General features: G+C 45.3%; 2 protein-coding genes across 3 annotated transcripts in view; both read right to left on the reverse strand.

Moving 5' to 3' along the window:
• Positions 1-679: 679 nt before the first annotated feature.
• LOC141257934 (uncharacterized) lies at positions 680-79,511 on the reverse strand. 2 transcript variants are annotated; one of them, XM_073672935.1, is made up of 3 exons: positions 79,382-79,504; positions 26,307-26,478; positions 680-2,633 (listed from the first exon to the last, which is right to left on the reverse strand). In XM_073672935.1, exon 3 carries the CDS (start codon positions 2,612-2,614, stop codon positions 1,382-1,384), a length of 1,233 nt encoding a protein of 410 aa, XP_073529036.1. In that variant the 5' UTR covers positions 2,615-2,633; positions 26,307-26,478; positions 79,382-79,504; the 3' UTR covers positions 680-1,381. The 2 variants fall into 2 exon arrangements, with proteins under 2 accessions (XP_073529036.1, XP_073529037.1); XM_073672936.1 differs by lacking the exon at positions 26,307-26,478 and having other exon boundaries at positions 79,382-79,511.
• A 6,900-nt stretch (positions 79,512-86,411) lies between these two features.
• LOC141258819 (cytochrome P450 2C5-like) overlaps positions 86,412-144,179 on the reverse strand; it is a 68,540-nt gene continuing 10,772 nt past the window's right edge. Inside the window, exons 4-10 of the mRNA XM_073673976.1 lie at positions 133,544-133,693; positions 123,985-124,145; positions 107,949-108,125; positions 103,753-103,894; positions 95,724-95,908; positions 95,437-95,578; positions 86,412-87,070 (exon numbers count right to left, since the gene is read on the reverse strand). Coding sequence (XP_073530077.1) covers positions 86,892-87,070; positions 95,437-95,578; positions 95,724-95,908; positions 103,753-103,894; positions 107,949-108,125; positions 123,985-124,145; positions 133,544-133,693 — 1,136 coding nt within the window. The 3' untranslated portion in view covers positions 86,412-86,891. The remainder of the gene's footprint in view (positions 87,071-95,436; positions 95,579-95,723; positions 95,909-103,752; positions 103,895-107,948; positions 108,126-123,984; positions 124,146-133,543; positions 133,694-144,179) is intronic.

A 144,179-nucleotide genomic window follows, 5' to 3' on the forward strand; every position in this document is an offset into this window, starting at 1 on the left:
GATGTTGCTTTATTATTTTACTTTTATTGCAGGAAATCATTGGCTTCAGCGGGAATGGGCGTGATGGTAAGTATGGTTTAATTTAGAACAATAAAGAATTGTGTCTTTATTTCAATTAAAGGACTTTATTCTGGGTGTTTGTGTTTTTTTTAACTTTGACTATGGGGTTAGTAATGGGGGTGTCTTATAGACGCCTCTCCATTACTAACCTGGGCTTGATGTCAGCTGGCATTATAAACTGACATCAACCCCAACCCTATTACCCCACTGCCACCGCTACAGGGCAGTGGGAAGAGCGAGGCACCCTTCCTGGGCTATTAATATCAGCCCCCAGCTGTCTGCCTAGCCGTTGCTAGATATTAAAAAGGGGGGACCCCATGTCATTTTTTTGGGGGTCCCCCATTTTTATAGCTAGTAAAGGCTAGGTATTCAGCTGGGGCTGATATTAGTAGCCTAATATGTTCCGTGGGTATTACCCCCTTCCCAGACTTCAAACATCTGCCCCAGCCGTCTGCTTAACCTCCGCTAGAGCCTAAAATTATGGGGAACCCCACGCCAATTTTTTTTTAAATAAATCCTTTATTTTAAATCTAAATGACAAGTACAGTAATCAACACTATCACTGTACTTATTATATATGTGACTGACATGTTTCTATCTATCTAATCTATGTGTGATTCTCTATTCCTTCTATTCTAAATTGTCGGGTACCGCTGCTGAATTGCTGGCCGGCTTTTTTAAAGAGACGGTGCATGAAAACCCTATTATTTTTTTAATAAATCCTTTACACTAAATGACAAGTACAGTAAGCAACACTGTCACTGTACTTCATATATATGTGACTGACATGTTTCTATCTATGTAATCTATGTGTGATGCTCTATTCTTTCTATTCTAAATTGTCGGGTACCGATGAATGCCGCTGCTGAATTGCCGACTTTTCATGTTTCACTGTGAGCACTGTTCCCATCGATTTGGGCAACCACTGTAATGCAACAACCACCATGGCTGTGACATTACAGTGAGTGGCAGACAATCCCTGCATGATTGGTGCTCTAAATAGCGCCAGACATGCAGGACACGCTTTTGGTGCACGAACAGTTATCGAACATAACCTCAAACAGCCGAATTTTTTGCAAATCGTTCAGTTTCGTCGAACAACTCGAACATCGCCCAAAACAGCTCGAATTTGAGATTGGTGAACAGTTCTAGTCGAACACCGCTCATCTCTAGTTATAAGGGTTAAAAGTTGATCAGCAATTTCTCATTTTTCCACTAAAATTTTAAAAACTATTTTTTTTACGAACCACATCACATTTAGAGTTAATTGTAAAAAGACTAAATAACAATTTATATACAATTAAAGAAAATTACAGTTCTGTTATGGCCAGTTATCTTGTTTTATTTCCATGGTCACATACTGGCAGAAGCAGATGCCATTTGCTAAATGCCCAGGAGGCTCTGGGTCACCGTAGGGAAAGTGTTTATTGGCCATACAGTTGGCGTAATCACAAGAATAATTGATAATTGCATTTTCCCACATACATTTTGCCAGTTCAGCATCAAACCCGAAGGTCATTAGGAACATCGCTTTACATTCTTTCAAAGGAGCAAAAACGAAAACCAAACTGGATTTAGAAGAGCAACCGGCAAGGATGGACGTCTCAACCAATAGCAAATTGGCTTCACCAGTTTTTCTTTTCATGTTCTGAGTATCCTTTCTAAACACATGCTTTTCCCAATATTCTAGCTTATACATTGCAAGTCCAAAAGGAATGAAAGATATCGGTATGTGCATAAAGTGCCACCAAGTTTGCTTCAGACACGCAAATCCGAAAGCAATCATAGAAACACATATTAGTAAGGAAAAAAATGAAATCAGGCAAGTTTTGGCTTTGATCCAGTTAGAGGATAAGAAATCAGTTGGGGTATCGTTTATCAGTTGGATGGCTTTCTTGTATATTTCAGGGTCTTTCACGACAGCTTTAAGAGAGTCCGGCACACAAGTGTCAGAGAAGGTTCCCGTTAGCGCTCTATCATCATTTTCATTCACCGCTGCCAGAGACAGCAGATTCTTTCCACCATATAGTATAGATGATTGGAAGTGAACCAAGACGTCTTCTGCTTCTTTAGCGTTATTCCTCAGGAGCCTGTTGCACAATTTTTCAAAGAACTGCTCATCGTCAGCTTCTAGGTACGTCAGATGGCTGAGATACAGAGGCATTGGGCACGGCTTTAGCATGACAGGCACGATGGCCTTATGTGACATACAGTCCTGGAACATAGACAGATTGGCTTCAAAGAGGCACCAGCGACTCTGCACAAAATCTGGACTCAGCACCATCAACATTTTCTGACTCCTCTGAATGCTCTCAGTCATGTTTTCTATGACTGTCTTTCCTGCAGTAAAGTCTCGATCATGAGAACAGATTTTAATGCTTGGAAATGTAACCTCCAGTCTGTGGATCAGCTGATGCACCCATCTGGAGTCCGCTCTACTGAAGCTAATGAAAACATGGTAGATGTCGTCCCCCGTGAGCTTAGGTACTGGGAAATAATCAGCGACACATGAGCTTGTTGAAGGTCCATTGTCAAAATTTTGAGAGTTTTCCATCTTGTAAATCAGTTTACACCTGAGATGATGTGGAAAAAATAAAATTAGTCATTATAGATATTTATTTTTTTAATATAAAAAAAGAAAGACAAGAGAAATAAAACATTAAATAGTAGTAAATATAAAGTACATAAAATCTATACAATGGAAAGAAGCTGTACACTAATATATAATAAGCCTGGTCAAAGAACAACCTGGATTAAGATGGAAACATCTGGACAAAGACTGGACTCCTGTTTGGGTTTTACTTTTCAGGAACCCATATAAGAACACTTGTTAAACCCACTGACAGTTTATAAGTAGTAGAGTGGGTGCGGAAAGTATTCAGACCCCTTTAAATTTTTCACTCTTTGATTCATTGCAGCCATTTGGTAAATTCTAAAAAGTTCATTTTTTTTTCTCATTAATGTACACCCCATCTTGACTGAAAAAAAACAGAAATGTAGAAATTTTTGCAAATTTATTAAAAAAGAAAAACTGAAATATCACCTGGTCATAAGTATTCAGACCCTTTCCTCAGTATTGAGTAGAAGCACACTTTTGAGCTAGTACAGCCATGAGTCTTCTTTGGAATGATGCAAGTTTTTCACACCTGGATTTGGGAATCCTCTGCCATTCTTCCTTGCAGTTCCGTCTGGTTGGATGGTGAACGTTGGTGGACAGCCATTTTCAGGTCTCTCCAGAAATGCTCAATTGGGTTTAGGTCAGGGCTCTGGCTGGGCCAATCATCGAAATGTGCACAATATACTAAAAAATAGCTTGTACTGTTACCTCAATAAGGTGTTGTGTGTGAGTGACATCCCACCGCCCTGTCGTGTGTTTCATATAATCGTCTTCAAGGAACGTGGTACTTTCTATAATATACAAGTATTACAGGTCCTCCTTCTCACTGATATATTAGTGTTATACAGTAGGCTCAACTCCTTACTAAGATATATAACTATTGCAGGTCCTCTTTCTTACTAATATTTATGTATTAAGGGCTCTCATCCTTACTAGTATATAAATATTATAGGTTCCCATTCTTACTAATATATAAGTATTACAGGTTCTCCTTACTAATATATAATTATTACAGTTTCTCCTTCTTACCAATATATGAGTATAAAAGGTTGTTCTTCTTAATAATATGTAAGTATTACAGGTTCTCCTTCTTACTAATATTAAAGTAGTACAGATCCACCTCCTTACTAATATATAAGCAATACATATTCTTCTCCTTACTAATATATAAGTATTACAGTTTCTTCTCTTTACTAACATATGTGTTATAGGTTCTCCTCCTTACTAATGTTTAAGTATTCTAAGTTCTCTTCCTTACCAATATACAAGTAAGTATTCTAAGTTCTCCTCCTAACTAATATATAAGTATTACAGGTTCTCCTCCTCACTAATATGTAAATATTACAGGTTCTCCTCCTTACTATTATATAAGTATTAAAGGTTCCTGTCATAAAAATATTAAGAAAATATTAAGGATTTTTCTCTCCTCCTGAAACCCCTCACTCCCCCTCCCTCTATACTGTTTGTCAGAGTAGCAGAGCTGACAATCTACAGAGCTGTCTGTATGCAAATTAGCACACACAGGAGAAGTGGCAAGTAGGTAAATGCTAACACAAAGGAACTGCTAACCCAATTAACATACGAGTGTATTTTCTAGCGGCACAGGCATGCCATAAATATACACCTAGGTGAGAAGGATGAAGTCCCTGGCTTCCAAAGAATTCTCTCTCACCCCCAGGGTATTCCCCCTTTTGCTCTACAGAAATCTACAGTCTAGCCAGCACCGACACGAAATATGGAATATCTGAAGTTCTATACTTCCGATAATAATGGAACACGCATTTTCAGTGGCAGGGTCAGCTAAGGAACAATACGCTTATTTTTCCGTAGTTGTGAGCCCCCCTGGCAAGCTGTGGCGCAAAAGTACCGGAGTAACGGACCTCAGTTATGCCATGTGTAGTCTTTAAGGAAAGATGAATTTGTAACAAAGAATATGGCATCACTTGCATGCTTCTGCGATTAACCAGCAATAAGTTATCATGGAAGTTAGATACTTAGATAAAAATTTGAAGGCTGGAGCCCATCCCACGTGATGTCATCACAGGGGGTGTGTGGGCAGGTTCCCCCATTCGACATAAAAGATCCAGCTGAGGGTGGGTTAGTAATCATGCCGGGAGGATATATTTTACATAGCAGGAGTCATGTTCGATAACGGCTAAATCAATCGGAGCACCTCCCATCCAGCTAAACTGAATAGTCTCTTTGATACTTTTTGAAAGTCCTTCTTTAATCCTATTTTATTTGTGTAACTGTATATTCTGTACTGTAAATGTCTCCTTTTGTAAAACCCTTTGTATATTTTTCATAAACCCTGCTTCCCTTTTGGATTAAAAATAAAATTTAATAGTCCTGTTTCTTGTGCTCTGTAATCATTCCCTCCCCTGAAGCAATATACGCTACCAGAAAGCAGGCGTCCGATCAGACCTGTGTTATAGTTCAAATTTGGTCGGTAGTGGCAGTGAATAATATTAATTGGGCTATCGTGAAGCTGGCAGTGACCGTACGGGGGCATATACACATATTCCATGCATTGGAATCCAGAAATATGTACACCATACACTTTCTGTTTGCTTGCCGATAGCTACGTAGTGAGTAATCAGGGTCGTGTGCGCACAAATCCCTGTTGAATTCCTGACAGTTCCCTTTCTGACAGGTTTTCCTTCTGACTAATATATGTATAAAAGGTTCTCCTCTTTATTAATATAAAAATATGACAGTTTCTCTTTCTTACTAATGTACTAATATTTAAGTATTAAAGGTCCTCCTCCTTACTAATAAGTAAGTGTGAAGATATTCAAGGTAATCCCCTGTAAATCACTGTGCACTACGTGATGATGATTACAGAGATCTCCATGTACAATGTAATTCGACACTGCAGCTTACAACGGAGGGGGCCGAGTGTGAGTGACAAATACCCTCAGCAGCTGCACAGGATCTGACCCTTCCCATCCCCATGTCATGTGCTTCTATTGTTCAAGAAACTATAATTCAACATAGAATTATGGGAAAACTATACGTCCCAGTGATACACAAAATAGGTTTTCGGGAACCTGGGGGGATGGGCAATGTAACCCTAGCTTTAAACATAGTCCAGCATGTAAGGAAAGGGAAATATCCAGTACAGCCCAGAAGGGGCCCCTAGGGCCTCAGCGTTCGGTATCCACGTGTAGCAGGGGCCGGGCTGGGTCCGTTGATACCAGAACCGGTTCCCTAAGACCATCCAGTAAGGAGGTATAGACCATTTTAGATTTGAGAGTCTCTTAACTAAGAGAGACCAGGGGAGGAGATTTGGGCATAGCCACAAGGCAGGATTGGGAGTGAGCCAGAGGGATTAAGTACTCCAGGAACCCTGACATCATTGTCTTTTCCTGGAGAGGTCGTGACATCAAGAATAGTGTTGAGCGAGCATGCTCGACACTGATCGGTACTCACCCGAGCATCACTATACTCGGGATGTTCGGCGAGCACCGAGCATTTCCCGGTTACTCGGCGGGAGCTCGGGTCTCCGCCCTGCATGTTTGGCGCTTTTTCCAGAGCCAATGAACATGCAGGGATTGCAAGCCAGTCACTGTAATGCCACAGCCATGTTGTTTGTGGACATTACAGTGATTGGCTAGCCGCACAGGGTCACCTCGAGTATGTAAAACCGGGCGCTGCAATCTTGGACACAGTCGCTCCGGATTAGACAGTGTAGGGACAGCGCTGCTGAGCTAGGGAGAGATTTTTTAATGGTTAGTGTAGGGTCTGTAAAGGCTGCCAGAATAAACAGTCCTTCTCAGGACTAATATCCATCCCAGATATCAGACAGGCAGGCTGTATAGGAGACGCAGTGGTTATACCAGCAAATGCTGCATTACAGTCCTGTGTGCTCCTGTTTCCTGCCAGTAAAAATCCTTTTTTTTCATCTAAATCCTCTTTTTTTTTTCCTCCTTCACACTGTACAAATACCCGTCTTATTAACCTATTGGTGTCCCCCTCCCCCCAAAAAAAAAAATGTGTGTCTCTGATTTTTCAGACACAAATATATCTGTTAAAAGACTCTGGTATAGTCCACAGAAACAGCAGTGTAGTTTTGCAGTTCCACGGGTCAAATCTCTGTATTATCCAGTTTTGGGCCTTTTGTATCTAAAAAAAAACAGTTTGAGTGTGTCGCTCACTGTTCAGCCGCAAATATATATATTTAAAAAAGACTGGTATACACCAGTAAATTAAAACTGTGGTTTTGCTGTTCCACGGTAAAAAATCTCTATTATCCTGTTTTTCACTTTTTTTGCCTTAAAAAAAACAGTAGTGTCTCCTGACTGTTCTAACACAAAATTATATCTGTTGAAAATATCTGTTGTAGGCCCGACAAATCCAAGTGTGGTTTTGCAGTTCCACGGGGCAAATCTCTGTATTATCCATTTTTGGGCCTTTTGCATCTAAAAAAAACAGTTTGAGTGTGTCGCTCACTGTTCAGCCGCAAATCTATATATTTAAAAAAGTCTGGTATACACACCAGTAAATGAAAACTTTATTTTTGCTGTTCCACGGTAAAAAAACTTTATTATCCTGTTTTTCACATTTTTTGCCTTCTAAAAATACAGTAATGCCTCCTTACTGTTCTGACACAAAAATATATTTGTTGAAAATAGTCTGTTGTAGGCCCGACAAATCCCAGTGTAGTTTTGCAGTTCCATGGGTCAAATCTCTGTAGTATCAAGTTTTGGGCCTTTTGTATCTAAAAAAAAACAGTTTGAGTGTGTCGCTCACTGTTCAGCCGCATATCTATATATTTAAAAAAGTCTGGTATACACCAGTAAATTAAAACTGTGGTTTTCCTGTTCCACCGTAAAAAATCTCTATTATCCTGGTTTTAGCTTTTTTTGCCTTAAAAAAATAACAGTAGTGTCTCCTGACTGTTCTGACACAAAAATATATCTGTTGAAAATAGTCTGTTGTAGGCCCGACAAATCCCAGGTTTAGCAGTTCCATGGGTCAAATTTCTGTAGTATCCAGTTTTGGGCCTTTTGTATCTAAAAAAAAAAAAGAGTGTGTCGCTCATTGTTCAGCCGCAAATCTATATATTTAAAAAAGTCTGGTATACACCAGTAAATTAAAACTGTGGTTTTGCTGTTCCACGGTAAAAAATCTCTATTATCCTGGATTTCGCTTTTTTTTGCCTTAAAAAAACCCAGTACTGTCTCCTGACTGTTCTGAAACAAAAATATATTTGTTGAACATAGTCTTTTGTAGGCCCGACAAATCCCAGTGTAGTTTAGCAGTTCCACGGGTCAAATCTCTGTGGTATCCAGTTTGGGGCCTTTTGTATCTTAAAAGAAAAAAACAGTTTGAGTGTGTCGCTCACTGTTCAGCCGCAAATATTTACAGTACAGACCAAAAGTTTGGACACACCTTCTCATTTAAAGATTTTTCTTTATTTTCATGACTATGAAAATTGTACATTCACACTGAAGGCATCAAAACTTTGAATTCACACCTGTGGAATTATAACGTTAACAAAAATGTGTGAAACAACTGAAAATATGTCTTATATTCTATGTTCTTCAAAGTAGCCACCTTTTGCTTTGATGACTGCTTTGCATACTCTTGGCATTCTCTTGATGAGCTTCAAGAGGTAGTCACCGGAAATGCTCTTCCAACAATCTTGAAGGAGTTCCCAGAGATGTTTAACACTTGTTGGCCCTTTTGCCTTCACTCTGCGGTCCAGCTCACCCCAAACCATCTTGATTGGGTTCAGGTCTGGTGACTGTGGAGGCCAGGTCATCTGGCGTAGCACCCCATCACTCTCCATCTTGGTCAAATAGCCCTTACACAGCCTGGAAGTATGTTTGGGGTCATTGTCCTGTTGAAAAATAAATGATGGTCCAACTAAACGCAAACCAGATGGAATAGCATGCCGCTGCAAGATGCTGTGGTAGCCATGCTGGTTCAGTATGCCTTCAATTTTGAATAAATCCCCAACAGTATCACCAGCAAAGTACCCCCACACCATCACACCTCCTCCTCCATGCTCCATGGTGGGAAGCAGGCAGGTAGAATCCATCTGTTTACCTTTTCTGCGTCGCACAAAGACACGGTGGTTGGAACCAAAGATCTCAAATTTGGACTCATCAGACCAAAACACAGATTTCAACTGGTCTAATGTCCATTCCTTGTGTTCTTTAGCCCAAACAAGTCTCTTATGCTTGTTGCCTGTCCTTAGCAGTGGTTTCCTAGTAGCTATTTTACCATGAAGGCCTGCTGCACAAAGTCTCACCTTAACAGTTCTTGAAGAGATGTGTCTGCTGCTAGAACTCTGTGTGGCATTGACCTGGTCTCTAATTTGAGCTGCTGTTAACCTGCAATTTCTGAGGCTGGTGACTCGGATAAACTTATCCTCAGAAGCAGAGGTGACTTTTGGTCTTCCTTTCCTGGGGTGGTCCTCATGTGAGCCAGTTTCTTTGTAGCAATTGATGGTTTTTGCAACTGCACTTGGGGACACTTTCAAAGTTTTCCAAATTTTTCGCACTGACTGACTTTCATTTCTTAAAGCAATGATGGCCACTCGTTTTTCTTTACTTAGCAGCTATTTTCTTGCCATAATACGAATTCTAACAGTCTATTCAGTAGGACTATCAGCTGTGTTTCCACCTGACTTCTGAACAACACAACTGATGGTCCCAACCCCATTTATAAGGCAAGAAATCCCACTTATTAAACCTGAACAGGGCACACCTGTGAAGTGAAAACCAGTTCCGGTGACTACCTCTTGAAGCTCATCAAGAGAATGCCAAGAGTGTGCAAAGCAGTCATCGAAGCAAAAGGTGGCTACTTTGAAGAACCTAGAATATAAGACATATTTTCAGTTGTTTCACACTTTTTTGTTAAGTATATAATTCCACATGTGTTAATTCACAGTTTTCATGCCTTCAGTGTGAATGTACAATTGTCATAGTCATGAAAATACAGAAAAATCTATACATGAGAAGGTGTATCCAAACTTTTGGTCTGTACTGTATATTTAAAATTTTATGGCTTACCCCAGTAAACAATAACTGTGGTTTTGCCATTCCACGGTAAAAAATCTCTATTATTCAGGTTTTGGTATTTTTTCCGTAAAGAAAAACAGTAATAGTTTCTCCCTGATTGTTCTGATTGTTTAAAAGAGAACTGTGGTTTTCCTCTTCCACGGTTCTAATCTCCTTTTTGTTACCCTTTTTATGTTGATAGTGTGAGTGTAAGCTATTTTTCTTCCTTTTCAATGGGCAAGGCGCGTGGCAAGGGACGTGGAAGTGGACGTTCTGGTGATGGTGCGTGCAGAGGACGGGGCCGTGGCCAAGGTGAAAATGTGCCACAACCAAAAGCCACATCTTCTCGCTCCCACTTCTTGACCGAATTACTAGGGAAGCACAGAACAACACCAGTATTGCGAACTGATCATTGTGAACAGGTTATTAATTGGATAGCAGATAATACTTCCAGTTACCAGAGCACCACCACCTCTGGTCTGTCTTCCACATGGTCAAATGTTAGTAGCCGTGAGTCTCGACCGCATACTCCTCCTCAGCCTGATTCTCCTTCCTCCCACCATGCCGAGTGTCGTCAGACAGCAACTGATCCCACACTTGGACATTCTGCAAAGCTGTTCACTGGTCCATTTCCATATTTGTGCCCCTCGCCTGCTCAGCTTGAAGTGGTGGAAGAGGAGATCGCATGTAGAGATGCTCAAATATTTGAACAGCCACGTCCACAGGAAGTCGACGCTGGCAATTTGTCACAAGAGGTGGACGATGACGAAACACAATTGCCAGGAAGTGAGGAGGAGTATCATGGTGCGCAAGTGGAAGAGGAGGAGGTGGTAGATGATCTATTAACTGACCCAACGTGGCAGGAGGACATGCAGAGTGAGGCCAGCAGCACACAGGGAGAGGGAGGCAGAGTACCCCAACAGGCACGATGAAACAGTGTGGTGGCTTCAGACAGAAGGCGGGCAATCATTCCCCGTAACACCAACACGACAGACTTTGCAAGTACAAGCGGTAGGTCTTTCCGAGTCTGGAATTTTTTAAAGACTCTGCTGATAACCAAAAAAAGGCCATTTGTACCACCTGCCATGCCAGCATCAGCGGCGGTGACAAAACTACCAGCCTGACCACCACCAGCATGATTAGGCACATGTCAGCAAAGCACCCGACTTTGTGGGGAAACCCCAGGGTCCAAGATCAGTGTCAGCGGGTGTCACCACTGCTTCTTCCGTTGTTGTGCGTGCAATAGAACCTCCTGTTGTGTGTGCAAGGCAATCCCCTGTCCATACTGCATGCAAAGAAGCCCCCTCTTCTCAGTCTTCACTTGTTATGGCAGTTTCTCAAGAAACAGCATCAATGTCCACGTCCACGTCCCACCGCAGCTTTCAATTGTCTATATCCCAGACTTTTGAAGGAAAGAAGAAATTCGCAGCTAATGCCCCACAGGCCACAGTCCTAAATTCGCACATTTCACGACTGCTTGCATTGGAAATGCTGCCTTTTAGGCTGGTAGAGACTGAATCCTTCCGCAACCTTATGGCGGTGGCCGTCCATCGGTACTTGGCATCCCCGCACTACACAAGCACGTGTCCAAAAACATCTGCTGTGCCCACAACAACACAGTTACTGGGAGAGTCCCCCTGACAACGGACACGTGGACAAGTGCTTGTGGCCAGGGACGGTACATCTCCCTGACGGCACACTGGGTAAACATAGTGGAAGCCGGGACCCAGTTGGACTTTGGGATGGAACACATCCTCCCCACACCGAGGATTGCGGGCTCTATGTCAGTCAGAGTTTCCCCCACAGTGTACAGCTCCTGTGCATAATCCTCTTCCTCCTCCTCATGCTCCATCTCAGATATCACCACATCAGTTACAAGCTGGAAGCACTGCAGTACTGCCTCCGCCAAGCGGCAACAGGCTGTGCTGAAACTCATAAGATTAGGTGATTAACTTCACACTGCTTGTGAGTTGTGGACAGCTGTGAAAGAACAGGCAGATCTGTGGCTGAGACCGCTGAACCTACATCCAGGCATGGTCGTGTGTGACAATGGCTGTAACCTGGTGGCGGCTCTGAGGTGAGGCGAGATCACACACGTACCATGCCTGGCTCATGTGCTTAACCTCGTGGTTCAGCGGTTTCTTAAATCGTACCCCGATTTGCCAGATCTGCTCTTGAAAGTACGCTGCCTGTCAGCTCATTTTCAAAGTTGGCTACAGCTTCCGCCACCCTTGCTGTGTTGCAGCAGCGTTTGCAGCTTCCGGCACACCGACTGCTGTGTGATGTCTCCACACGTTGGAACTCTACCCTCCACATGTTGCTAAGGATTTGAGAGCAGAAGAGAGCAGTTGTGGAGTACCAGCTGCAACAAGGCTGTCGATATTTAGGTCAGACTCCACACATAAGACCTCAGGAGTGGACCTGGATGTCTGACATATGTACCCTCCTGACAAACTTTGAGGAGGCCACCAAGATGGTGAGTGGCGATGACGCCATCAATAGTGTCAGCATCCCACTTGTCTGTCTTTTGCAATGCTCTCTGCAGAGAATTAAAGAGGAGGCATTGCAGCCTGAGTATGATGAGATGGATCAAGAAGCCGTAGCGGGCGATTACACACAGCCCAGCCTCATCTCATCCCAACGTGCATTGGGGGACAATGAGGGAGAGGAGGAGGAGGAGGAAGGACAGGAGCTGGTATCATGCACTGTGGACGGTAGTACCTCTACAAATGTTATTCCATTGGTTCAGCCTGGGTGGCCTGAGGACAGGGGGGAGGAGGAGGAGGAGGAGGAGGAGGAGGAGGAGGAGAGCATGGTCAGTCGTCATCTTGGTGAGGACATGGAAATCTTTCCCGCTACGAGTCTGGCATGCATGGCTGACTTTATGTTACGCCGCCTTAACTGTGACCCTCGCGTTGTCAAAATGTTGGGTGACAGTCATTACTGGTTGGTGACACTTGTAGACCCCCACTACAAGGAGAACTTTCACTCTCTTATTCCTGAGGTGGAGAGGTCTACAAAAATGGGGCAGTACCAGAAGGCCCTTGCTGCAGAACTGTTAAAAAAGTTCCCATCTGAACACGCTAGCGGCAGAGGTCACAGTTCATTGCTCAACCAAGGAGTACTTGTGAGAGAGACGCAACTCCAATCCAGCAGAGGCAGGAGAACACTGTCAACATTCTGGGACAGTTTTCTCAGACCCTCCCTTCGTACAGACCCTGAGGCGCGGGGTATTCTCACAAGGAGTGGAAAGTTTGAAAAGATGGTGAGGGAGAACCTTGCCGACCGTACCAGCGTCCTCTGTGATTCCTCTGTGCCTTTTAATTATTGGGTATCCAAGCTGGGCACTTGGAATGAACTCGCTCTGTACGCTTTGGAGGTCCTGGCCTGCCCTGCCGCTAGCGTGTTATCGGAGCGTGTTTTTAGCGCCGCTGGGGGAATTATAACTGATAAGGGCACTCGTCTGTCAACTGATAATGCTGACAAGCTGACCCTTATCAAAATGAACAAGGGCTGGATTGGGCCAGACTTCTCATCACCACCAAATGACAGCAGAGTAACAAAAAGTCAAATCCACTGTATTATTTCGGGAGGTGTATTCACATGCACCACTTCACACCCACACATGGGTATACGCTTCCTCATTTCGGCTGTTTTATGTTCTTCTCCTTATCCTCAGGCTCCACCACCACTATACCTCCAGGGTGACCGTGGTCCGTGTTGCCATAATTGAAAGTTGCTCCATCCTGATTTTTGTCAGCTTTTGCTTGGAAGGCATAAGCAAACACTGTAATAGACCCACTCCCCAATAATGGGAATAATATTTGTAAGATGCTGTACAGTATGGCTCTTCCAAGGGACATTAAGAGCATCTTGTTATACTACTCTGACCTTCACATCTATTCTGAGGGGCATTAAAAGCATCTTGTTATACCACTCTGACCGCCACGTCTCTTCTGAGGGGCAATAAAAGCATCTTGTTATACCACTCTGACCTCCACATCTCTTGTAAGGGGCATTAAAACCATCTTGTTATACCACTCTAACCTCCACGTCTCTTCTGAGGAGCATTAAAAGTGTCTTGTTAAACCACTCTGACCTCCACGTCTCTTGTAAGGGGCATTAAAAGCGTCTTGTTATACTACTCTGACCTCCAAGTCTCTTCTGAGGGGCATTTAAAGCGTCTTGTTATACCACTCTGACCGAAACGTCTCTTCTGAGGGGAATTAAAAGCGCCTTATTATACCACTCTGACCTCCATGTCTCTTCTGAGGGGCATTAAAAGCATCTTGTTATACCACTCTGACCTCCACGTCTCTTGTAAAGGGCATTAAAAGCGTCTTGTTTACCACTCTGACCCCCACATCTCTTCTGAGGGGCATAAAAAGCGTCTTGTTATACCAGTCTGACCTCCACGTATCTTCTGAGGGGCCTTAAAAGTGTCTTGTTATACCACTCTGACCTCCACGTCTCTTCTGAGGTTCATTTAATGTGTCTTGTTATACCAGTCTGACCTCCACATCTCTTCTGAGAGGCATTAAAAGCGTCTTGTTATACCAGTCTGACTTCGATGTCTCTTCTGAGGGGCATTAAAAGCGTCTCTTTATACCACTCTGACCTCCACGTCTCTTGTAAGGGGCATTAAAATCGTCTTGTTATACCACTCTGACTTCCACGTCTCTTCTGAGGGGCATTAAAGGCGTCTTGTTAAGCTACTGGGACCTCCACGACTCTTCGAACGGGCATTGCATTTCCTCATAATTTTTGGAAGCTTTTGCTTGGAAGGCATAAGCAAATACTATTGGAGACCCACTCCCCAATAATGTGACTTATGTTTGTAATATGCTGTACTGCATGGCTCTTGTAAGGGGCATTGCCAGTTGCTCCGTCCTGTTTTTTTGGAAGCTTTTGCTTGGAAGGCATAAGCAAAACTATGGGAGACCCACTCCCCAATAATGGGACTAATGTTTGCAATATGCTGTACTGTATGGCTCTTGTAAGGGGCATTGCAAGTTGCTCTGTCCTAATTTTTCAAAGCTTTTGCTTGGAAGGCATAAGCAAATACTATGGGAGACTCACTCCCCAATAATGGGACTAATGTTTGTAATATGCTATACTGCATGGCACTTGTAAGGGGCATTGCAAGTTGGCCCATCCTAATTTTTGGAAGCTTTTGCTTGTAAGGCATAAGCAAATACTATGGGAGACCCACTCCCCAGTACTGGGAATAATGTTTTTAAGATGCTGTACTGTATGGCTCTAGTAAGGGGCATTAAAACCATCTTGTTAAACTACTGTGACCTCCATGTCTCTTCCACGGGGCATTGATATTGTCTTTTGATTCCACTGTGACCTCCACCACTCTTCCAAGGGTCATTAAAACCATCTTGTTAAGCTACTGTGACCTCCACGTCTCTTCAAAGGGGCATTAAAACCGTCTTCTTAAGCCACTCTGAACTCCACTGCTCTTTCAAGGGGCACTGAAATGTTGTTTTTAATTACCTCTAACCTCCACGACTCTTCCAACGGGCATTGCATTTCCTCCTAATTTTAGTCAGCTTTTGCTTTTCAAAGCAAAGGTGAAAATTAAGGGAGACACACTCCCCAATAATGGGTGGAAGGTTTTTAGTACGCTGTAATCCACTTCTGTTTGAAGGGGCATTGCAGTTCCTCATAATTTTTGGAAAGCCTTCCATTCACTGCTTAGGCCAACAGTGCACAGGAGACCCAGTTGCTATAAATGGAAAAAAAGGTTTAGTTAAGGCCCTCTGACCTCCATGTCATTTCCATGGGGCATTGGAGTGCCTCAAAATTTTTGGTAGGCATTGCACTCACTGTATGCCCTATAACTGTGTAACCGAACTGCTCCTTTTGGTACAGAAACATATCCTACAAGACATATGTGTTTGACTGGCCTGATATTGATGTGAATGGTCCCTGTTCCTCCTGATCTATCTCCTTTGCCACTACCTCATCCATCATTTATCACCTGAAGCTTTGTTTTAACAGGAGTCATAGAACTTAGATAGTAGCAAGAAAACATCCAGCAATCCTCGGAGGAGGTAGGATATGCGCCAAAACGCTGACCACCTCAGGCCTAGTTGATACTACATACATGCGCTTGCATTCCTTGAAAACAAATCAAATGCTATCATCCTCATCATGCTCCTCACCTTGGCACTCTCAACTCCCCTGATGGAGAAGCCAGGGCCCACCAGAGGAGTCGGGTTCTCTGGTGGGCTCGTCCAATGCTGCCCTAAAGCAGGCCAGTCTAAGAAAAGTGTGTGGGGATATTCCGAGGAGAAATCGGGGCGGCTGGGGACCGTTTATGGACACACAACCACCCACTGGCGGCTGGGGACCGAGCGTGGACACCCGGCCACCGGGCGGCTGCGGACTGAGTATGGATAAAAGGGCCGCCGACGCAGCCATGACATGGTGGCCGGAGTCTGCCTCCACATGCCTAAAAGGATAAATTTCAAGTGCACGCAAGCTAGCAGTATGGTATTGCAGCCTGGGGGAGGGTGGGTGGCAGGTTGAACACTTACGCTTGCATTCCAACAAAACAAAGCAGATGCTAAGTTCTATCATCATTATGCTCCTCACCTTGACACAAACAACTCCCTTGATGGAGAAGCCAGGGCCCACCGGAGGAGTCTGGTTCTCTGGTGGGCTCATCCAATGCTGCCGTAAAGTAGGCCGGGCTAAGAAAAGTCTGTGTGGATGTTCCGCGTAGAAATCAGGGCAGCTTGGCACCGAGTGTGGACACCAGGCCGCCCCCTGGCGGCTGGGGACCGAGTGTGGACACCCAGCCGCTGGGCGGCTTGGGACTGAGTATGGATAAAAGGGCCGCCGACGCAGCCATGACATGGTGGCCGGCGTCTGCCTCCACATGCCTAAAAGGCCAAATTTCAAGTGCAAGCAAGCTAGCAGTATGGTATTGCAGCCTGGGGGAGGGTGGGAGGCATGTTGCACGTCCAATGCTGCCCTAAAGTAGGCCGGGCTAAGAAAAGTCTGTGTGGATGTTCCGCGGAGAAATCGGGGCAGCTGGGGACCGTTTATGGACACCCAGCCGCCCCCAAGTGGCTGGGGACTGCATGTGGACACCCAGCCGCGGGGCGGCTGGGGATCGAGTGTGTACACCCGGCCGGCCCCTGGTGGCTGGGGACCGTGTGTGGACGACACCCATCTGCGGGGCGGCTGTGGAACTAGTGTGGATACCCGGCCACCCCCTGGCGGCTGGGAACCGAGCGTGGACACCCAGCTGCCGGGCGGCTGGGGACTGAGTATGGATACCTCTCTGCCGAAGCAGCCATGAGGTAGTGGCCAGCTTCGGCCTCCTCAAAACTAAAAGGCCCCATTTCAAGTACAAGCTAGCAGTATGGTATTGCAGCCAGGGGGTGGGTGGGTGGTTGGCTGCCTATTTGCGCTTGCATTGCAAGGGATGAGGGGGTACAATCTAACACTGCCCTGGGACAAGGACTTGCATAGGGATAGTTGCAAGTCTGCATCTTCTGATATGGCAAGGATCACTTCTGATGGGAACAATTTTAGGCAGTGACCTGGGAGCCAGAGATGCTTCCAGGGGTCTTCCCCATGCCGTCCCTATGTCTTTTCAGCACTGTATGCATGTGTCACACAGCACATGGCCAGATAAGGTTGTAAAATGTTAAAATGACATTTCCCGGTGAATGCATTTGTCACGGTTGAAAGCAATACAAAAGTGCAAAAACACATAAAAAATGCTACTTGTGAACATAGCCCAAGGTGTGGAGGAGTATTTTTGCTTTTGGTTATTTATTTTACTTTATATACAAGTCTTTACCCTGGAAAAGAAATTCCTTAACATATTTCACAGGAAAAAAGTTTGACTTTCGTTTTTGAACGTTTTATTATGAGCCTGTAAAAGTGGCTTATTACCTCTGAAGACATTGTTGACAACAGTGACCTGGGGGTCATTAATGCTTCCTGGGGCGATCCCCATGCTGTTCCCATGTCATTTGAGCACTGACACTATCGTTTTGGGCACTTTTTAGGCTTTCTACAGACTGCCGGGGGTGCCGCCGCAAAAAATGCTCGGGTCTCCCATAGACTAACATTGGGCTCGTTGCTAGGATCGAGCACCCGAGTACCACGGTGAGCTCGGGCCGAGCTTCGAGCACCCGAGCATTTTAGTGCTCGCTCAACACTAATCCAGACGTGTGGGAAAAGTCCATCCTCTAAGCGAGGGCCTACAACCTCCCATGTGGTAGCTCTTCTCCCGAAAGCCAGGCCTTTCCATCTAAACTGGTAATTGACTCTTAAGTTCTGCTTATACTTGTTGTACCATACTTTTGTATTTGTAACTCTGGCCACTGTGTATGTATAACCCTTATGTATAGTATATAGTATATTGTTTTGTGTGCCCTTATGGTGATTAAATATATAATTTAACGACGGGCTGTTCTTTTATCTCGTTCCACGAACCTAACATCTGTTGTTTGGTCCAATGAATACGCTACGTTGGTTTTTAGCCCGATATAAGTCCATTATATCAAATAGAAACTGTTGTCAGCTCTACCAGGAAAACAAGGCTCAGGCTGTCAGGGGGTCTGAGCCAGTGTGGTGCCATGTCAGTGTCTGAGTGGGCTAGCTTTGCTCACTCACTGGTGCCTCTCTGTACCCGTTTGGACATGGGGTGACTGTGTAGAACTATACGAATCTGACCTTTTGTAGCCCATTGCAGCTTTGTGCAGGTCTATGATCTTGTCCCTGACATCCTTAGAAAGCTCTTTGGTCTTGCCCATGTTGTAGAGGTTAGAGTCAGACTGATTAATTGAGTCTGTGGACAGTAGTCTTTTATACAGGTGACTGTGTAAGACAGCTGTCTTTAATGCAGTTAACAAATTGATTAGGAGCATCTAACTGGTCTGTAGGAGCCAGAACTCATAATGGTTTGTAGGGAATCAAATACTTATTTCTCACTGCAAAATGCAAATAAAATTATCTAATTTATACAATGAGATTTTCTTGATTTTTTGGGGATATTCTATCACTCAATGTTAAAATTAACCTACCCTTAAAATTTTAGACTGTTCATGTCCTTGTCAGTGGGAACACTTACAAAAACAGCAAGGGATCAAATACTTATTTCCCCCACTGTATAAGTATTACAAGTTCTCCTCCTTATTAATACATGAATGTTAAAGATTGTTCTCCTTAAAATAAGGTTGAAATGGACAACTATTCTAATTGGAGAAGAACAGATCTGGCAAATTTTTAATTTGTCAAATCACACAAATTTTGCTAGCAAATTTGATCTACACTGAATTCTGCACAAATTTAATTTCCCATAGAATGCCCTGTAGTCTGGAGTGACCTAAGAGCATAATAATCATAAAATGTAGAAAAAACAAAACAACTAATGCACATTTCTGCTGCTCACTGTTCCCCATGCAGTCCTTGGCGTTTCTTTCTTCTCTGCTGTGCTGAAACACTGGACAATTACTAGGCCCAAGACGCTGCTGCGCATGTGCCTACTTGTTGCTGGAAATCCCAAGCCTGGATTACACGTCGTAAGATTGTGGTACATGTCATGACCTCACGATGTTGCCGCAACCTTACGATGCACACGTAAAAAATGTCCCATGCCCGGGTATTGCGACAGTAAAAATAAATGTACTGAGGACTGCATGGAGGAGAGCAAGCAGTGGAGATTTTCCAGAGACATGAACGATGATGTGAGTATAAGTTTTTTTTTAACCTTTTGCCAGCCCTCTATGGATCAGCAAAATGGAAGCCCATAAGCTGCCATTTAGCTGAATTACAAAATTACCCGCATTATGGATAATAAGGATTTTTGTAAAATTTGAGTATAATTCAATCCCAAACAAATAAATTTGACTATTTATGCTTATAACTAGTGTTGAGCGATACCTTCCGATATCAGGAAATATCGTATCGGATTGGATCGGGCCGATACCCAAAAAGTATCGGATATCGCCGATTCCGATACCGGAAACCAATGCAAGTCAATGGGACACAAATATCGGAATGAAAATAAACCCTTTCTTTCCTTGTAGGTTAATTCTACATGAAGTAAAACAACTAAGAATAATGTAGAATGACATGAAAAGCCGGCAATTCATCAGCGGCATACACCGGTACCCGACAATTTAGAACAGAAAGAATAGAGCATCACACATAGATTAGATAGACAGAAACATGTCAGTCACATATATATGAAGTACAGTGACAGTGTTGCTTACTGTACTTGTCATTTAGTGTAAAGGATTTATTAAAAAAAATATTAGTGTTTTCGTGCACCGTCTCTTTAAAAAAGCCGGCCGGCAATTCAGCAGCGGTACCCGACAATTTATAACAGAAAGAATAGAGCTTCACACATAGATTAGATAGATAGAAACATGTCAGTCACATATATATGAAGTACAGTGACAGTGTTGCTTACTGTACTTGTCATTTAGTGTAAAGGATTTATTTAAAAAAATAATAGTGTTTTCATGCACCGTCTCTTTAAGAAAGCCGGCCGGCAATTCAGCATCTGTACCCGACAATTTATAACAGACAGAATAGAGAATCACACATAGATTAGATAGATAGAAACATGTCAGTCACATATATATGAAGTACAGTGACAGTGTTGATTACTGTACTTGTCATTTAGTGTTAAAATAAAGGATTTATTTAAAAAAAAATTGGCGTGGGGTTCCCCTTAATTTTAGGCTCTAGCGGAGGTTAAGCAGACAGCTGGGGCAAATGTTTGAAGCCTGGGAAGGGGGTAATACCCACGGAGCTTCCCAGGCTACTAATATCAGCCCCCAGCTGAATACCTAGCCTTTACTAGCTATTAAAATGGGGGAACCCCCCCAAAAAAATAACGTGGGGTCCCCCCTAATTTAATAGCTAGCACAGGCTAGGCAGACAGCTGGGGGCTGATATTAATAGCCCAGGAAGGGTGCCATGAATATTGGCCCCCTCCCAGGCTAGAAACACCAGCCGTCAGCCGCCCCAGAAATGGCGCATCCATAGGATGCGCCAATTCTGGCACTTAGCCTCGCTCTTCCACGCTGCCCTGGTGCGGTGGCAGGGGGTAATAGGGTTGGGGTTGATGTCAGCTTATAATGCCAGCTGACATCAAGCCCAGGTTAGTAATGGAGAGGCGTCTATAAGACACCCCCATTACTAACCCCATAGTCAAAGTTAAAAGAAAACACAAACACCCAGAGTAAAGTCCTTTAATTGAAATAAAGACACAATTCTTTATTGTTCTAAATTAAACCATACTTACCATCACGCCCATTCCAGCTGAAGCCAACGATCTCCTGCAATAAAAGAAAAATAATAAAGCAACCTCATCCTTACCTTTCGATGGTTCCCAGGACAGCTCCAGCTCTGCTACATCGAGATGACAGGATGGACCGCAGCAGAAAGCTGCCATCCAGCCTGTCATCCCGCAGACACTGAGAAGCGCAGGCATGCTTGCGCTCCTCAGTGTCTCTCTGTGACGTCATCCAGATGAGCCGAGTTCATGTCCAATGAACTCAGCTCACCTCATGCACGTCACTGACAGTGTGGGAAAATTCTCACGCTGAAGTGCTGAGTGCAGGAGAATTTTCCCACGCTGTCAGTGACGTACATGAGGTGAGCTGAGTTCATTGGACATGACCTCGGCTCATCTTTATGCCGTCACAGCCAGACATTGAGGAGCACAAGCATGCCTGTGCTTCTCAGTGTCTGCGGGATGACAGGATGGATGGCAGCGTTCTGCTGCGGTCCAGCCTGTCATCTCGATGTAGCAGAGCTGAAGCTGTCGTGGGAGCCATGGAAAGGTAAGGATGAGGTTGCTTTATTATTTTACTTTTATTGCAGGAGATCGTTGGCTTCAGCTGGAATGGGCGTGATGGTAAGTATGGTTTAATTTAGAACAATAAAGAATTGTGTGTTTATTTCAATTAAAGGACTTTTTTCTGGGTGTTGTGTTTTTTTAAATACTTTACTAGAAATTCATGGTGGTCATGTCTAATATTGGCGTGACCCCATGAATTTTGGGCTTAGGGCCAGCTGATAATACCAAGCTGGCCTTAACCCCTTTATTACCCAGTGAGCCACCGCACCAGGGCCCTGGATGAGTTGGGTACAGCGCCAGAAGATGGCGCTTCAATGAACGCGCCATTTTCTGGGGCGGCTGCGGACTGCAATTTGCAGCGGGGGTGGCCCAGAAAGCTTGGGTCTCCCTGCGCTGCGGATTCCAGCCCCCAGCTGCATAGTTGTATCTGGCTGGACACAAAAATAGGGCGAAGCCCCAAGCATTTTTTTTTTTAATTATTTCATGAAATTCATGGAATAATTAAGAAAAAAAGGGCTTCCCTATATTGTTGTGTCCAACCAGGTACAAATAGGCAGCTGGTGGTTGGGGGCAGCCCATTCCTGCCTGCTGTACCTGGCTGGACACAAATATAGTGCGAAGCCCCACGTCAATTTTTTTTTAATTATTTCATGAAATTCATGGAATAATTAAGAAAAAAAGGGCTTCCCTATATTGTTGTGTCCGGCCAGGTACAAATAGGCAGCTGGTGGTTGGGGGCAGCCCGTTCCTGCCTGCTGTACCTGACTGGACACAAATATAGGGCGAAGCCCCACATAATTTTTTTTTAATTATTTCATGAATTTCCTGAAATAATTAAAAAAAAATTGACGTGGGGCTTCACACTATATTTGTGTCCAGCCAGGTACAGCAGGCAGGAACGGGCTGCCCCCAACCACCAGCTGCCTATTTGTACCTGGCCAGACACAACAATATAGGGAAGCCCTTTTTTTCTTAATTATTCCATGAATTTCATGAAATAATTAAAAAAAAAAAAACGTGGGGCTTCTCCCTATTTTTGTGTCCAGCCAGGTACAACTAGGCAGCTGGGGGATGGAATCTGCAGCGCAGGGAGGCCCAAGCTTTCTGCCCCCCGCTGAAAATTGCAGTCCGCGGCCGCCCCGGAAAATGGCGCGTTCATAGAAGCTGGATGCTGTACCTGGCTGGCATACAAAAATATGGCGAAGCCCACGTCAAAAGTTTTGGGAAAAATTTATTAAAAAATAAATAATAATTTAGGGACTGCATCTTTATTAAGTCCTCAAATGTCATTTAGTGTTAAAATAAAGGATTTATTTTAAAAAAAAATGGCGTGGGATCCCCCATAATTTTAGTCTCTAGCGGAGGTTAAGCAGACGGCTGGGGCAGATGTTTGAAGCCTGGGAAGGGGGTAAAACCCACGGAGCTTCCCAGGCTACTAATATCAGCCCCCAGCTGAATACCTAGCCTTTACTAGCTATTAAAATGGGGGACCCCCCCAAAAAAAATGACGTGGGGTCCCCCCTATTTTAATAGCTAGCAAAGGCTAGGCAGACAGCTGGGGGCTGATATTAATAGCTCAGGAAGGGTGCCATGAATATTGGCCCCCTCCCAGGCTAGAAACACCAGCCGTCAGCCGCCCCAGAAATGGCGCATCCATAGGATGCGCCAATTCTGGCACTTAGCCTCGCTCTTCCACGCTGCCCTGGTGCGGTGGCAGGGGGTAATAGTGGTGGGGTTCATGTCAGCGCCAGCTGCCATGAAGCCCAGGTTAGTAATGATGGGTGTCTATAAGACACCCCCATTACTAACCTACAAAGTGTTAAAAAGAAAAAACACACTACACCCAGAAAAAAATAATTTATTTGAAATAAAACACCATTTTATTTAATTCTTAGTTTACTAAAAAAAAATAGTTACCTGTCCACGTTCCTGCGCTGATCTCCCATGCACAGCTGTCACATCTGGAGATGGTGACAGCTGTGCATGGCTGCTGTAAGCTCACGCTGCCGGGAACACGTCCGCTCCCGGCAGCGGGAGCCACTGACTGAAGTTACCGGAGTGCATTCAGGCAGCGCAGCTCCGGAGACCTCCTTTACGGCAGTGCTGTACCGTGGGAATTTCTCACGATACAGCAGTGCCGTAAAGCAGCTAACCGGAGCAGCGCTGCCTTAACTCTGGTGAACCCTTACGGCCCCGTCATTCTAGCGGCGGCAGCGGTTCAGAGCGGTCACATTCTATGTGGCTGCTCTGAACTGGAGATCTTCGTGGGACACTCGTGGACTGCTACGGAGGGGTAAGGATAAGGTTGTGGTTTATTATTTTATATTTTATTACAGGAGATCGATGGCTTCGGGGAATTAGGTGTCTAGTTGAGTATAGGTGTAGTTTTTTATTTTTTACTTTATTTTAGGTGACGATCGGCGGGGACAGGTAATGTATAAACTAATTTCTTTTAGGTAACCACTGGCCACCAATGACATGTATCTAACATTTATTGGGGACACAGTAGGGCAATTTATATAGCAGGATCAGGCTGATGGGAACTACTGCTCCCATCGAGCTGATCCTGCTGGCACGAGTGGACGGGGGACAGACATAGGCCGATGGGAGTAGTAGTGTCACATCGGCCTATGTCTGCCTGCACGCACAGACACCCCGCACACACACCCCGCACACACACACACCCCGCACACACACACCCCGCACACACACCCCGCACACACACACACCCCGCACACACTAATCATGACGGGTCTGGGAGGTGAGGCTGACCTGTGCGGCCGTGGGAAAGTTCATGTGAGTTCATGCAGTCAAGCATGAACTCACATGAACCCTCTGAGGGCACCGCGGCTACTTCAAATGAACAGCTGATCGGCATCACCTGATACCTCAGCTGTTCATTTGAAATAACCGGCGGGAAAGCGCAGCACAGAACGGGAAAGCCGGCGGTGAAGTCTTTTCACTGCCGGCTTCCCCGCCCGGGTCCTTCGCTCCTTGGTGCTGCGCTCCCCGCCCGGTCCTAATTTACGATTGGGATTGGAGGTGGCGAGGGGAGCGGAGGATCGGGGTGGGAGGCTGCGGGGAAGCAGTATGGGGCTGTGTGATTGTTTAAAAGCCGGCGGCTTTTTACCGCCCGCCGGCTTTTAAACAATCAGGAGAATTCTCCCACGCTGGGATGGCATTCTGATGACAAGCTGGATCGCAGCTGAGCGCTGCCATCCAGCTTGTCATCCTTCACAGACACTGCAGAGCGCAGGCATTATGGGAACTTCCGATTCCGGTATTCGATATTATAAAAGTATCGGAATTAAGTATCGGAATTCCGATACAGTGAATATCGGCCGATACCCGATATTTCAGTATCGGAATGCTCAACACTACTTATAACCTAAAGTATTCACCAGCTGTTACCACACCGACTCTAAGGTAACATCTTAGGGCCTCTGTACACGTTGCAGTTCTGTCACAGATCTGTCGCTTTTATTTTTGCGCAGATTTGTCACAAAATCTGAAGGATTTCCTGATGCCGGCAAAGTGAATGAGAGTCCTGAAGTCTCATGCTCACGTTGCTTATTTTTGACTTGCAGATTTGGTGGAGAATTATCTGCAGCATGTCAATTCTTTCAGCGTTTTTGCTGCAGATATTACTCACACTGATGAGTGAGGAAAAATCTGCACCAAAACAGATGTGAAAAGCACATAAAAAATTTGGCAAAAAAGCACGTATTGTATGCTGCATTTTTCCTGCCAAGAGATGCAGAAATGGTACATTTGCATTTGGGAATTTGTTTGAATTTGGCATGTCATAATAATGGTACTATTCAGACCATAAAACACACTTTTTCTCCCTCAAGTTTGGGAGGAAAATGGATGGTGCGTCTTAGAGTCCGAATTCAGCTTACCGGAGAGTTGCGGTGGTGGTGGAGCGGGATCGCAGGAAGCAGGGTCTCTCCCTCAGGAACCTGGCAGCGGTAGAAGCGGTGTGATGCCTCAGGTCTAGTATCGGCGGTTAGACAGAGCTTTCCTGCCGGCGAATTTCCTGAAGCCGTGGGTCGCATGCTCAGACTGGGATCTTGGCCCAGCTGAGATCTCAAATGCACATGCGCCGTCTCCAGTGGCCATCTTCCTAATGCCGTGGGCCTCAGGGAAATGGCCGCCGAGATCCAAGTCTGTGCATGCATCAGCTTGAGTGGCTATTTCCCTGAGGGAGCGACCCTGTGTCCTGCAATCCTGCTCCACCATTGCCTCAACCCTCTGCTGCTGGGACACCCTTTTCTCCCACCCAGGGCCAGCAGCATTGCTCTACTTCTGCCACAGCCGGCTTCCTGTGACCCCCACTGCACTGCCAGCGCTCCCCAGGTAAGATACCTATTCAGATTATAAAACAGACCCCCATGTTATAAAAAATATTTTTTTCTTACTTTAAACCCTAAAATTTGTGGTACGTCTTATGGTCCGGTGCGTCCTGTAGTTTGAAAAATACTGTACTTAGAATTCTTTTCTGGAAAATGCCATGGGTCCAAGTAATGCTAAAATGTGAACAAACAATGGCCCTCTGATATAGCAACAAGTACAAAGAATCCATTAGAACATTAGTAATAATCCTAGATTTTGTGTTCGCATTTTGTTTAGCGCTTTCTTTCTGAACATATTGTTTTCATACTTTTTATGACTGTTCAATGATCAAAAACTTCTCATAACCCAGTAGGTGTACACATGCTTCTTTTAAAGCAACATGTAATATACCTAAAAATAATAATTTGGATACACTTACCTCGATAATGTCGCTTTATGCAAGATCCAATATATATGTTCGTGAGCAGTAACATTCAGAAGGTGAATAGACAGAATGAATTTCTAAGCAGTTTTAGAAATTTTCACACTTTCTTTCTGTAGAAAACCAACACCCCTCCTAAAGAGGATATTTTCCTGAAGAACTGGTTGATCTGTAGGGGAAATATGCCAAATGTATAAACTCTTTGACAATGCGCTGCAGGTTTATATATTTTATTACTCTATATAGGCGTGCGTTCCACAGGAAACCACAAACGTCTAAATTTAAGGTGTACTTTTTAATAATGGAAGTTAATGGCAGATGTAAACCAACATCTGTGAACAGACTGACAACCATGCTTATGCATTGATTTATTGTTCAGTGCCACAGGAGGGCGATGTAGTTGCAGTTGAAAAAGCAATGTAAATTAATTGAATATTCTATTCTTATATACATGTAACTGTTGATAATTGTTGGTTTTATGTTCATCCTCCATCTTGATGACCAACTTAAAAATATATATCAATTACAGCTTTATTTTTTTAATTATTATTAATCATTTCAGAACTTAAGAATGTTTCATTATTTTTTTACAATGAAGGGGCGTTTCATGGAAAAAGAATAAGGGTATGTAGTAAAAGTAATTGTACTTTCAAGGAACTTTTCAGAATAAGCTATGCTTATGAAGAGTCGGACTTTCATTACTACTTGCCAATATATAACTGGTCTCCTGCATTTTCACCAGTTTTTCCCTTTGCAGGCTCTATCTCTAAATTTTCACGATGGTGGCTGGAGACTAGCTGCTATGATGTCTCCCATAAAAAGCACACAAGGTGGGATTCCTGCTCTTCTTTCCTTAACTAGCACAAAGACAGAAGCAGAAGTAGCATGGTAGACATTGCACAGCAATACCAAGCTGTGTAGATGTACATCCAACTCTGGGGTGAGGTTTCTCCTTATTCCTATTTTTCCACTCTGCTCTTCATTCCTCCATAGAATATAATAGGATGAGTAATCTGAGATCAGAGTGATCTGGGAATTTGTCATTTCTTGAGTAGAATCGAGTTGAGCTGTTTTTTCAGTTTGGAGGGTCAAAAAACATAGACCGCTCAGAACATACCTGCACCAGACTGGATGACTGAACTGTCAATTACTGCACCCTAAGACACACTGAGAAGTGGAATCATTACAGTACACCCTCTTCTAGGGAAAACTACTGGACCCCGAGGTTCCCCAGGAAGCTTCATATTGAAGTTCCTGACAAACCGCTCGGCCTTCACATCTTGAGCTTAGACCCATGATCTCTCCTTAGGGCCATATACTTTCCAGTGGATGAGGTACTGGAGGAAATTTCAGACCCCACGAGACTTCACAACTCTCTTCACCTCATACTGTCTCTTACAGCAACCGGAGGAAGTGGGGACTAGGGCAACACCACTGAGGGGATAAACTCCATCAACAGTGATTTATGGAAGACGTTAGGGATGTGGAGAGGGATGGAAGAAGCTTCAACCTAAAGGCTACCGCATTGACCACTTCCAAAATTTCATAGGGACTGATGAACTTCGGATCCAACTTTGTTAACAGTACCTTAAGTTTAATGTTTCTGGATTACATCCAAGCCATATCCCCATCCTTAAAAACAAGACCCACTGACTGTCTACTATTGACCTTCTGTTTTTGAAGAATCTGGGCGGTCCCAATATTCTTTTAAACCTCCCTCCAGACATCTCAAAGTCTCTGCACAGTGACTTCCATCCAGGACATTCAGAACTAATCTTAGAAAACTCACCAAAATGGGGATGAAAACCATAATTACAGAAAAACGGCGATGTTCCAGTAGACTGATTTACTGATTGTTAAAGGAAAAATTAGCAAGAGGTAAAAATGAAGACCCATCCTGCTGAGCTGCCACAAAACATCTTAAAATTTGTTCCAACGATTGATTTGTCCTCTCAGTCTGACTGTTGATTTCAGGATAGTAAGCAAAGGAAAATGACACGTCAATCCCCAGTTTACAACAAAAAGCTCTCCAGAACTTAGAGACAGGTGACAGGACATTTTGCAGCATTACTTAGGCCTGGGTATCGCTGGTAGAATGGAAAAGCCAAAATGTGTTGAGGCGGTGTTAGATTGGATAGCTTAGAGTGCCTACAGTTCCTTTGAATTGTCTTCCACCCAGTCCCCTGTACAAAGCGCAGAGTTGGCTCCTGAGGACCATGGTCATCCAGCTTCCACCTCTCCCACTTTCAAATCAGCCAAGTAGTCTGAGCCCCAAGTCATACATCAGTCTCTTCTGCTTTTTGATGACTCCACTGGCTGGGCTTCTGTGACCCATCCACCTGGCTCTGCTCAAGAAGTGTATGATACTTAGTGCACTGATGCCCAACCACTTTTTATGTTGGAGGGTGAGTACGTGGGAGTGCTAGTGCACACGTTCAGTGCACCACTGCAGCACATCTCAGAGGATGACAAAAACCAGGTGAAAACTGATGCATCTTTTTGCAGTGTGCAGACTGGTAAAGCAGTCAGAGGTGAGGAGTGTTTGGAAGATGAAGCGGGGGATGATGGGGTCCTAAACCCCATGTGGAGCGAAGGCCATCCAAGTCACGTGCGCAGTTCAGTGGAAAAGGAGATGGTCTTGCTGCTCAGCAGCACAGCAAAAGAGGGAACAGGGCACAAAAGTAAAGTGGTCAGCCCCTATCCAGTAGGTCTGCGACTACCCACCACGCCAAGGATATGAGCAAACCAAAGGCAGCCCAAAGGAGCTCCCTGATGTAGAATTTCTTAAGGCAATGTGCTGACGACAAGTCACGGGTGGTTTGCATGCTGTGCCATCATAACTAGTGTTGAGCGAGCACTAAAATGCTCGGGTGCTCGAAGCTTGGGCCGAGCTCACCGTGATACTCGGGTGCTCGACAAGAGCAACGAGCCCAATGTTAGTCTATGGGAGACCCGAGCATTTTTGCGGCGGCACCCCCGGCAGTCTGTAGAAAGCCTATAAAGTGCCCAAAACAATAGTGACAGTGCTCAAAAGACATGGGAACAGCATGGGGATCGCCCCAAGAAGCATTTCCAACCCCCAGGTCACTGCTGTCAACAACATCGTTAGAGGTATTAAGCCACTTTTACAGGCTCACAATAAAACGTTCAAAAACTAATCTGAAACCGTTTTCCTGTGAAATATGTTAAGGAACTTCCTTTCCAGGGTAAAGACTTGTGTATAAGGTAAAATAAATAAACAAAAAAAAAATACTCCTCCACACCTTGGGCTATGTTCACAAGTAGCATTTTTTATGCGTTTTTGCACTTTTGTATTGCTTTCATCCGTGACAAATGCATTCACCGGGAAATGTAATTTTAACATTTTACAATCTTATCTGGGCATGTGCTGTATGACACATGCGTACAGTGCTGAAAAGATATGGGAACAGCATGGGGAAGACCCCTGGAAGCATCTCTGACTCCCAGGTAACTGCCTAAAAGTGTGCCAATCAGAAGTGATCCTTGCCGTATCAAAAGATGCAGAATTGCAACTATCCCTGTGCAAGTCCTTGTCTTAGGGCAGTGTTCAATTGTACCTCCCCCATTCCTTGCAATGCAAGCGCAAGTTTGCAGCCTGCCACCCACCCACTCCCAGGCTGCAATACCATACTGCTAGCTTTCTGGCACTTGAAATTGGGCCTTTTAGGCATGTGGAGGCAGACGCAGGCCACCATGTCATGGCTGCATCGGCGGCCTGGTATCCATACTCAGCCCCCAGCTGCCCGGCAGCCGGGTGTCCACGCTCGGTCCCCAGCTGCCAGGGGGCGGCCGGGTGTCCATACTCGGTCCCCAGCTGCCAGGGGGCGGCTGGGTGTCCATACTCAGTCCCCAGCCGGTCGGCGGCCGGGTGTCCACGCTTGGTCCCCAGCCGCCAGGGAGCGGCCGGGTGTCCATACTCAGTCCCCAGCCGCCCCTATTTGTCCCGGTGCGCCTTATACACAGGCACGCATACCAAAAAATTACCTGTGCCCTCCCCAGAGCATTTAGTGGGAAGGACAGCCTAACCACAAACACGTGGACAAGTGAATGTGGCCAGGGATGGTCCATCTCACTGACGCCTTCACACTGGGTTTATATTGTGGAAGCTGGGACACAGTTTGACACTGGGATGCAACACGTTCTCCAGACATAGAGGTTTGCGAGTCCTGGGTCAATCAGGCTTCAACACAAGGTTCAGAAGGTAGACAGCAGCAGTGGTCGGCCTCCTACACAACAAGTAAATTATTCATGATCATGAGGCCATCCATCTCCTTAGCTTTCTGTTCCTTGGAATGCAAGCGCATGTATGTAGTAGCGGCTAGGCCTGAGGTGGTCAGCGTTTTGGCACATATCCTACCTCCTCCGAGGACTGCTGGATGTTTTCCTGCTACTATCTCAGCTCTATAACTCCCCTTAAAACAAAGCTTCAGGTGATGAATGATGGATGAGGTGGTGGCAAAGGAGAAAGAGCAGGAGGAACAGGGACCATTCACATCAATATCAGACCAGTCAACCACACATGTCTTGTATGATATGTTTCTGTACCAAAAGTAGCAGTTCGACTACACAGTTATAGGGCATACAGTGAGTGCAATGCCTACCAAAAATTTTGAGGCACTACAATGCCCCTTGGAAGTGACATGGAGGTCACAGGGCCTTAACTAAACCATTTTTTCCATTTATAGCAACTGGGTCTCCTGTACACTGTTGGCCTAATCAGTGAATGGAAGGCTTTCCAAAAATTATGAGGAACTGCAATGCCCCTTGAAACAGACGTGGATTATAGCGTACTAAAAACCTTCTACCCATTATTGGGGAGTGGGTCTCCCTTAGTTTTTCGCCTATGCATTGAAAAGCAAAAGCTGACTAAAATTAGGAGGAAATGTAATGCCCGTTGGAAGAGTCGTGGAGGTTAGAGATAATTTATAACAACATTTCAATGCCCCTTTGAAGAGTGGTGGAGGTTGTAGCTGATTAAAAAGACAATATCAATGCCCCTTGGAAGAGTGGTGGAGGTCACAGTTGAATAAAAAGACAATATCAATGCCCCTTGGAAGAGTGATGGAGGTTACTGTGGAATAGAAAGACAATATCAATGTCCCTTGGAAGAGAGGTGGAGGTTACAGTGGAATAAAAAGACAATATCAATGCCCCTTGGAAGAGTGGTGGAGGTTACAGTGGAATAGAAAGACAATATCAATGTCCCTTGGAAGAGTGGTGGAGGTTACAGAGGAATAAAAAGACAATATCAATGCCCCTTGGAAGAGCTGTGGCGTTCAGAGTGGTTTAACAACATGGTTTTAATGCCCCTTGGAAGAGCTGTGGAGTTCAGAGTGGTTTAACAAGATGGTTTTAATGCCACCGGGAAGAGCTGTGGAGTTCAGAATGGTTTAACAAGAAGGTTTTAATGCCCCTTGGAAGAGTGGTGGAGGTCGCAGCTGATTAAAGAGACAAAATCAATGCCCCTTGCAAGAGTGGTGGAGATCACAGTGGAATAAAAAGACAATATAAATGCCCCTTGGAAAAGTGGTGAAGGTTACCGTGGATTAAAAAGACAATATTAATGCCCCTTGCAAGCGTGGTGGAGGTTACAGTGGAATAAAAAGACAACATCAATGCTCCTTAGAAGAGCTGTGTGGTTCAGAGTGGTTAAACAAGACGGTTTTAATGCCACTTGGAAGAGCTGTGGAGTTGAGAGTAGTTTAACAAGACGGTTTTAATGCTCCTTGGAACTGCTGTGGAGTTCATAGTGGATTAACAAGACGGTTTTAATGCCCCTTGGAAGAGCTGTGGAGTTCAGAGTGGTTTAACATGACAGTTTTAATGCCCATTGGAAGAGCTGTGGAGTTCAGAGTTTTTTAACAAGACGGTTTTAATGTCCGTTGGAAGAGCTGTGGAGTTCAGAGTGGTTTAACAAGATGGTTCTAATGCCCCTTGGAAGAGTGGTGGAGGTCGCAGCTGATTAAAAAGCCAATATCAATGCCCCTTGCAAGAGTGGTGGAGGTCGCAGTGGAATAAAAAGACAATATGAATGCCCCTTGGAAGAGTGGTGGAGGTTGCAGTGGAATAAAAAGACAATATCAATGCCCCTTGGAAGAGTGGTGCAGGTCACAGTGGAATAAAAAGAAAATATCAATGCCCCTTGGAAGGCAAGTGGAGGTCACAGTAGCTTAACAAGACGGTTTTAATGTCCCTTGCAAGAGCCATGCAGTTCAGCATCTTAAAAACATTATTCCCATTATTGGGAGTGGGTCTCCCATAGTCTTTGCTCACGCCTTCCAAGCATATTAGGACAGAGGAACTTGCAATGCTGGCAACACGGACCACCATCACCCTGGTGGTATAGTGGTGGTGGAGGCTGAGGATAAGAAGAAGAGAAAAAAACAGCCGAAATGAGGAAGCGTATACCCATGTGTGGGTGTGAAGCGGTGCATGTGAATACACTTCCCGAAATAACACAGTGGATTTGACTTTATGTTACTCTGCTGTCATTTGGTGGTGATAAGAAATCTGGCCCAATACAGCCCTTGTTCATTTTGATAAGGGTCAGCTTGTCAGCATTGTCAGCTGACAGGCGAGTGCGCTTATCAGTTATAATTCCCCCAGTGGCACTAAAAACATACTCCGATAACACGCTAGCAGTAGGGCAGGCCAGGACCTCCAAGGCATGCAGAGCGAGTTCATTCCAAGTGTCCAGCTTTGATACCCAATAATTAAAAGGCACAGAGGAATCACAGAGGACGCTGGTACGGTCGGCAAGGTACTCCCTCACCATCTTTTGAAACTTTCTACTCCTTGTGAGAGTACCCCACGCCTCAGGGCCTGTAACCTGGCCGGGTCTCAGAAAACTGTCCAAGAACATTGACAGTGTTCCCCTGCCTCTGCTGGATTGGAGTTGCGTCTCTCTCACCTGTACGCCTTGGTTGGGCAATGAACTGTGAACTCTGTCGCTAGCGTCTTCAGATGGGAATTTTTTTAACAGTTCTGCAGCAAGGGCCTTCTGGTACTGACCCATTTTTGTAGACCTCTCCACCTCAGGAATAAGAGAGTGAAAGTTCTCCTTGTAGCGGGGGGTCTAAAAGTCTCACCAACCAGTAATGACTGTCACCCAACATTTTGACAATGCGAGGGTCACGGTTAAGGCAGCGTAACATAAAGTCAGCCATGCATGCCTGACTGGTAACGGGCAAGACTTCTGTGTCCTCACCAAGATGACGACTGACCTTGCTCTCCTCCTCCTCCCCCTCCCCCCTGTCCTCAGGCCACCCACGCTGAACCGATGGTATGACAGTTGTACAGGTACTACCATCTTCAGAGCATGATACCAGCTCCTGTTCCTCCTCCTCCTCCTCTCCCTCATTGTTCCCCAATGCACGTTGGGATGAGATGAGGCTGGGCTGTGTGTAATTGCCTGCTACGGCTTCTTGATCCATCTCATCATACTCTGGCTGCAATGCCTCCTCTTTAATTCTCTGCAGAGAGCGTTGCAAAAGACAGACAAGTGGGATGCTGACGCTAATGATGGCGTCATTGTCACTCACCATCTTGGTGGACTCCTCAAAGTTTGTCAAGAAGGTACATATGTCAGACATCCAGGTCCACTCCTGAGGTCTTATGTGTGGAGTCTGACCTGAATATCGACGGCTTTGTTGCAGCTGGTACTCCACAACTGCTTTCTTCTGCTCACAAATCCTTTGCAAGATGTGGAAGGTAGAGTTCCAACGTGTGGGGACATCACACACCAGTCGGTGTGATGGAAGCTGCAAAAACTGCTGCAACACAGCAAGAGCGGCGGAAGCTGTAGTCGACTTGCAAAAATGAGCTGACAGGCGGCGTACTTTGATGAGCAGATCTGGCAACTCGGGGTATGATTTAAGAAACTGCTGAACCACAAGTTTAAACACATGAGCCAGGCATGGTACGTGTGTGATCTCGCCTCGCCTCAGAGCCGCCAAGAGGTTACGGCCATTGTCACACATGACCATGCCTGGATGTAGGTTCAGCGGTGTCAGCCACAGATCTGCCTGCTCCTTCACAGCTATTTACAACTCACAAGCAGTGTGAGGTTTATCACCTAAGCTTATGAGTTTCAGCACAGCCTGTTGCCGCTTGGCGGAGGCAGTACTGCAGCGCTACCAGCTTGTAACTGATGTGGTGATATCTGAGATGGACATGAGGAGGATGAGGAGGATGATGCACAGGAGCTGTACACTGTGAGGGCAACTCTGACTGACATAGGGCCCACAATCCTGGGTGTGGGGAGGATGTGTTCCGTCCCAAAGTCCGACTGGGTCCCTACTTCAACTATGTTCACCCAGTGTGCCATCAGGGAGATGTACCATCCCTGGCCACAAGCACTTGTCCACGTCTCCGTTGTCAACGTGGACAACTGCATAGTTGAGGGTATGGCAGATGTTTTTGGACATGTGCTTGTGTAGTGCGGGGATGGCACACCAGACAAAATAGTGTCGGCTGGGGACCGAGTACCGAGGGATGGCCACCGCCATAAGGTTGCAGAAGTATTCCGTCTCCACCAGCCTAAATGGCAGCATTTCCAATGCAAGGAGTCTTGAAATGTGTGAATTTAGGACTGTGGCCTGTGGGGCATTGGCTGCGAATTTGCGCTTTCGTTCAAAGGTCTGGCATATGGACAATTGAACGCTGCGGTGGGACGTGGACGTTGATGCTGTTTCTTGAGAAACTGCCATAACAAGTGAAGACTGAGAGGAGGGGGCATCTTTGCATGCTGTATGGACAGGGGATTGCCTTGCATGCACAACAGGGGGTTCTCTTACACGCACGACAGCAGAAGAAGCAGTGGTGACACCCGCTGACACTGGTCATGGACCCTGGGCTTTGCCCCACAAAGTCGGGTGCTTTGCTTACATGTGCCTGATCATGCTGGTGGTGGTCAGGCTGGTAGTTTTGTCACCCCTGCTGATGCTGGCATGGCAGGTGGTACAAATGGCCTTTTTGGGGTTATCAGCAGAGTCTTTAAAAAAATTCCAGACTCTGGAACACCTACAGTGTGCACTGGCAACGTCCCTCGTGTTGGTGTTACGGCGAACCATTGTCCACCACACTGCTTCTTCCTGCCTGTTGAGGTACTCTGCCTTCCTCCCGCTGTGTGCTGCTGGCCTCGCTCTATGTGTCCTCCTGCCACGTTGGGTCAGTTACTAGATCATCTACCACCTCCTCCTCTTCCACTTCCGCACCACGGTCCTCCTCCTTACTAGAGTTGAGCCACCCCCCGTAGTGTTCGGGTTCGGTTCGTCGAAAACCAGTATGTTCGCCGAACTGTTCATCGAACTGTTCGTCAAACATCGTTAAAACCAATGGCAGGCAAACAAAAACACATAGAAAACACATAGAAAACACTTCAAAGGTGTCCAAAAGCTGACAAACTGCACAGAAGACACAACTAACACATGGAAAAGTGACAAGTACATATAGTCATGCGAAAATAAAAGAGGTGGAGGAGTAAAGGGAGGAGGAGACACAGATATAGGGATGTCATGCCTTTCTAAAATCAAGAAAGGCTGGAGTAAAATTCTAAAATCAGCCTACCAACACCCAGACGTCGTGACAAGAAAATTAAAAAAAGAAATATCTTTAGGTAGAATGGCGATTCCATTCAGAACAATTTCCTTACAAGACCTAGTGGTATCCCCGTTGGGAGTCGTGCCAAAAACGGAACCCAATACATTCGGACTAATCCACCATTTGTCTTATCCAAGGGGCAGGTCAGTAAATGACAACATTGACGTGGAACCAATTACAGTAGTACATACTGTACCTCCTTTGACAAGGTAATCAGGCAGGTCAAGAAGTTGGGAAGGGGCACCCTAATGGCCAAAACAGACATTGAGGGGGCGTTCCTGTTACTTACTACCTGTGCCTCCGAATAGTGTCCACCTATTTGTCTGCTTCTGGGAAGGAGCATACTATATATATCGCTGTTTGCCCATGGGGTGCTCAATATCCTGCTCACTATTTGAGGCCTTTAGTTGCTTCCTCGTATGAGTCGTCACGGACGATTCTAAGGGGGCACATATTATCCATTACCTCGACAACTTCTTATGCCTGGGCCCAAAAGATTTGCCACAGTGTGAATACACGTGGTTGTCCACCTGTGAGAAGGAGAGAGCTGGAGGGAGAGTGGACACCTCAGAGCCGAGGGGTTAGATGGAGAACGGATGAAGGAAAGAGGGCAAGGGAGGTAAGGGACTACGGTGGAAGGCCGACCTGAGCTTCCCCACATTCCTGCTGGGCGGGGAAAAGCCCTGGGTAGAAAAAACGCTTGCACATCCCTTTGAGGTTATGGGCGTGAGCGGGCAGAGGGACTAAGCTGGAGTGCGAAGCCGACGCGGCCAGGCTTTTCCTGCCCGTGCGACCTCCGTATCGCCGGGTTTGTGCCAGAGCCGAGGTGGACCCTGACGGCCAACTCCCTCTCCCAATGCTGATGCCTGTCCGCTGGTGGGTCGAGACCCCCTGCAGTGGAGGCAGGTCTAAGCTCTGTAATTTAAATTGGCTTTGTAATTTGAATGAGTACACTTTAAATCCTTTTACAAGGATCTATTGGAGGGCATGTCCAGTAGCGTCCACTAAAGCTGTTGCAGTTAAATAGCTTTTATAAGGATCGAGCTTGGCGGTCCGCCGCAAGGCGTGCTACTGCCAGTCCCAGCCCCTTTGCCTTGGGGCACCTCCCCGATGCTCTGAACTGAGTTTCCCGGGGGCCCGAAGCGTTTCCTTTGAAAAAATGAAGTGTCCAAAGCACAGGTAGTGTAGCTTGCTTAACAGCTGGGCTACTCCGCTGATTAGCAGAAACCCCTACTATGCCTAAAGTATTGCCTGGGCTAGAAGCAGTTAAAAATTTGTAATTAGATCTACAGGCGGTATAGCTTGCTTAACAGCTGGGCTACTCCGCTGACTAGCAAACACTGCTACTAGGCCCAAAGTATTGGCTGGGCTAGATGCAGTTAAAAATTGTTATTAGATACAAAGGCGGTATAGCTTGCTTCAGATGGGCTACTCCGCTGACTACGAGACACTGCTGCTAGCCCAAAATGATTGGCTGGGTTAGATGCAGTAAAAAATTGTTATTAGATACACAGGCAGTGTAGCTTGCTTCATAGCTGGGCTACTATGCTGACTAGCAGACACTGAAGCTTTGGAGCAGAGGTCTGATTGCCAGGCTATAGTATGAGTAAACAGCTCTTCAGACTCAACCATCTGTGTTACCCCAAGCCAAAGTGTATGTAGTTTCTTCTGGTTAAAAGCGGGGGGGGACCGACCTGACCCCACCTGGAACTGACGATATAAACGTCACGTAAAACACAGCAAAGGGACTCCAAAAAGAGTCTCCATTTTTTCCAAAAATTGTGGCACAGACACCACTTAAGTGGCATCAATTGCCCGAGAGTTGCTTAAAATGGTTGGTGAGGTGATTTTCCCAATTCCTCAAGCTTTTAGTCTCCCCAGGATGACACAGGGGTAGAAAAGTCCTTGCGGATCCATGATTTGTTCATCTTTATGAACGTGAGTCTGTCTACATTGTCAGTGGACAGCCACGTGCGCTTATGTGTCAGCACACCACCTGCAGCGCTGAACACACGTTCAGAGAGAACGCAGTTGCGGGGCACGACAAGATCTCCAAGGCGTGAGTGGCGAGATCAGGCCATTTTTCCTGATTGTAAGCCTAAAGTGAGCAAGGGTCCAGTGACACAGTCATGACTTCGATGTACACTTGGAGATACTCCTGTACCATCCTCTCTAGGCGTTGACTATGTGTCAGACTACTTGTCTCCTGCGGCCTTGCAAAGGATGGTCTTAAAAATTGGTGAAATTATTCCACAAAATTGCTGTTACCAGCAGATACGGTGTTACTATTATGTTTTGAGTGATGAAGACTGGACAGTCCCACGGTTGGCAAGTTAGAACTGTGAGATTCACTACGTGCAGCACTGGTGTTTGTGGAAAAGCACATGTAAGATTCTGCAACAGCCTCTGCTGATACTCCTACATGCGTGAATCCCTTTCTATGGCAGGAATTATTTCGACAAATTTATTTTTGTACCGGGGATCTAAGAGTGTGGCAACCCAGTAATCGGGATTACTTAGAATTCTGACAATCCAAGGGTCATGTTGCAGGTAGTGCAGCAAGAAGGCACTCATGTGTCTTGCGCATCCTGGAGGACCAAGTCCTTGTTGTGTTGGTAGCGAGGTAAGAATCATGCTTCCTTTCTCTGCCCTCTCCCCCCAACCTCACACAAGAGAAATGTGAGCAAGGTCTCCCTCATCTGATGAGTCTTACATGCCCATCGCCAGTTCGTCCTCCACTTCTTACTCGGCTCCTGCACCTTCCTCAACAGTTTGGCTGCTACCATGCGCCCTGGTTAATCCCTCTACCCCACACTCCAATGCCTGCCGCCTTGGTGCTGTCGACCGTCTGAACCTTGGAGATGTTATCCATTCCGCATATGACTCCTCCTCTACTTCCTCCACCTCCTCTTGTCCCACCACCTGACTCTGAGTTCTGTTTAACGTGTGCTCCTGCTTGTATATCACCGGAATAATCATGCTGATAATGGCATCGTCAGCACTAAGCATCTTTGTCGCCATTTCAAAACTGTGCAGAAGGGTGTGTGGCGCCCCTGAGGGTTCAGTCGCCACAGAGGTACTGCATCTCACCCAGAGGTGTGGTATCTCACCCTCAGGTAAGGAAGGAGTATGGCTTGGGACCCTAACACCTGCATCTAACACATACCCGCAGTGGGGGTAGGGAGAGATTGCTCCTAAGGGAGAGCACAGTCCCAGGTCCCTAGCTGACGGGAGGGTGCTATGTAGTGGGTGTGGGTGGAGAAAGCAGCTTAGGGGAGCACATGACAGGATGAGTATAAATAGGAAGCCATCTTAGAAAGAGCAAGCCAGTCAGAGGAGGAGAAGTGACAGGAGCAGAGGCTCTGCACGAGCTCTGCTCTGGAGGCGGGCCTAGCCTGGGAGGCCCAGTACTGAAGGAGAGAAGAGAGGAGTGGGAGCAGGAAGGCTCCAGGAACCGTAGGGACCCTAGGGGTACGGGCTGTGCAGAAGGCCAACCGTATGCCTGCTGCTACCAAGAGGTAGAGGGGTCTAGCCAGATAAGGGGAACCGGTCCCTCAACTAGCGGAGAAACAGCAATGCTCAACTAGAAACTGGAGGCTGCAGCATTTCATGTACTGCAGGCCAAAGTCCACACCAGTCTCACTAAGAAGGTAGCCACATAGGACCCAGGGGACGGAACACACGTCGCCCGCCAAGGCCCGAGGATACCGGATGAGTCACTGGGTGTGAGGGGAAGGGAGAAGGCCAGAGAAAGGACACACAGAAGGGGGTCCTGATAAGTACTCCGGAGCTATCTGGGGGTGGACTGAGCCCCTCACTGAGTACGCACAGCACGACGGGGAAGATTGCTCTGGTACCTGTAATCTAGACTGCAACAACTGTGAGTAAAGATCTTGGGACTGCATCACACGGACTCTGTGTTCATTACTGACTCCCTGCACTACAACCACCATCATCCACCCACACTGCCCTGAAGCTACACTCTTCAAGTGGGGAGTAATAATACCATTGCTGCAAAACCACCAGCTTCAGAGGACTGTTCCGCAGCGGCGGCCCCTTTGGCCGCACTCCACATGTTTCGTAGTCAGACATTATAATGCCCATATATACAAATTATCTTGGATTGACCGCCCTGGGTCACGGACCGGGTCACCGCCACAGTGACTACAACCCCCAGCGTCTACCGGCCCGGCTCCGGGTACCCCACGGCCCAGGGGGCTCATCAACTTCTTAGGTCCCTGATCTGAGACCACTCCTGCAGAGTGATTTGCCCCACCTCTGCATCACGTTGGCCCAGGTTATTCTTCAGAACCTATTGCACCAGGGCTTGTTGATGCTGCCACAGTCGCTGCAACATGTGCAGAGTTGAATTCCACCATGTCGGCACATCACATTTCAGCTGGTGAACTGGCAGGCCGAATGACTTCTGTAGAGATGTAAGTCGTTGAACTGCGGGATGCGAACGGCGGAAGTGAGCACACAGCGACCGTGCCATCTGCAGGAGGCCATCTAGTCCGGGATAGTGGACTAAAAATTGCTGGACAACCAGGCTCAACACGTGAGCCATACAAGGCACGTGTGTGACATTGGCCCGGCGAAGGGCCGCACCCAGGTTTGCAGCATTGTCGCACATGGCCTTCCCTGGTTGCAGCTCCAGTGGAGACAACCATTCATGAAACTGGGTCTCCATAGCTGACCACAACTCCTCAGCTGTGTGACTCACATTTCCCAGACATTTCAAAGTAAAAACCGCCTGATGACATTGAGCCCTGCTGCCAGCATAGTAAGGAGGTGTGCAGGATTCCTTCTGTGCAGTGAGAAAGTGGGTGGCATTACCAGACAGGCTTTGGGTGCAGGTGGAGGACCGAGAGGAGGTTGAGGAGGCAGAAGCAGTGGAGGAACTTCTAGATAAAGAGGATTGATGTACAACTCGTGGGGACGGCAAGACTTGGACAGCAGCCCCTTGTCCTGCTGTCACCATAGTTACCCAGTGCCCAGTCAGCGACATGTAACGCCCCTGTCCATGCGTACTCGCCCAAGTGTCTGTGGTGAAATGCACCCTGTGACACACAGAGTTTCTCAAAGAAGCGGTGATGTTGTGTGCGACATGCTGGTGGAGCGCAGGCACACCCTTCTTTGAGAAGTAGTGCCGACTGGGCATCTGGCACTGGGGCACTGCGACGGACATAAGGCGGAAAGGCAGCATTTCTGTATCCAACAGCATGCAGATGGTGAAGTTAAACCTCTTAGCTTTGTCATGGCTAGGAGGAAATGGTATTTTACTTGTCCACATCTGAGGGACCGAGGGCTGGCTGTTGTGCTTAGAGGGGGTTGTGTAGGGTGTCCCCGGCAAATTTGCCGGTCTGTGAGGAAGATGCAGGCAGAAAAGTTAGGTTGCCTTGATCCAAAGGTGGTGCTCTCGATGTTGGAGAGCGCTCAACACCAGCTGGTGTTTCCACTTCCAAATGAAATGATGACCTGCCAATCACACTGGCTGTTGCGGGTAAAGATGTGGCAGGTCTGCGTCCAAAAACATGTGTGACTGCTGTCCCCCCAGTCACAGAGGATGAAGAGGCCGCGGATGCACAAGATGGGGCAGACGGTGGTTGGCTCGGCCCGCTAGGCCGCATTGTTGCACAGTGAGCTTCCCACTGCAACAATGCTTCATATCCATGTGACGGTTCATGTATGAAGTACTCAAACTATGGATTTTTTGGCCTCTACTTAGCTTTTGGTGACAAATATTACAGATAACACGAGTTGGGTCATCCTTATCGATCTGAAAAAATGCTCAGGCTATGCAAGGCTTAGAGCCCATGCGACCTAAAGAGCCACTACGACTTGTGGTCAGAGGCAGAGTTGTGGTTGAGGATGCAGTTGTTGACGTGCTTCCAGTACTCCGTCTCTGTCCAGGAAGGCGCAACCTAACCTCGTCATCAATAGCATCTGTGACGCCCAGCTGTGCTTGGTATCACAGATCCTAGAAGGGTGCATTGATGGAATCCTCCACAAGAGGCCCCCATAAACATTCACACATCTCCACCTTCCACCTCAGACCAGCAGAGGGAGCCCACTAGGGAAATAAATAGGGATGGTGGAGCTAGGCAGTTCAGTTCCTCTGAAGAGTTCCTGCAGTAGAGAAACCTAAGAAAGGTCAGTCTGCAGTGGAGCTCAGTCTAGTCTAGAGAACTCAGTTAATAGTTCAGCAGTGGAGCACGAGGCTCCTGTTAGCTATATTCAGGGAGCCCAGTTAGAGCTTAAGGTGTGCCTGCACCATAAAATCGGTGAAGCGCGGCAAGCTGCCGTTAGTGTGTATAGCTTAGTGAGGGCCCGAGTAGGCCGAAGGCGAGTGGAGAGTTAGTACATAGGGGGCAGAGGAGCTTAACCAGCTCACCCCGAAGCATTTATCGGACATTGGATCCGAGCTTACCGGGATCTCTATGACCCAGTAAGGCATATCCGGAATCCCTGGAGAACTACAAGTCCCAGGATCGCTAAGGTGCTGATGCGTAACAGAAACAGGAGAAGCTTAGGCCCCGCATACTGGGAGCGTGAACTCCAAGACAAGGCCCTACCACAAGTTCAGCCAGTGCAGGACAGAGACAAAGTTAGACCTAGCACCAGGCAGGTCAGGAAATTACTACGCAGAGGCAAGAAACAGGAGGCCCTACACCCGCTCATTGGGGAGGATCCTGATATGCACCCTTCACCCTACAGTGCTCCGGGATGTGCTTGAATATCCACCAGTAAAAGGTACTGAAGTGACTACCGTGTCTGTTCCCGTTCTTGCTCTGACCAAGCTGGGTCTCGACTGTCCTGCATTCCCCCTGCATACGCTTTTCTGAGGCCTAGCTCCACCTGTGGGGAGCTATACCATCGAGCTGCCTTATCACTGGCCTCAGTGGACTGCTGCAGCGCTGGTGCTTCTCACCAGATACCACAGTGGCGTCACGAACTCTTATAAAATTAACAATTATCCACCATTTTAAAGAGTGACCCCAGGATACGGGCCCAGTAGCCGACCACCGCGACATCCCCAAGGCCAAGCAAAGGCCCGGGTACGGAGTCAGCCCCATCCCCTGGGCTAGTCACATCCTCCTCCACCTCCTCTGCTGACCTCATCGACTGGCTGACTGTGGGTTGACAGTAAATGGGATCTCCAACCTCGTCATCATCACCCTGTGTGTTCTCACACCCGTCGTCCTCAGAGATAACCTCTTCCTGCCCTGACCGAAAAGTCAAGTTGTCGCTCCAATCAGGTATTTGAGTCTCATCATCGTCTTCATCATTGTCTCCACCAACAGAAGTTACAGTTTGGGAACGAGGGTCTACATTATGCTCAGAACCTTCTTCATCTGGTCCTGGATCTGACTCATAAAGATTCTGGGCATCAGTGCAGATCATTTCCTCGTCTGGATTAACAGAAACTCAGGAGCAGACCTACATTTCCCAGGCTATAGTATGAGTAAACAGCAGTGCAGACTCAACCATCTGTGTTACCCCATACTCAGACGGGCAGCTGGAGACTTGGGAGCTGTGAGGAAGCACGTGCGATTGGGGTGACACCTCTGAGGACTGGAGTATTTGTGATGTTGAAGTTGAGGTGGAGGAGAGCCCACTTGAAGGAGCACTTGATATCTCTTGAAGCACCTGCTATTTTTGTGCCTCATCTGGAATTTGTAGTGATTGTCGTGTCCGTAAGAAAGGGATCGTATCACATTGTCCACGAAAAGAAGTAGACATCTTAGTTTGGCTGGAAGATGGTCTTTCTTCTGCAGATGTTACTCCCCCCCCCCCACCTTGGGGGGGCTCGACCCACCAGCAGACAGGCACCAGTATTGGGAGAGGGGGGCTGGCTGTCAGGGTCCACCGCGGCTCTGGCACAAACCCGGAGACACGGAGGTCGAACGGACTGGGCGTGTCGGCTTCGCACTCCAGCGTAGTCCCTCTGCCCGCTTACACTGGTAACCTCATAGGGATGTGTAAGCGGCTTTTCATCCCAGGGCTGTTCCCTGCCCAGCAGGAACGTGGGGGAGCTCAGGTCAGCCTTCCACTGTACTCCCTTACCTTCCTCGCCCTCTTTCCTTCTTTCGCTCTCCATCTAACCCCTCGGCTCTGTGGTGTCCACTCTCCCTCCAGCTCTCTCCTTCTCATAGGTGGACTACCGAGTGTATTTACACTGTGGCCAATCTTTTGGGCCCAGGCATAAGAAGTTGTCGAGGTAATGGATAATATGTGCCCCCTTAGAAACGTCCATTACAACCCATTCGAAGAAGCAACTAAACGCCTCAAATAGTGAGCAGGATCTGGACCACCTCATGGGCAAACAGCAATCTATATAGTATGCTCCTTCCCAGAAGCAGCCCAATAGGTGGACACTATTTGGAGGCTCAGGTAGTAAGTAACCGGAACGCCGCATCAATGTCTGTTTTGTCCATTAGGGTGACCCTTCCCAACTTCTTGATCCGCCTGATTGCCTTGTCAAAGGATGTAAAGTATATACTACTGTACTTGGTTCCGAGTCTATTTTTTCATTTACTGACCTGCCCCTTGGATATGACAAATGGTGGATTAGTCCGAATGTATTGGGTTCTGTTTTTGGCACAACTCACAGCGGGGATACCTCTACGTCTTGTAAGGAAAGTGTTCTGAATGGAACCGCCATTTTACCTAAAGATATTTCTTTTTTTAATTTTCTTGTCACGACGTCTGGGTGTTGGTAGGCAGATTCTAGATTTTTACTCCAGCCTTTCTTGATTTTAAAAGGGCATGACATGCCTATATCTGTGTCTCCCCCTCCTTTTACTCCTCCACCTCTTTTCTTTTCGCATGACTATATGTACTTGTCACTTTTCCATGTGTTAGTTGTGTCTTCTGAGCAGTTTGGCAGCTTTTGGACACCTTTGAAGTGTTTTCTATGTGTTTTCCATGTGTTTCTATGTGTTTGTGTTTGCCTGCCATCGGTTTTAATGGTGTTCAAAGGTGTTCGACGAACAGTTCGACGAACAGTTCGGCAAACATACGGGTGTTCGACGAACCGAACCGAACTCGAACACTACGGGGGTGGCTCAACATTAATTATTATCTTCATTTAATTTGCTTGCAAGGAAAAAACACAAAAGAGAATGAAGCAAAAATCAAATCAATGATCATTTCACACAAAACTCCAAAAATGGGTCAGACAAAAGTATTGGCACCCTCAGCCTAATACTTGGTTGCACAACCTTTAGCCAAAATAACTGCGAACAACCACTTCCGGTAATCATCAATGAGTTTCTTACAATGCTCTGCTGGAATTGTAGACCATTCTTCTTTGGCAAACTGCTCCAGGTCCCTGATATTTGAAGGGTGCCTTCTCCAAATTGCCATTTTGAGATCTCTCCACAGGTGTTCTATGGGATTCAGGTCTGGACTCATTGCTGGCCACCTTAGAAGTCTCCAGTGCTTTCTCTCAAACAATTTTATAGTGCTTTTGGAAGTGTGTTTTGGGTCATTGTCCTGCTGGAAGACCCATGACCTCTGAGGGAGACCCAGCTTTCTCACACTGGGCCCTACATTATGCTGCAAAATTTGTTGGTAGTCTTCAAACTTCATAATGCCATGCACATGGTCAAGAAGTCCAGTGCCAGAGGCAGCAAAGCAACCCCAAAACATCAGGGAACCTCCGCCATGTTTGACTGTAGGGACCATGTTCTTTTTTTTGAATGCCTCTTTTTTTTCCTGTACACTCTATGTTGATGCTTTTTGCCAAAAACCTCTACTTTTGTCTCATCTGACCAGAGAACATTCTTCCAAAACGTTTTAGGCTTTCTCAGGTAAGTTTTGGCAAACTCCAGCCTGGCTTTTTTATGTCTCAGGGTAAGAAGTGGTGTCTTCCTGGGTATCCTACCATACAGTCCCTTTTCATTCAGACGCCGACAGATAGTATGGGTTGACACTATTGTACCCTCGGACTGCAGGGCAGCTTGAACTTGCTTGGATGTTAGTCGAGGTTCTTTATCCACCATCCGCACAATCTTGCGTTGAAATCTCTCGTCAATTTTTCTTTTCCGTCCACATCTAGGGAGGTTAGCCACAGTGCCATGGGCTTTAAACTTCTTGATGACATTGCGCCCGGAAGATGCAGGAACATTCAGGTCTTTGGAGATGGACTTGTAGCCTTGAGATTGCTCACAATTTGGTTTCTCAAGTCCTCAGACAGTTCTTTGGTCTTCTTTCTTTTCTCCATGCTCAATGTGGTACACACAAGGACACAGGACAGAGGTTGAGTCAACTTTAATCCATGTTAACTGGCTGCAAGTGTGATTTAGTTATTGCCAACACCTGTTATGTGCCACAGGTAAGTTACAGGTGCTCTTAATTACACGAATTAGAGAAGCATCACATGATTTTTCAAACAGTGCCAATACTTTTGTCCACCCCCTTTTTTAGGATTGGTGTGGAATTGTATCCAATTTGGCTTTAGGACAATTCTTTTTGTGTTTTTTCATTGAAGACAAATTAAATGAAGATAATAATACCAAAGAATTTGTCATTGCAATCATTTTCAGTAAGAAACTGAGTATTATCTGACAGAATTGCAGGGGTGCCAATACTTTTGGCCACCACTGTATATACAGTACAGACCAAAAGTTTGGACACACCTTCTCATTGAAAGATTTTTCTGTATTTTCTTGACTATAAAAATTGTACATTCGCACTGAAGGCATCAAAACTATGAATTAACACATGTGGAGTTATATACTTAGCAAAAAAAGTGTGAAACAACTGAAAATATGTCTTACATTCTAGGTTCTTCAAAGTAGCCACCTTTTGCTTTGATGACTGCTTTGCACACTCTTGGGATTCTCTTGATGAGCTTCAAGAGGTAGTCACCGGAAATGGTCTTCCAACAATCTTGAAGGAGTTCCCAGAGATGCTAAGCACTTGTTGGCCCTTTTGCCTTCACTCTGCGGTCCAGCTCACCTCAAACCATCTCCATTGGGTTCAGGTCTGGTGACTGTGGAGGCCAGCTCATCTGGCGTAGCACCCCATCACTCTCCCTCTTGGTCAAATAGCCCTTACACAGCCTGGAGGTGTGTTTGGGGTCATTGTCCTGTTGAAAAATAAATGATGGTCCAACTAAATGCAAACCGGATGGAATAGCATGCCACTGCAAAATGCTGTGGTAGCTATGCTGGTTCAGTATGCCTTCAATTTTGAATAAATCCCCAACAGTGTCATCAGAAAAGCACTCCCACACCATAACACCTCCTCCTCGATGCTTCAAGTTTGGATCCAGGCATGTAGAGTCCATCCCTTCACCTTTTCTGCGTCGCACAAAGACATGGTGGTTGGAACCAAAGATCTCAAATTTGGACTCATCACACCAAAACACAGATTTCCACTGGTCTAATGTCCATTCCTCTTCTGCTTGTTACCTGTCCTTAGCAGTGGTTTCCTAGCAGCTATTTTACCATGAAGGCCTGCTGCACAAAGTCTCCTCTTAACAGTTGTTGAAGAGATGTGTCTGCTGCTAGAACTCTGTGTGGCATTGACCTGGTCTCTAATCTGAGCTGCTGTTAACCTGCGATTTCTGAGGCTGGTGACTCGGATAAACTTATCCTCAGAAGCAGAGGTGACTCTTGGTCTTCCTTTGCTGAGGCGGTCCTCATGTTAGCCAGTTTCTTTGTAGCTCTTGATGGTTTTTGCAGCTGCACTTGGGGACACTTTCAAAGTTTTCCCAATTTTTCCCACTGACTGACCTTAATTTCTTAAAGTAATGATGGCCACTCGTTTTCTTTACTTAGCTGCTTTTTTCTTGCCATAATACAAATTCTAACAGTCTATTCAGTAGGACTATCAGCTGTGTATCCACCAGACTTCTGCACAACACAACTGATGGTCCCAACCCGATTTATAAGGCAAGAAATACCACTTATTAAACCTGACAGGTCACACCTGTGAAGTGAAAACCATTTCCAGTGACTACCTCTTGAAGCTCATCAAGAGAATGCCAAGAGTGTGCAAAGCAAAAGGTGGCTACTTTGAAGAACCTAGAATATAAGACATATTTTCAGTTGTTTCACACTTTTTTGTTAAGTATATAATTCCACATGTGTTAATTCATAGTTTTGATGCCTTCAGTGTGAAAGTACAACTTTCATAGTCATGAAAATACAGAAAAATCTTTAAATGAATTGTGTCCAAACTTTTGGTCTGTACTGTATATATATATATATATATATATATATATATATATATATATATATATATATACATATATTATATATATATATGTATATATATTCATCCGAACTATCAGTTCTTCTGGGGACTTATCCAGCTGCATATATTCAGTGGTGATAGCAGGAGTTAGCCAGGCAGGCAGTGAATGTGGCAGACTGCAGTGCATATAGTGCAAGAGCGTCCATTGAACGTCCTGTCTGCTGCTGTAATAATTACAGATATTTGTAGACATAGCCCCAAATATCAGGGGCTAGGGCAATTTTTTTTTATCTTAATCCTGGTTATTTGCTTAAAAAACAATCCAGAGTACCCAATTTTTGTGCTCAATTTGCTAGTTAGCACTGCAGAATACAGCCAGATCTGTTCCATATTTCAGCGATAAAAATCAAGAAATTACAACTGAAGGTGGAAAATATAGGCCTCCTTTTCCATTCTGTTGCAATGTGTTCGTCAAGCTATTCACACTAGGTGTCTGTGTAGAATAATATAAGTAAATTACAGGCCTGATATTTAAAACCGTTGTTCTCTGTCAGACGTATCACATATAACTGCATTCCAAAATCAGCCATTTCTCACGAACGTGGAAAATATTGTCCTCCGTTTAAAATGGGCAGGGTGCTTGGCAAGGGACGGGGAAGTGGACGTGATGGTGATGGTGCATGCAGATGCTGAAGCTGAGGACGTGGTCGTGGGCAAGCTGAAATTGTGCCATAACAAACAACCATATCTCGTCACTCGACCATCCTGTCCCAATTACTAGGGGAACGCAGTACACCACTATTGAACACAGAGCAGTGTCAAAAGGTTGTTGGTTGGATAGCAGATAATGCTTCCAGTCACTTTGCCACTACCACTACTGCCCTGTCTTCTATATGGTCAATTCTCAGTAGCTGTGAGTCTGCACCGCATATTCCTCACTCTGATCCTCCTTCCTCCCATCATGCTGAGTGTCTGGAGACAAATTTTGGCAGCCCTTGCAGTCACAGCATGAGCATTACAACTATAGGAGACTCGCTCCTTTATAATGGGAACATTTTTTTTCATTTAGACCCTCCTCTATGTCTCTTCAAAGGGGTATTGAGTTGCATCCAAATTTTTGGCAGTCCTTGCAGTTACTGTATACACAATAACAGTATAGGAGACCCACTCTTTTATAATGCGAACAACAAAGCATAGCCGACCGCTGGCCCTTTAAGAATAGTAAGGCTGTAAAAATAGGTGACTTTCACAATCCCTCTTTCATAAATGAACCAGGATTTGTCTGATGATGTTTCACACATTACATTGCCAAATAAGGTTGTAAAATGTTAAAGTGACATTTCCCGGTGAATGCATTTGTTACGGTTGAAAGCAATGCAAAAGTGCAAAAAACGTATCAAAAATGCTACTTGTGAACATAGCCCAAGGTGTGGAGGCGCATTTTTGTTTTTGGTTATTTATTTTACCTTATATACATGTCATTACTCTGGAAAGAATGTTTCTTAATGTTTTCCCCAGGAAAGTCCATTTTGGTTTAGTTTTTGTATGTTTTATTGTGAGTCCGTAAAAGTGGTGTAATACCTCTGACAATGTTGTTGACAGCAGTGACCTGGGAGTTAGAAATGCTTTCAGTGTTCTTCCCCATGCTGTTCCCATGCCATTTGAGCACTGTTCCCATCAATTTGGGCAATTTTTAGGCTCTCTGCAGACCGCCGGGGGAGGCCGTCAGAAAAATGCTCGAGTTTCCCATAGACTTATATTGGGCTCGTTACTCAGACTGAGCACTCGAGCATTCCAGTTTGCTCCACCCGAGCAACGAGTACCCAAGCATTTTATTTCTCGCTCATCTCTAGTTACAACAACATGGTGGAATAGTACGTGTCCACACACTTCCAGGTATTAAGTGATGGGTCTGCCTCATTTAACTTCTGGGTGTCCAAGTTGGACACATGGCCTGAGCTTGCCCTTTATGCATTGGAGGTGCTGGCCTGCCCTGTGGCAAATGTATTGCCGGAACGCATGTTTAATATGGCAGGGGATGTGATCACAGACAGGCGCATCCGCCTGTCCACAGCCAACTTGGGGAAGCTAACATGCATTAAAATGAACAAGGCGTTGATCTCAAGGGACTGGTACATACCATTGGCTGACTAGACAACTATGCCAGCCGCACCCAGCCTTTGTTTACTCTATTTGCCATTTGTTTAATTTTGGGGCCTTTCCAAAGTAAAAAAAAAAAACGAAAACAAAATAAAAGAAAAACAAAAAACAAAACTAGAAACAAAAAAACACAAAGAAAGTGTTGGCTACTTCCTCCTCCGCCTCTTCTACCTATACAGCCATGTTTACATCCACCTACTTCACCTACTCGACCTCCTCCTCCACTTGGACCTTCAACCTTCTGGTTCTAGATTCTTATTTTTGTTTTATTCTATATTCTTTTAAAGTGCATCTGTCAGCATGGGCCTGGCTAAAAAAGGCAGTAACTGCTGGAAAGGAGGCCAAAAAAAGTCAGAAGTTTAATACTTGGTGGTCAGTGCCTATCTCAAAAAAGTACTATATTTTGCGGATTAAATGAACATGACATTATATTGAAGACATAAATTTTTAAAAAAAAATTATTACCAGATGGATGAATTTCTTTTAAGACAATCTAAGATGATTGGACAATTTTAGTGATGAGCGAGCATACTCGCAAGTACTTGGTACTTGACTGAGCATCTCAGTACTCGAGATTCTCGGAGCTCGCCGAGTACTTGCGAGATGCTCGGGCGTATGCTTGGGTCCCCTCCCTGCATGTTTGGTGCTCTTTAGAGCGTAAATCAACATGCAGGGATTGCTTGCCACTCACTGTAATGTCGCAGCCATGTTCGTTGTGGCATTACAGTGATTGGCTGGCCGCACAGCGTCATCAGGTCTATATCGTCAGTCTACTCCGCAATCAGGCAGTGTAGGGAGAGGTGCTGCTGAGCTAGGGAGAGATTTGGTTGTGTATTAGGTAGTGTAGGGAGAAAACAAGTACATTACACATATCCATCTCAACAAACAGTCCTTCTGAGGACTAATCCATCTGCAGCGATATCAGGCAGGCAGTGTATATTGGCAGGCAGGCAGTGTATATAGCAGACTGCAGTGCATATAGCACAAGAGGCTCCATTCCAGTTCTGCCTTCTGCTGCTGTTAGGTATTTCTAGACAAAGGCCCAGGTCTTCGGGGGTCAGGAATAATTTTTTGGGGATCTTAATCCTCATTATTTGCTTAAAAAGCAATCCAGAGAATATCGTTTTTCTGCGCCATTTGCTTGTTGGCACTGCAGAATACAGCCAGGTCCTTTCCATATAACAGCGCTAAAAATCCAGCTATTTTAAACTGTGGTTTGTCCATCACACGGATAACATATAATTGTGCTGAAAATATTGCCATTTTTGGCCTCTATTCAAATTTTTTTTCAATGTATCAGCAAAGTTTTTGACACCGGTTTACTGTTCAAAATAGTCACTTACAGGCCAGGTATTTAAAACTGTGGTTTGTCCATCACACGGATCACATATACGTTTTCTGAAAATTCTGCCATTTCTGGACTCCATTCTAATTTTTTTTCAGTATGTCAGCAAAGTTTTTAGCACCAGTTTGCTGTTCAAAATAGTTACCTACAGGCCAGGTAATTAAAACTGTTTTCTCCGTCACACGAATCACATATATGTTCGCTCCAAACTCAGTCATTTGTAGTGAGCGTGGAAGATACTGTCCTCCATTTAAAATGGGCAAGGCACATGGCAAAGGATGGGGAACTGGACATGATGGTAATGGTGCATACAGAGGCCGAGGCTGAGGCCATGGGCAAGCTGAAATTGTGCCACAACAAACACCCACATCTTCTCACCCGACCTTCCTGTCCCAATTCCTAGGGGACCGCAGCACACCACAATTGAACCCAGAGCAGTGTCAAAAGGTTGTTGGTTGGATAGCAGATAATGCTTCCAGTCACCACCACCACCCTGTCTTCCACACGGTCAAGTCTCAGCAGCCGTGAGTTTGGACCGCATATTCCTCACCCTGATCCTCCTTCCTCCCACCATGTCGAGTGCCCGTAGGCAACTGATCCCACACTTGGAAAAATGAACAGCTCTTCAGATTGTCCATTTATAGATTTGGGCTTCTCGCATGGTCCACTTGAAGCGGGGCAAGAGGAGATCGCATGTAGCAATGCCCAAATATTTGGGCAGCCACGGTCACATGACGGCGATGGTGGGAAAGTGTCCCAAGAGGTGGACGATGATGAGACACAATTGCCAGAAAGTCAGGAGGAGGACTAGAGTGCGGAAGTGGAAGATGAGGTGGTGGATGATATAGTAACTGACCCAACCTGGCAGGAGGACATGCAGAGCGGGGACAGAAGCACACAGGGGGAGGGAGGCAGAGCACCCTAACAGGCAGGAAGAAGCAGTGTGGTAGCCGCAGAAAGAAGGCAGTCAACCATTCTCCGTAACACTAACACGATGGAAGTTGCCAGTACAACTGTTAGGTCTTCCCTGAGTCTGGTAGTTTTTTAAAGACTCTGCTGATAACCCCAGAAAGGCCATTTGCACCACCTGCCAGGCCAGCATCAGCGGGGGTGGCAAAACGACCAGCCTGACCACCACCAGCATTATCAGGCACATGGCCTCAAAGCACCCGACTTTGTGGGCCGAACCCCATGGTCCAGGAACAGGGTCTGCGGGTGGCACCATTGCTTCTTCTGTTGTGCATGCAAGCTAATCTCCTGTCCATGGTGCATGCGACGATGCCTCCTGCCCTGCACCTGTCATTGCACACTCTCAAGGAGCAGCATCAGGAAGCACGTCCACATCCTTGTCCCAGTGCAGCGTTCAGTTGTCCATACCCTAGTCTTTGGAACGCAAGTGCAGATACGCAGCCAACGCCCCACAGGCCACACTACTAAATTCCCACTTTTCACGACTGCTTGCGCTCGAACTGTGGCCTTTTAGGCTCGTGGAGATGGAAGAATTCCGCAACCTGATGGCGGCGGCCGTCCCTCGGTACTCGGTCACCAGCTGCCACTATTTCTCCCGGTGTGCCTGTCTCCCCCGCTCAAGAGCCCCATGGCAGCTGCAAAGTTAGCGCTATCATGAACTCTCCTGAGGTAGAAGCCAGGGCACACCAGAGAATTATCTGGTAGGACCGTCCAACCCTGCCGAGAAGCAGTCCTGGCTATGAAAAGTGTGTGGGAAGGTTCCCGGACACTCTATGGCTGCTTTTTTATTGTTTTATTGAGGTGGATACAAACGTGTGGCACCCCTGAGGGTTCGACCGCCACAGGGATGCTGCACTTCTCTAATGGAGTGTGGTGTTCCTCCTCTGAGGTAAGGACAGTGTGATATTCGGGACCTAACCTTTTGCATCCAACACCACATTTCTCCACCAGAGGGAGCTAGTATGCACAAGGTGCTGCTCCCCTGGTTACAGGGAGACTGGGGAATCAAGAGTTAGGGGAACCAGTTAGTGGGTGAGGGTGGAGGACTTACAAGTTAGTTACACTTTAAATTTCATATTTAATAAAACTCCATCTTGGTTCTGGGTTCTTTGAATGTGACCTCACTCCCGGAGCACAGATCCTGTGTGGGCCTGCACCGGCAAGGGACACAGCCCTCGTACCCTGGCCTTGGGACGAGAGGTAGGTTGTAGACACAGAATGTCTCAACCCGGCCAAGGACCAGGATCAAGAACACCTTGAACTGTTGTTTTACACTTAAAATGGCGCCCGCCCAAGAAGAACAGAAGCCATATTGCTGTGAAAAGACTGTCTTTGAACGCCTCCCATCATGGGCTGGGCTCCCACTTGGCGCCAAAAATGTGGACTGCCCCTTCCATCAGCGACTGTCCGCGGGGTAATACCCATCAAACCGGATGGGCTGAACGAAAGCGGGCCTGTCAGCATTCCGCCCAGGAACCACCCCAAAAGAGGAGGAAGAAGAAAAGCAACAAGGTGCAGCCATTGCAGTCGGAGCTTGGCAATCAACAGAGGCAGACATGGACGCCTCTGGGGAGCAAGTCCACGCATCTACTGAACCCGGTTCAGGCCCTTCACCCGGCAGAGAGCAAGGCGGCAGCGTGTTGACACCGGGAGATTTTGCATTTCTCCGGCAGGAAGCTCCGGGACTCTTAAGAAGGCAGAGAGAGGCCCAAGAGGCGGCGACGGCTGCGTGGCGGGAAGAGATGCTGCTGCTTATCCGGGACTGCCGCCAAGGAGTTGAGGTTCCAGGACAAAGTGACAGAGGTCGGTGACTGAGGTCGAGGGCGGCCCAGCGGATGGTGAGTGTGCAACCCCTGCCCCGGCTGCAGAGCCTACCGTGACCATCCTGGACCTCATGACGGAGTACCTAATTCCCCACGCGGTCACCTGGGAGCAAGCGTATGCTCCAGAGCTGCAATCGGCAGCCATGAGTGGGGATCTGTGATGCCGCCCAAACCCTGACTCGGAGGTACCTGAAACTGAGGAGGAATCTACCAGCTCCAACCCGGACTGGTCCGCACCTGCAGAGGACCCGCAGCAACCTGTTTTGACCCCGCTACCCGCACCAGCAGTAACCTGGTCCGAGGCTGAGGAGTGGGCCTGGGAAAACCATGGGGGCGACCTGATGGGCTTCCCCTGGGAAACCCGGGCTGAAGCACAGAGGAGGAGCCAGTGGTGCAGCAATCAAATCTTCCAGCTCGCACGGGAGCAGAGTCAGCGGGAGCAGCGCTGCGAGCGCCTCGAGGTGTGGGCCAAAGCTGCTAAATCTCGGGCGCGTCAGGAGGAGGCCACCCGTCCCAGTCCCCGAGGGGAAGGCCAAGTCGTCCGCTTCCACCATGATGCGGGGTGGGGGTTCATCCAAAGTCCCCAGTACCAGGACGATGTCTTCGTCAGCCGGTGGGACGTCAAGCCGTGTTTAAAGAAGGGACACCCTCGTGGGAACCTCTTCCCGGGCGATACAGTGACTTTCTCTCGCCACCAGGAGGTGCGACGGTGGTACGCCCTGGACGTACACAAAGTGTCTGGAAGCGACGCCACCCCGCGCTCAGCCTCAGGGGACCGGCTAGCCTCCATCGGAAGGAATGAGCCTTTTCCAAGGAGAAAGCCCGAGGTCTAAAGCAGCCCCCGGCTGTTGCAATCCGTTTACAAGTTTTAATGTGTGTTGACTTTTCTATTTTTGACTTTTCTTTGAATCCCCGGTTTCTAGAGACATGTGCCCCTGCGGACTGGCAGCAGACGGACTCTTTCCATTGTATATAGTTTTCATCTCTTTAGGTGCTCCATATTGGTTTTATACAAAAAATGCGGATATTTTCTACCTCAAGACCTCAGAAGAAAAAAACCTGTCAGGGTGGCTCTGTGGGAGGTCCAACTTGGGATCTTCATGCCCTGCAGCCACTCCAGGGCCCACGTTGAGGGTTTAGGGCAGGTCCCTCGCACTTCTGAACAGACTCTGCGTCTTTGCACCTTAACCTGTCTTTTTGCACAAATGTCTGTGGAAAAATGCTAGCACTTTTATAATTTTTATACTTTTGTACTTTTATACTGTATGCCGTGTTATGCAACGTTTAAGAAAATGTGCCTCCCATAAAGGGAAGATAGTTTTGTTATATTAAAAAGAAAATTTCCTGGGTGTTACTTCTTTTGCAGCCCGCAGACGTGCTGTTTTACCAGGGGGGAATGTAGCGCCCCTGAGGGTTCAACCGCCACAGGGATGCTGCACTTCTCTAATGGAGTGTGGTGTTCCTCCTCTGAGGTAAGGACAGTGTGATAGTCGGGACCTAACCTTTTGCATCCAACACCACATTTCTCCACCAGAGGGAGCTAGTATGCACTAGGTGCTGCTCCCCTGGTTACAGGGAGACTGGGGAACCAAGAGTTAGGGGAACCAGTTAGTGGGTGAGGGTGGAGGACTTACAAGTTAGTTACACTTTAAATTTCATATTTAATGAAAAGCCATCTTGGTTCTGGGTTCTTTGAATGTGACCTCCCTCCCGGAGTGCAGATCCTGTGTGGGCCTGCACCGGCAAGGGACACAGCCCTCGTACTCTGGCCTTGGGACGAGAGGTAGGTTGTAGACACAGAATGTCTCAACCCGGCCAAGGACCAGGATCAAGAAGGCCCGGAGCTTAAGAATGTGGCTCCACAGCAAATGGATCCCAGGCAGGATGCAGACGGAGCGGAGTACGCCACCTGTCCTCGCCATGGTGATATATTCAGAGGGACTCCGGCTGCAAGAGGGGTACCGGCCCCCGACACCCGACCTTGCTACTCTACGTCCTGGACGGGAAAGCCCGGTAGGCACAGAGGATTCCACCGGGTATCGGACGGAGCGGAGCTGCCAACCATACCCTTGTTCTGAGTGGAGCTCAGAGGGAGACCCAGCCTATTTGCACACAGACGGACAGGAAAGGATTCGATCTGTAGTTCAGGACGCCCATCCCTGGTGACCGCAGGACTCCGCGAGGAGCAGGGAGTCGCCTTCCTTCTGCCATCTCTAAAGTGAGTAAAGCCTTGGACGTTCACCCCTATGGCCTCCGGACTGTTTATTCTGCGCCATACCGCACGATGCGGCGCCCGTCTCCCTCTACTACTACCCCCATCCTCCTGTCCCTCTGCCGTGAGGCCACGCTCCGCCTGCGGGGAGTAGTAAGAACTCTGGCCGCCATAAAACCAGGCCTCAGCGGACTGCAGCGGCGCTGGTGACCCTTCACCAGGTACCACAGGTGGCGTAGTCGTAAATCAGCCACTCAACCCGGAAAGCCCTCACCATCTCTTTTAACTGTGATGGCCCTGAGCACGGGTCAGGCCCGGGCCACGGCTGCATCCCATCTCTCCATCACAGGGCCCGACACCGAGTCCCCCAACACCCAGGGTAAAACACGGGCTTTACGAGTAGAGGCGTCACACACACAAACACGTGGAGAACATACAAAGTCCTTGTAGATTTTGTCCTTGCTGGGATTTGAACCCAGGGTCCCAGCGCTGCAAGTCTTCAGTGCTAACCACTGATCCAATGTGCTGCCATTCACCCTGTGATATCAAACAGGCTGGAGAAACTTGCACCTACTGCCACTCTATCTTCAGCTCCTTTTGTGAGAAACTAATGTATTTGAGCAGCCACTCAGTCTACCAAATATAATTACTGAGATGGAAAATGGGGGTGGCTTCGCTAGTAGTACTGGGGGCAGTGCTAATACCATGGTGTCGTACCATAGTTTACTGGAAATATTCCAGACTGGTAGGAGGCAAGCAAATTCCCCCAGAAAAGTACCACCAGTAATGTTCAGGGACCTGCGCTTATAGAAGGCGGAGAAAACACCGGGAGAAATAGTCACGGCTGGGGATCGAGTATAGACACAAGGCATGAGGCATGAGGTTGTGAAAAGCTTCCTCCTCCATGAGCCTAAAAGACCACATTTCAAGTGCAAGCAGCTGCCCAGAAATCTGGCAGTATAGTATTGCGGCCTGTTTGGCTGGCTGAATACTTGCACTTGCATTCCATGTAACAGAAAACTAAGCAGATGGTGGCTTCTATCATCATCATGCCCTCACCTCGGAACTATGAACTATGCTGAAGGAGAAGCCAAGGCCCACCGGAGGAGTCTCCGGTTTTCTGGTGGGTCCGTCCAACCCTGCCGCGAAGCAGCCATGGCTAAGAAAAGTGTGGGGGAAGGTTCCCGGTCACTGTATGGCTGCTTTTTGAATGTGGATCGGACGTGCTTATGCATGTTATTTCTCAAACCGCATTGAAAATCAGGCCATTGCCCAACTATGTAGTCATGAAATTAAGTGAGCAAGGAAAGATGTTTGTGTGTCAAAGCACCACCGACTAGTGCGAGTTGATGTTGGACAGGCTGCCATTGCTTCTGCAACAACCTGCATTAGAGGACTTCCTGGGAGAAATGACACCAAAAGTAGATACGATTTCCCTCTATGCCAGTCCTTTCATCGAGCTAAAGAATGTGGTGAAATACAACTTTCAGCAAAAAAAGCTGTGGACTGGCTCTGTACCGTCCCTGGCAACATTCACCTGTCTACATGTTTCTGGTTAGGTGGTCCTTCCCAGTAATTGCACTGGGGAGGGGATGGGTAATGTTGTGGGACCCCGTGCTTGTGGAAGGCGTAGACGATTCCGGGATAAATAGTGGCGGCTGGGGACCGAGTATGGACACCCGGCTGCTGCCGGCATGAGGTTATGAAAAGCTTCCGCCTCCACAAGCCTAAAATGCCACATTTCAAGTGAAAGCAGCTTTAGAGGACTTCCTGGGAGAAATGCCAGCTGGGTAGATATGGTTTCCCAAGTTCTTTCACCAAGCTAAAGAATATGTCTGTGGTGAAATACAACTCAGCAAAAAAAGCTGTGGACTGGCTCCTTACCGTCCCTGGCCACATTCACTTGACTCCATGTTTGTGGTTAGGCTATCCTTACCAGTAAGTGCACTGGGGAGGGCATGGGTAATGTTGTGGGACCCATGCTTGTGGAAGGTGGAGATGACACTGGGACAAATAGTGGCAGTTGGGGACCGAGTATGGATACCCGGTCACCTCCGCCATAAGATTGTGGACAGCTTCCGCCTCCACAAGCGTAAAAGGCCACATTTCAAGTGCAAGCAGCTGTCAAAAATTTGGCAGTATAGTATTGCAGCCTGTGGGTGGGCGGGTGGCCGGCTGCATACTTGCGCTTGCATTCGATAGAATGGGGTAGGGACAACTGAACGCTGCACTGAGACAATTATGTGGACGGTGATTGTTGCAACTCTGCAACGACAGGGGCATGGCGGGAGGCATCTTTGCATGCGCCCAGGATCACTTATAATGGGCACACTTTTAGGCAGCGACCTGGGAGTCAGAGATGCTTCCAGAGGTCTTCCCCATGCTGTTCCCATGTCTTTTCAGCACTCTATGCATATGTCTGATGATGTGTCACACACCACATGGCCAAATAAGGTTGTAAAATGTTAAAATGACATTTCCCAGTGAATGCATTTGTCTTGGTTGAAAGCAATGCAAAAGTGCAAAAACGCAACAAAAACGCTGCGTGTAAACATAGCCCAAGGTGTGGACGAGTATTTTTGGTTTTGGTTATTTATTTTGCCTTATATACAAGTCATTACCCTGGAAAGGAAATTCCTTAACATATTTCACAGGAAAATCCATTTTGGTTTCGTTTTTGTATGTTTTATTGTGAGTCTGTAAAAGTGGCATAATACTCTGACAATGTTGTTGACTGAAGTGACCTGGGAGTCAGAAATGCTTCTAGGGGTCTGTTTCATGCTGTTCCTCTGTCATTTGAGCACTGTTCCCATCGATTTGGGCAATTTTTAGGCCCTCTGCAGACCGCCGGGGGAAGCCGCCTGAAAAGTGCTCGAGTTTCCCATAGACTTACATTGGGCTCGTTGCTCGGGTCGAGCACCCAAGTATTCCAATTTGCTCAACCCAAGCAACGAGTACCCGAGCATTTTAGTGCTCGTTCATCATTACCCAATTATACACCTCTTCACCTGACATTACCCCCCACTTTAATTCAAAATACCTGTGATTGCCTTTCTGCTGTCTCTAATATCATGACCTCCCTCTACCTGAAACTGAATCTCTCCAAAATGGACCTCCTTGGTTTAGTCTCTCTACTAACCTACCTATACCCTACTTTTCAATTTCGATGGGTGGTTCAACCATAATTCCTAAGCAGCAAGCTCGCTGTCTTTGCATCATATTTGACAAAAAAAAATTCCTCTATTCCCTATATGCAATCATTAACTTGCTCATGTCACCTTCACTTTAAAAACATCTCCAGAATCGCATCTTTTCTCAATTTTGAAACTGCAAACACTCTTACTGTTGCTCTTATTCACTCTCGTCTGGACTACTACAACTCTTTTCTGATTGGTCTCCCTCTAACCAAACTTTCTTCTCTACAATCCATCCTGAATATAGCAGACAAGGTCATATTTTTGTCCAGCCGATTCACCGATGCCTCTACCCTGTACCAGTCACTGCACTGGTTACCAATTCTTTGCAGAGTCCAATATAAACTCCTCTCTCACCCACAAAGCTCTTCACAGTTCTGCACCACCGTATATCTCCTCCCCCATTTCCTCCCCCATACATACCAAGCACATTCAACCTATTGTCCCCCTATTTCCTTATAGATTGTAAGCTTGTGAGAAGGGCCCTCACTCCTCCTGTAACTGTTGAAATGTGCTGCATTGTATTGTTTTTATTGTCTGTACATGTCCCTCTTAATTGTAAAGTGCTGCAGAATATGTTAGCGCTATTTAAATAAAAATTATTATTATTACTAGCATTTTAAAGATTTTAGAATGTGTAGCTTGCTCTACTTTACTGCTCTGGTCTCCTTACGTACATTAATTTACCATGGAGGTTCAAAAGAGTCCTGCGGTTAAGTGTGAACTTAGCCTCATAATTTAAAAAATACAAAGGGGAACCGTGGCTGGGTATCTTTATAATTATTATTGTTTATTATTATAGCGCCATTTATTCCATGGCACTTTACATGTGAAACAGGAGGTGTACATTACAAAAACATTTACAACATTCTTGAACAAAAACGCGACCACGACTGATACAGGAGGAGAGAGGAGCCTGCCTGCAAAGGCTCACAATCTACAAGGGATGGGTGAGGATACAGCAGGTGAGGGTAGAACTTGGTCTTGCAGCATTACGGTAGAATGAGGGTTACTGCAGGTTGTATGATTTTCATAAGAGGTGGGTCTTCAGCTTGCTTTTGAAGGTTTCAACAGTAGATGAGAGTCTGATATGTTGGGGTACAAAGTTCCAGAGTAGTGGGATGCACGGGAGAAATCTTGTATGTGATTGTTGGAAGAGGAGATAAGAGGGGAGAAGAGATGGAGATTTTGTGAGGATCAAAGATTACGTGCAGCTAAGTAACTGGAGACTAAGTCACAGATGTATGGAAGAGACAGGTTGTGGATGGATTTTCATGCCAAGGTTGCGGTTTTGAACTGAATTTTCTGAGAAATGGGGAGCCAGTATAGGTATTGACAGAGAATAAAGGCCGGGGATTAGTGGGGAGACAGGTAGATTAGTCGGGCAGCAGAGTTTAGGATAGATTGGAGGGGTTCGAGAGTGTTAGAAAGGAAGCCACAGAGCAGGAGGTTGCAGTACTCGAAGCGGGAGATTATAAAGGCATGCACTAGTGTTTTTGCAGATTCGTGGTTGAGGAATGTGAGGATTCGGGAGATATTTTTGAGTTGGAGTTGGCAGGAAGTGGATTGGATATGTGGTTTAAAGGAGAGATTAGAGTCCAGGGTTGCCCCGAGGCAGTGAGCTTCCGAGACCGGGGAAATTGGGCAGCCATTTACTTTGAATGATAGGTCAGATGGGGGGGTTAAGTGAGATGGTGGAAAGATGATGAATTCTATTTTATCCATGTTAAGTTTTATAAATCTAACAGTGAAGAAGGATGAAATAGCAGACAGATGACGCGCCCCCCGTGTGTGGGGGAATACCCGGAGCCGTGTCTCTGTGTAATGTCAGGGGTTGTAGTCTCCGTGGCGGCGACCCGGTCCCGTGGCTCAGGGTGGTCAAACCAGTGGCGGATCTCTTTACTTGGTTTTTAATGTTTAAATATCCGACTACGCCACCCGTGGATTGCGGTCACTGAGAACCGCCGCTGCGTGGAAGACCGCTGAGCAGAGGGTAGTATAACTCCCCACGGGAGGAGTATAACCTCAGGGCAGTGAGTGCAGATTGTGGGGGTGATGGTGCGCGGGAGCAACAGTAATGACTCAGAGTCCCGTGATGCAGTCCAGGGTCTTTACTCACAGTTTTACACTCCAAGCCACTTTGGCAGGTAATGGCTGCCCACGTCGTACTGTGCTCACCAGGTGAGGGGCTCGGCCAACTCCCAGGTACCTTTGGAATGCTTTTCAGGACCCCCTTCGTGTGTCCTTTCTCTGGCCCATCGTACCCCACAATTGACCACATTTCTGTCCAGCTGCCTCGAGCCTTGGCGGGCAAACGTATGTTCTGTTTCCCTGGGCCCTATATGGTGCCTTCTCAACGGGTGTAGTGAGGGGCCGTAACACGTGCAATGCCATGGCCTTCAGTTACTAGCTGAGGGTAGTTGCTCTCCTCCACTAGATGAGGGATCCGGTTCCCTTTCTTCACCTGACCCCCCTACTCTGGTAGCGGCGGGCGTACGGTGGCGACTGGCCAGTCCGCACCCCTGGGGTCCCTTCACTCCACTCCTGGAGCTCCTGCGTTCCTCTCCTCTCTGACTAAACTCAGCAGCTCTTCTCTTCTCCAGGCTCAAGCCTAGAGACTTGGCCTCCCTGCGGAGCAGAGCCCGTACAGAGCCCCTGCTCCCAGTCTTCTTCTCTCTCTTCTCTAAGATGGTGCCCACCTTATATACTCCTCATTCCAGTGCACCCTGGATCTACTCTCCCCACCCACACGCTACCGGGTTCCCCCTTTCTAGGTGTTCCCTCTCCCCACTCCAGCCAGGGACAGGGGCAGTTGTGCTCACTCTTGGGAGCATTGTCGCCCTGCCCCCCAGAAATGTGGTGTAGTGCATGTGGGTGTTAGGGTCCTGAGCCACACTCCATCCATACCTGGAAGTGAGATATCACACCTCTGGGTGAGATGCAATACCTCTGTAGCGACCAAACCCTCAGGGCGCTACACAGACATTGTGGGATTCTGCTTAGTAAGGAAGTGATATGAGGTCCAGAGAGGTAGATCTGTGTGTCATCAGCATAGAGGTGATACTAAAAGCCATGAGACTCTATGAGCTGTCCCAGGCCGAAGGTGTAGGTGGAGAAGCGCAGGGGCCCTAGGAATAAACAATGGTGGAGACCGACAGATAGGGGGCGAGATGAGGAGTTGGAGACGCTGAATGTCCGGTCTGTTAGGTATGAGGACATTCAAGATAGGGCCAAGTCTGTGATGACTTTTATTGGAAACAATATATTATTTCAGAGAAATAGAGCCTGGAAACTCAAATCAGAAGGTTTGAAGGATGATCTGATAGTTAAAAGAAAGAAAGCTACTCTACAAGCACCAAATTCTGAAAGACCCCCTTTTCCAAAGAGATGTTTTAACAGAAGTGGTTGGCCATGTGGAAAATGCTCGGAGTGGGTCAAGAGTGAAATTTTGCAAGAGACTGTTCATTTCACCAAGGAGGCATCTATGGGAGAAATGTAAACTAAGTGGACCTGCATTTGAGAAGCAAAATGAAAGGAACACTAGCAAAGGATTCCTTCTTCTAGTAGTAAAACCTTTGAGGGACAGTGTCTAGAGGGTGGTGGCTATGCTTAGAAGAGTTAACTCAGTGACAGACCTGTTAGGAGGTTCTTAAGAGTTCAGAAGACTGTTAAAAGTATCAGCGTGACTGCCAATTATTGCACCTGAATACTCAAGGCAGCGAACCTCCACCTAGGGGGGCATGACATCATAGATGCATGCAAAAGATTGCAATGGTAAATTGATGCAAAAAGGTCCAGAAAGAGCTGTTGGCAGAAAGAGGATGCAAAACCTGACGCACCTCAGTGTTTTCTCGAATGGGAATGCAAGGCAATAATATAATTGTATTCCACCAGCATTGTACCAGCAGCTCTTGTACACCAGGTGACAGCTCTTTCCTCTGAGCTATTCTGCTTGCTGGACAGTTCCTGCACAAACTAGATTCTAGTACCTGTGTTGTTCCTAAGCGGCTCCAAACTGTGTCGCTCCTGATTGGCTTAATCCTGTGAGTTCCTGATTGCATACTCTATTTAAACTTGGCCTGGCACCTCCTTCCTTGTGAGAATATTGAACTCCCAGCATTTTGTCAAGCTCTTCCTTCACCTACTGCCTCCTATAAGATTATACTGCTTTTCCTGTGCATCGACTCCAACTTTCCCTGACTATGCTACCTGCTGGTGCTGCCCCCAGTGGTTGCAATACCGCTACTCCAGCCCAGGTTAGTCCCAAACAGCCCCAACTGAAATCCATGTTAAATATCCACATTACTCAGCCGAGTATGAGCTCTTAGACGTCCCTCATGATGCTGGTGAGGCAAAAGGTTATACATTTTCTAGAGATTAGCAAATAAGTTTGATGCAAATCAAATATATGCAAATTGAACTTTAGCTGATTTTTAGGAAATTCACTGAATTTGGTGAATTTGACCAATTTACAATTCATATCATGCTAATTGCCATAAATGGTTGCAGAGAATTTTTACATTGAAGTAGATTGTTTCAGTCAAAGACGATGATCCCTGGCATGGATGGGCAGACTGTTTGTAACCATCACATCACATGGTGAGAGCCAATTGGAATGACCTATTATAGCATGTATAAAATTAGATGCGTCACAGCTTAGCAATATCGAAAGGAAAAGAAAACCATAAACTATATAGTGTGTAGCAGCACAGTAATGAAGAATGGTTATGGGTCTTGCCTTCTGGATGTATCTATACCCCCTTTGCATTATCCTTTACCATACATCAGTATTATTTGATAGACATGCGTTTTTTTTCAGCTTTACTAACTTTAACCTTGTAATCCTTGCATACCTACAGACCTACATGGAAAGTCCATCCATGTGGTCGCCAGAGGTAGCCTGACTGACTGCCATTAGGTAATGAGGTGAGATCCTCAGACTACTTGAGAGACCAAATGCTGGTGCGGTTGACCCTGGGTTCCTCCTAATGCAGGACAATGCCAGACCTCATGTGGCTGGAGTGTGTCAGCAGTTCCTGCAAGATGAAGGCATTGAAGCTATGGACTGGCCCGCCAGTATCCCAGACCTGAATCCGATTGAGTACATCTGGGACATCATGACTCACTCCATACACCAACGTCACTTTGCACCACAGACTGTCCAGGAGTTGGCGGATGCTTTATTTCAGGTCTGGGAGGAGATCCTACAGGAGACCATCCGCAACCTCATCAGGAGCATGCCCAGGCATTGTAGGGAGGTCATATAGGCACGTGGAGGCCACACACAATACTGAGCCTGATTTTGACTTGTTTTAAGGACATTGCATCAAAGTTGGATCAGCCTGTAGTATGTTTTTCCACTTTAATTTTGGGGGTGACTCCAAATCCAGGCCTCCATTGGTTAATAAATTTGATTTCCATTGATGATTTTTGTGTGACTTTATTGTCAGCAGATTCAACTTTGTACAGAACAAAGTATTCAATGAGAATATTTCATTCATTCAGATCTAGGATGTGTCATTTGAGTGTTCCCTTTATTTTTTTGAGCAGTGTATTACCCTTTAGTGTGCTCTTCGTACTTCCTCAGGCTCCAGGCTTAGTCTGCTTCTCCTGTGTCCTCTCTTCTTGCTGCATGTTTCCTGACCTTCAGCCCTCTGGCCCTGAACTTCTCCTTAGTCTTCCTCCAGCACATATGACGCGCCCTCTGAACCATGGGGTACTCGGTACCTGGCTGGTTGGTGCTAGGGGATGTCACAGTGGCGGTGACCCGGTCCGTTACCCAGGGCAGTCAATAAAAGGGGATTTTAAAGGAAGGGATTATAGTTTTTATGAAATGTTTGTGACGCCAAAATATGACGCGCTACCTGGGCCGTGGGGTACTTGGTAGCCGGGTCGGTCATTGCTAGGGGAGATGTCTCAGTGGCGGTGACCCGGTTCATGACCCAGGGCGATTAATAAAAGGTGATTTTATAGTTTTTGTATTTAATGTTCGTGTATGCAGCTATATTGAGCCGCCGCTGTGGAGCAAGTCGCCTGGAGCTGTTGTTAATGCAGCAAGGTTGGTTTAGCTCTCCACAGGTAGAGTTTAGCTCCAGGGCAGTGTAGTGGGGATGTCATAGATGTTGCTGTTACAGTGTAGTGCAGGCAGGTGATGGCGCAGCAATTATTCACAGAGAAAGTGGGGTGCAGTCTTCAGGGTTTTACTCACAGTTTGCCAAGATTTCAGGTTACAGTTACCGGTGTATAACCTCCCACGTCATCCTGTGTCTATTCAGGGAGGGGCTCAGCAAACTCCCAGGTACCTCTTAAGTACGTAACGGGACTCCATTCTGTGTGCCTTTTCTGGTCGTCTTCCTGCGCTGGCTCTCACCCTCCGGCCCTACGCCTCAAACCCAGTGTTCCAAGCCAGTGACCACAGACCTTGTCAGGCGACATCTTCTCTGTCCCGTGGGTCCTCTATGGTCACCTTTTTAGCGATTAGATGTGGCTGTTGGCTGCAGCACCTGAAATGCTGCACCCTCCGGTTATCTAGTTGAGACTTGAAGAACTCTGCTAGTTTAGGGGCTGGTTCCCTTTCTGTGGCCTTATCCTTCCACTCCTGGTGGGTTCGGGCACACGGGTGGCATCCGCACTGCCCGAGCCCCTGGGATCCTATCTGTTCTGGAGCCTTCCTTCCTGCTCCTCTCCTCTTTTCAGTCTGTCCTGGGCCTCTCTCACTAGGCCATCTTCCTGAGCAGAGCTCCTGCAGAGCTCCTGCTCCACACACTCTCCCCTCACTGTTCCCTCAGACTGTTCTCACACTGACTGGACTGAACTCCCAAGATGGCTTCCCCTTTTTATATCCTCCTTCTCAAGTGCTCCCCTGAACTTCTTCCTCCACCCACACCAGCCAGGGTCAGGGCTCAGCAGAGTAGCAGTGCATCTTGCCCCCCCTGTTGGTCTGTAGTAGTGTAGTGTTGGATGCAGGTGTTTGGGTCCAAAGCAGTACTCCATCCTCACCTGAGAGTAGGGTACCACACCTCTGGGTGAGATGCAGTACCTCTGTGGTTACTGAACCCGCAGGGGCGCCACACATACGTAAACGTTACCACTAATTGTAACATCCCTGGCGGCGTGCTTGCATGGCTTACCATCTCCCACCATGCAAGACCGCAATCTTACCTTTCAGGCCAGGCTGCACACTTTTGCTCCAGTACCTGCTGTTTGTATGTATCTAGTCTGCTGGCTTAGGGTGTCGGCACTGTTTCTTTCTGATTCTTAAAGCTACAGTAAGCATAGTCCTAATGCGTACCCAGCCTATTGCTGTGAGTCACTGGATACTTAAACCCCCTCCACCCAGTAGGAGGTGCCTGAGAAACACTTTTTTACAGTCTGTTCTGTGCCAGGTCCTGTCCTACTCTAGTCTGTCCGCCACCCTTGGGGCTGAGTACCCAGGGCCTCTACCTGTACCTGTGAATTCTAGTCAGTTTCTGCCACCCTGGGGGCTGAGTTCCCAGGCTCATTCCTGTATCTTATTCCTGGTTCAGATCCTGTCTGAACAGTGTCCTAGTTCGTTACTTGTTTGTCTCTATGCCTGTATCTTCCCTCTTTCCTGAAGTATCTGCACCTGCACCTAACTCCAACTCGTTGTCTCTGTACTTCTGTTTGTGAGTCTTGTGTCCACTCGCTACTTCATTGTAAGTACCTTGTGTGTATCTGGTTCTGCTCGTTCTGTTTCATTCCCTCTGTATCTATCTACTGTGTTCCAGCTATCTTCTTGTGTATTCCAGTCTGTTCAATGTGAACAGAGCCCTGTCCTGTTCACCGCATCTGCGGTTTTGCTCTGCTTTGCTTGCTCACCGCATCTACGAGTTTTGCTCTGCTTTGCTAGTTCACCGCATCTGCAGTTTTGCTCTGCTTTGCTTGTTCACCGCATCTGCGAGTTTTGCTCCGCTTTGCTTGTTCACCGCATCTGTGGGTTTTGCTCTGCTTTGCTAGTTTATCGCATCTGCGGTTTTGCTCTGCTTTGCTTGTTCACTGCATCTGCGGGTTTTGCTTTGCTTGTTCACTGCATCTGCGGTTTTGCTCTGCTTTGCTTGTTCACCGCATCTGCGGGTTTTGCTCTGCTTTTCTTGTTTACCGCATCTACGGTTTTGCTCTGCTTTGCTTGTTCACTGCATCTGCGGGTTTTGCTCTGCTTTGCGTGTTCACTGCATCTGTGGTTTTGCTATGATTTGCTTGTTCACCGCATCTGCGCGTTTTGCTCTACTTTGCTAGTTCACTGCATCTGTGGGTTTTGCTCTGCTTTGCTGGTTCACCGCATCTGCGGGTTTTGGTCCGCTCTGCTTTTCTACCACACCTGCGGCTCTGTTCCTGTATCCCAGTTTGTACTGGTTCCTATCCTGCCTACATTTCTACTTGCCAGTACCAGCCTGTCTGCATGTCAGCCGGTCCTCCCTGCGCCCACCTGTCTGCACGCCAGCCGTGCCTGCCAGTGCCCACCTGTCTGCATACCAGCTGTGATTTCAATATCCACCTGTCTGCATACCAGGCATGCCTGCCAGTACCCACCAGTCAATATGCTAGTTTAACCTGCCTGTTCCTGCATTCCCCGGTGTGGGTCAACAGCTATGACCGGGGTCTGACCTGGAGTAGCACCTGTTCCCTCTGCTTGGTTTCTCCCTGGTTCACGGAGTAGACTGAACCGCCATGTGACCTTGGTCAGATTGGGTTGATACTTAGTTACGCCCCTCCAGGCACTCCTCGGTTCATGGTATAGTGGGATCACTATTCACGCTCATGCCAGTCTGCCCGGGCGTGTGTGCAACAGTTTGCTCAGGCCATGGTTCCCGTTGAGCTCCACGGCCCTTCGCTCTCAGAGACATTTGAATCCTTGTCTGGTGAATATGTGCACTTAGAAATTTTTTTTTCTCAAGCTGAGGTTCATGCGATTTACGCACCAGCCCAAATGGATCTATCAGCACTCATTCCTGCGGATCCTCCACGGTACTATGGGGATCCAAAACGAAGCCGTGCATTTGTGGAGCAATGCATGCTGCATTTCAAATTCAATGTCCACTGTTTTCCAACTGATAGGGTTAAAGTAGCATTCATAATGTCCTACCTAGCGGGTGATGCCTTGAAATGGATCACCCCTCTATGGGAAGCATGGGATCCTGTCGTCTCTGACCTGCAGGCCTTACTGGTGGCCTTTCTAATGGTCTTCGATGACCCTAATCCTGAGGCTTCTGCTAAAGCTTCCCTTCCCAATATCCTGGAGCAGCCCCGATGGGTGATGTGTGTAGGCAGCCTACCAGTTCTCCAGCCTGAAGAGACTGCTGCCTACACAGAATCCACACAGGTTGACAATGCTCCACAGAATACTTCCCTTCCCAGCCTCAAGAGGCAGCCAGACGTTCAAGGCATAGAGGTTAACCGTTACGTCAGGTTCTGTCCTCCCAAAGACATCCTGTTCCCCAGCCTGTAGAGGCAGCTATCCGCACAGAATCCATGAAGGATGACTATGTTTGTCAGGCAAAGCAGAGGCCAGAACTCAGTCACAAAATCGGATTGCGGTCCCGCTGTGGTTGTTTGGGACCCCCTGACGGTCTTTGTCCAGTGAAGGTTGGAGAATCCCAAGACATTAGGCATGTGGGAGAGGCTGCCCTTGGAGTTAGTGTTTCCTCTCCACAGATGACCATGACTGTCTCCATGGCAAGTGAAGGCCTCAGATTAACCGGAAGTTTCAGGCTTAAAGCCTTGAAGAGTCAGTGTCTGATTCCCGTCCGACAACTCCAGAAGCCGGTTTGGGCAATGTCTGCGGAAGGACGAGCCCTACTCAGAAACAGTCAAAATATGTCTGTACAAATTAAGCTCCAGATTGGAACATTACACATGAAGAAGTTTACATTTCAGGTGCTGTCTGGTTTACCCACAGGTCATCCAGAGCCGAGAGATCTAGTGCCTGCTCATGTCTGGAGATCCTGCACGGTGTTTCCTGGGGGACTGCTGAGGTGCAAGGGGTGTCCTGTCCCCATATCTTCAGGACAGTCAGCAGTTTCTTCATCTTCTTCACCAGATTTGCTAGTCGCTGACTCGCTGTGCGCTGTAGTCTCAAAAGGAAGGGAAGCGGAGGCATTGTCCCCACACAGTCTCGACGATTGTACCAATGATCTGGCTTTAGGCACCGCCCCGCCTCGCAGATGTGTCATCTCAGAAACCAGACTGAAGTTGGTCCCTAAGCAAGGATCCTCCATCTCTAACAAATCTGGCAATAAGTCCATCAAGGCGGTGGCTACCTCCAAGTCTCTACATCCCTCCAACCAGGCTGAGGACCTTCAGTCATCACCTTAATCCTCCAGGGTGCTATCTGATAACAAATGGAGAGAGACTTTTCTGCACCCTTTACCTGGTACTCCGCCCACTTCATCCAGTAAGCTTGGCTAACTGTACATCAAGGCGGTGGTTACCCCCGCGTCTCTGCACCCCTCCGACCAGGCGGAGGACTTCCAGTTGACTCCTGAATCCCCCGGAGAGCTACCTGATAACAAATGGAGAGAGACTTTTTTGCACCCTGTAGCTGGTACTTTGTCCACTTCATCCAGTAAGCTTGGCAAAGTGTACGTCATAGCGGTGGTTAACCCCAAGTCTCTGCACCCCTCCAACCTGGTGGAGGACCTCCAGTTGTCCCGTGAATCCTTTAGGGTACTACCCGATATTAACAATTTCCTGTGTTCTGTTCCTGGCACTTCATCCACTTCCTCTGTTGCTGAGGATGGCTCGATGGGAGGTAGCATCCTAGTCACCAAGATGGTGAGACCAGTTTCGTTCCCTCTACTGAACAGAAGAGGTAATCTTCTTGAAGAGAAGGATCGGCCTCCAAATTCTTTGCAGGAAATCCTTGCTGGCTTGAAGAAGAGGGGGCGTAAAGGGGGGGTACTGTAACATCCCTGGCGGCGTGCTTGCATGGCTTACCATCTCCCACCATGCAAGACCGCAATCTTACCTTTCAGGCCAGGCTGCACTTTTGCTCCAGTACCTGCTGTTTGTATGTCTCTAGTCTGCTGGCTTAGGGCATCGGCGCTGTTGCTTTCTGATTCTTAAAGATACAATGTGCGTAGTCCTAATGCGTCCCCAGCCTATTGCTGTGAGTCACTGGATACTTAAACCTCCTCCACCCAGTAGGAGGTGCCTGAGCAACACTTTCTTACAGTCTGTTCTGTGCAACTGTGAGTTGCCAGGTCCTGTCCTACTCTAGTCTGTCCACCACCCTGGGGGCTGAGTACCCAGGGCCTCTACCTGTACCTGTGAATTCTAGTCAGTTTCTGCCACCCTGGGTGCTGAGTTCCCAGGCTTGTTCCTGTATCTTGTTCCTGGTTTAGATCGTGTCTGAACAGTGTCCTAGTCCGTTACTTGTTTGTCTCTGTCTGTATATTCCCTCTTTCCTGCAGTATCTGAACCTGCACCTAACTCCAACTCATTGTCTCTGTACTTCTGTTTATGAGTCTTGTGTCCACTCGCTACTTCATTGTAAGTACCTTGTGTGTATCTGGTTCCCGGCGTTCTGTTTCCCTCTCTCTGTATCTATCACCTGTGTTCCATCTATCTTCTTGTGTATTACAGTCTGTTCTATGTGAACAGAGCCCTGTACTGTTCACCGCATCTGCGGTTTTGCTCTGCTTTGCTTGTTCACCGCATCTGCGGGTTTTGCTCTGCTTTGCTAGTTCAATGCATCTGTGGTTTTGCTCTGCTTTGCTGGTTCACCGCATCTGCGGGTTTTGCTCTGCTTTGCTTGTTCACCGCATCTGTGGGTTTTGCTCCGCTCTGCTTGTCTACCGCACCTGCGGCTCTGTTCCTGTATCCCAGTCTGTACTGGTCCCTATCCTGCCTGTACCAGCATGTCTGCATGTCAGCCATGCCTGTGCCCACCTGTCTGAATGCCAGCCATGCCTGCCAGTGCCCACCTGTGTGCATACTAGCTGTTCCTGTCAATATCCACCTGTCTGCATACCAGCCGTGCCTGCCACTATCCACCAGTCAATATGCCAGTTTAACCTGCATTCTCCGGTGTGGGTCAACAGCTGTAACCTGGGTCTGACCTGGAGTAGCACCTGGTCCCTCCCTGGTTCACGGAGTCGACTGAGCCGCCGTGTGACCTTGGTTGGATCGGGTTGATACTTAGTTACGCCCCTCCAGGCAATCCTCAGTTCATGGTACAGTGGGATCACTAATCACGCTCACGCCAGTCTGCTCGGGCTTGTGCGCAACACTAATTATGACATCTCTGACAGAACTGATTCCTGACAGGAATAACTGTTGGTCCTCTCTTGTTCAAACCCCTCCCCCTTTTTTAACTGGACCAATCAGCAAGCGTCTCCACTGGCCACTGGCAAACTTTTCCCTTCACCAATGAACTGCCGTATTCACCCACTAATAATGTACACTAAACTTCCTATACTCTAAACTATACCATATCCTCTATATACTAATAGGCCACCACTGCCTATCAATTCATAACTAAACACTAGGAAAATAACAATATACATTTCACTAGAGATCCATAAACAACACAAACTGTTTGGTATGGGAGAGGCGCATGACATCCTCTGTCACCCCCTTACACAGTGTCACCCCACACCATATTCCCAGGAAAAGGAACGGTTTACATTCCCTTATGAAGATGTTCCATTACCCTCATGCCACAGCTCTCATAAACAATCATTGTGCAGATCAAGATGGCAATAGAAGCTAGAATCGAGGACTATTCTCTTTACCAATGACTGCCTCTTTTATCTTGGATGCAATGATCAGTGGAGATTGGGTTGGAAAGCATATAAACAATGACACAAAGAGGCCTTCACAAATGAATGTCACATTAGTTCTTCTCCTGGGATTATGTATGGGGTGCCATAATGTACTATAGCCAGACCACACTAGTCCACAATTCAGGTACACAAACAGCTTGGAATTAAATAGACTTGTTTGTAAAACAAGTGGTCCCAGCCAGGAGCAATTTTTCAACATGACAACCCCAGGCTGCATGTTGCTGTTGGTACAGTAAGCAGGCTGTGTGGCCTAAACATGCTCCCGTGGCTGCAGCGTCTGTGGATTTGTCTCCCATCGATCACATCAAAGATGTCATTAGTCGTTAATTGCACAAAGAGCTGCCAGCAGTGGATTTTGATGATTTGCCCAAGTACACTCAGTGGCAGAACCTTCCTCAGATGTTGATAGCAGTCAAGCTTTATAACTGCATATATTTCTGTGTGTGGAGCTTATATTCAATATTGAAGAAATTGAGATGTTTTCAAAAGTTTGTTTCCATTTTTTTCAGCATGTTTATACCATCATAAGGGTTGTCTATGTTTGAAATGAAAATCTGCTGTAACTTTATGTGACCTCAGACCTCTAAATCCTTACAGTGTGCGCACCTCAAGCTGTCAGGATTTGCAGGTGCCGGCAGTGAGAGCAGGCTGTCATGTGACTGCAAGTATGCAAGTATGCAATTTCACATTCTGACCATATATGCACAGCCTCATTCAAGACAAATATTTATTCGGGTTATCGCGGATATGCAAATCGCATACTTGCGGTAACATGATCACCTGCTCTCGCTCTTGGCATCAGAGAATCCTGACCGCATAGTCGTGCGCACACTGTGAGGGTTCAAAAGTCTGCAGTCATATACAGTGACAGCAGACTTTCATCTCAAACCTGGACAATCCCTTTATCCATGTCTATTGAGTTTAATAATTCCACAATTTTTCCTCCTCGGTGTTGCAATTTCAAATTTTCAGGAATTTACAGGATGATTATAAAAGATTGATTGGGTTTCAAAGAGGTATATTTTAAAATGTATTTCATGTACAATAGTGAATGTCACACTGTAATGAACATAAACTCTCCAAGTTTAGCAAATGATGTTTAGAAAAGTTCTAGGTTCTCCTTTTGTCACACAGTCTATGCAGTAATCCTGTTTGACCCAAACACACTGGAGAATGTCCCCGTCGATGGTCATTGGAGCGGCGGTAATGTGGTCCTTGAGCTCATCCAGTGTTGCTGGAAAAGGCGGCACATAAATAATGTCTTTGATGTATCCCCAAAGGAAGAAGTCACACACTGTCAGATTGGGAGACCTGGGGGTCACTTTCAAACTGTCTTCGGAACGTTCACTGCATAAAAATTGAATTACACTTCTCATAATCTAAAACACCAAACTATTTCTCTTGCATGGTCACCATTTTGGGATCTGATGCCGCCCTGCCACCTAATGAGTCACAAGCGAATCTGCACTTGTGAGTTACAAGATATGACCTTTTGATATGTTATTATTACAAATGGGTGAAATTTACATCTTTGTAGTTAGTAATAGGAATGCAAAACCCGATGAAGCTTTTATAATCATCCAGTATATAGAAAATCAAATGACCTAAGTCATTTTATTCTTTAATTATTTAAATTGCTTTCAACATTTTCAACAAAGACCAATTCAAATTTTAGAATAGGGATGAGCAGACCGCTGGAAGTTCGGGTTCTTGTACCCAAGCCGAACTTTATGTTAATATTAAGTCGGCTACTGTTCGGTTACCGAAACTTAAACCAGAAACTAAACCCCATTGAAAATAAAGATCTCAGCTGATTTCTCTCTTCGAACCAACACGGACTTACCCCCAGACTTGAACACTGTGACGTGTTCGCCGTTCTTTCCCGTACAGTGAATATCCAGTAAGAACTCCAAGCATTTCAAGTCGGGTTCTCCCATCTCCATTTTAAATAAAGCATAATCTGCACCAACAGCAGCAAATGAGAATAGTTGATGCCACATCACAAGGATACACTATCACTTACTAATCTATCTGTACCCTTTGACCCTCAGAAAAAAGGAGCCACAATTCTAATTAAGGGCTCCCCACCAGCTACTGCACAGTTGCCTTAATTTGAATGAAGTTCTAAGGCAAAATCAGGTGGTCAACATGGAGACACATTTTGGTTAGTACTACCATAACTTTACCTACGGACTCCATCCCTTTTATTTGTGGATTGTATGCCTTGTGTGAAGGGTCCTGTCTTATTTTATCCCGGCCTGTAACTCATTTATTCATTTTTTGTTAGATTTAATATTCTTTGTTATGTACTGAAATCCTCTTTTTATACAGCACCCTGGAAATAATCATATATAAATATTTAACGCATACTTGACATATGATGGTTAGGCAAATAAATCCACAAGAATTTAAAGTAATGTACTTGTAGAAGTCTTCAGAACCCAACCAATATCTGTGGGAAAAAAATCAAAGATGTCTTCAAGGCAAAATCTAGGCAATCTATGGCACAATCTGCTGTGCAAAACCTACCAATAAGACTTCAACACCTACTTTATTTTGGGTATCTCATTGTTTCTAAGGAGTTACATGGGCTATTATATTTTGTTGTTTTTTTTTCTCCTAAATTCTTTAAGTAACACCTGCAGTGAGTACATAAACTGCTGCTGCTCCTGGGATTGCAGAGACATTTATAGCAGCAGACAATGATTCTCTTGCTGCACTTCTCATCATGCCAGAAGAGTTCGAGAATAAATTGTGAAGCCCAAGAATATAAGGAGACCGCCAAAACCTATTTTACCCAGGTTCTACTGCCTATAGAGCCGAACATCCATTTTCATCAGCCACAAAGCCCATGCCATCTCCAGTCAGGGAGAATTACCAAGTGAAGAGGTGACTGTTATGGGACCTGAGCCTGAAAGTCAAGAGTTGGGGGTCAATGAGGGGGGTCCCTATAATACACACTTGTCAAAAATGGGACACTATGCCCTCCATGATGATAACATATGACCAGATGTGACACATTATTTCCAGAGAAGTACATCCCTATTTCAATGGTATTTGGCCATCTTTACCCTCTGTACATATAAAACATGGTAGTAATGTACATGTGATTGGTTGTGATGTTAGTCAGGATGCTTTACGTTACTTTTATTCCCTCTATAAAAAACATATGGCAAAAATACACAAATAATGTAGATGATACAACGTTTTGGCTATAATAGGTCTTTTTCAATCCAGAAATACAGATAATAAAAATTCAACCATAATATATTAGACCTGGTACATCAAGAAGTGCGAAGCTACTGCTGGGACTTGTGGTTACACTGTTGAGGAGTTTTAAAAGAAAATTGTTGCTGAAGAGATTTAATTTAGGTTGTGATATTAAAGTGCACCAAAGGTTTCTGTATGAGCGCCAACATCCGTGGCAACCGGGCTCTGACATTGGACTGTGTTGTTTCCATAACTGCAACCAATTGTAGTCTAAGTAATATTATCTTGTATCTATATGTGTAAATTGTGTAATACTATTTGTTATGCTATTTCTTGCTATTTCCATTGCAATATTCACCATTTATCCTCCATAAATAAACCTGTTAAGTTTTCCAACCTCACCTCTTGTGAGTGTGTACAGTGTGTGGACAGAGGTTTCCCGAGTCGACCTATGGCAGAAGAAGACCCTCCTGCATCCTACTACAGCTCCCAGCAAGATTCAGATAGAGACACTGTGCCATATTGAGGTAAGAACTACCAGACACCCTACCCACAGAGGTGGCTTAAAGGGGTGTTACATTTATTTATAGGGACTCTTTCAGCATAGAATGATTGTTCAAACCAAGTACAGGTGCTCGGTGCTTTATGGCACAGCCATTCATTTAAGTACACCTTCCCGCTTAATTGTTTTCCCACTATTTCTTCCCTTCTTTTAGTAACAGGAAGGAAATGGAAAACAGGTAGCTGGGAATGTACACTTAAATATTTAGCCACACTGAGGGTTCACTGTCTGTGCATCAGAACGATGATAATTATGTATATCTTCTCACTTGCTCCATATTTTTATGTATCTAGCCATTTTATTACTCCTAGTCTATCTTTATTTTTCATAAATGTTGATTAGACAATATACCAATCTTAACGGTAGAGATTGGTGAATTTATAGTTCCTTGGGATCACTGCTTTTGCAGCGTTAAAGTTTTTTTTCTCTTATTGTTTAGCTTAAAGAAAATGTTTGTCCATACATGAGGCACAGGATGGGACATGCACTTTCAGTGCTTTAGGCCAAATTCAGATGTCTGTTTTTCACAGGCTGAGTACATATTAGTCTATGAGACTGTTATTTCTGGGCAGAAAATCCACTGTCAGTTCTAGGTAATGTGTATGTTAACCTTAAAAAATGGACATCTGATGACTAGGGCTAAGTTCACATGACTGTCAACAATTTACATGCTCCGGTCCCGTCTGAAAATTAGACACCTGACTATCACATGCTGCATTTTTTATCCATGCAGAACTGAGGTCCATGTGGAAAATTGGTAATTGGTCTGTATATGTCTGCAGTTCACTGAGACCCTTTGCTCAGTATTGAGTAGAAGCTAAATTTTGAGCTAGTAAAAACATGAGTCTTCTTGGGAATAATGTAACAAGTTTTTCACATCTGGATTTGGGGATCCTCTGCCATTCTTCCTTGCAGATCCCCTCTAGTTCCGTCAGGTTTGATGGTGAACGTTGGTGGACAGCTATTTTCAGGTCTCTCCAGAGATGCTCAATTGAGTGTAGGTCAGGGCTCTGGCTGGGCCAGTCAAGAATGGTCACAGATTTGTTCTGAAGCCACTCCTTTGTTATTTTAGCTGTGTGGTTAGGGTCATTGTTTTGTTGGAAGGTGAACCTTCGGCCAAGTTTGAGGTCCAGAGCACTCTGGAAGAGGTTTTCAACCAGAACATCTCTGTACTTGGCTGCATTCATGTTTCCTTCAATTGCAACCAGTCATCCTGTCCCTGCAGCTGAAAAACACCCCCATAGCTTTATGCTGCCACCACTATGTTTCACTCTTGGGATTGAATTGGGCAGGTGATGAGCAGCGTCTGGTTTTCTCCACACATACTGCTTAGAATTATCACCAAAAAGTTCTATCTTCGTCTCATCAGACCAGAGAATCTTATTTCTCATAGTCTGGGAGTACTTCATGTGTTTTTGAGCAAACTCTATGTGGGCTTACATATGTCTTGCACTGAGGAGAGGCTACCATCGGGCCACTCTGCTATAAAGGCCCGACTGGTGGAGGACTGCAGTGATAGTTGACTTTTTGGAACTTTCTCCCATATACAGTACCTTCTTCATTTCTGGAACTCAGCCACATTGATATTGGGGTTCTTCTTTACCTCTCTCACCAAGGCTCTTCACTCATGATTACTCAGTTTGGCTGGACGGCCAGGTCTAGGAAGACTTCTGGTGGTCCCAAACTTCTTCCATTTAAGGATTATGGAAGGCACTGTGCTCTTTGAGTCCTTGAGTAATGCAGAAATACTTTAGTAACCTTGGCCAGATCTGTGTCTTGCCACAATTCTGTCTCTGGGCTCCTTGGGTAGTTCCTTTGAGCTCATGATTCTCATTTGGTCTAACATGCACTGTGAGCTGTGAGGTCTTATATAGACAGGTGTGTGCCTTTCCAAATCAAGTCCTATCAGTTTAATTAAACACAGCTGGACACCAATGAAGGAGTAGCACCATCTCAAGGAGGATCACAAAGAAATGGACAGCATGTCACTTAAATATGAGTGTCTCAGCAAATGGTCTGAATACTTATGACCATGTGATATTTCAGTTTTTCTTTTTTAAGAAATTTGCAAAAAAGTCTACATTTGTTTTTTTTCAGTCAAGATGGGGTGTAGAGTGTATATTAATGAGAAAAAAATGACCTTTTTAGAATTTACCAACTGGCTGCAATGAAACAAAGAGTGAAAAATGTAAAGTGGTCTGAATACTTTCCGTACCCATTGTATAACAGTTATATAGCAAATACAAAAGGCTCATTCTGAACATCCGATTTTTACGTACGAGTGCTTTTCATGTTTTGCACTGATTGACCTCATAGCAGTAATACCTGTGGTTGTCTTTCAGATGTCCGTGATTTTTCATGGACGAAAAGGTCCAGGGAAAATTGCAGAGACATGTCTGAATGTGGGATCAAAAATGCAAGTCTATGGGTCGGAAAAAAATTTGGACTGCATTAGAATGACATCCAAGTATGGTCCGATTTTCATGGACTGTCAGAATAGAGAAGGCAGAGAAATATTTTTTCTAAATCTCTCCAGGTACATGAAAATCGGATCACATTCGAACTACACTCTGATCTAACTCTAATTAGAATAATCAGTCTCTTTTTCTCATATGTCAAAAAACTGAGGTGTGACTAAAGTCTCAATGAGATGGCTTAGCCAACTCCTTCTCTCATCCCGAACCTGATAGAGAGTTCACCAGTTGTAAGTCCAGTTTTGGTCCAGAAGCCTTATTGTTCTGGTACATGAAGTTTGTTAAATCCCCTCATTCTTGCCATAGCTTGTTTTTCTGTCACCTAGAGCAGCATTTAACACTACATCTCCCCAACAACATCAGTCCCTCCTGCCGTACCCTGACTGATCCCCCACAGCTCTTACTCCAGAATATAATGAGGTCACCATAACTGAACCTTTATAAAAATGACTCATTAGATAATAATTTGGGATCACTGCAGTAAACACCTACCTGATTAATGCAGATCTGCACAAGGTGAAATCATCTCTTGTGTGCAGCAATAATCAGAATGCAGGAACACTACAATTATCCGCAAGACGTCTCCGAAATGCTTTCACTGAGTTTAGTTTCACTTCAAAAGAAATTCAATGCCCCACCCATAATGAATCTTTTTTTTTTCAATAACTTATTGTTAACTCTTAGCTGTCTTGTGTTTTGATGCAACAATCAAAATTTCACATTTTGAAATGCTGCATTTATTCTTATTTTCTAGAACACAGGGCTTTCTAACTTAAAGTTCTTGAAATTTTTGAGGGTCTCATATAGGAAAAAACAGTAAGCAAAAACAGTCAAAATACACTTTCTCAGAAGTTTCTAAAACTTTTCTAAGGTAGTTGGTCCTATCACACATATTTATCAAATGAAGTCCCAAATTCTCCCGTGTAGGGCAATGCCAAATATTGTGTAAAGGATGATGCCAGAACCATTGCAAAAAACATGGCTCCCATTTCCACTAAATAATAAGAACGCTGTCCTGGAGATTTACAGGCAACAAAATTCATTTTTGCTCATACATCCCAGACCAGACCTCCTAAACTAATGCAAAACCCAGACCAGACCTCCTAAACTAATGCAAAACCCAGACCAGACCTCCTAAAATAATGCAAAACCCAGATCACATCTCCTAAACTAATCCAGACTATAAGAGGGGTCAGTCGAATTTTCTCCTTTGCATGCTATGGATTTTATATGTCTTGTTTAACCCACTTCATAATCCATAAAGTACTATTTTGCCATGAAACCAGTGTAATTGTATGGATTGGATTTAGGAGCAGAGCCGACTCCTCATAGGAAATGTTCTTGCTGTGTTATACATCCAGCACCTGCCTCTAACTTCAACGACTGGAGCTAACTCCGATCGCTGATGTTTAATCACTTAAATGCCAAACTTTAAATGTGGCATTTAAAAATTGCAACCCCAGTGAGATGTCCATTAGCACATACATCTCCCCTTCCCCCAGCGATGTCATCGTGAGGTTTCAATGGATTGCCATGGCAATCGATGACTTGGTGAATGCCTCATTCACATTAAACTTGGTTCTCCAGTGAAGCTAAGGCGCAGGCTTCTCTTATTGTCTTTAACTTCAAGTGCTGCAACCATCTTCCTCTGTGGCCTCCCATATAATGCTCACTCCCCTTCAATCTATCCTTAATGGCGCATTCAGATGTCTGTGGACATTGGTCCAATCACAAACTATCCATGGCTTTCCTTACTCAAGGATTACAGCCTGATAGAGATATATGAGGCTGTGACCATAGGGTTGAGAGACCTACATCTAGTCCTTTCTTGGACCAATGTACACAGACGTGTGAATGAGCCATTACTCGGCTGCCAAACTAATCCGCCTCTGCCCTCCTTACTCCTCCACATCCTCCCTCTGACAATCCTTTCATTGGCTACCAAATACCCAGTGAATCCAGCTTAAAATGCTCTCAATGACATACAAGACCGTCCATAATCAGTCTCCTCTAGACATCTCTGACCTAAACTCATGATACCTTCCCACAAATTTAGGTTCATTTCCCATGATGAATTTTTAGTGAGTTTTTGACTCTGCTGAGTTTTTGACTTTTTGCTATATAAAAAGGCCGCCTATTACAGTTCTAGAAAAATGGGTGGGATTTACAGAAGCCTCATGCCCACTGTCTATAAACTGAACTGAAGAGCGTTTTTGATATACTCAGAATGCCAATTTCTCTGGCGAATAAGCTGAGATTTGTGTGTTGATTTTTCCCCAATAGATTTGTATCAGATATCCCCACCTAGACCTGTGGCAGGTCGAATGTGCAGTGCAGCAAAGTTGGCTTACAGTTGCCATTAAGAGTGAAGAACGGAGCAACAAGACTTGAGTGAGGTACCGAGTAACCAGACCCAAGTGAAAAGCTAAGTGACCAGAAGCGGAGACGAGAGACAAGACCTGGGAGATCTGAGTTGAGTGAGCAGGGCCAGGTCTGAGCCAGAAGACCCGACCACAGAAGAGGGACATTCTTGTGAGCCGCAGCTTCCGATGTAGAGGTATGATGCAAACATGTTTGGGCCGTGCTTCAGGGGACGAAGGCGGCCAGCGTGACAGGTGTGCAAAATGACTTATCGATATGGGATTTGCTGCCCAGCATCATAAACTCCCGTTGGGGCCTGTACAACAGTCGGTATTACTTAGAATGTGACAGAGGTAATACGGAGATGGGCCCAATAGTATTGTGACACACTTCAGGTGGATTTTTTAGGTTCAACACACCACTAACAATAATAGTTGTCAACTTGTATTAACAGAATAATAATTTGTTAATAGAATTGTCTTAATACCCAGTGTAACCGAATTGTTGTATTCGCACTGTATAATTATTTACTGTAATACTACTATTTGTTTTGATTTTGCGTCATGGGCACCACACATACCGTATCTGTATTAAACAAATAGGTATCTGTTGGTTAAGTTACCACTTTGTCATCTATCTCTGCCAGTTCACATGAGGAGTTGGATATCACCTGAATGATCAATACATGGGTAGCAGCACGGTGGCTCAGTGGTTAGCACTGTTGGTTTGCATTGCTGGGGTCCTGGGTTCAAATCCCACCAGGAACAACATCTGCAAGGAGTTTGTATGTTTTCCCCATGTTTGCATTGGTTTCTTCTGATTTCCTCCCACACTCCAAAGACATACTGATAGGGAATGTAGATTATGAGCCCCAGTGGGAACAGTGATAATAATGTCATTAAAGTGCTGTGGAATATGATGGTGATATATAAGCAAAGCATAATAATAATGTTTTGTCCTATTCAATTGCATGCATTATATGGAACAAGTTGGTCAATGGACAACACTATTCTAGCATGAACACAGAGGTCAATTATTCCTATAAGAAAGTCTGAGCAGAATTTACAATGCATTTATAGTCAAACATTGTGCAATCGAAATAATAAAAAATATGGCCCTCCCTATAAATTCACAACATTTTTTTTCTCTTTATTCATCTCCAGTTTCCAAGAGCCTTAATCGTGCTGACCTGGAGAATCATGTAATGGGGTCATGTCTACAGTAAAGTTGAAAAAACAACCCCAATAGTGTGGGGGTTGTTTTATCATTTCATCCCAGTTGGAATTTTTTCTTGTTTTTCAGTAGATTATACAATAAATGAATGGTGTCATTTAAAATGGTGGAACTCATGGTGGAAAACAACAAGTCCTCATACATCTTTAAGGACTGGAAAATAAAACTAAGTTATGGCTTTTGAAAAGAAAATAAGTTAGCAATTGCTATCAGTTTATACAGTACATGTCGGAATAGTATATATCCAGCTCTTTATAAAAGAGGAAATACTATTTATGGTTTTAGCATAATTGCAAAATTTGCACTATCAACGAGTGGAAAAAATCTCTGCAGTGAGCCAAGGATGTGCTTGGGCAATGTATGTATCACTGTTTTTCACTCTCAGAGATTTTTGTTACTAGAGCCATAGAAAATGTCACTTTTACAATTATGCCACACCAATAGTTTTTTTTCTCTGTTTTACAAATAGTAGGGCACATACCTATAGCCTTTACCTTAAAAAAATAAGTGAAAATCGGCCGGATATGCACAGCATTTTCCATCTGGATTATCACTGCTTAATGACCTTAATAGTGCATTGCAAAAGTAACATGGTTTCATAGTTGTTATAGGATTTTACATTACTGGACAACCCCTTATTAATGCCCCCCAGGGTGCTGTGCAAGATAATAAAAAAAAGCACTTACATCCTGGGCTGTCACCGCTACTATACTCTAGTGACATAGGCCGCATCGCATCTTATGGCCTGCAGCGAATACTGTATGTGGAATATTGTGCATTGCCAGGTGTGAAGGAATTCCTTTTAATGTATTAAAATAAATACCTGAATCAATGTTCCATCACAGAATCTAGTACTCATAACCTATATTATTATATATTTCTAGAAAGGAATCTGGGACTTTCCTTAACTTCTTTATTCTCCAATATGATGGCTGATAGCTAAGGGTCGGCTGCAGGGACCACCGGTGATCCTCAGAAATGGGCTCTGGAATCCAGAATTGAGATCTGCAGCCCCATCTTGCTTGAACCCATGGCTTTCACTCCATTATTTGTCTATGAGATTGCTGGACAAAGTCGAGTGCAGCACTCTGGTTTCTCCGACAGTCTCATTGACAGTGAAAGAAACAGACAAAACATGTGCACCTGTGCTCCATTTAAGAGCCCATCCTTAAAATCATTGGGGTCCCAGAGGTTGGACCCCCAGCAATCAGCATGTTGTTTCCTATCCTTTGGATGGAGGAGAGCTTAAAATTGTCTTTTAACTAATTGGTCATCACGACATCCTGTGGCACAGATCAAAATATTATATATTTGGCCAACATTTTTCTTCATTTATATGGGCTGAGAAGAGGTTAAATACAATAAAATATAATTCACCTCTCACTTTTCCTTGTTGCTGCAGCTCAATGCTGGTACTGCGCTTGCTCATTGAGCCCTGGCTCCCATTTTCTCTTCACCGACGCTGCCTTGACCTCGACACATGTGTAATGACTTAAAGCATCTGGTCATGGCATAGCATGAATCGAGGCCTAGTCAGAGCTGGAAGTGCCAAATGAAGAGAAGACTGATGCTGAAGCTTGGGGACAAGCGGAGGACCATTAGAAAGTAGGGGTAGTAAGTAGTGATGAACGAGCATGCTCGTTACTCGAGATTTACGAGCATGCTCGGATATTTTCCGAGTATCTTCAGTGTGTTCTGGTGTAATGTTTTAGTCACTCTGTGTTCATGATTTATGACTGTTTGACAGCTTTAATACATGTGAGGAATGTATTGGCCAAATTTAAGTGAATTTTGAATTACATCAGATTTGCTCATCTCTTCTGAATACACACAATTCTTTTCATTTTTGGGCAATAACAAACCTCCATGTCATTGCTTTTACTGTTCAGTTAGATTCACTAAAATGCAACTGAGCAGTAAAACCAGACAAAGACTACAGAGAAGAGAGTAGCAGAGAAGAACTTTATAAGTCAAAACGTTGAAGGTTCGCTACATTTCTTGTGTGATAATCAGGCTCATTACAACTGGTCATGTCCCACGACTTGGGATATCATATAGTATTGTAATACCATTGTATTTTTCCTGTTGCACTACTATGGAATCAGGTTTGCCTTTTAGACATTTGTCCTGTCTCTCTCACTGTAGCCAAGCTCTCATGTAAGTAACCCCTCCCTTCTTCCTCCTGTGTCAGTGTATAATCAGCCATATTTGTCTTAGGATCATCTCTGTACTTCTCTGATTCAGAATCATCTTTTATCTAATGTATTTGCGCATATCTACAAGCGTTCATCTTGAAAATGTACTTTTCCTGGAATCTTCGTACATGACTCTGCAGTCAAATTCAAGCTATCTGATGAAGTTTCTTCATGTAAGTACTGATTTAATAAAGACTTCCATAAAAAAATGTCTCAAGAGCCCCACACTTGAAGGCTAGTTATGGAGTCCGAAAATCCTACAAGAAGCAAAATGAAAATAAACCCTGCTGTGAATAAATAAAAAGCAAGTGCATTTAAATAAAATAGGGTTCTTAGTAACACTGTTTTTGATCAAAAATAGTATGAAAGCTATCCCACCAGCGACACGGTGGGATAGCTGATGGGATAGCTTTCATACAATTTTTGATCAAAAACAGTGTTACTAAGAACCCTATTTTATTTAAATGCACTTGCTTTTTATTTATTTACAGCAGGGTTTATTTTCATTTCGCTTCTTATAGGTTTTTCTGATTCTTGGCCATTGTGAAACATGCACTTATGTGCTGCATGTATATCATCTTAAACCAAGCTCAAATTTTGTGTTTTTAGCTATGGAGTCAGAATACAATCTGAAAATAGGAACGCATTCTAGGAAACTTTGAAAAAAAACTCGATATTCATTTGCAATAATAGAGTTTAATAATTTTATTACAACAAATTTTTCAACATTTTCAACATATTCTCTGCATCCAGATCCACTTCCAGTGGGAGCAATCTTGTTTGCCACTATTTATTAGAGATCAGTGGTTCATTTCAAAGCAAATGAAATTTGCTTGAAATTTTTACCCAAAATTTGAATTTCGAATATTTGGGGAATTTATTTGCTGCCATGGTTTAAATGCTAACAGCCAATTTGCTGGATTCATTTTAAAGGGAGACTGTCATGTAATTTCAAGGATCTAGGCTGTCCTCAGTGCATTGTTAGTGATGCAATGTGCATCACTGACACGTTATTTTCATTAAAAACGGCGCTGTAATGATGTCCAAATAGCACTTTATATAGTTATATCGTACCTGCTCATTTAGTCATAGGGGTGTGATTCATTTTCTGTTCAGTCACGGGCGTCGCTACCCACTCAATTTGATTGATTTCCCTGGTTGAACCAAGATCACTAGAATCCAGCACTTGCTCAGTGTGTAGCTGGCCGCACTTGCGTAGTGTGGCGCTTGGAGCCACGCTTGCGCAGTATGTAGTCAGCCTCGCTGGGTCACTTTAGCGCTTGGAGCCACGCTTGCGCAGTGTGTAGCCGGCTGTGCTTGCGCAGTGTGGAGCCAGCCGCACTTGTGCATTGTTGAGCAGGGAGGCTCCAAACGCCACATTGCGCAAATGCGGCTGGCTACACACTGCGCAAGCGTGGCTTCAAGCGCTAAACTGCGCAAGCGCGAGATTCAAGTGACATCGACGCAATCAGGGAAATCAATCAAATTGAGTGAGCGGCTACGCCCGTGACTGAGCAGAAAATGAATCACACCCCTATGACTAAATGAGCAGGTGCGATATAACTATAGAAAGTGCTATTTGGACATCATTAGTTTAGATGCTTGACAGGTTCCCTTTAAAGTCTGGAACGAGTGGAAAAAAAATGTCATGACATCAGGTGATGACGCACGTCATGATGCAGCCTCATGCCTGCTCAGTACCCTGTGACATCATGATGTTATGAGGCCTAGTCCGCAACCGAAGCACGTAAGAGTGACTGGTGCCAGATGGAGTTGGACTGGTGGAAAAGCAAGTATTATGTCTATTTTTTAAACCTTACATTTATTAAGCTTCGTGGTCGGCCAAGATCTTCGGAATATAACAAATGTCTTTAAAATTTCAAATTCGATACATTGGACATGAATCAAATTTCCCCAAAATGAAGCAAATCTAACGAATTTGAGTTTCCCCTCTAGCTTTGTAGTTAACTGTTCACAAGACAAATCCTAATTGCAAATTCAGCCATAGTATGACTGCTTAGTGCGCAGCTGTATCCTCCTCATATGAAAGGCAGCAAAGGCTGAAATGTTGATCAGTATTTAAAGATCCATTGTCCTTTAACAATTAGCAAAGCATTTTCTTCTACACTTACTCATCTTCATTCCTAATATGTTATAGAAAAGGTCTTCAACTTGGAGGACTCCTATAATTGCCTATAGATACATGCTATGTCTTATCTGCGAGGGACTGCACAGATTTCATGGGGTAATGGAGCATTAGTAAATCCCAATGCAGGGGCGAGGTCTAGCTTTGCTCCAGGGGAAGCCTGGAATGTGAAGTTCTGCAGCAAAGTTGTGAAGAACAGAAAGATCTCCATTTTTGCCAAGTTCTCTCCAGCACAACTTCTTTTACCTGTATAACAAAGAATAATAATAATAAAAAAAAAAACACATTTCCGGTGATCAGCCATATTGATCATGTATGTTATAGAGCAAGAAGAACTTGTTTTTTTGTTTGTTTTTTCCAGAAAACCTTAAATCAAGATGTTAGTAATATTTTGGAAAAAATTGTATGTCCTTTAATTCTGAGCAGATGCGTTGTAGTGATACAAATTGTGCACATTGATTAACAGGGAGCAGTTCAGCAGCCACATCAGTGATCTGTGAGCAGCGGACTGGAGACATTTTTAGACCTCTTCATACCTGCCTGCATTGCCAGCTCTTAAATAGATAGCCTAGCGCAATGTCACATGTGCGGAACTATGATGTCACTGCAGCCGGCTAATCAATAGATAAGACAAAGATGCCATCAGGTAAGAAGCTGTTCACACGGAGCACGGAACAGCTTGGCAGAAATACATTATTGATGTGGCTTGAAAATCAATCTCTAATCTTGAGACCCTCGATCTCTGAAAAGAAAACTTTTTGAATAATTATAATTATATATATACTTTCACATGCTGTTGTGCAAGTGGAATAGACAATAGATGGAAATTATTGGCAATTATCAAGACACACTCAATAAAGGAGTGGTTCTGCAGGTGGGGACCACAAACCACATCTCAGTGCCAATGCTTTCTGGCTGATGTTTTGGTCACTTTTGAATGTTGGTTGTGCTTTCTCACTTGTGGTAGCATGAGACGGACTCTACAACCCACAGAAGTTGCTCAGGTAGTGCAGCTCATCCAGGATGGCGCATCAATGTGTGCTGTGGCAAGAAGGTTTGCTGTGTCTGTCAGTGTAGTGTTCAGATGCTGGAAGTGCTACCAGGAGACAGGCCAGTACACCAGGAGACATTGAGGGAACTGTAGGAGGGCAACAATCTAGCAGCAGGACCGCTACCTCCGCCTTTGTGCAAGGAGGAACAGGAGGAGCACTGCCTCAGCCCTGCAAAATGACCTCCAGCAGGCCACAAATGTGCATGTGTCTTCACAAACTGTTAGAAACCAACTCCATGAGGGTGGTTTGAGGGCCCGATGTCCACAGATGGGGGTTGTGCTCACAGCCCAGCACCGTGCAGGATGCTTGGCATTTGCCACAGAACACCAGAATTTGCAAAGTCCCCACTGGCGCCCTGTGCTCTTCACAGATGAAAGCAGGTTCACACTGAGCACATGTGACAGACGTGACAGAGTCTGGAGACGCTGTGGAGAGTGATCTGCTGCCTGCAACATCCTTCAGCATGACCGGTTTGGCAGTGGGTCAGTAATGGTGTGGGGTGGCATTTCTTTGGAGGGCCGCCCAGCCCTCCATGTGCTCTCCAGAGGTAGCCTGACTGCCATTAGGTACCAAGATGAGATCCTCAGACCCCTTGTGAGACCATATGCTGGTGTGGTTGGCCCTGGGTTCCTCCTAATGCAGGACAATGCCAGACCTCATGTGGCTGGAGTGTGTCAGCACTACCTGCAAGATGAAGGCATTGAAGCTATAAACTGGCCCGCCCGTTCCTCAGACCTGAATCCGATTGAGCACATCTGGGACATTATGTCTCACTCTATCCACCAACGTCACGTTGAACCACAGACTGTCCAGGATTTGGCGGATGCTTTAGTCCAGGTATGGGAGGAGATCCCACAGGAGACCATCCGCAACCTCATCAGGAGCATGCCCAGGCGTTGTAGGGAGGTCATACAGTCACATGGAGTCCACACACAATACTGAGCCTCATTTTCACTTGTTTTAAGGACATTACATCAAAGTTGGATCAGCTTGTAGTGTGTTTTTCCACTTTAATTTTGGGGGTGACTCCAAATCCAGGCCTCCATTGGTTAATAAATTTGATTTCCATTGATGATTTTTGTGTGATTTTGTTGTCAGCACTTTCAACTTCGTACAGAACAAAGTTTTCAATGAGAATATTTCATTCATTCAGATATAGGATGTGTTATTTGAGTGTTCCCTTTATTTTTTTGATCAGTATATATATATATATATGGATGTCGGACTGCACTTCAATGACATACAAGTGCAATCTGATGTTTCACATGCACCCATAGACTTGTATGGGTGCACGTGATTTGAATTCCGGAGCCACTTGCAGCAAGCTAACTTGTCATGAGAAAAAAACTCAGATCTGCACAGCCCCATAGTATAACATTGGTCCAAGTGCTCTCTAATAAAACCATGGACAGCACTCGGCTCATGTGAACTAGCCCTTAAAGCAAACCACCACTTTTAAAAGATAAAATAATTATATTGCATGACGTGGCACTTTTACAGTTTTTCCAAGTGATTCTTGGAGGAGTTTTGCTATTAACCCAAATCATCTGAACTCTGAGCTGCAGGTAATATTAAACTAGGTAGAGTCTGGCTGATCAATTTTTGCTACCATCTTCAGTGTGGCAGTGAGCGCTGTAAGGTCCTATGCCACTCGCTCCAGCAATGAAGATTGCAGCCTAGGAGAAAGAGTAAGACGCTGCTTGATTTAGTGCTGCGCCACAGAGCAGACATCAGGCATCCCAAGTTATGGGAAAAAACACCGTACAAAAAAAGTAATTTAGAAAAATGATTACATTGCAAAATCCTGTACTAAAATGATTTTTTTTGTTTGAAACTAGAGGTACACTTTAAAAGCTCAGCCATTTGATAGGTGCTAAAATAAATAGCTTCAGTCTGATCAGGGTCCCCATCTCAAAGACAATGAGCTCACATTACACTTGTTCCTCACTGTCATTCTCATATTTTAGAGACTAATGATTAAAACCGCTGATGCTGCTGTGATCACAGGACTAACATAAAGTTGTCAATCAGAAATGCAGGACAGGGTTAGCGTGCAAAATTATATTTAAACCAAGACAAAATTTGTAGCCCAGTTTATACAGTTCACTTTACTGTATATCAGCGCATGATTCCATTAAAAGGGAATTGTCATGATTCCTCCCCTCAGTGTGTCGTGGGTACAGTGAGTGACATCTCTGTCATCCAATAGGGTGCAGAGGCGTGCTGAGCTGTTGAAACCATGAATGACAGCTCAGCCGTCCAATCAGAGACTGGTAGGTGCACAGCTTCTTGGAAGTTCTCCCTGCCTCGAATAATTATTTTGCTACTTAGCTGAGCTCTCAGCCCCATATCTCTGCCAGTCATAGCCTTCTCTCGGTGATGCGGTTTGGCTGGTATCTCTGTGCCCTGTTCATTGTTCTATTATAGCCTGACTTTGAACGTAGTGCTGATCATCCATTTTCTCAACCCCTTTGCTTTGATCTGCTATTCTCCTGCTATTCTGACCTTGGACTGTGACTTGACTTTGCCTTTGTCTTTTCCCTTTTGTTACTACATGCTCTCTTGGTATCTGACCTTGGAACGTTTGACTACTCTGCCTAATGGCTTGTCCGTGCGTGGTGACTAGCATTACATTTAGCATTACAGGAGTGAAAGAAAGAGGTGGGCAGCATGGTGGCCCAGTGGTTAGCACTGTTGCTTTGCAGTGCTGTGGTCCTGTGTTTAAATCCCACAAAGGATAACATCTGCAAGGAGTTTGTATGTTCTACACATTAGAGATGAGCGGTGTTCGACTAGAACTGTTCGCGAATCTCAAATTTGATCTGTTTTTGGCGGTGTTCGAGTCGTTCGACGAACGCAAACGATTTGCAAAATATTCAGCTATTCGAGGTTATGTTCGATAACTGTTCGTGCACCAAAAGCGTAACTGGATTTTTTCACATCATGCAGGGATTGTCTACCACTCACTGTAATGCCACAGCCATGGTGGTTGTGGCATTACAGTGGTAGCCCAAATCGATGGGAACAGTGCTCACAGTGAAACACGAAAAGCCGGCAATTCAGCAGCGGCATACACCGGTACCTGACAATTTAGAACAGAAAGAATAGAGCATCACACATAGATTAGATAGATAGAAACATGTCAGTCACATATATAAAAAGTAGAGTGACAGTGTTGGTTACTGTACTTGTCATTTTGTGTTAAAGGATTTATTAAAATAAATAATAGTGTTTTCATGCACTGTCTCTTTATAAAAGCCGGCCGGCAATTCAGCATCAGTACCCGACAATTTAGAACGGAAAGAATAGAGCATCACACATAGATTAGATAGATAGAAACATGTCAGTCACATATATAATAAGTACAGTGATAGTGTTGATTACTGTACTTGTCATTTAGTGTTAAAATAAAGGATTTATTAATAAAAAAATTGTCATGGGGTTCACCGGAATTTCAGTTTCTAGCGGAGGTTAAGCAGATGGCTGGGGCAGATGTTTGAAGCCTGGGAAGGGGGTAATACCCACAGAGCTTCCCAGGCTACTGATATCAGCCCCCAACTGAATACCTAGCCTTTACTAGCAATAAAAAAGGGGACCCAAAAAAAAATGATGTGCGGTCCCGCCTATTTAAATAGCTAGCAAAGGCTAGGCAGACAGCTGGGGGCTGATATTAATAGCCCAGGAAGGGTGCCATGAATATTGGCCCCCTCCCAGGCTAGAAACACCAGCGGTCAGCCACCCCAGAAATGGCGCATCCATAGGATGCGCCAATTCTGGCACTTAGCCTCGCTCTTCCCACTTCCCTGTAGCGGTGGCAGTGAGGTAATTGGGCTTGGGTTGATTTCAGCTTATAATGCCAGCTGACATCAAGCCCCGGTTAGTAATGGAGAGCAGTCTATAAGACACCCCCATTACTAACCCCATAGTCAAAGTTAAAAAAACCCACAAACACCCAGAATAAATTCCTTTAATTGAAATAAACACACAATTCTTTAATGTTCTAAATTAAACCATACTTACCATCACGCCCATTTCAGCTGAAGCCAACGATCTCCTGCAATAAAAGTAAAATAATAAACCAACCTCATCCTTACCTTTCCATGGTTCCCAGGACGGCTCCAGCTCTGATACATTCACATGACAAACTGGATCGCAGCAGAAAGCTGATATCCAGCCTGCCATGCCTCAGACACTGAGAAGCGCAGGCATACTTGTGCTCCTCAGTGTTTGGCTGTGACGGCATCCAGATGAGCCGAGTTCATGTCCAATGAACTCAGATCACCTCATGCACATCACTGACAGCGTGGGAGAATTCTCCTGCGCTTGCCGTGAGCGCAGGTGAATAATTTCACGCTCACCGCAAGCGCATGAGAATTTTCCCACGCTGTCAGTGACGTCCATGAGGTGAGTTGAGTTCATTGGACATGTCCAATGAACTCAGCTCACCTCATGCACGTCACTGACAGCGTGGGAAAATTGTCCTGCGCTTGAAGTGAGTGCAGGAGAATTCTCTCACTCTCACGGCAAGCGCAGGAGAATTTTCCCAAGCTGTCAGTGACATGCATGAGGTGAGCTGAGTTAATTGGACATGAACTCGGCTCATCTGGATGCCGCAACATCGAGACACTAAGGAGCCCAAGTATGCCTGCGCCTCTCAGTGTCTGCGGCATTGCAAGCTGGATGGCAGCTTTCTGCTGCGATCCAGCCTGTCATGTCAATGTAGCAGAGATGAAGCTGTCCTGGAAACCATGGAAAGGTAAGGATGAGGTTGGTTTATTATTTTACTTTCATTGCAGAAGACATTGGCTTCAGCTGGAATGGGCATGATGGTAAGTATGGTTTAATTTAGAACATTAAAGAATTGTGTGTCTATTTCAATTAAAGGACTTTATTCTGGGTATTGTGTTTTTTTTAAATACTTTTCTACAAATTCATGGCGGTCATGTCTAATATTGGCGTGACCCCATGAATTTCGGGCTTAGGGCCAGCTGATAATACCAAGCTGGCCCTAACTCCTTTATTACCCAGTAAGCCACCGCACCAGGGCCCTGGATGAGTTGGGTACAGCGCCAGTAGATGGCGCTTCTATGAACGCGCCATTTTCTGGGGTGGCTGCGGACTGCAATTTGCAGCGGGGGGGAGGGGCAGAAAGCTTGGGCCTCCCTGCGCTGCGGACTCCAGCGCCCAGCTGCTTAGTTGTACCTGACTGGACACAAAAGTAGGACAAAGCCCCACGTTTTTTTTTTTTTACATTATTTCATGAAATTCATGAAATAATTTAAAAAAGGGCTTCCCTGTATTTTTGTTTCCAGCCAGGTACAAATAGGCATCTGTGGGTTGGGGGCAGCCCGTTCCTGCGTGCTGTTCCTGGCTGGACACCAAAATAGGGCGAAGCCCCATGTATTTTTTTTTTAATTATCTCATGAATTTCATGAAATAATTAAAAAAAATGGAATCCGCAGTGTAGGGAGGCCCAAGCTTTCTGCCCCCCCCCCCCCCCCGCTGCAAATTACAGTCCTCAACCACCCCAGAAAATGGCGCGTTCATCGAAGCGCCATCTTCTGGCGCTGTACCCAACTCATCCAGGGCCCTGGTGCGGTAGCTCACTGGGTAATAAAGGGGTTAGGGCCAGCTTGGTATTATTAGCTTGCCCTAACCCCGAAATTCATGGGGTCACGCCAATATTAGACATGACCATCATGAATTTCTAGTAAAGTATTTAAAAAAACACAATACCCAGAATAAAGTCCTTTAATTGAAATAGACACACAATTCTTCAATGTTCTAAATTAAACCATACTTACCATCACACCCATTCCAGCTGAAGCCAATGAATTCTGCAATAAAAGTAAAATAATAAAACAACCTCATCCTTACCTTTCCATGGTTCCCAGGATGGCTCCAGCTCTGCTACATTCAAATGACAGGCAGCATCGCAGCAGAAAGCTGCAATCCAGCTTGCCATGCCGCAGACACTGAGAAGCGCAGGCATGCTTGCGCTCCTCAGTGTCTGGCTGTGACGGCATTCAGATGAGCCGAGTTCATGTCCAATAAACTCAGATCACCTCATGCACGTCAGTGACAGCGTGGGACAATTCTCCTGCGCTTGCCGTGAGCGCAGGAGAATTCTCTCACGCTGACCCCAAGCGCAGGAGAATCCTCCCACGCTGCCAGTGGCTTGCATGAGGTGAGCTGAGTTCATTGGACATGAACTCGGCTCATCTAGATGCCGTCACAGCCAAACACTGAGGAGCGCAAGCATGCCTGCGCTTCTCAGTGTCTGTGGCATGGCAGGCTGGATGGCAGCTTTCGGCTGCGATCCAGCCTGTCATGTGAATGTAGCAGAGCTGAAGCCGTCCTGGGAACCATGGAAAGGTAAGGATGAGATTTGTTTATTATTTTACTTTTATTGCAGGAGATCGTTGGCTTCAGCTGGAATGGGCGTGATGGTAAGTATGGTTTAATTTAGAACATTAAAGAATTGTGTTTTTATTTAAATTAAAGTACTTTATTCTGGGTGTTTGTGTTAATTTTTAACTTTGACTATGGGGTTAGTAATGGGGGTATCTTATAGACGCCTCTCCATTACTAACCTGGGCTTGATGTCAGCTGGCATTATAAGCTGTCATCAACCCCAGTCCTATTACCCCACTGCCACCGCTGCAGGGCAGTGGGAAGAGCGAGGCTAAGTGCCAGAATTGGTGCATCCTATGGATGCGCCATTTCTGGGGCGGCTGACGGCAGGTGTTTCTAGCCTGGGAGGTGGCCAATATTCATGGCACCCTTCCTGGGCTATTAATATCAGCCCCAGCTGTCTGCCTAGCCTTTGCTAGCTATTAAAATAGGGGGGACCCTGTGTCATTTTTTTGTTGGGTCCCCCATTTTAATTGCTAGTAAAGGCTAGGTATTCAGCTGGGGGCTGATATTAGTAGCCTGGGAAGCTCTGTGGGTACTACCCTCTTCCCAGGCTTCAAACATCTGCCCCATCCGTCTGCTTAACCTCTGCTAGAGATTAAATTTACGGGGAACCCAATGCCAATTTTTTTTTTAATAAATCCTTTATTTTAACACTAAATGACAAGTACAGTAATCAACACTATCACTGTACTTATTATATATGTGACCGACATTTTTCTATCTATCTAATCCATGTGTGATGCTCTATTCTTTCTGTGCTAAATTGTCGGGTACTGAATTGCCGGCCGGCTTTTTTAAAGAGAGTGTTTTCTGAGCAGTTTGTCAGCTTTTGGACACCATTGAAGGTGTTTTCTATGTGTTTTTGTTTGCCTGCCATTGGTTTTAACAGTGTTCGACGGTGTTCGACAGTGTTCCACGAACATCCCGATGTTCGACGAACCAAACCGAACCCGAACACTACGGGGGTGGCTCAACACTACTCCACATGTTTGCATGGGTTCTCCGTTTTCCTCCCACACTCAAAAGACATACTGATAGGGAATGTAGATTGTGAAACCCAATGGGGACAGTGCCGATAATGTCTGTATAGTGATGCGGAATTAATTGCACAGTGTAAGTGAGTAAAATATATAAAAAATCTACCTAGTGAGAAGGGAATGAAGGCTTCGTTCTTCTTAAACTTTCCTTCTGAGTCAAGAAAGTGCCCAGGATAAAACTCTTCTGGCTTCTCAAAATAAGCTTTATCTTTAAGAGCAGAGTGAAGTAATGGAATGACAGTTGTGCCCTGGGGAAACAAAAGATAATATAAATTACCATAAAAATATACAATATAACCAAAATATTATAAATATACAGAAGTTATTAAAACATTTAATGGGAAACACACACACATAATGTCCAGACTCCAGTTATAAAAGAAGTCTCCTCACCTTTGGAAGATGATAGCCCCTGAATGTGATGTCCATAGTTGTGGCATGTGGGAGGCTTCCTGGTATGATGTCCCCAAATCTTTGAATTTCATGAATGACTGCATCAGTATATGGCATTTCCTTCCTATGTTCTATTTGTGGTTCAGCAGATCCTATAATATTTTCAATTTCATTTTGCACTTTTTCTAAAAGGTAAAAATGGTATGTATAATGAGTTATAATGCAAATTTGAAAATAAATAAAATAAAGTACAAATTCAATATATTTTCGACCTGTAAAACCATTTTCTTATTTTGTCACATTACACTTTCGTTAAAGCGGTATTCCCATGTCCGAGATTTTATTCCAATATGTAGTAGGTATAATAATAATATTAGCAAATACCCCCCCAATAAGAAATGTAGTATAGTTCTCCTGATTAGCTGTGTCACTTGCCCCTTGTGCAGGGAATTACAGTAGCTTAGGAATCCATGGTTACAACTAGGGGCGAACACAGAAATCACAGAAGTTCTAATAACCGCCCCTCCACAACAAAAAAATAAATAAATAGTTGGAGGTTACAGAAGAGCAAATTTCACAGCTTGCCAGCCTTTACATTGTAATTTTCCTCCTGCTGAAGTCATAGATTCCTCTTTCATTGTCTCTATAAAATATGATGCCAACAAAAGTGCTCCCCAAACACAGTATGATACCCCCATGGTGAATTCCTCCACATGCACAGTATAATGACCCTACTGTACCCCACTTCAACTCCCAAGGCAAAGTATGGTGACCTCAACAAAGTATAATCCCCCAAACTTGACCCCCACAGGCCTCCATGCAGTATAATGGGCCTACATACAGTATAATGGCCCAAAAGTTCTCCACACTGTCCAATGGCCTGAACTAGCCCTCCATACAATAAAATGGCCCACACGCAGCCCTCCATGCAGTATAATGGCCCAACACTGTATAATGGCCTGCACTAACCCTGAAAAAAAGTTTTATGACCTTTACACAGTATGATGGACCCCACACAAACCTCCACATTGTAGAATTGTTTGCATACAGAATACTGGCCCCACACATAGCCCTCCAAATATTATAATGGCCCCACATAGCCTTCCACATAGTATAAAGCACCCCTCAATCCTCCATATAGTATAATGCACTCCCAATGGTCCTCCATAGAATATAATTCACTCCTCATGGTACTCCATACATTATAAAGTATCCCACCTGGTCCTCAATACAGTATAATGCACCCGCCATGGTCCTTCATACAATAAAATGCACTCCCCATGGTTCTCCATACAATATAATGCACTTCCCATGGTTCTCATACAATATAATTCACCACTCATGGTCCTCCATAAAGTATAATGCACCCCCAGGATTTCCCCATACAGTATAATGGACCCCCATGGTCCTCCATACAATATAATGCACCCTCAGGATTTCCCCATACAATATAATGTACTTCCCATTGTCATTTATACAATATAATGCACTCCCTATCGTCCTCCATACAATATAATGCACTCCCCATGATCCTCCTTACTCTATATGGCTACCAGTCACTGATTTAAAAAAAAAATACAATATTCACCTTTCCTCATTCCACCCGTTGCTCCAGTCTTCTGAGCGTGTGGTGTGAAGCGCTGCACATCTCAGAATAGTGGGCGCGCTGTAATGACGTCATCGTGCACACAGATGCCGAGGCAGAATGAAGGGAGTGGAAACATTTGCTGATGCTTCCTCCTCCATCATTATTGCTCGCGCTAACAGCCGGAGCCCCCTCCGGCCGTCAGCACGAGCAATGATGATAGAGGAGGGAGCGTCAGTAGATGCTTCCACTCCCATCATTTTGTGCGGGCGGGTGGTGTGGGCTCTGACGGTTGAAGTGCAGGAGCTGACGGGCGGAGAGGGGGCCCGGTGCAGGTGCTGACACCAGGCCCCCTTGGCTCATGGTCTCCATATCAATGGCGTGGCTTGCCGCTATTGGTGGTACGCTACTGGTTACAATCAATCATATCATGACAGTTAGCTGTTAGTGGTTGAAGCCATGGATACCTAAGCTACTGCAATGCCCTGCACATGGGGTTAGCGACATAGCTTAAAATAAGAACTATACTACATTATAATTTTTTTGTTATTAGGATTAGTTTCTTTGTAATGAAATTACAAGGTTTACAGTGTGCCATGAAAACCTCTTATGAAACAGATGGAATTTAATGGTAAACTTTGTTTTAGTTTTCTATTGTCACATTCCAGGAGCCATAATTTGCTTTATTTTTTGTTGATGTATCCGAGTGCTTTATTGTGAAATGAGTATTTTCCATTGGCACCATTTTGGGGTCCTTTTTTGGAAACTTTTTGGCAGATAATACTTTTTGTTCATTTTTTTCCTCTTTTTGCTATCAGAAATGAACAAAAAAGTAGCTATTCTGTGATTACATAGTTACATAGTTACATAGTTTATAAGGCCGAAAAAAGACAAGCGTCCATCCAGTTCAGCCTATTTCTTGTGCACTGCAGCTATTCCGCAGCGTTGATCCAGGGGAAGGCAACAAAAAACCATGAGGTATAGGCCAATTTACATCACTGAGGAAAAATTCACTTCCCGACACCAATCTGGCAGTAAGATTAAATCCCTGGATTAATTAACTAAGCATAAGATGTAATTTTATTGTTCTCAAGAAAGGCGTCCAGGCCTCTCTTGAACTCTTTAAGTGAGTTGGACATCACCACTTCCTCTCCCAGAGAGTTCCAGAGTCTCACGGCTCTGACCGTAAAGAATCCCCTTCTATGCTGGTGCAGGAACCTCCTTTCCTCCAGACGCATAGTGTGCCCCCTCGTCTTTGTCACCATCCTTGGTATAAACAGGTCATGGGAGAGATCTCTGTACTGCCCCCTGATGTATTTATACATGTTTATGAGGTCTCCCCTAAGCCTTCTCTTTTCTAACGTAAATAGGCCTAATTTTGACAACCTCTCTGGGTATTCTAGTCCCTCCATTCCTTTTATTACCTTAGTCGCCCTCCTTTGTACCCTTTCTAGCTCCAATATGTCTTTCCTGAGCACCAGAAAAATAAAAGCCTTTATTTTTCTGTTTATAGAACTGTGGGATGGTTTGTTTTTTCATGATGGTACATTTTTTTGTGGTCCATGTGTTTTTTTAAAACTAAAACCACATTTATTAGAAAATTTGTAATTTTATTTATTTTACAAAAATACATGTGACGCCTCGCCCTTCCTGGGAAATGGGGTTACTCGGAGCCGGGTCAGTGTAGGGGTCACGGGGATGCAGTCATGGCCTGGACTCGTTCCGTGCCCAGGGCTGTCACATCAAAATATTGGGCTTCTTTTAGGATGAGTGGTATTTCGACTACGCCACCTGTGGACACCAGCGCTGCAACAGTCCACTGAGGCTGGTGTTATGGGCAGCTGAGATGGAACAGCTCCCCACAGGCAGAGCAGGCCTCAGGGCAGTGTGAGAAGTAATGGTGAAGTAGCAAAGTCAGATATCGGGGGCCGGTCACCCCTCTTGCAGCAGGAATCCCTCTGACTAGGCCAGAGTAAAGAATACAGGTGGCGTCTCCGCTCCGTCTGTATCCCCCTGGGATCCTTTTGCCTGTGGAGCTTGTCTCCTCTGCTCCCCTTCTAAGCCTTCTTAGGTCAGGACCTTGACCGGGTAGAGACAGTGGTTAACTCTCACCCGCTCCTCGTCTCAAGGCCAGAGTACGAGGACCGTGTATCTTTAGTCAGCTGCAGAATCTTGCTGGACCCTGGCAGAAAACCACAATCAAAGACCTTGAACCTAAGATGGCTGTAGATTAAATATGAATCAATATGTGTTTCCTAAAAGTGTGTCCTCCACCCTCACCCACTACATGGTTCCCCCTATCTTTGGTTCCCCCCATCTCCTCTATCCCGGCCCGGGACAGCACCCTGGTGCATTTAGGCCCCCTACAGGACAGGAGTGGTGTAGTGTTGAGTGGTGAAGTAGGGTCCTGAGAGATGCTCCATCCTTACCTGGAAGAGGAGATACCACACCTCAGGATGAGGTGCAGTACCCCCGTGGCGACTGAACCCTCAGGGGCGCCACATACAAATTACCTAATAATTGTGCACATAATGTAAGCTAAGCAATATATTCAGCATTCCCATAGACAATAAATGGAGCACAGGCCAACCATACATACAGTGAGGGAAATAATTTTTTGATCCCTTGCTGTTTTTGTAAGTTTGCCCACTGACAAATACATGAACAGTCTGTAATTTGAAAGGTAGGTTAATTTCAACATTGAGAGATAGAATATCCAAAAAAAATCAAGAAAATCACATTGTATAAATTAGATCATTTTTTTTTAATTTTGCCCTACAAATCATGAGTTCTGGCTCCTACAGACCAGTTAGTCGCTCCTAATCAATGCGTTACCTGCATTAAAGACAGCTGTCTTATATAGTCACCTGTATAAAAGACTCCTGTCCACAGACTCAATTAATCAGTCAGACTCTAACCTCTACAACATGGGCAAGACCAAAGAGCTTTCTAAGGATGTCAGGGACAAGATTACAGACTTGCACAAAGCTGGAATGGGCTACAAAGCCATAAGTAAGACGCTGGGTGAGAAGAGACAACTGTTGGTGCAATAGTAAGAAAATGGAAGAAATACAAAATGACTGTCAATCGACATCGATCTGGGGCACGATACAAAATCTCACCTCGTGGGGTATCCTTGATCATGAGGAAGGTGAAAGATCAACCTAAAACTACACGGGGGGAACTTGTTAATGATCTCAAGGCAGCTGGGACCGCAGTCACCAAGAAATCCATTAGTAACACATTATGCCTTAAAGGTTTAAAAACCTGCTGTGCCTGCAAGGTCCCCCTGCTCAAGAAAGAACATGTGCAGGCTCATTGGAAGCTTGCAAATGAACACCTGGATGATTCCATGAGTTATTGAGAGAATGTGCTGTGGTCAGATGAGACAAAAATTGAGCTATTTGGCATTAACTCAACTCGCCTTGTTTGGAGGAACAGAAATGCTGCCTATGACACAAAGAACACTGCCCCTACTGTCAAGCATTGAGGTGGAAACATTATGTTTTAGGGGCATTTCTCTGGTAAGGGCACAGGACTACTTCACCGCATCAATGGGAGAATGGATGGAGCCATGTACCGTAAAATCCTGAGTGACAACCTCCTTCCCTCCGCTAGGATGTTAAAAATGGGTCATGACTCGGTCTTCCAGCAAGACAATGACCCAAAATATACAGCCAAGGCAACAAAGGAGTGGCTTAAAAAGAAGAACATTAAGGTCATGGAGTAGCCTAGCCAGTCTCCAGACCTTAGCCCCATAGAAAACTTATGGAGGGAGTTGAAGCTTCGAGTTGCCAAGCGAAAGCCTCAAAATCTTAATGATTTAGAAATGATCTGCAAAGAGGAGAGAACCAAAATTCCTCCTGACATGTGCGCAACCCTCATCATCAACTACAAAAAAGTCTGACTGCTGTGCTTGCCAACAAGGGTTTTGCCACCAAGTATTAAGTGTTGTTTGCCAGAGAGATCAAATACTTATTTCTCACTGCAAAGTGCAAATAAATGTATCTAATTTATACAATGTGATTTTCTTGATTTTATTTTGGATATTCTATCTCTCAATGTTAAAATTAACCTACCCTTAAAATTATAGACTGTTCATGTCTTTGTCATTGGGCAAACTTACAAAAAGAGCAAGGGATCAAATAATTATTTCCTTCACTGTACATCCACTTTATTCAGAATGGGGCTGCAGACCCCTGTGCTCAATGTCCTGGAATCCCAATCTTAGGGTCACTGGGGTTCCTGGGGGTCAGACACCCAGCAATCAGCAAGTACTATCTTTTGGAGAGAACTTTTTTCAGGGAGGGAGAAGAATAACCCTTTAAAACTTGTCATTAGTGATGAATGAACCCGTGGAAGTTTGGGTTCAGCTAAACTTGAGTTAAAAGTTTGGTTTTGGTCCAGCTTGACCCTGAACCCAAACACAATTGAAGTCAATTGGGACCTAAACTTTGGTGATGTAAAATGGTTGTAGTAAGGGCTATGGGGCTGCAAAAGGAAGCAAAATTAAGGTAAGAGCAGGACAATTTCCCTGCAAACAAATTTGGATACAAAAATGACTTAAATCCCTTATATCATTCAGTAAACATTGAGTTAATTAGCTTGCCCAACTGGCTGGATAGAATCAATAGAATAGCGTGAGGATAGACAACACACAGCCCGAAATCAATGGAAGTCAATGTAGACTATTCTTATCAATGTCATGTGTAAATATCCATGCATTCATTAAAACTCTCCCAGAGTTAAATCACATTAGTAAAAAAAAAGCAGACAGCTGGGGGCTGGTGTTATTATTCTGGGAAGGAGCCATTATCCATAAAGGTTCCCAGCCTATTAATTCTAGTTCAGAGCTGTCTGTTTAGCTGTTACTGGTTATTAAAAAAAAGATGAGAGGGACCCCTTCTTTTAATTACCAGCTAAGGTTGAACAGACAAATGTGGGCTGTTCTTAATAGGCTGGGTAGGGGTCAGAGATATTGCCCCCCCTCCCAGGCTAATAAAACCAACCATCAGTCACCCAAGAAATGGCACATCCATTAGATGCTCCAATTCTGATGCTTAGCCTCAGCTCTTCCCGCTTGCCCTCGTGTCGTGGCAAGAGGGGTAATAGTTTATGGGGTTTATGTGGTTGTGCTGCGGCCTTTCAACAAGCTTTATTAGACTTCCAGACACAAACAGGAAACTGGACATACAGTAAGAAGTCAGTGTTCAGGGTCCAGTACCGGACACCAGAAGTCTGGTACGAACCCAGAACTTTCCAGTTCGGGTTCACTCATCCCTACTTGTCATGTTTATTCATGCTCCCTTTTGCTGACAGCAAGTTATAATTGCCGGAATGCACTATTTTATTGTCTACCCTTGAGTACAGATAAAGGCATAATCAGAAACTAGAATTCTATTCTCACTTTGCACACAAGTTTCTCTTAAAGGGAATTTGTCAGGTCATTTTTGCCTACCATACAAATAGTATCCTGTAATGGGGCTTGGGCAGCCAGTTCAGGATATGTAACTTTAATTGCCGTACGTTGCCCCTTGTCTTGCTGTAAGCCACAGAAAATCTTTAGTCGTATGCCAGCTAGCCAGACATATGTCAATGCAAAATGAATATTCACCTCTTCCACCACCCATTTGCTGATGTTTTATCTGCTGATGCACGAACTTGATGCACCATCAGATAAAACATTTGGTCCATCATGTCATATATGTTACTCTTCAGCAGTGTGTAATATGGTACAGAGCATTTTATTTTGGCCAATAAGTGAGAATCGAATTTCAAACTGTGAGTACCTACAAATATCAAGAAATTTGTCTCAAAGTCAATTTTAGGAGAATCAATTTGATCATCTCTAGCATCAACCTATCCCAAGGTAATAGCAGAAAATCTTGTTTTATTTTGTTTTTGTTTGCATGTTTCTGTTTTCAAAGCTGGTCATCTCATTCCTCTCTTTTCAGGATATGTCATGCAAAGAAGAGAGGTAAAAAATACCCTTTAACTAGACCTACAATAAAGCATCATTGAAAGCCTGGCAACTCCACCAATTTTACTTTCATTTCTGAAATATTTAAATTCACTACTAGTATCCTACAAATATATGACACATACTGTAATCATGGTATGATTTGTAACATTTATATCATATTATATAAAATCATATTTTGGCACCATTCACTTTCGTATCATGAGGTGAAAGGCTCCAGTGGCATCACTCCACAGATACCTCTGGGTTACATGCTTGATCACCAGGGGAAATGCCAGTATCCTCTTCATGACACATATATGATTCTTACAATTGCATTCAGGCAATATAATGAAATTAATAAACTGAGGTACATTTAGTGCCCATTGCGGTACCATAAATTACTACATTGATGCAGTGCAGAAATCTATGTTCATATCTGTTTTGGTTCATGGGTCAGTCATAAATGGATGTTCATTACTTACTTTGGATTTCAGGATATTTCATCATTAACAAAAGGCCCCATCGCAGAGTGGTTGAGGTGGTCTCCATTCCAGCAGCAAATAGATTGCTCACCAGTTTGCCCAAATTTTTATTGTGGAAGTATAAAGTAGATTCTGGCTTAACCTAGGTAAGATATAAATATACAGTTTGGACAATTATATTAATTTATGAGTTGAATTATCCAACGTAAAGCTTAAGATGATCTGCTGCACAATACTTAGTAATAACATTATAATAACTTTGTAACATATAGAATGGGAAGTGGCATTGTTTGTACCCCTCAACCAGCAGTTTGCATTCACCAATTTACTGCTGACTCCCTATCAATAGAAAACAGGATGGGGATACAGTTTCAGTGTGTCAGATTGTTTCCTCAAACACTGAGCAGCAAAGGGGAACAGAAAGTACAGAATGGAGCGAGAGACAGTCTTTGATCCTAAAAAGACTATAGAGAAGCTTTTAATTTTTTTTCTATTGACAGTAAATGAAAATATTGCTTAGATCCAGAAAGTTAAGTCCCATACAGACTAAACAAATAACAGCTTACAAAAGTGGACAGAATTGTATTCAATCAACACAATCTTCTGTGAGCTTTTAAATACTTTGTAGCAAACAAAGCTAGATGAAATGAAGCAAAACCTAAAACATAAAATAATTAATAAGTATGTATAAATATATATATATATATATATATATATATATATATATATATATATACATATACACACACACACTCTATTTTATGGAACAATTTCAATGGTGCCAAAACACTTTTGACCATGACTGTAAATATAAACTATAGTATACTGTATATATACATACACTATATATTTACCATGTGTACAGTATATATACTATACTAAAAGGCATAGTAATTATGAATGTCTAAAATATACATAATATATATTTTAGACATCCAAATTTACCATGCCTTTCAGGACATACTGTGATGGCCAAAAGTATTGGCACCCATGAAATTGTTCCAGAAAGTTAAGTAGTTCTCACAGGAAATTATTGCAAGTATACATGTTTATTTCCTTTGTGTGTATTGGGACAACACAAAAAAACTGAGAAAAAAAGGCAAATTGGACATCATTTCACACAAAACCCCCAAAATTGGATCTTAATGTCAGTTCCCAGCTGTTTACTTAGCCTTTACTGACTATTAAAATGGGGGACCCCCCAAAAAAGTTTTCATGCTTGTGGTACCGGCAAATGACGTCAGCACATGCGCTGTGAGAACTTTCTCATGCTCTCGCTGACATCAATGAGGTGAACGGAGTTTATATGATATGAACCCCGCTCAAATTGATGATAGAACTGCGAGTCAATGAGGTGGCAGGCATGCGCTCCTCAGTATCTCGGCAGAATGGCAGACTGTAGAGGTGCATCATGCAACAATGCATCCTCCTATCTAAATGTAGTAGAGCTAGACCTGTCGCAGGGCAAATGGATTATTATCTTCATGTCGGGGACAGGTGAGTATTATGTTGCTTTAATATTTTATTTTAAAACATGGGCTTCAGTGGAATGGACATTACGGTAAGAATAAAGGTTTTTGATTAACGTAGATTCAGTAAAGTAGTCTATGTTTTTAGTTCAAATAAAGGAATTTATTCTGGGTGTTTGTATTTTATTTAACTATTTGACTAAGGGGTTAGCAATGGGGGTGTCTTATAGACGCTTGTCCATTACTAACCTTGGATTCATGTCAGCTGACAATACAAGGCTGACATGAACCCCATCCTTATTACCATTGCCACCGCATCAGGGCAAGTGCGTAGAGCGGTGGCTAAGCACCAGATTTGGCTCATCTTATTGATGCACCATTTCTGGCTGAGAGATGATGTTATTAGCCTCAGAAGGGGCTTGTATCCATGGCCCATTCCCTGGCTATTAATATCAGCGGTCTGGTTAGCCTTTGTTGGTTAGATCTTGTAGGGGGAGCCTATGTCAATTTTTTCCGGGGTCCCCCTGTAATCTAGCCAGTAAATTTTAATCAAATAGCTGTGAGCTGTTATTAACAGCCAGGGAACATTTTAGGCTAATGGCCCCTTTCCCTGGCTAGTAATATCAGCCGTCAGTGGTCGTCTTTCTCTTTTCTGGTTCTGATGTTAGTGCGAGCAGCGGGCAATGATGTGAGCTGCTTTCAGCACCCGGCACAGGATCAAACAGCACCACTATCCTAGACAAAGTCCTCATAACAAAAGCATTAGTGGAAAAGCGATCATGTACCGAACTTTGGTCTAATTTCGGAGATTTTGAGGAAAATTCTCGTGAATCTAAATAAGAATCCGAATATACATTGTTCATGCCGACTTTGAGATTGGCAAATGTTTTCCGAACAAGTTTGCTCATCTCTCACTTTCGGACGTGACTGGAAATATTACAAATATTGAGTGTGGGATCTGTCACTGTTTGCGAGAGTAAACAGCTGCTACAAAGATCAACTCTCTTTGTAGGACCCACAACCTACACCAATAAAATAGAAAAGTTGCAACTTGCACATTGACTACAATCGCAGTTAGCTTATCATTGGAGCTTTATTGACATAGGTATGAGTTGTCTAAGCATGACAATCTTTCAATAATCATATAGTATGAAAAACTTGTTCATCATAAGGCATAAAAATGGGTAGAGCTACCTCAATCTGCCTATCGTAGGATACACTAAAGGATCTGAGCACAAAACTTCAGCAGATTCTAAATAAATGGTGGGGCACAAAGAGATACAGGTAAGGTGGTGTTAGTTAGGGAAGTGTCTGAGAATCACCAGAAAGAATTTGATAGGTGATTAGGCCATCAGCTAATTAACAGGAAATCAGATTGTGACTTCCTGCTTACATATTAGAGCAGGTACTGGACTGGTGGTCATACAGGAAATCACAGGATGCCCATATGAAAGATTTTACAATATATCAATGTAATTGAGATGCGATAAAATAATAAAAACACTGCTGAAATATTACTAGTTAGTTAGCATTATATAAAGAGAAAAAAACACTTTTAAAGGAGTGCATCAGTCAAGGCAGTCTGTCAGTAGTTGTGACCTGCAAGGGTATCTTGAAACCTGATTCTTAAAAGGACTCCTGTTAGCACCGAATGACTGTTAAAACTAAGTCCCGTCACTTGGTGCTTCATGCCGTGGCCGATCATCTAAATACACCTTTCCACTTGGTTGTGTTCCCTCTTTCCAACCCTCTTCTTTGATTGCCAGCTAAAGCTTCACAGAGCCAGAGAAGGATGGAGATAGATGGAAACCAAGAAGATGGGGAGGTGTATATAAAAGATTAACTCCACCATGAAGAACTGAGAACCGGAATTTGGTTTGAACAGTCAGAGTGCCTTTAAACATACCTTCTTGTACTGATTTTGTCAGTTATACAGACATTCAAGCAATTATGCCACATAATCGTCACTCAAAAGGAGATGGCAGGGGTTATAGAGCCTTTAATTAAGAGAGTGGCGAGCACGTCAGACATGATAACCACTCTCCAGAGCACTTGTCAGAGATGTGCTTGCTACGGTAAGATTTAATCCCCACCTTCAGTATTTGGTCAGTATATTCTCTCAGTATTTGTAAGCCAAAATCATGAGTGGAACAATTAGAGGAAAAGTATAATAGAAACATGTCACCACTTCTGCATTTTTCACTCGCTCCTAGTTTTGGTGTACAAATACTAAAAGAAAATACTGTCCAAATACTGCTGGTGGGGACGTTGCCTAAAACAGTATTCCCATCTCCAAGATCCTATCCAAATATGTAGCAGGTCTAATAATAATGCTAGCAAATATCTCCAATTAGAAATGTAGTATAGTTCTTCGGATTCGCTTTGTCGCTTACCCTTTGTGCAGGGCATTTCAGTAGCTTATGTATCTATGGTTATGACCACTCATATAGTGACAAATAGTTGTCAGTGGTTATCATCATGAATTTATAAGCTACTGCAATGCCCTGCACATGGGGTAAGTGACATAGCAAATCAAAAGAACTATACTACATTTCTAATTGGAGGTATTTGTTAAAATTATTATTATTGCTACTTCTATTACATATTGGGGTAGGATCTTGGAAATGGGAATAACCCTTTTAGCACCTTTACTGCTCCCCTACTCTGCATGGTCAACATTTTCCAGGGTCAAAATTTGCTGACATTTTAAATACTAGAATACCATACCTCTTGTTGCTTTGCAAGGAAGGCATCAATGAGGTTTCTCGGATTGTTCACATCCAGTTCTCTCTGCTTTCTTGTGAATGTCTCCCTTACAAAGTTTTGCATCTCAATGTGGTTTTTGTTTAGTTTTCTATGACTCCCTGGCAGCCACCCAACCAGTGCGGGATAACTGTTGTATAGCTGTAAATACAAAAATTCACATTATTCCATCAAATATATATACAAAAAAAAGTTTAAAATGTCACAGAAACTGTTTGAGAAATAACTTTTGTCACCCATGGAACCCAGACATCTCATGTGCCGAGCATTATAGTTAAGAAACTGAAAAAAATAAATGAGCATTTTCTGGCCAAGGTCCTTCTTAGTGACCAAATCAGTCCACCCATTATTTCAACTGATTGAAAAATTATATGGAGTTTTCTAGATACTGAAAGTACTATATTTTAACCCATGAAATGAGTAGCCTCATAGGGAAAACTCCTTAATAGTTTAATATATTTACAAGAGATTGGACGAATTCTTGTGTACTGGCTGTCATAGATTGTCGAGGACCCTGGAGAATGGACAGACCCAGTTTTTTTCCTCTGTTTTCACATACATGGGTTTATAGTCAATTGGGCCCCAAAAAATAAAAAAACTTTATTATTCGTACAAATTTCAAGCCTTCATCCAGGATCCAGGAACTCATTAAAAGCTACAGGAAGTGACTAGAGGCTGTTATTTTTGCAAAAGGAGGATCTACTAAATATTAATGTCACTTTTCTGGTGGGGTGCCCATACTTATGCACCTGTCAAATTTTGTTTGAATGCAGATTGCACATTTTCTGTTAGTACAATAAACCTCATTTCAAGGCAGAAACATTACTGTGTCCAACAGTTATTACATATATCAAACTGAAACAGCTGTTGCAAAAACACCAATTTTTAGAAAACATTAAGCTTAAGATTAATAGGGGTGCCCAAACTTTTTCATATAACTGTATATATTTTATTATTTATTGAGCTAAACTGGCAACAAACAAGTCAGGAAATTATTGCTGCCATAACGTGTTCATTTTTTCATTTGAAATATTAGACGAAATTTTATTTTATTTTTATTTATTTTTTGGGGGGAGCGGGTAGGGGTGAGGAGTGTCAAGTAAGAATTTTTCTTTTTTTTCTTAACTTTATATAATTTTTTTTCTTTTTTTACAATATATTTTTCTTGATTTAACTTTTAAATATTCAACTACTGATAGAAATTATCTTTTTTTATTTAAATTTGTCATCATTAAAAATTTTACAACAAAATTTGATTCACTGATTAAATCTGAAGTATGAAAAAGCCTCTGATTGTCTTGATAATACATGTGCAACACTCAGAGGTCTCCTAAGAATTTATTAAAAACTTTTTAAGCACTTTAACCCAACAGAGTCTTAGGCTGAATTCACACGTGTGTGTCACTGTGAGAGCAGGGTCTGCAGTGCACGGACCAATTTCAGCTTCTGAACAGAAGCGTATTTTTCAAGCATATTTCACCCAAAACCTGCCTGAAAAAATGCCCCATGAAATTCACATAGTGCACAGCATTGTCAAAATGACATTGCTGTGCACATGTTACATCTTATATCATTTCTTTTTACTGCTTCAAGGTTGGAAAATTCAGCAGTGGATGAAAGTGGTAGGATTTTCATTGTTCACAGTATAGAGAGTAGATGCAAGAACATAATCAAAGTCACTGGCAATGCCTCCTCAGCAGAACAACCTCTGCTATTTTCCGGATGTGACTTCATTTGGAAAAACTTGTGTTTTTCTGGCATTTAAATAAAGCCGTACATACTCTAAGTACTGTAAAAGTGATCTCAACATATATAGCAGTGGGTACTGCTGATGGTAGCTGTTTATCACTGCTATGCTGTCACACACTATCTCTTATGTTTATTCAGTGTTTTATGGCTTACTCTCCTTATGTCTATTGTCAAGCACTGATCTCATCTCTGTATTATTTATACAGGCCTGATTGGCTGTGCTGTACCTTGTGATTTGTCAGCTTCGAGGCATCACGAGGAAGCTTACACGACCACAACCCTTATATGAGCCTTCTCTTGCTCTTTTAATCTTATGCTTTGTGAAAAATGTCAGAGGGGATTTTATTGGACAATATATGTATATTGAATCAAATAGTTTGTATTCTCCAGGTTAAGCAAATATCATCTCTAAAGAATCACCTTTAAGACTTTTTAACATTTAAAAGAAAAATAAAACACTTTTGGCTTCACTGTGTATGGTCCTGAAGATGCAAAAAAACTCTCAACCAGTTACAATAATTAGGTTAATGTCTATAACTTCAATTTGGCTAAAAATGTTATTTTTGGGGACTTAATTTTGAGCAATGAAGATTTATTTCATATATCTTGGGGGAGAATTACTTAGACTGAGGTTTAGTTTCCAATGTAAATGAGTATTGTTCTATTTAGTAGTGTATCAGTGAAAAAAATAAATTGTTAACTCCGTAAAAGACTCTGGGTAATCTAATCAAAGATAGACTCAGAGGAGTTATATTTCTAAACTCCTTAATGTAGATATTAAAATTAATGAAACTAGTGTGACACCCCAGGGGTCTGGTTGCCACAGTGATAGAGATATTACGTCTGAGAGCAGGTGGGAGGTCTCTTGGTCAGGGATCCTATGCATGCCACACCTCCTGCCCAGTCCTGGGAGGGGAAGAACTTCCCCTATATAAACCTAGGGCTGAGGCAGGGTTAGGGAGTAGAGAAGAAGTAGAGACAGAGAAGCAGATATAGGAAAAGAACATCAGGAGCTCTGTGGGAACAGTGCTACAAGGAGTCAGGGGCTGGCAGCTGCAGAGCTCGCCCTGACTGAGAAGTATCACCGGACCCGGAGTCCGAGGCTGTGGGGACTAATCTCTACCCAGCAGCAGAAACCGACCGGCAGGGGATGGCAGGTCCTCTGGCCCAGAAACCCGAAGGCACGGTCACACGCGTGGGACCAGCACTGCCATCGTGGAGCGGAAGCCATTAGAAGGCCCCAAGTCACCGACCATACGGGTGAGCACCACACGGTACACTCAGGGACGTGGGCTACTTTTACCCGCCTCTAGCAAGGTAGCCAGAAGAGTACAGTTAGTTGGGAAGGCCTACAACTCCGCCTGGCCAGGGGAGATCCCATCTGCTCAAGGACTGACCAGGCCCCGATTGCTAGCAAGTACTCCGGGAGGGTCTATCTTTGTCACCAGTAAAGACCCTGAACTACACTGCATCGTCTCTGAGTGGTTCCTGCTACCCCCATCATCCACGTCGGCTGCCCTGAGGCCATACCCCTCCCGTTGGGGGTTATACCATCCACGCTGCACCATCCTTCCACCGGCCTCAGCGGTCTGCCCTGCAGCGGCAGCTCCATAGCTGCATTCAACGGGTGGCGTAGTCATCCACCATCTACTGCTAATAGACTGCCACTTAGTCTGACTCCCTGGGCACGGACCGGGTCACCGCCACGAGACTACTACCCCCATCTGATCCGGCTCCGGGTAGGCTCCCGCGTGCGCAACGCTGCGCGACTCAGGCCCAGGGGCGCGTCAACTTTTGGCATAGTCGGCAGGATTTCGTGCCCGCAACCACAGGGTACTGTGTGCCTGAAAAAGAGACTTTTAAAACTTACCATCCGTGAAGTTTTCCCGCCATCCGGCGCCATCTTCAGCCTTCTTCCCGCCATCTGTGAGGTTTTCCCGCCATCCGGCGCCATCTTCAGCCTTCTTCCCGCCATCCGTGGAGTTTTCCCGCTGTTGGCCGCCATCTTGAAGACGCCGCGCGGGAAGAAGAGGGGCGTGGACTCCGAAAGCGCGCGAGAACTGAAGCCCCGCCTCACGTCCGGACGTTGCGTAAGGTCCTGGAAGGAGCCCAGCAGACGCCGACATCACAGGAGCGCGACGGAAGGTCCTCAACCCTGACGATCCACTGCGGAGCCGCGGCCTACGGAAGAGGATCATCGCAAGGTAGGCCACGGTCCACTAGGGGGGAGAAGGATGTCGGATACGGAGGAGAGCTTCACCGCTTCAACCCCCGCCAGCGCCACCGCTGTTGCGGTCATGCCTTTCACCATGCCCTATATCCCGGGGGCAGCCTGGCTACCCCAGTACTCAGGGGAGTCCCATACCCTGCATGACTTTAGAGAAAAGCTGGATAGCCTCTTCCAGGTGTACCCCCTCACAGAGGAGCAAAAAGTGAGCATTCTGGTGGCCCAACTAACCGGGGCAGCCCAAAGGGAGGTAAAGTCCTGGCCACCTGGGGGGAGGACTGTCGCGGGGATACTAACCCGGCTGAGGGACACCTTTGATACCCGCACCTCAGCCGAGATCAAGCTTAGATTCTACGGGTGCAAACAGCGGGCACATGAGAGTATAAGGGACTATGCCCTGAACCTACAAGAGGCCCTGAGAGCCATTAAGCAGACCGACCCTGACGGCGTGGGAGACGAGGACAGGCTGTTGACTGAACAATTTATAGAGGGTTTATATTGCAATGCCCACCGAACCCAGTTGCGGGCAATGGCCTTACAGGACCCTCATCTGGGATTTGCACAGTTCAAGGACAGAGCCATCCGGGTGCTTCGAGAACCAGCACCCGGTGGCGTTGTGACCCACAGACGCCCCACTGCCACTTACCACCAGGAGGCGGCGCCCTTGTCGGCAGGGCCTGTGGGAGCTGATGCGCAGGCTTTGAACAATGACCCGGCTCCAGACCTGCACCATCAGGTCCAAGAGCTAGCTAAAAGCGTTGCTGCGCTAACCCGAACTGTGCAGTCTTTACAGGTTTCCACTCCAGGGAAGATCCAGCTGGCATCCGGACCGGAGGACATCCCGTGGCGTCGACCAAGGAGGACCCCACCGGCCAGAGGAAGACCCAGCGACCGATACAACGAGGACGGACGACCCATCTGCCGCCGCTGCAATCAACCCGGACATATGGCAAGGTACTGTCCTTTAAACTGGCACAACCTGGGGTAGAGGGCCAACCCCCAGGAAAAAGATCACCAGGCCCATCGAACTGGCGCGACAAATATGTGGGAGGACGTCCAGTCTTACCCGTGGTACTGGATGGCATTCCTATGAGTGCCCTGCTGGACACCGGGTCACAGGTCACCACCATCCCGTACGTGCTCTTCAAGCAGTACTGGAATGACTCGGATATCACCCGCTACCCTGACGACGACTTGAGTATCATCGCCAGCAATGGTCAGCCCGTGCCACAGATTGGATTTAAAGAGGTGACCATTAAAATCGGTAGAGTCGAATTGGCGGCACAGGGACTGATCATTGTAGACATTGACAAACACGAGAGTCACCCAAAGATAACTCTAGGAACTAATGTAATTGAAAATTGTCTTGCAGAGGTGATTTTCCTTTTACAGCAGGTTGCCAAGAACGCCAGCTCCGGCCAGCAGCGAGTGCTCCAGAAAGAGATCCGGGCACTGATGCGACGGCAACAGCTAGAACTCTCCGGTGGTGAGATTGGTAACGTGCGAATGTGTGACCCTTTCCCTATTGCCATGCCCCCAAAAAGTGAAATGATGATTTGGTGCCGGGCAGCTATTGGTCTGAGAGGTAGAGATTACCAGGCAATGGTAGAACCAGTTTACTCAGACAGTAGGCCCACCATTTTGACAGCACGGGGGGTGGTCAATGTACGCCATGGGAGGGTGCCCGTTCGCATAATAAATATCGGGAAGAGGGAAGTGTACCTGCCCCGGTATGCCACGCTAGCCAAATTGTATACCATCAATCAAGATTCCATACAGTCCGTAGAACCCTTGCCTCCATCTTCCCCGGAGGAAGGTAACGGCTCTAAGAAAACGATGGAGGACTGGTGTCAGCAACTACATTTGGGTACTGACTCCACTCCCTCACACCAGAAACAGGGAGTCTATCGGGTGGTTCAAGTGTACGAGAGAGTGTTTAGTAAACACCCGTTAGATTTTGGGCGAGTCAAGGGGGTAGAACACCACATCCCCACGGGAGACCATCCTCCCATAAAAGAGAGGTATCGACCCATACCCCCTGCACACTACCAACACGCCAAGGGGATGCTTAGAGACATGAAGGAGGCTGGGGTGATCAGGGATAGCTGTAGCCCCTGGGCAGCTCCACTAGTCTTAGTCAAAAAGAAAGACAACACCATGAGGATGTGTGTAGATTACCGGAAAATCAACCGTATCACACACAAGGATGCGTACCCCTTACCAAGGATAGAGGAGTCTTTGGCTGCTTTAAGATCTGCTAACTTCTTCTCTACCTTGGATCTCACTAGTGGGTACTGGCAGGTTCCTGTAGCAGAGGCGGACCGGGAGAAGACCGCATTCACCACCCCGATGGGACTTAGCGAATTTACCTGCATGCCGTTCGGGCTCTGCAACGCACCAGGAACGTTCCAACGATTAATGGAGTGCTGTCTGGGCCACAGAAACTTCGAGACGGTCTTGTTGTACCTGGACGATGTCATCGTATATTCCAAGACGTATGAGGACCACCTGAAACACCTGGCGGAAGTGTTCGAAGCTCTGGCAAGCTACGGCCTAAAGGTGAAACCCTCCAAGTGCCACCTCCTGAAACCAAAGGTGCAGTACCTGGGACACGTGGTGAGCGCTGACGGAGTGGCTCCCGACCCTGATAAGATCACCGCAATTAAGGAATGGCCAAGTCCCTCCAGTGTAAAAGAAGTGCGGCAGTTCCTCGGGTTGGTAGGCTATTACCGCAGATTCATCCCCGGTTTCACCAAAAAGGCAGCTCCTATGCAGGACCTCCTGATAGGCCAGTCCCGGAAGGCCAAGAACCAGAAGCCACCCTTCAGATGGGAGAAGTTAGAAGAAGAGTCCTTCCACCAGCTGAAGATGGCCCTCACGGGGGATGAAATCCTGGCGTACCCTGATTACAGCCAGCCCTTTATCCTCTACACCGACGCAAGTAACATCGGGCTAGGAGCCGTGTTGTCCCAGATCCAGCAGGGGAAAGAACGAGTAATCGCTTACGCCAGCCGAAAACTGCGACCTACCGAGAGAAACCCTGAGAATTACAGCTCATTTAAGCTAGAGTTCCTGGCAGTGGTGTGGGCAGTCACCGAACGCTTTAAGCACTACCTCGCTTCTTCCCGGTTCATCGTGTACACGGATAACAACCCGTTGACACACCTGGACACGGCAAGACTCAGTGCCCTAGAGCAGAGATGGATGGCCCGTCTGTCCAACTACGAGTTCACAATCAAATACCGGGCAGGACGCTCCAATACCAACGCGGACGCCCTGTCCAGGATGCCAAACCTACCGGACGTAGGAGAAGATCCAGAGGGACTGGAAGAAGTTGAACTCCCCGCGTTCCACCGTCATGGGACTATCCAGTATTCCCATCGGGTAAAGCGTAAGCAAGCCGCTACGTTTAACCCCTTGCCTCACTACAACTGGGAGGAAACGCAAGACAGTGACCCTGCCGTCCGACTGGTGAAGGAGATGCTGACTCGGCCAGAGGCTCGCCTTGACCCAGACGCTCCGGAGGAAGCCAAGCAACTATGGGCTGAGAAGAGTCGACTGTTCCTTTACAAGGGGAAGTTGTGCCGCAGAATGGTTAACTCCCGGACGCATGAACTAATCTGGCAAGTAGTGGTGCCACGAAGAGACGCAGCCATGGTGATGGAGGCATACCACGACGGGGCTGGACACTTCGGATGGAAGAAGCTGGAGTTCCTGCTGCGCGAGCGGTTTCACTGGGTAGGCATGAGGGGAACCATCGAGAGGTGGTGCAGAGACTGTGGCCCGTGCAACCTAAGAAGGAAGGACCGTGCCAGCCAGAAGACTCCCCTGCAGTCCATCGTCACCCGGCAGCCGTTGGAACTGGTAGCCTTGGATCATGTAAAACTGACCCCAAGCAGAAGTGGCTACGTCTACGCACTAACCATCGTGGATCACTACTCCCGGTTCTTGGTTGTCGTCCCCGTCAAGGACTTAACAGCTCGAACAGCAGCTAGAGCCTTCCAGCAGCATTTCTGCCGTCCACACGGGTACCCGGACCAAGTGTTGACAGACCAGGGACCTGCCTTTGAAGCGGAGGTCTTCCAAGAATTCTGCACTCTGTATGGCTGCCGGAAGATAAGGACAACACCCTATCATCCGCAAACTAATGGACTTTGTGAGAAAATGAACCAGGTGGTAATGGATCTTCTGAAAACGTTGCCCCTGGAAGAACGCAGTCTGTGGCCTGAGAAGCTGCCCGATCTGGTGGACCTATACAACCACATCCCGGTAGGTTCCACCAACTGTACCCCGGCTTACCTAATGAGGGCGAGACCTGGTAAGTTACCTGTTGACCTGGAAATGGGAGTCCTGACACCCGAGGACACTTCACCAGAAGCAGACTGGGACACAGAGAGGCAGCTGCAGTACCGGAGAGTACAGGAGAGTGTGGAGCGAAGTCTCTGTCAGGCTAGGGAAAGACAAGAGAAAACTTACAACCAGTATGCTCCCGCTGTTCCCCTGGTACCCGGAGAGCAGGTCTTGAAGAGAAAAAGACGGCTCCACAAGTTGGACGACCAGTGGGAGAAGGACCCGTACACCGTACTGCCCTCAAGCCACGACAACCCAAAGGTCTGTACCATCAGTAAAGACGGAGGGGAAACCACGACCATTGTATCCCGGGATCACCTGAAAAAGTGTCCCGAACAGCTACGGAACCCTGAAGAGGAACAAGAAGACCCTCGACCCGTAGAGGAAAGGGAAGACATGGTTAGTACTGTGCTCGGAGACTTCCCTCGGTCTTGGACTCAAGTCAATGGCGCAGTTGTGGTACCCGTACTCACCTTCCTCCAACCAGCATCCCAAGCACCTACGGAGCGAAAGGTAGAGCTGGAAGAGCAGCCGGTCCAGGAGGCAGAAGACTCCACACAAGCAGAACAGGAGGATCAACCCTCTGCTTATAGTGAGCCTGCCGTACCCCTAGTGAGCCAAGGAGCCAGTAGACAGCTGCCCAGTTTACCCTTGACAGCTCCTACACCCTGTAGTTCAGGGCTAGACAGGCAGCTCCGTAGGTCCACTAGGGCCACTAGAGGCCAGTTACCCGCACGTTGGAGGATTTGAAGTGTATAAATTGTTTTATTTGTGGTTACCTGTTTTTCTTGTTGCTTGTGTATAATTATGTGTTTCTAGTTGTTTATAGGAGTCTTTGGTGGATTTACCGGGAATCCTGTGTACATAGTTGGAGCCTAACCCAGGACGGACTAAAGACTGTTAAGGACTCGGGGTAGGACAGACCCCTACCTGGTTACGTCTCCCTGTTTTGGTGAAATGGACACCTTGCTTTTCTTCAAAAACTGCACCCGGTTGCGGACACGCCGTGACCATCTTTATATGTTTTTCTTATTGTACTATTATTGTTTATACCTTGTTATGTTTTTCCAAAAATATGTTTAGTCCCGGAGTACTAAATTTCACTAGGGGGGAATGTGACACCCCAGGGGTCTGGTTGCCACAGTGATAGAGATATTACGTCTGAGAGCAGGTGGGAGGTCTCTTGGTCAGGGATCCTATGCATGCCACACCTCCTGCCCAGTCCTGGGAGGGGAAGAACTTCCCCTATATAAACCTAGGGCTGAGGCAGGGTTAGGGAGTAGAGAAGAAGTAGAGACAGAGAAGCAGATATAGGAAAAGAACATCAGGAGCTCTGTGGGAACAGTGCTACAAGGAGTCAGGGGCTGGCAGCTGCAGAGCTCGCCCTGACTGAGAAGTATCACCGGACCCGGAGTCCGAGGCTGTGGGGACTAATCTCTACCCAGCAGCAGAAACCGACCGGCAGGGGATGGCAGGTCCTCTGGCCCAGAAACCCGAAGGCACGGTCACACGCGTGGGACCAGCACCGCCATCGTGGAGCGGAAGCCATTAGAAGGCCCCAAGTCACCGGCCATACGGGTGAGCACCACACGGTACACTCAGGGACGTGGGCTACTTTTACCCGCCTCTAGCAAGGTAGCCAGAAGAGTACAGTTAGTTGGGAAGGCCTACAACTCCGCCTGGCCAGGGGAGATCCCATCTGCTCAAGGACTGACCAGGCCCCGATTGCTAGCAAGTACTCCGGGAGGGTCTATCTTTGTCACCAGTAAAGACCCTGAACTACACCGCATCGTCTCTGAGTGGTTCCTGCTACCCCCATCATCCACGTCGGCTGCCCTGAGGCCATACCCCTCCCGTTGAGGGTTATACCATCCACGCTGCACCATCCTTCCACCGGCCTCAGCGGTCTGCCCTTCAGCGGCAGCTCCATAGCTGCATTCAACGGGTGGCGTAGTCATCCACCATCTACTGCTAATAGACTGCCACTTAGTCTGACTCCCTGGGCACGGACCGGGTCACCGCCACGAGACTACTACCCCCATCTGATCCGGCTCCGGGTAGGCTCCCGCGTGCGCAACGCTGCGCGACTCAGGCCCAGGGGCGCGTCACTAGTAGGGAGGATTTTCTATATTATTGTTAAAATTGTCTCTTCGCCACCTATTGGAAGCAGCAATCCTAAGGTTCATTAACCCCTTTAATAGTAATAGTACGCACAGGCTTTAATCCCCCGGATCTGTGAGGGCTCCGGCGCTGATCCCGCACGAACCGAGCACATGTCAGCTGATTATTACAGCTGAAATGTGCCCGCAACAGCCGCGGCTGTTAACTAGTTAAATGCCACTGTCAATTTCCGACAGCGGCATTTAACATTGCCGCTCCGGAAGTGCGTCACTTACCCCGCCCTTCGGCGACCCTGTCACGTGATCGCGGGTCACCGATGGGTGGTCATGACAACCCTGGGTCTGCAGCTTATCCCAGTAGTTGTCATGAGCTGGTCGCTATGAGCGCCACCTAGTGGTCGGCGCTCATAGTACAGGAGCATTTCTGCTGCACACAGGGGATCTACTCGTCCCCTGTATGTAGCAGAGGCAATCGGACAGTTGCTGATTCTAGTCTCCTATGGAGACTATAGAATCAAGCAAAAAGTGAAGAAAGAAATATATTTAAAAATATAAAAAAAATTAAAAAAATATAAAAGTTTAAATCACCCACCTTTTGCCCCATTCAAAATAAAATAATAATAATAAAAAAACAAATACACATATTTGGTATCGCCAGATTAAGAATCGCCCGATCTATCAATATAAAAGAAGAATTAATCCGATCGGTAAACGGCGGAACAAGAAAAAAATTCTAAACACCAGAATTATGTTTTTTGTTTCTGCAAAATTGCAATAAAATGCAATAACTGGCTATTAAAACATCGGATCTACCCCAAAATTGTATCAATAAAAACTTCAGCTTGGTGTGCAAAAAATAAGCCCTCACCTGGCCCCAGATCCTGAAAAATGGAGACGCTACGGGTCTTGGAAAATGGCACCATTTTTTTTTTTTTTTTACCAAATTTTGGAATTTTTTTTCACCACTTAAATAAAAAAGAACCTATACATCTTTGATATCTACGAACTCATAATGACCTGGAGAATCATAATGGCAGGTCAGTTTTAGCATTCAGTGAACGTGGTAAAAAAAAAAAAAAAAAAAACATCTGTGCTATTGCTCTTTTTTAGCAATTTCACCGCACTTGGATTTTTTTCCCGTTTTCTCCATACAAGATATGGTAAAACTAGTAATGGCCTTGAAAAGTACAACTCGTTCCGCAAAAAATAAGCCCTCACACGGCCATATTGACCAAAAACTAAAAACGCTATGGCTCTGGGAACAAGGGGAGCAAAAAACGAAAATGCAAAAAAGGAAAATCCCAGGGTTGCGAAAGGTTAAAGAATAGTGTTTGACGTCATTAGAGCCGAAAGTTCTGGCCTACCGTGCGGTCTGGGACATTTTTGCGCATGCAAGTACAAGAGGTCACAACATCTTGTCGTCGAGATGGGCATCGCGACCTTACAAGGGCAAAACCCTCCCAAGCTTCAGATGACTGATGAAGGTTTGATTGACCGAAACGTCTTATTATTTTTGGAATTTCTTTGAACAATTAAAAATTCACTTGTTTTGCACGAAGAATACGAGTGCCAAGTTTTTCTTTTACTATTTATGGATTGGGGTGCTACTTGTGCACCGAAAGAAACCCAGAAGTGCAGTGTCTGTTCTCAGCATTCAAAGAACACAGGCTGCCTGCATATATACTATACAAGTATCAGCAAACAAAAAGTGATTCCCCAGGGTTAAAGATTTCTCTTATTCCAAATTAGAAATGAGCGAACATTCAATGTTCGGTTCGGAAATGTTTGCCAAATATTTTGACATTCGCAGAATTTATTTGTCGATTAATTAGTCAAATATTTCCGAATGCCATATGATTCAATGGGGGGGACAAAAAGAAAGCATATGCAACATCTTCAAATGGGCCCAAAAGCTGCCCAAAAATATCAAATAAGGGGTAGACACGAGGAAAGTCCCATCAATCGACCCAGAGTACAAGCACTATAATTACTATTACTATAACAGCGACATTTATTCCGTGGCACGTTACATGTCAAAAGGGGTCACCGACAGGTACAAGAGGAGAGAGGACTCTGCCTGCGAGGGCGCACAAACAATGTACAAGGGATGGGTGAGGGTACAGTAGGTCAGGGTACAGCTAGTCGTGCAGCGATATGCTGGATCAAGGCATACCGCAGATTGTACACTTGTCACAAGAAGTGGGTCTTCAGCTTCCTTTTCAAGGTTTCCAGAGTAGGCGACAGTCTGATGTGTTGGGGTACAGTGTTACACAGTGAGTGAGATGCACGGGACAAATCTTGTATGCGATTGTGACAAAAAGAGATAAGAGGGAAGTAGAGGAGGAGATCTTGGAAAGATGGGAGGTTGCGAGCAGGTAACTAGAACAGGGAGACTAGGTCACACATGTATGTAGGAGACAGATTTTCGATGGCTTGGTATGCCAAAGTTAGGCTTTCCAAATGGAGTCTCTGGGAAACAGGGAGCTAGCTCAGGGATTGACAGAGGGGAGAAGCCTGGGAATAGAGGGGTAACAGGTGGTTAATCGGCCAGCACAGTTTCGGATAGATTGGAGTTTTGCAAGAATGGTAGAAGGGAGGCCACAGAGCAGGAGCTTGTAGTAGTCAAGACAGGAGATGATGAGTGCGTGCACTGATGTTTTTCTAGATTCTTGGTTGAGGAATGTGCTTATCCACAGGATACTTTGGAATTGGAGTCGGCAGCAAGTGGAAAAGGCTTGGATCTGAATTTTGAAGGGCAGATCAGCGTCAAGCTTGCGGGACTGGGGAGAGTGAGCAGCCATTCACTTTGATGGATAGGTTAGTTGGGGATAATGAATGAGGTGGTGGAAAGATGATGCATTCTGTTTTATCCATGTTAATTTTTACAAATCTAGCAAAGAAAGATGAAATATAGGACACACATTGTGGGATTCTGGTTAGTAAGGAGCTGATATCAGGTCCATAGAGGTAGATTTGAGTGTCATCAGCATAGAGGTGATACTGAAAGCCATGAAACTATGAGCTGTCCCAGGCCTAAGGTGTAGTCTTGCTTGGATTTGGAAGTTAGTAGGTCGTTGGTGACTTTAATCAGGGCAGTTTTAGTAGAATGGTGAAGTCGGAAGCCATATTGTAAGCGGTTAAAGAGGGAGCAGGAGGAGAGGTGAGAGGACAGTTCAAAATAGACGTGTTGATCCAATAGTTTGGAGGCATAGGGGAGAAGTGAAATGGGGTGATAGCTAAACACAGGATGGTTCAAGGGGGGGACACCATCTCCTGATAGAGGCCACCAACTCCTTATCTTGCTGCTGGTAATTTTCTATGGGAACCAGCTTGGCTCCAACCAGCCTGGAATATTTCCAGTGAACTATGGCATGACGCCATGGTATTAGCAGTGCTCACAATACCAGTAGTGAAGCGATCCACAATTTTCTTCTCTGTAATTTTATTTGGTAGACTGAGTTGCTGCCCAAAAACATTAGTTTCTCACAAAGGAGCTAAAGATACTGAGTGGTAGTAGGTGCAAGTTTCTCCAACATGTTAGATATCAGAGGGAGAACAGAGAGGGCAACACAGTGCCTCAGTGGTTAGCAATAAAGCCTTGCAGCGTTGGGGTCCTGGGTGCAAATCCCAGCAAGAACAACATCTGCAGGGATTTTGTATGTTCTCCTTGTGTTTGCGTGGGCTTCCCTTCAGTAAAAAAGCAGCCATAGAGTGTCCAGGGACCGTCACATAGACTTTTCTTAGCCAGAGCTGCTTCTCGGCAGGGTTAGACAGGCCCACTAGAGAACCGGAGAATGCTCTAGTGGGCCCTGGCTTCTCCACCAGGAGAGTTCATGGTGTAAACCTTACAGGTTGTGATGATGAAGAGGCCACCCATCTCCATAGTATTTTATTACTTGGAATGCAAGCGCAAATATGCAGCCAGCCATTCACCCAAGCACAGGCCGCAATACTATGCTGCCACATTTCTGGACAGCTGCTTGCACTTGAAATGTTGCCTTTTAGACTCGCGGAGGCAGAAGCTTTTCACAGCCTCATTGCAGTGGTCCAGTCTCCATATTTGATCCCCAACTGCCAATATTTCTCCTGGTGTTGTCCCTGCCTTCCACAAGCATGGGTGCCAAAACATTACCCATGCCCTCCTCAGTGCACTTAGTGAGAGGGACCGCCTAACCACAAACACGTGGACAAGTGAATGTGGCCAGGGATTGTACATCTCATTGGAGCCAGTGCACATTAAAAAAGCAGCCATAAAGTATCCGGGAACCTTCCCACACACTTTTCTTAGCCAGGGATGCTTCTTGGCAGGGTTGGACAGGCCCACCAGAGAACCGGAGACTCCTCCAGTAGGCCCTGGCTTCTCCTTCAGGAGAGTTCATAGGGCAAACCTTGCAGATGCTATGGGGGTTCTTTAGCGGGGAAGAAAGGTGATCCCTCAGAATCAAAACCTCTGGTCGACCCAATCTTCTTCAGTCTGACACTGCTTCTCGGTGAGAGTTGTATTTCACCACAGGCATATTCTTTAGCTTGGTGAAAGGACTTGCATAGAGGGAAACCGTATCTACTCTGGCTGTCATTTCTCCCAGGAAGTCCTCTAATGCAGCTTGTTGCATAAGCAATGGCAGCCCATCCAACATCAGCTCACACTTCTCGGTGGTGCTTAGTTACAGACAAAGATCTTTCTTTACGCCTTCAATTTAATCACTACAGAGTTGGACAGTGGCCTGATCTGCAATGCATTTTAAGAAAAAATGTGCATAAGCAAAGCCACAGTTTAGGCCACTGAAAGTCATTAAGCGAAACTCATACAGCTTTCCCACAGACTGAAAGAGGGGTATCAAGACTTCCAAGGCAGCCAGAGTTCCCTGCCCTCCCTAAGAGGATTACTGTCCATGTCCTCCTCCTCACCCTCCTCCTCCTCATTATCACCCAATCTGCATTGAGATGAGATGAGATGAGGCTGGGTTGCATAGTTCCTTGGTCTGCATTCAATGCCTCCACTTTAACTGTGAGCACCGAGCATTTCAATAGACAGAGAAGCGGGATGGTGATGCTAATTATGGTGTCATCGCTGCTCACCATCTTGGTGGAGTCCTCAAAGTTTTGGAGGATGGCACAGATGTCAGACATCCATGCCCACTCATCAGCTCTTATGTGCAGAGGCTGACCTGAATACCTGAATGCCGATGGGCGTGTTGAAGCTGGTACTCAACAACTGCCCTCTGATGCTCACAAATCCTTCCCAACATCTGCAACGTTGATTTACAACATGTGGTGACATCGCACAACAGTTGGTGAGCTGGAAGCTGCAAATGCTGCTGAAGCATTTCTAGGGTGGCGGAAGCTATAGCTGACTTTTTGAAATGAGCATACATGCGTTGTACTTTCACAAGCAGCTCTGGCAGATTTGGGTAGGTTTTGTTACAATGGCTCATACATCTGACCAATATACTGGTGAGGGCCATGTCCAAACTGTAACCGGGGCCAAAAGGATTCTAGTTACACCACTGCCGTTAACCCATTTCTCTTGGCATAGTGATAGAAGTATACATACCCGAATCATCCTGCTTTCCATGATCCTGACATTTTCATTCACTAGATTCATGAGTTTCAGGATTGTAGGATCATCATATTCATATCTGTGATCCAGCAGGATGGACACAATTATGTTGGCCACAGCAGCATTTATGATAGTTTGATTATTGAATGGTTTCCCTGAAAATACAACAAGGGGAAGTTTTTGGAGCAAGGAATTAAAATAAAGTATGTTACAAAACAAAATAAAACCTATTTCTTTCCAACTTTTTATGTCATGTAGGAGGGTCACTGGTAATGTGCTGGAGGGGAAATATGATTCACTGAGGTTATTAGCTTCAGTGATATGAACCTGGACGTTTGCACCAGCATGTTATGTGCTGAGAGGGATTAATCGGCTATGAAGGGCAAGGTTTATTGTGAACTGTATCACTATATCTGTGTTTGTTTTTTCCATCTTGTGTTTATAAGTCTAGTGACCATCTGCCTTTATATTCCAGCTCCACCTTTTTGGCTGTGCTGGACTTTAGTGTTGTTTGACTGTTTTGCTAGCTAGGTGCTTCGGTTCATATCTCTCAGTTCGCTTGGTCCTTTGGGACCTCTAGTACCTTTTTGTCAGTTTATCTTTCATTTTCTGCAACAACTTTCTCTGTTCAGGAGGTGTCCCTTTTTGTTCCAGTCTTTAGTTCTTTTAGGGACCCCCTCCCTTTATTCTATAGGTCTTCGTTCAGACTAGCCTAGGACTAAGGCAGGTCTGTTCGCTAGGAACAGGCTGCCCACTACATCATAGGGATTCAGCTTAGCCTTACTGTAGGGAAAGCTTTCCCCTTCTTTCCTTAGTTCTTGTTGCAGATCATAACAGTAAGTCCAGCCCAAAAAAAAAAATTAAGGAAATATTAATACGGGGATCAGTATGGTTCCATCCAGGATTTGGCTCAACGCTTGCAGGGGCTGACTCTGGAGGTGGCCGAGCTCCAGCAACACGTGATTAGCTGTTCCGAAGCACATTTTGTGGAACCCAAGGTAGGACTGCCGGATGTATTTTATGGTAAACAGCAAAATTTTTTTTCCTTTTAAAATGCTTGTTTGTTATATTTTCATTTGAGACCAAGGTCCTCTGGGAATGAATCACAGCGCATTGGTTTTATTATGTCACTTTTGCGCAATGAACCACAAGGGTGGGCCTTTTCTCTTCAACCTAATGATCCATGTTTGAGGTCGGTAGAAGAGTTTTTTTCAGCTATGGGTCTATTATATGACAATCCTGATCGAATCTCATCTGCTGAAGCAGAACTCAGGCGTTTGAATCAGGGGTCAGATGATGCTGAGATTTATTGCACACACTTTAGAAGGTGGGCTTCTGAAGTCAGATGGAATGATCCTGCTCTGAAATGTCTAGTTCTTTCTGAGTGAAAGGGTTAAGGATTTGCTAACTGCATTCCCTGCATCTGAGACTCTGCAGGATGCCATGCAATTAGCTGTTCGTGTGGATAGGAGGCTGAGATCTAGGCAGAATGAGGTAAAGACTCCTGTAATGCTAGATCCTAGCTCCCAGAAAATCTGCTCAGATGGCGGAGAATTGATGAAGGTTAGGACGAGGTCGCTCCGCTCTCAGGAAAGAGACCAGAGGTTCGCCGAAGGATTAAGTCTTTATTGTGGTGAAGCTGACCATTTGATTAAGTATTGTGAGCTTCGTTTAAGTAAAGAAAATGAAAAGGTCAGTTACACCCTTATAGCTTGTTTACGCTCTGCAGGAGTATTTCTTTCAGGGAGTACTACTTTGCAGGAAAATTTGATTGAATTTCTGGTATTTGTGGATTGTGGTTCAACACTTAATGTGATTGATAAAGGGTTTTTGGAAAAACTTAAATTGAAATCCAAACCTTTGTCATCACCTATCTCTGTGATTGCTATTGATAACACTCACTTGAAATGTATTACTCACAAGGTTGCTGCATTTCCCCTCACTATCAATGGTCTTCACCAAGAAATTTTGGACTTGGTTGTATTAGATAATTTACCCTCTCTGGTCATTCTAGTATATGCTTGGTTAAAACTGCACAATCCTTTGCTGGACTGGTCTACTAATATGATTAAGTCTTGGAGTCCGAAATGCTATGATAAATGTTGTAATGGTGGCATTGCGGTTGTGGGAAAAGGGGAGTTACCTGCACCTATTCAAGATTTTTGGAGGGTTTTTTTCTGAGGAGGAGTCGCAAGTTCTACCTCCTCATAGAGATTGCGCCATTGAGTGTATTCCGGGAGCTACACTTCCCAAGAGCTGCTTGTTTAATCTAACTATCCCAGAAAGAAAGACCTTGGAGGAGTACATACAGACGAGCCTGGCTGCTGGTCACATTAGACCTTCTAAGTCGCCTGTGGCAGTTGGATTTTTCTTTGTTGAAAAAAAAGGACGGGGATTTGCGTCCATGTCTGGATTTTCGTGAAATTAATAAGATTACCATACGAAATTGCTTCCCATTGCCGTTAATTCCTGACTTGTTTAACCAGTTAGTGGGGGCCAAGTGGTTCTCTAAAATTGATGTACGGGGGGGGAATACAATTTGTTACGAGTGAAGGAGTGTGATGAGTGGAAAACTGTTTTCAACACTCCGGTAGGTCATTTTGAGAATCTGGTGATGCCTTTCTGTCTTACCAATGCACCTGCATTCTTTCAGAACCTTATTAATGACATTTTGAGACCTTTGATTGGTAAGAATGTGGTTCTGTATTTGGATGACATTTTGAATTATTCGCCAGATCTGGAGTCCCTTTGGCATAGTGTACGTGAAGTTTTTCAGTTATTGAGTGATAATTCACTCTTTGCTAAGCTGGAGAAATGTGAGTTTGCAGTGCAGAGAATTAGTTTTTTGGGCTACATTGTCTCCAGCGAGAGCTTTGAGATGGACCCGGTGAAGGTTCAGGCTGTGCTGGAATGGCCTAGGCCTATTGGTTTGAAATCAATACAGAGATTTTTGGGTTTTGCCAATTATTACAGCAAATTCATTAAGAATTTTTCTGTAATTGTTAAGCCTCTAACCGATCTCAACAGGAAAGGTGCGAATACGGTGCAATGGACTACTGAGGGCATTGAAGCGTTTAAGTATCTCAAAGAGAGGTTCAGTTCAGCCCCTATCCTTATGCAGCCTGATGAGACCAAACCTTTTTTGGTCGAGGTCGATGCTTCATTGGTGGGGGTCGGAGCAGTTTTGTCTCAGGAGAACAGGGATGGAGTAGATCCTTGTGCCTTCTTTTCGAAAAAAATTTCGGAAGCCAAATTGAATTATGATGTTAGAAATCGGGAGTTGCCGGCTATTAAACTCGCGTTTGAACATTGGCGTCATTTATGGAGGGCGCTTGATTTCCTATTCGGTTTTTCACAGATGATAAGAGTTTGATCTATCTGGATGCTGCCAAGTGCTTGAATGCCCGTCAAGCTAGGTGGGTACTTTTTTTTTCTCGGTTTAATTTTTCTGTTACCTATATCCCTGGTACTAAGAATGTTAAAGTCGATGCTATATCTCGCAGCTTCTCTCCTTTGGTCGGTGCTGAGGAGGAGAACATTTTACAGAAAGGAATTGTGGTGGCGGCATTGGACTCCGTTTTAGAGAATGGGATTCTAAAATCTCAAGATGATGCTCTATCTAACACTCCCCATGGGAGGTTGTTTGCGACTAGAACCTTTAGGAGAGACTTGTTTGTGGAGTATCATGAGTCTCGGTTGGCAGGTCATCCAGAGATTTCTGAAACTAAGAGACTTATCAGTCGCAGTTTTTGGTGGCCTGGATGGCAGAAAAAAGTCATCAAGTGGGTGCGTCAATGTACGGAGTGTGCTAGGTCAAAGGCTTCACATACTCCTGCTGCGGGGTTGCTTTACCCTTTGGAGAGTGCCTTGGATGCACTCACAATGGATTTTCTCACTGATCTTCCCGTGTCCGAGGGTTTTACTGTCATCTGGGTGGTCGTGGACCATTTCAGTAAGATGGGTCATTTGGTTCCACTCATTAAGTTACCCTGCGCCAAGATTCTCGCTAAGACGTTTGTTAAGGAGATTGTCAAGCTTCATGGCCTTCCCACGAATATTGTTTCTGATAGAGGACCTCAGTTTGTGGCTCACTTTTGGCGTGCTTTTTGTGACAGGTTGGGAGTCCATTAGTCATTTTCGTCTAGGTATCATCCTGAGTCTAATGGACAGACTGAAAGAAAGAACCAGGATGTAGAACAGTTTTTGCAATGTTTTGCATTGGACAATCAAGAGGTGTGGTCTGAGTTTCTGCCTCTAGCAGAATTTGCTCTTAACAATCATACATCCTCCTCTGCTGGGTGTTCTCCTTTTTTTAGTTGTATTGGGAGACATCCGTCTTTTATTTCATTCTCCAGATTGTGGTCGGCGGTGCCGGAGAAGAATTATTCCGGTGAGTTGGAGAGAGTTTGGACTAATGTATGTTGCAACCTTCAAGAGGCTAACAAGAAGTCCAAGAAGTATTTTGACAGGAAATGAAAGGAGGTTTTGTTTACTGTGGTTGACATGGTTTGGTTGTCATCAAGGAACCTACGGTTGACGATTCCCTCTAAAACACTGGGTCCTAAGTAGAGATGAGCGGTGTTCGACTAGAACTGTTCGCCAATCTCAAATTCGAGCTGTTTTGGGCGGTGTTTGAGTAGTTCGACGAACCCAAACGATTTGCAAAAAATTCGGTTGTTCGAGGTTATATTCGATAACTGTTCGTGCAACATAAGCGTGTCCTGCATGTCTGGCTCTATTTAGAGCACCAATCATGCAGGGATTGTCTGCCACTCACTGTAATGCCACAGCCATGGTGGTTGTGGCATTACAGTGATTGCCCAAATCGAAAGGAACAGTGCTCACAGTGAAACATGAAAAGCCGGCAATTCAGCAGCGGCATTCACCGGTACCCGACAATTTAGAACCAAAAGAATAGAGTATCACACATAGAATAGATAGATAGAAACATGTCAGTCACATATATAAGAAGTACAGTGACAGTGTTGGTTACTGTTCTTGTCATTTAGTATTAAAGGATTTATTAAAAAAAATATAAGTGTTTTCATGTACCGTCTCTTTAAAAAAGCCGGCCGACAATTCAGCAGCGGTACCCGACAATTCATAACAGAAAGAATAGAGCATCACACATAGATTAGATACATAGAAACATGTCAGTCAGATGTGTAAGAAGTTCAGTGATGGTGTTGGTTACCGTACTTGTCATTTAGTGTTAAAATAAAGTATTTATTAAAAAAAAATTGCCTTGGGGTTCCCCGTAATTTTAGTCTCTAGCGGAGGTTAAGCAGACAGCTGGGGCAGATGTTTGAAGCCTGGGAAGGGGGTAATACCCACAAAGCTTCCCAGGTTACTAATATCAACCCCCAGCTGAATACCTAGCCTTTACTAGCTATTAAAATGGGGGACCCCAAAAAAATTACGTGGGGTCCCCCTATTTTAATAGCAAGCAAAGGCTAGGCAGACAGCTGGGGGCTGATATTAATAGCCCAGGAAGGGTACCATGAATATTGGCCCCCTCCCAGGCTAGAAACACCAGCCGTCAGCCGCCCCAGAAATGGCGCATCCACAGGATGCGCCAATTCTGGCACTTAGCCTCGCTCTTCCCACTACCCTGTAGCGGTGGCAGTGGGGTAATGGGGTTGGGGTTGATGTCAGCTTATAATGCCAGCTGACATCAAGACCAGGTTAGTAATGGAGAAACGTCTATAAGACACCCCCATTAATAACCCCATAGTCAAAGTTACAAAAAACCACAAACACCCAGAATAAAGTCCTTTAATTTAAATAAAGACACAATTCTTTATTGCTCTATATTAAACCATACTTACCATCACGCCCATTCCAGCTAAACCCAACGATCTCCTGCAATAAAAGTAAAATAATAAAACAACATCATCCTTACCTTTCCATGGTTCCCACGACCGCTTCAGCTCTGCTACATTCACATGACAGGCTGGACCGCAGAAGAACGATGCCATCCAGCTTGCCATGCCGCAGAGACTGAGAAGCGCAGGCATGCTTGCGCTCCTCAGTGTCTGGCTGTGACGGCATCCAGATGAGCCGAGTTCATGTCCAATGAACTCAGCTCACCTCATGCACGTCACTGTCAGCGTGGGAAAAGTCTCCTGCGCATGCGGTGAGTGCAGGAGAATTTTCCCACGCTGTCAGTGACGTGCATGAGGTAAGCACATGTCCAATGAACTCGGCTCACCTCATTCACGTCACTGACAGCATGGGAAAATTCTCCTTCTCATGCGGTGAGTGCAGGAGAATTTTCCCACGCTGTCAGTGACGTGCATGAGGTGAGCACATGTCCAATGAACTCAGCTCACCTCATGCACGTCACTGACAGCGTGGGAAAATTCTCAGCGCTCAGCGCTTGAGCAGGAGAATTCTCCCACGCTGGGATGGCATTGAGATGACAGTCTGGATCACAGCTGAGCGCTGCCATCCAGCATGCCATCATTCATAGACACTGCAGAGCGCAGTCATGCTTGCGCTCTGCAGTGTCTCTGAAGGATGACAAGCTGGATGGCAGCGCTCAGCTGTGATCCAGCCTGTCTTCTCAATGCCATCCCAGCGTGGGAGAATCCTCCTGCTCAAGCGCTGAGCGCTGAGAATTTTCCCACGCTGTCAGTGACGTGCATGAGGTGAGCCGAGTTCATTGGACATGAGCTCACCTCATGCACGTCACTGACAGCGTGGGAAAATTCTCCTGCACTCACCGCATGAGCAGGAGAATTTTCCCACGCTGTCAGTGACGTGCATGAGGTGAGCTGAGTTCATTGGACATGAACTCGGCTTATCTAGATGCCGTCACAGATAGACACTGAGGAGCGCAAGCACGCCTGCGCTTCTCAGTGTCTGCCGCATGGCAAGCTGGATGTCAGCGTTCGTCTGCGGTCCAGCCTGTCATGTGAATGTAGCAGAGCTGTAGCTGTCGTGGGAACGATGGATAGGTAAGGATGATGTTGCTTTATTATTTTACTTTTATTGCAGGAGATCGTTGGCTTCAGCTGGAATGGGCGTGATGGTAAGTATGGTTTAATTTAGAACAATAAAGAATTGTGTCTTTATTTCAATTAAAGGACTTTATTCTGGGTGTTTGTGTTTTTTTGTAACTTTGACTATGGGGTTAGTAATGGGGGTGTCTTATAGACGCCTCTCCATTACTAACCTGGGCTTGATGTCAGCTGGCATTATAAGCTGACATCAACCCCAACCCTATTACCCCACTGCCACCGCTACAGGGCAGTGGGAAGAGCGAGGCTAAGTGCCAGAATTGGCGCATCCTGTGGATGCGCCATTTCTGGGGCGGCTGACGGCTGGTGTTTCTAGCCTGGGAGGGGGCCAATATTCATGGCACCCTTCCTGGGCTATTAATATCAGCCCCCAGCTGTCTGCCTAGCCTTTGCTTGCTATTAAAATAGGGGGACCCCACGTCATTTTTTTGTGGTCCCCCATTTTAATAGCTAGTAAAGGCTAGGTATTCAGCTGGGGGTTGATATTAGTAGCCTGGGAAGCTCCGTGGTTATTACCCCCTTCCCAGGCTTCAAACATCTGCCCCAGCCGTCTGCTTAACCTCCGCTAGAGATTAAATTTACGGTGAACCCCACGCCAATTTTTTTTTAATAAATACTTTATTTTAACACTAAATGACAAGTACAGTAATCAACACTTTCACTGTACTTATTATAAATGTGACTGACATGTTTCTATCTATCTAATCTATGTGAGATGCTCTATTCTTTCTGTTATAAATTGTCGGGTAACGATGCTGAATTGCCGGCCGGCTTTTTTAAAGAGACGGTGCATGAAAACACTAATATTTTTTTAAATAAATTCTTTAACACTAAATGACAAGTACAGTAACCAACACTGTCATTGTACTTCTTATATATGTGACTGACATGTTTCCATATATCTAATCTTTGTGTGATGCTCTATTCCTTCTTGTCTAAATTGTCGGGTACCGGTGTATGCCGCTGCTGAATTGCCGGCCGGCTTTTTTAAAGAGAGTGTCTTCTGAGCAGTTTTTCAGCTTTTGGACACCTTTGAAGGTGTTTTCTATGTGTTTCTATGTGTTTTTGTTTGCCTGCCATTGGTTTTAACGCTGTTCGACGGTGTTCGACGGTGTTCTAAGGTGTTCGACGAACAGTTCCTCGAGCATCCCGGTGTTCGTCGAACCGAACCGAACCCGAACACTACGTGGGTGGCTCAACACTAGTCCTAAGTTTGTGGGTCCATTTATAATGCTTCAGGTTGTTAACCCTTTTGCAGTTAGGTTGTATGTTCCTACTACTTGTAAGTTTAACCCTGTATTTCATGTTTCCTTGTTGAAAAAGGCAGATGTATCTGATAAGGATGCCACAGTCTCAGTTTTTTCTGTGGTGGAAGACAGCGAATATGAAATTTCACAAATCTTGAATCCAAGATGGCATAGAGGGAGAGTACAATATCTCGTCTCCCTGAAGGGTTTCGGTCCCGAAGATAACTCCTGGGTAAGTGCGGATGATGTCTCTGCTCCTAGGCTTGTTAGAGCTTTCCACAAGAGGTTTCCGGATAGGCCTGGGCCTGGAGGATCCTCGTAAAAGAGAGGGTACTGTTAGAACCCTCCTGTTTGTTTTTTCCATCATGTGTTTTGCGATCACGTGACCATCTGCCTTTATATTCCAGCTCCGCCTTTTTGGCTGTGCTGGACTTCAGTGTTGTTTGACTGTTTTGCTAGCCAGGTGCATCTGTGCCTATCTCTCAGTTTTCTTGGTCCTTTGGGACCTCTAGTACCTTTTTGTCAGTTTTTCTTTCGTTTTCTGCAACAACTTTCTCTGTTCAGGAGGTGTCCCTTTTTTTTCCAGTCCTTAGTTCTTTTATGGACCCCTTCCCTTTATTCTATAGGTCTTCATTCAGACTAACCTAGGACTAAGGCGGGTCTGTTCGCTAGGAACAGGCTGCCCGCTATGTCGTAGGGATTCAGCTTAGTCTTACTGTAGGGAAAGCTTTCCCCTTCTTTCCGTAGTTCGTGTTGCAGATTATAACAATATCTCCACCCCAGAGTGTGGTCCAGGAGGTAAAGTAGAAACATTTGAACTCATTGGTTGCTCCTTGTGTTCTGAAGGAGAATGGATATCCAGAGTTGGGCTCTTGCTTAAAAGAGCTAAACCATGATTTTCAAGAGGAAGGACCCTGTAGTTATATGAACTGGAATGAATGCTGTTTGTTTAGGCCAACAAGACTGAATATGTTAATTTTGTTTTGGACTGGTTTATGAGGCATATGTAAATAAACCAGTTGAAGATTTAAACATAATTCATTCCTGTGACTACCTCGTTAAACAGCCGAGTGAGCCGATCTACCAAAGTCATTACCGCTATGTGGTGTTATTCTGATTAATGTTTTCATTACTTTAATGCATATAAAGTAAAAATCAAATGACTTTCAACACACCCTTGATAAGAAAAATTAAACCAAAATCCCGCCCTTCCACTTTGTCTATCCAGCTCCCATGCAGACCCAGATGTATCAATACATGAAGACATTTTATGAACCAAATTACCTCCATAAGATCTGAATGTCTGTACTAAGCAGTCACACTCTTCAGTGATCTTGTTTTCTATGTCTTTCTTCCCCATGCCATAGTCTCGTAATGTGGACAGCGTGAATCTCCTCATCACTCTCCAGTTCTCTCCATTGGAGAAGAGGATACCTGCATAGAGTGAGCAAAATGTTACTGCTATTAGAATAAGAGCTAAAAACTGATGCTATGGGATAAGCCCAAGCCAGTGTTCCAGCCTTGAGGAGTTTTGTATAGAACAGTATGTGGCTCAGAAGTAGTGTTGAGCCACCCCCGTAGTATTCGGGTTTGGTTCGTCGAACACCGGTATGTTCGCCGAACTGTTCGTCGAACTGTTCATCGAACATCGTCGAACTGTTCGTCGAACACAGTTAAAACAAATGGCAGGCAAACAAAAACACATAGAAACACATAGAAAACACCTTCAAAGGTGTCCAAATGCTGACAAACTGCTCAGAAGACACAAATAACACATGGAAAAGTGAGAAGTAAATATAGTCATGCGAAAAGAAAGAGCTGAGGAGTAAAAGGAGAGGGAGACACAGATATAGGCATGTCATGCTCTTCGAAACCAAAAAAGTGAGAAGCCGACATGGCCAGTCCGTTCCTGCCCGTGCGACCTCCGTGTCGCTGGGTTTGTGCCAGAGCTGAGGTGGACCCTGACGGCCAGCCCCCCTCTCCCAATACTGGTGCCTGTCCGCTGGTGGGTCGAGCCCCCCCGCTGTGGAGGCAGGTCTAAGCTCTGTAATTTAAATTGTCTCTCTAATTTGAATGAATACACTTTAAATCCTTTTACTAGGATCTATTGGAGGGCAAGTCTGATGCCAGCAGCCGCGGGAATTATAGCTCCAGTAGCGTCCACTAAAGCTGCTGCAGTTATAAAGCTTTTATAAGGATCGAGCTTGACGGTCCACCGCAAGGCGTTCTGCCGCCAATCTCAGCCCCTGTGCCTTGGGGTGCCTCCCCTGATGCTCTTCACTGAGTGTCCCGGGGGCCCGAAGCATTTCCTTTGAAAAAATTAAGTGTCCAAACTACAGGTGGTGTAGCTTGCTTAACAGCTGGGATAATCCGCTGACTAGCAGACACTGCTACTAGGCCCAAAGTATTGCCTGGGCTAGATGCAGTTAAAAATATATAATTAGATCTACCGGCGGTGGCTACTCCGCTGACTAGCAGACACTGAAGCTGTGCAGCAGACCTCTGATTCCCAGGCTATAGTATGAGTAAACAGCTCTTCAGACTCAACCATCTGTGTTACCCCAAGCCATAGTGTATGTACTTTCTTACGGTTAAAAGTGGGGGTAGAGACCCGACCCTCCGCGAATTGACGATGCCAAAGTCATGTAAAACACAGCAAGGGGACTCCAAAAAGAGTCTCCATTTTTTCCAAAAATTGTGGCACAGACACCACTTAAGTGGTATCAATTGTCCCAGAGTTGCTTAAAAATGGTTGGTGAGGTGATTTTCCAAAATCCTAAAGCTTTTAGTCTCCCCAGGATGACACAGTTGGGGCAGATGGTGGTTGGACCGGCCCGCTAGGCCGCATTGTAGCACAGTGAGCTTCGCACTGCAACTTATGCTTCATATCCATGTGTCCATAGTACTCAAACTATTGTTTTTTTGGCCTCTACTTAGCTTTTGGTGACAAATGTTACAGATAACATGAGTTGGGTCATCCTTAGACATCTCAAAAAATGCCCAGGCTATGCAAGGTTTAGAGCCCATGGGACTCTGCTACTAGCAATACTATGAAATGATTGGCTGGGTTAGATGCAGTAAAAAATTATTATTAGATACACAGGCGGTGCAGCTTGCTTCACAGCTGGGCTACTATTCTGACTAGCAGACACTGAAGCTTTGGAGCAGACCTCTGAGTATACAGCTCTTCAGACTCAACCGTCTGTGATACCCCAAGCCAATGTTTATGTAGTTTCTTACAGTTAAAGGGGGGTGGGGGGGACTCAACCCACCTGTAACTGACGATGCCAACGTCACGTAAAACACGGCAAGGGGACTCCAAAAAGAGTCTCCATTTTTTCCAAAAATTTGTGTCACAGACACCACTTTAAACTAGAGATGGGGGGGGAAACCAAGGAAATAGGTCGGATGTGAGGCAAGCAAGGGGGAAGGGGAGAAGTGAATATAATGAGGGTGGAGAGGGGGGTGGGGATAGTACAGTTAGATCGTTAGAGAAGAATAGGATGCTAAATAACCCCAAAGTTTTATCTTGCATGCTGACCAACGCAAGAAGCCTGACCAATAAGGCGGATGAGCTGCGGGCGCTTATATCGGAGGAGAGGTATGACATTGTAGGTATAACAGAGACTTGGCTAGACGATAGCTACGACTGGGCGGTAAATTTATTAGATTATAGTTTATTTAGAAGGGACCGGAAACAGGGGAAAGGCGGAGGAGTCTGCTTATATGTAAAGTCATGTCTAAAACCCAGACTAAGGGAAGATATAGGAGAGGGAGAAGAGGGGGTGGAGTCCATGTGGGTAGAGATAGAGGGGGCAAAAAATAATAATAAAATATTACTGGGGGTCTGCTATAAGCCACCAAATATAACAGAGGAGAATGAGAATCTGCTATTAGGACAAATAGACAAAGTAGCAAAACATAATGAAGTGATTGTAATGGGGGATTTCAACTACCCGGATATTGACTGGGAAAGAGAAACCTGTAGATCTCAGAAAGGAAAAAGGTTCTTGACAAATATTAAGGATAATTATCTCTCCCAACTAGTGCAGGAACCAATGAGAGGGAAGGCCGTGTTGGACTTAATATTGACAAATAGGCCTGATAGAATAACTGAGGTACAGATAGGGGGGCACCTAGGTAATAGCGATCATAATATTATCGACTTCAAAATGCCCTTCAGTAGGGTTATCAATAAGGGAACAACAAAAAACATTAAACTTTAGGAGGGCGAAGTTTGATCAGCTGATAGAAAACCTTCAACTTATTGACTGGGACAAAGTACTTAATCAATGGAATACAAATAGTAAATGGGAAACCTTCTAAAGAATTCTGAATACTCAGTGCGAGAGGTATATACCGTATGGTAATAAAAGGGCCAGAAATAAGCGGAAACCAATATGGTTGAACAAGAACGTAAAAGGGGCGTTAAATAGCAAAAAAGAGGCATTCAAGAGATTAAAACAGGAAAACAGTAAGGAGGCACTAATGTGTTACAAGGAAAACACAAGAACCTGTAAAAAACAAATAAAAATAGCGAAGGAGGAAACAGAGAAACGTATTGCTAGGGAAAGTAGATCAAATCCCAAACTGTTCTTTACGTATATAAATAGTAAAAGGATTAAATCGGATAATATTGGACCGATAAAAAGTGAGGAAGGCAAAATCATAGAGAAAGATGAGGATAAAGCTAATCTATTAAATAATTTTTTTTCGACAACTTTCACAAAGGAAATAGAACTAACTGGAGAAATGAGAAGTGACAAGCTTAATCCTCCACTAAGTATGACAAATCTAACCCAAGTTGAGGTACAGAAACGCCTCAGTAACATTAAAATAAAGAAATCACCAGGACCTGATGGCATACACCCACGGGTACTAAGGCAACTAAGTAATGTGATAGACAGACCGTTATATCTTATATTTAAGGACTCTGTTGAGACTGGGTCTGTACCACTTGATTGGCGACAGGCGAATGTAGTGCCAATATTCAAAAAGGGAGCGAAAAGTGACGCCGGAAACTATCGGCCGGTGAGTCTGACGTCCGTTGTGGGCAAAATTTTTGAAAGCTTCATTAAAGAGGCAATTATGGAGCATCTTGATGCTAATCATCTTTTAATCCCGAGCCAACATGGATTCATGAGGAATCGCTCCTGCCAAACAAACCTGATTGACTTCTACGAGGAGGTTAGCTCTCGAGTAGATCAGGGGGAACCAGTGGATGTCGTGTATCTCGACTTCTCAAAAGCGTTCAATAGCGTGCCACATAATAGGTTGGTATACAAAATGAGAATGATGGGGCTGGGGGAAAATGTCTGGAAGTGGGTAACTAACTGGCTAAAGGATAGAAGGCAGAGGGTAGTTATAAATGGAATATACTCAGATTGGGTAAGCATCACTAGTGGGGTACCACAGGGGTCTGTACTAGGCCCAATGTTATTTAATATCTTTATTAACGACATAGTCAACGGGATAAATAGTAAAATATCAATATTTGCAGATGACACAAAGTTATGTAAAACAATTAATACAAAAAGGACAGTGCAGACCTACAGAGGGACTTGGATAAGCTGGGTAGGTGGAGCATTAAATGGCAAATGAGGTTTAATGAGGAGAAATGTAAGGTCATACATATGGGAAGGAAAAATGGAAGTCACCAGTACTCACTGAATGGGAAATCATTGGGGAATTCAGGGATGGAGAAGGACTTGGGCATCTTGATTGATAGCAAACTAAATTGGAGTGCCCAAAAGTCAGGCGGCTGCTGTAAGGGTAAACAGGGTAATGGGATGTATCAGAAGAGGTATAGCTGCAAAGGATGAGAACATTGTTCTTCCACTGTACAAAGCACTGGTCAGACCATACTTGGAATACTGTGCTCAGTTATGGGCCCCAATATATAGAAAGGATATAAATGAGCTTGAAAAGGTACAAAGGAGGGCAACAAAATTAATAAAGGGAATGGAGGGACTGCAATACCCAGAGAGGTTGGCAAAACTAGGACTATTCAGCCTGGAAAAGAGAAGGTTGAGGGGGGACATAATAAATGTGTACAAATATGTTAGGGGACAGTATAGAGATCTTGCCCGGGATTTGTTCAAAAGGAGGGATATTACGGTAACAAGAGGGCATTCACTAAGACTGGAAGAGAAAAGCTTTCAGCATCAGCATAGGAAGGGGTTCTTTACGGTATGAGCAGTGAGAATATGGAATTCACTGAGTGAGGAGACGGTAATGTCAGATTCACTACACCAGTTCAAGCGGGGACTGGATGCATTTCTAGATACCAGGCAGATTTCAGCGTATACTTAAAAATAAAATAAAATAGTAGGTTGATACAGGGATTTATTCTGACTGCTGGTTTCAGAGTCGGGAGGGAATTTTTCCTCAGGTGAAGATTGGCTAAATCATTTGAGGTTTTTGCCCTCCTCTGGATCAACTTTAGCAATTACAGAACTAACAGGTCGAACTTGATGGGCAAGTCTTTATTCGGCTTTACAAACTATGTTACTATGTTACTTAACTGGCGTCAATTAACCCAGAGTTGCTTAAAACAGTTGGTGAGGTGATTTTACCAAATCCTCAAGCTTTTACTCTCCCCAGGATGACACAGGGGTAGAAAAGTCCTTGCGGATCTATGATTTGTTCATCTTTATGAACGTAAGTCTGTCTACATTCTCAGTGGACATCCGCGTGTGCTTATCTGTCAGCACACCATCAGCAGTGCTGAACACACGTTCAGAGAGAACCCTGGCTGTGGGGCACGACAAGATCTCCAAGGCGTGAGTGGCGATCTCAGGCCATTTTTCCAGATTGGAAGCCCAAAATGAGCAAGGGTCCAGTGACACAGTCATGGCTTCAATGTTTACTTGGAGATACTCCTGTACCATCGTCTCTAGGCGTTGACTATGTGTCAGACTTCTTGTCTCCTGTTGCAAAGGATGGGCTAAAAAAGTGGTGAAATGATTGCACAAAATTGCTGTTACCAGCAGATACTGTGTTTCTGTTACGGTTTGAGTGCTGAAGACTCGACAGTCCCACGGTTGGCAAGTTAGAACTGTGAGATTCACTACGTGCACCCCTGGTGTTTTGTGGAAAAGCACATGTAAGATTCTGCAACAGTCTCTGCTGGTAGTCCTGCATGTGTGAATCCTTTCTATGGCAGGAATAATTTCTGCAAATTTACTTTTGTACCGGGGATCTAACAGTGTGGCAACCCAGTAGTCAGGATTATTTCGAATTCTGGAGCATCCAGAAGCATTAAGTCCCTGTTGTGTTGGTGGCGAGGTAAGAAACATGCTTCCTTCCTCTGCCCTCTCCCCCCAACCTCGCACAACAGAAATGTGATCAAGGTCTCCCTCATCTGATGAGTCTTCCATGCCAATCGCCAGTTCGTCCTCCACTTCTTCCTGAGCTCCTGCACCTTCCTCAACAGTTTGGCTGCTACCATGTGCCCTAGTTAATCCCTCTCCCCCACCCTCCCATGCCTGCCACCTTGGTGCTGCCGACCGTCTGGACCTTGCAGATGTTAGCCCTTCCGCATACAACTCCTCCTCCTCTACATCCTCCACTTCCTCTTGTCCCACCACCTGACTCCGAATTCTGTTTAACGTGTGCTCCAGCATGTAAATCACCGGAATAGTAAGGCTGATAATGGCATCGTCAGCACTAAACATCTTCGTCGCCATTTCAAAACTGTGCAGAATGGTGCATAGGTCCCTGATCTGAGACCACTCCTCCAGCGTGATTTGCCTCACCTCTGGATCTCGTTGGCCCAGGCTATACGTCACAACGTATTGCACCAGTGCTTGTCGGTGCTGCCACAGTCGCTGTAAAATGTGCAGAGTTGAATTCCACCATGTCAGCACATCACATTTCAGAACTGTTGGGCCCAACGACTTCTGTAGAGATGTAAGTCGCTGAGCTGCGGGATGCGAACGGCGGAATTGAGCACACAGCGACCATGCTCTCTGCAGAAAGCCATCTAGTTCGGGATAGTGGGCTAAAAATTGCTGGACAACCAGGTTCAACACGTGGGCCATACAAGACACGTGTGTGACATTGCCCTGGCAAAGGACCGCCCCCAGGTTTGCAGCATTGTGGAAAACGGCCTTACCTGGTTGCAGGTCCAGTGGAGACAACCATTCATGAAACTGGTTCTCCAGAGCAGACCACAACTCCTCAGCTGTGTTACTCACATTTCCCAGACATTTAAAATAAAAACTGCCTGATGACGTTGAGCCCTGCTGCCAGCATAGTAAGGAGGAGTGCAGGATTCCTTCTGCGCAGTTAGAAAGTGGGTGGCATTACCAGACAGCCTTTGGGTGCAGGTGGAGGACCAAGAGGAGGTTGAGAAGGCAGAAGCAGTGGAGGAACTTCGAGATAAAGAGCATTGACGCACAACTCTTGGGGACGGCAAGACTTGGACAGCAGCCCCTTGTCCTGCTTTCACCATAGTTACCCAGTGTCCAGTCAGCAACATGTAACGCCCCTGTCCATGCCTACTCGTCCAAGTGTGTGTGGTAAAATGCACCCTGTCACACACAGAGTTTCTCAAAGAAGCGGTGATGTTGTGTGCGACATGCTGGTGGAGCGCAGGCACACCTTTCTTTGAGAAGTAGTGCCGACTGGGCATCTGGTACTGGGGCACTGGACGGGCATAAGGTCTTGAAAATCCTCTGTGTCCACCAGGCGGAAAGGCAGAATTTCTGTAGCCAAGAGCTTGCAGATGGTGAAATTCAACCTCTTTGCTTTCTCATGGCTAGGAGGAAAAGGTCTTTTACTTGTCTACATCTGAGGGAACTAGGGCTGGCTGTTGTGCTTAGACGGGGTTGAGTAGGGTGTCCCTGGCAAACTGACGGTCTGTGAGGAAGATGCAGGTGGACATGTTAGGTTGCCTTGATCCAAAGGTGGTGCTCTCGATGTCGGAGAGCGCTCAACACCAGCTGGTGTTTCTACTTCCAAATAAAATGATGAGCTGCCAATCACGCTGGCTGTTGCGGGTAAAGAGGTGGCAGGTCTGCATCCCAAAACATGTGTGACTGCTGTCCCCCCCGTCACAGAGGATGAAGAGGCCACGGATGCACAAGATGTGGCAGACGGTGGTTGGCCCGGCCGGCTAGGCCGCATTGTAGCACAGTGAGCTTCCCACTGCAACTTATGCTTCATATCCATGTGACGGTTCATGCATGAAGTACTCAAACTATGGATTTTTTGGCCTCTACTTAGCTTTTGGTGACAAATGTTACAGATAACACGAGTTGTGTCATCTTATCGATCTGAAAAAATGCCCAGGCTATGCAAGGCTTAGAGCCCATGCGACCTGAATAGCCACCATGACTTGTGGTCAAAGGAACAGTTGTGTTTGAGGATGCAGTTGTTGACGTGCTTCCAGTGCTACGTCTCTGTCCAGGAAGGCACAACCTAACCTCGTTGTCACTAGCTTCCTCCTCCACCTCCTCTGCTGACCTCATCGACTGGCTGACTGTGGGTTGAAAGTAAGTGGGATCTCCAACCTCGTCATCATCACCCTGTGTGTTCTCACACTCGTCATCCTCAGAGCCAACCTCTTCCTGCCCTGATCAAAAACTCAAGTTGTCACTCCAATCAGGTATTTGAGTCTCATCACCGTCTTCATCATTGTCTCCACCAACAGGAGTTACAGTTTGGGAACGAAGGTCTACATTATGCTCAGAACCTTCTTCATCTGGTCCGGGATCCGACTCATAAAGACTCTGGGCATCAGTGCAGATCATTTCCTCGTCTGGATTCACAGAAGCTATGGAGCAGACCTCTGATTCCCAGGCTATAGTATGAGTAAACAGCTCTGCAGACTCAACTATCTGTGCTACCCCATACTCAGACGGGCAGCTGGAGACTTGGGAGCTGTGAGGAAGCAACTGCGATTGGGGTGACACCTCTGAGGACTGGAGTATTTGTGATGTTGAAGTTGAGGTGGAGGAGAGCCCTCTTAAAGGAGCACTTGATATCCGTTGAAGCACCTGCTGTTTTTGTGCCTCATCTGGAATTTGTAGCGATGGGCGTGTCCGTAAGAAAAGGATCGTATCACATTGTCCACGAAAAGAAGTAGACATCTTAGTTTGGCTGGAATATGGTCTTTCTTCTGCAGATGTTACTGTTGCTTTAACACCTCCCCCACGGACACAACCTTTTTTCCCTTCCCAACACGCCTATTCCCCTTTCCACCAGCAGCAGGCCTTTTTCCACTCATTTTGGTGGTTAACTAATTGACAACTCTGTAGTTGTTTGCACAAAAAACGACGGATGGAAACTGAGCAGAGCTGAGTGTCCAAACTGTGGTACTAGCCCAAAAGGATTGGCTGGGTTAGAAGCAGTAAAACAATTTTATTACATACACAGGTGGTGGAGCTTGGTATGGATGGCCTAATAGAATGAGTACCACACACTGCTACAGACCCAAAATTATTTTCTGGGCTAGATGCAGCTAAAATTTATTTTTAATTTCAAAGCTGGTGGAGCTTGGTATAGATGGCTTAATACAATGAGTACCACACACTGCTACTATGCCCAAAATTATTTTTAGGGCTAGATGCAGTTAAAAATTATTATTCATTTCAAAGCTGGTGGAGATTGGTATAGATGGCCTATTACAATGAGTGCCACACACTGCTAACATGCCTAAAATTATTTTCCGGGCTACATGCAGCTAAAAATTATTATTAATTTCAAAGCTGGTGGAGCTTAGTATAGATGGCTTAATAGATTGAGTACCACACACTGCTACAGGCCCAAAATTATTTTCCGGGCTAGATGCAGCTAAAAATTATTATTAATTTCAAAGCTGGTGGAGCTTGGTATAGATGGCCTGATACAATGAGTACCACACACTGCTACTATGCCCAAAATTATTTTCTGGGCTAGATGTAGCTAAAAATTATTATTAATTTCAAAGCTGGTGGAGCTTGGTATAGATGGCCTAATAGAATGAGTACCACACACTGCTACTATGCCCAAAATTATTTTCCGGGCTAGATGCAGCTAAAAATTATTATTAATTTCAAAGCTCGTGGAGCTTAGTATAGATGGCCTAATAGATTGAGCACCATACACTGCTACAGGCCGAAAATTTTTTTCCTGGCTAGATGCAGCTAAAAGTTATTATTAATTTCAAAGCTGGTGGAGCTTAGTATAGATGGCCTAATAGAATGAGTACTACACACTGCTACAGGCCCAAAATTATTTTCCGGGCTAGATGCAGCTAAAAATTATTATTAATTTCAAAGCTGGTGGAGCTTGGTATAGTTGGCCTAATACAATGAGTAACACACACTGCTACTTTGCCGAAAAGGTTTTACATGGCTAGGTGCAGTAAAAAATTTGTATTACATACACAGGAGGTGTAGCTTGCAACACAGATAGGCTACTCCACTGACTAACACAGACTGCAAGAGGCCCAAAAGGATTTGCTTAGCTAGATTTAGCCAAATGCTGTGAAAAACACTTGCACAGTTCTAAAACAGACCAGTCTGGCAAAAAGTCCTAGGAAATGCTGTAACCTAGCCCTCAAAAGGGCTGCAATTACAACTAGTCCCTACTCCCAACCTATCTGTCTATTTAAGAGCAAATTTGCTTGCAATTCACACAGTTAGAAAGTATAGCGTCCACAGCAGCAGCGATGCCGTCTAACACTCAGCTGCAGCAGTGAGAAAATGGTGGCGACGTGGAAAATGGCTGGGTCTTATAGAGCAAGGACATGTGACATACACAGCCAATTACACATGCCCTTGCTTGTGTGAAAAAAAGCACTTCGCTGCGTGTGTGCGCTGCTGATAGGCTGACAGATTGCACCTCCCCACTGTAAATGTGGGAAAGAAAAAAAAAATGGAGAGCTTCATTATTTCTGCAGCGATCCATCCCCTGCCCCTCCCCCCACCCACTG

Source organism: Phyllobates terribilis, unplaced genomic scaffold (genome assembly GCF_046119375.1).
Source record: "Phyllobates terribilis strain yellow unplaced genomic scaffold, ASM4611937v1 Scaffold_3__8_contigs__length_932513732, whole genome shotgun sequence".
NCBI lineage: Eukaryota > Metazoa > Chordata > Amphibia > Anura > Dendrobatidae > Phyllobates > Phyllobates terribilis.

What these genes read in the sequence shown, in the direction of transcription:
- LOC141257934 (XM_073672936.1), bottom strand. Translation starts at nt 2,614, where the DNA reads ATGGAAAACTCTCAAAATTTTGACAATGGACCTTCAACAAGCTCATGT.